Raw genomic sequence first — 122139 nt, forward strand, 5'->3', positions numbered from 1 at the left:
TGTTGTCCTTATAAGAGTTGCCTTGGTCATGGTGTCTGCTCACAGCAGTAAAACCCTAACCAAGACAGGCCATATCAATATACAAGAATGAAAGAGTCTAAAGAATGGTCTACGCTGGGAACACAACGGGAACTTTGATCCATACCGCCAGGGCTCTGACTCATGACAGCACAGAGGTTGCCTTTCCAGTCCTGAGACATGTAGGGGCCGCTGGTCCTCATACACACATGCTGTCTGCATTACGCCGGGCTGGGGAAGAGGCTGTCATGTCCGGAGCTGCACCATTTCTTGCCTAATTGGAAATGGACAGGCAGAGCAACGGTATCTTTGTGCCAGGGCCACCAGCTGAGAAATCTGTCCTCCCTCTTCTGTGTGGGATGGAGACCAGTGAGCTGAATAGCTCTGCTTGTGGTCTGACACTCTCTTCCTCCCAAAGGGAATTAGGAAGGCAACTTCATAAAGGATTTACCCACCATTAACTCGGATTGCAGAGCCTTGCCCTGGGGAGGGCGGTGAAGATGCTTGTGGTGCAGAGGGGGCCCGGGGACAAAAATGCAGGGGCTGGGAAATGACCATCTGGGTCTGTCAGGCTCTGCTGCATCTGTGTTGGCCTGGTGACACGTCCTCATGCTGAGGACAGGAAGTGCAGCGTTGTCACCCTGCCTGAGGTGTCCTGTCCCAGTATTGAGCAGAAAGGCAGAGCTGTGCTCTAGGCAGCCAGGCAGTCTTGAGGGAGCTCACAGGCAGGACAGAGTGGTCGGAGGGTCGCCTTCAACCTGGCAGGTGCCCCGGACCACAATCTGCGTTGCCTTTACAGTCTTTCGGACTTTTCTCATTTGGGGTCCCTACAGACAGTCCCTGAGGTAAGGCTTCCACAAACAGGGAGGTGTGTTGATCCCAAGTCAGAAAGAAAGCATGTCAGGGTGAGGACCTACCCTGCAGAGAGGGGTTGTGTCCTGTGTAGCTGCCGGTGACCATGACAGGTGACAGGTATATCCAAGAATGCCATTGTCCATTCTGAAAGGAGACTTTCCAATATGGTTGCTTTGGGACACTACTTGCCTGTTGTCTAAGTCAGGGTTTCTATTCCTGCACAAACATCATGACCAAGCAGCAAGTTGAGGAGGAAAGGGTTTATTCAGCTTACACTTCCACAATGCTGTTCATCACCAGAGGAAGTCAGGACTGGAACTCGAACAGGTCAGGAAGCAGGAGCTGATGCAGAGGCCATGGAGGGATGTTACTTACTGGCCTGCTTCCCCTGTCTTGCTCAGCTTGCTTTCTTATAGAACCCAGGTCTACCAGCCCAGGGATGGCACCACCCACAATGGGCTGGGCCAGGGATGGCTCCACCCACAATGGGCTGGGCCCTCCCCCCTTGATCACTAGTTGAGAAAATGCCTTACAGCTGGATCTCATGGAGGCATTTCCTCAATGGAGGCTCCTTTCTCTATGATAACTCCAGCTGTGTCAAGTTGACACAAAACCAGCCAGTACACCTCTGTTCCATGGTAAGTTCAGTAAGTTCATTGGTTGTTCAGGCTGTGGTGGGACTTAGGAGGAGGAGACATTGCCAGTTGAGAGTTGAAGTGTTTGGGCTTCTTGCTAAAGCTAACCTAACAAGGTTCCAGACAAAGCAGGCCAAGGCCTTATTAATCTGAAGGAAATGGGGGTGGGGTAGTCTGCAGTAATTATTTTTCTGGTTGCTTTGATCAAAAATCTGATAAGAGACATTTAAGGGAGGAAGAGATTATCAGGTCTCACAGTTTGAGGAGTCCTTCATGGCGGGGAAGGAAGGCAAGGCGGCGGGGAAGGAAGGCATGGCAGCGGGCAGGAGATGACCAGCCACATAGCAACTGCACTCAGGCAGCTGAGAACAGGCTAGGGGGCTGGGCCGCTATGCTGTAAACCTTCAAGGCAGCTCCCCGACCCACTTCCCCAACTGAGGCTCTGCCTCCTAAAGGCTCCCCGGTCTTCTAAAATAGCACCACCAGATGGTGACTGGGTTTCAAATACAGAAGCCTACGAGGGACATTTTGAACATGGTGGGCCAGGGATGACTGCTCTGGCAAGCCTGGGACAAGGTCCTGAAGGGAACATAGTTACAGTGGGCTGGGAGATGAAAGCCTTTGCCTACTATCTTACAATGGAAGTCTGAAATGGGCAGGATCGGGCAAAAGGTGACATCCCTCCTAGGGAGTGATCTGCTCTCAGCTGGATTAGCATTAGCACCTTTAAGTCTGTGAGAGACCCCTGCACTGGGCCCCTGGGACTAGAGACATGGCTGTCACTGTCTGTCTTACAGCTCCCTCTCTGTGTCTGTGAGAACTAGTGTTTGGTGGGTGATGCCCTCATAGGCAACCAAGTCTCCAGCTCAGTGACAGCTCCCCAGCGGAGGCCCAAGGCCGCTCCCTACTTGAGTTATACACTCACTTTGCTCCTTGTTCAAGCCATGCTGCCTGCAGTCTGGTTTTGATGAAAGAGAAGGTATTCTGCAGATATTGATTTGCTGAGGATAGAAAGTAGATCTGGAATTCTGCCCCCAGAGGCATCTGAGAAGTCTCTAAAACTAATAGAGTTAGATAAGCAAAAGCAAAGCTCTTTGAAACTCTGGTGTGGGTTAATGTGGGAGCTGGCTGGCCAAAAGTAGTGAGGAAAAGGGGCTGACAAATGCTAGGATGAAAACACGCCTTGGGGTTGAAGGAGAAGGCTGGGCACACTGAGGACTTGCAGCTGTCCTGACAGGAGTCAGACCAGGGCTCTGAGAGGCAAGCTCCTCTCTCATGAACCAACAGAATGGAGAGTGTTAGGAGGGGCAAGTCCTGACCTATGGAAAATGTAACAGGAATCTCTTGGGATCCTGTAACTATAGAAACCACTGTCTCGCACCAGATCAGCACCACAGCGTTTTTTTGCCTCTTGTCTGGGCCAGCATCCCTTTCTGTAGAGTGGCACGTTTAAAACTGTTGCGTCTGCACTAGCCTCTTGAATACGTTATCTTATTCCCCTCAGGGTGTAAGTGAGGCAGGTGAGGACATCCTGGTCCAGGAGTCAAAGCTACAGGTTTTAGCCCCTTGGGTATAAAACTGATACTGCAGCAAATTAGAAACTGGGATGTGTGGGGCATTCCTGAGTCGGGGATGAAAGCCACACAACGTGCAGCCGGGTCCACACACAGTGACTCTGAAGGGTCTCAGAACTCAGAGTGCCTGCCACCCAGGTCTGCGGTTGGGTTCCTGTGTGAGTGTCATGTCTCTAAGGGGACAGAGCCTGTGTGGGGACCAGAGAAGGTCCCGCTGGGCCCTGCAGACTCCAGTGTAGGCTGTGTGGTTGGCTCTGGGGTTTCTGGAAGGAGGGTATGCCACATGCCTACTGCACGGCTTACTCCAGCACAGTGACATCCCCGATGGCCTGACCCAGACCTCCACCACGCCACAGCTCCTCAACTGGAAGAGCTCTAGAAGGCTTGTTTCTTTTCTTTTTTAAAAAATTATATTTGTTCATATGATTTTCAGCTCTGCTTTATTTGTCAATGCATTTTTCTTCTTTATTTTTCTAGGCTAGGAAATAATCTACATGGCTTTGGGCCGGGTTTTCTCCCTCTCACTAATCACGGGCCACAGAAACGAGTTGTTTTGGGTTTTGGTTTTCTTCTTCTTCTTCTTCTTCTTCTTCTTCTTCTTCTTCTTCTTCTTCTTCTTCTTCTTCTTCTTCTTCTTCTTCTTCTTCTTCTCCTTCTTCTTCTTCTTCTTTTTAAGTAATATTTATTTATTTATTCTATATGAGTACACTGCAGCTGTCTTCAGACACACCAGAAGAGGGCATCAGATCTCATTGCAGATGGTTGTGAGCCACCATGTGGTTGCTGGGAATTAAACTCAGGACCTCTGGAAGAGCAGTCAGTACTCTTAATCGCTGAGCCATCTCTCCAGCCCTTAATTTCTTTTCTTAAAGAGCAAAATTCCCTTCCTTTGGGATACTTTTGAAAGGTCTAAAGTACGTGTGAGGAGGTCTCCTCTTCAGTGACTTAGTCTAGAGCAAGTCTGGCTGGAAAGGTGTCTCCACAGTGAAAGCCCAGGCATGCAGTAGTGCCTAGACAAGCTATGGCTGAGCTCTGTAGGAACCAATGCACAGGCCACGCCCCTAGAGTGGAAACTTCTGGTTTGCCTGGAAAGTCAGTTATGTCAAATGATGGTTTACTGGGGCACACAGGTAAAAGGTTGTTTTGCTAAAACAGAGCCATGAAGAAACGTTCTGAGGCAGATACAGGTGAAAGGATGTTTCGCTGGAGCAGACACATGTAAGGACCAGCGATGACAGAGTATAAATCTGACCCCAGACACTGGCGGATGAGCACTGAGCCTTGGGGTTGCTCAGCCTCCCCATTCTTCGCTAATGAGCGTATGTATTGGTTTGCCTTACATAACAGTGTTGACCTCAGCTTGTGGGTAATGCCAACATTGAGAGAAACTCACCCAAGAACTGCTTCTGAGGTTTCCGTGGCAACTTGCCAATTCTGAGAGGCAAGCCTTGTAGTTTCTCCAGGTTTGAGCTACGGCTGCTGGTTTATGCCTGGTGTCTGCCTGCTGAGAGGACTGGTCTGCAGCTGCTATGTCATATTTGGTGTTTGCTACGGGACTGAACTGCTGAGAAAGAAGATGGAGCTCACCCCCAAAGAACCATTGCTGAACAGATCCATTTCCCCTATATCGTGGTAACTTTTCTTTTTCATTGCCTCTGGTGAGTGATGAGGTAGAGGAGAGGGTGTGAATGTTTATTAAAAGTAAGGTTGCAAAAAATGTATGCCTACAACCCCCTCCTGCCTACCTCTGCCTCCACCTTGCTAGGTTGGGGAGGGCTCGAGTCTAGCTCTGACCTTCAGGGAGCAGAAAGAGAGGCCCTGTGGCTTGTGAGCAGGGCCTCTGGCTGTCAGACCCTCTCCACTCTGTTTGCTAAACTGACCATGACTTGAATGAACAAGCTGGGTCGGGAAACCAGATTTGAATGAGATCTGGAGAAGCGAGTTCCTGCCTGAGGTTTGACTCACGCCTGTCTGTCTCCTGGGAGTTTATTCCATGTGATGGGGTTGATTTTAGCTGAGACCCTGGTTCTTCCCAGGGGAAGGGAAAACTCTCCATGTTTAGGCAGAAAACAAGTAAGAACTCAGACTGTGGTGTGTGTGTATGATGCACACACACACACACACACACACACACACGTGCAGGCAAAACACTTGTATGTGAAAAATAAAATTAAGAGTATCTTCGAAGAAATGAGAGACCATCGAGAGAACCAGGGACAGGACAGACAGAAGACAGCAGACAAAGAGGGGGTGGGGGACAAGGGACAGACCAGGCAGGATGGATGTTAGTGACAGGAAAGAGGGTTGTGTGGAAACTGCCTGGTGGTTTTATTATCCAGGGCATCCATGCAGGCATAGGGCTGGGATCTAGACCAGGGGCCCCCTTTCTGTCTCCTCAGCTGCACAGCAACTTCCCCAGCCTCCTATGAGATCAGCGACTCCGCCCCAGGACTACATCATGCAAGAAACCTGACTTTATATACTTTATATTGGTTTATTTTGTCCATAGGGAAAACCTGTCCCATGCTAGAGCCCAGCCTAAAGTAAGGGGAGGAGAGCGGGAAGACGCTTATGAACGATGGGGTTATGATTTAGACCTGGGGACCTTCTGCTGACTGAGAGACACTGGTGAAAAAGGCCCAGAGCCAGCCCCAGAGGATGCTGTTGGCAGGACAGGCCTGTAGAGGGAGGCTGCAGGTACGGGTGGGGAAGCTTCAGATCCTGACCAGCCCCGGTGCCGGAGCTGTCTCTTTCTCCTGCTCTTTCCAAGGCAAAGCATGGACGGTGGAAAACTTGGACCTGCTGAGAGCATGCGGGCCTCCCTGTCAGAGCAACAGAGATGGCTGTCAGCAAGGATTTGCTGAATTTGCAGGATGGATGATTAATTCTGCAGCCGCCTTCGCTCCTCAGTTTCTTCAGCACACTCCGGGGGCCACGGCGTGAGGTCCTGAGCTGAGGGGCTTCAGGAACTTGTTTCCAAAGCTTCCACTATGTTTACAACAGGCAAGAATATGCAGACCGTGAAGACCTATGCTCACAGCCCATAACCTACCTTGCCGGCTGGTTCTGCCTATTGTTCCTGAGACAGAGACCCTTCCACCTTCAGGAAAGACAGCCTGCCTCACAGGGTCCAGAGGAATGTGCCTGCCCCTCCCGCACCCTGCCTTATGCTGTCTGACAAGTCTGTAAATGCAAAGCCGAGGGTGTAGATCTAGTTGCCTCTCAGGACCGAGAGGAGGAAGCCGGACAGGATTGCAGGTCTGAGGTTGAAAAGGACACCATGCTCTTCACCGAGGTCAGTCCCCAGTGGAGTACTCAGAACAAGGAATCATTGTGCAGAGCCATGGTGGTATATGCTTACCCTCCCAGCATGGGGGAGTCTGAGGCAGGAGGGTCAGGGCAACCTGTACTTAGTAAGTCAGAAGCCAGCATGAGCTACATAGCGAGACCTTGTCTCAGACATGAAAGAACTAAAGCTTTTAGTAAGAGTATAAAGATGGGGTGGGAGTGGGGGAGCCACAAACAAGGGAGTGGACTTTCTGGCCTTGCAAAGCTCCCTGTCAAAATAAGTCCTATTTTAATGCATGTGACACTTGAAGAAAAAAAATCAACGTTGTTGTTGACATCACAGTATCCACATTTTTTTTTTTTTAATTTAAATTTTGAGGCAGGGTTTCTTGCGTAGTTCCAGCATGCCAGGAACCCTATAGACTAGCCCAGACTTCAGCCGGCCATGGTCTTCCTGCCTCAACCTCACGAGTACTGTAGTTACAGGTGTGTGCTACGTCCCAGGGACAACACCCGAGCTTTACAGGAAGAAGGCGTTAACACTCTCTGATGGAGCATTCTAGAACCTGGAAGAAAAGGGAGAATCCAGAGTCCGAAATTCTGACCCTCCCCCATCCCCAAGGTCAACATAAGCCAGCCTGCCCCTGCTGGAGAAAGGGACATCTGAAAGCAGAAGCAAGGCTGCTGTCCCTCACTCTATGGGTACAGTCGGAGGGACCTCGCTCAGAAAACAGGGCAAGGATGGATGCTGTTGGGGTTGTACAGAGCACTGAGAGCAAAATTTGGGGACCTAGAAAGTTCTAAGCTCATCTCTGAAATGACCAGAAGCTGTGGTGGCTGAGCTCTGTCTTAACCTAGGGACAGTCCTTGGTCCTGCCTGAAGACCTGGCTATAGGTGGGCAGTAGAGTCAGGCTAAGGTGACTGATGGCCTCCTTCCCTCTACTGTCCCCAGTTATGTGGCTACAGGTGGTACTGAAGGGACTCGTGGGGACTGCACTGTTCCACTGGGAAGTCAGAGCAGGTCTCATCCATGGCCTTCCAGGAAATGACTGTCCCAGGGACTCTATCTTTAAGCCCTCCAGGAGCTTAAAGGCTCTTGCAACCTGGATCTATGCCTCCATCTTCCAGGATATGGTGGTCTGGAATCAGACACTGGCTGCATTAGTGTATTAGTGTACACATACACACACACACACACACACACACACACACACACACACACACACACACACACGGGATTTATTAGAACGGCTGTGGTCCAGCTAGTCCAACAATGACTGCCTACCAAAAGCAGGCCTGAGAATCAAGTAGTTGATCAGCCCATGAGGCAGACGTTTCTGCTGGTCTTCAGTATACAATTGAATCCCAAAAGAATAGGCAAGACCCCAATGCCGGCAAAGGAATGAACTTCCCAGCGAAGCAAGAGCAGGCCAAGAGAGAGCAAAAGAGAAGCTTCCACTTCCATATCCTTGATACAGGCTGTCAGCCGAGGTGTGGCCCACATTAAAAGTGGATCTTCCTACCTCAAAAGATCTAGACTGGGCTGGAGAGATGGCTCAGCGGTTAAGAGCACTGACTGCTCTTCCAGAGGTCCTGAGTTCAAATCCCAGCAACCACATAATGACTCACAACCATCTATAATGGGATCTGATGCCCTCTTCTGGTGTGTCTGAAGAAAGCTACTGTGTACTTATATATAATAAATAAATAAATTTTTTAAAAAAGATCTGGATTAAAAGTGGTTCTTCACACTTCAAATGACTTTTATTAAGAAAAAAAAATCCCTTGAGGATTTACCTTGTCTCTTGGATTTTAGTTCATTCCGGATGTAGTCGAGTTGACAACCAAGAACAGTTGATCTTTTCCATGTACAGTGATGAGGAATGGTTGTCAGCTGCAGAGTGTGGAGAAGGAATGGGGAAGGTTCCCATCCAGGAGGAGAGTGTGTGTAACCACACAGGGAGTATTCAAGCCATCCACTATGACCCTTCCTCCGTTTCAGATGTTGCTCAGTCACCTTGAAGGGCCTCGCAGAAGGCAGCCCCATGTTCCTTTTTCTATGTTCTCATTACAGCTCAGCCCCATCGACCAGCTGAGGCTGAGAACCCATTATTATTGCTGGAGAACTGCTAATTGCAGGGAGATTAATGACCCCCCCCTTGTCCGCACCATTAGGTTTACAGGACTCTGGGGTCTCCTTCTCTGCCCTTGCCCGGTTAACATAGAACCTTCCTCCCCTCCTGCGAGCTGAGCGTCTTGGGTGGCAGAGAGCTGCTTTTTATACATTCATTTGTCTCTAGCTCCCGTTCTTCCTCCCCCTCTGTCTTCTAAGATCTCTTCTGGGCAGGAGTCTTGTGCCCCCTTGCTCCCCGAGACTCATTGTTCCGGTAGTTTTTGTGTTCATCGGTGAGAACGTTCTGTTAAAATCAAAGTCATCACAGCTCTGCCTGCCTTTGACAAGGCTTCCCTTCGGTCCTTTTAAGGCAGGCTAAGTGACGAACTCAAGTGGCTTTCAGTTATGGTGTTTTATTCCTGCAACGGAAACCCTGACTAGGACAGAGGTGTGTTTGCTTCGGCTTACAGATCCTCAGGTCACCATAACAGCACTGGAAATGAGGAAAGGGATTCGAGGCAGGAGCCTGGAGGCAGGAACTGAAGGAGAGGCTGTAGAGCAACACTGCTTAAAGGCTTGCTTCTCACGGCTTGCTCAATCTGCTTTCTTACAGAATTCAGGACCATAAGCCCAGGCAGGTACCATATAGGATGGGCTGGGACCTCCAAATTCATCAAGAAAATGCTCAACAGATTTCCCTGCAAGCCAATTTTGCGAATACATTTCCCGATTGGGAGAACTTGTTCTAGAGCCGTTGTGAGGTATCTACTAGGGAGAAAAACCACTCAGACATGGGTTTAAGTTTCTCAACCTGTGGGTCTCGAACCCCTCTCCCCAAGGAGGTTGCATTCCCTGAATCACCGATATTCACATGATGATTCATAATGGCAGCGAAATGACAGTTATGGAGTAGCCATGAAAACAATGATGTGGTTGGGACTCACCGCACTGTGAGGAACGGTATTAAAGGGTCGCAGCATCAGGAAGGCTGAGAAGCAGTGCGGCTGGAAGTTTTGATTAGCTGCACAGTGACTACACTGGGTATTTGAGATCCAGTGTAGCTCTGAGCCTTTTTTGGGGTAGATGTTTAAGCACAAAACCACATCCGGTATGACATACTTCTTCAGTTAACAACAGTTAGCTGGAAGTAGAACCACAGAAGCGGAAAAGCAAGGTTAGAACCTTTGTAGACTTTTGACGGATTAGGTCTTTGGTTTGGTTGGTGGTGCTGTGCTAAGGTCTGGGGACCTGTTACAAAATGACTCTAGCTTGTGTCCAAGTTGACTTTGAACTAACAAGAACAATTGATAATCTTCCAATGACCTTTTAAGGAGGCATCTAAACACTCCCCACCACTGTAAGGGAGCTTTCAGAGAGGAACGAGACATCCAGTGCAGGTCATTAGCAAGCCACCAAGTCTAGTACAGAGGCTGGCTCTAATCCAGTTCTCCGAGGACCTTGCTGAGGCACTGTGGTGACCGATCTTCACGGTCAACTTCACTGGACTTAGATTCGTTCTGGAAACACAGCTTTGGCTGTCTCCTAGTGTATTTCTAGGGAGGTTTAACTATCACCGCTCAGCCTTTTGGATAAGATCAGATGTGGAGGGGTTAATTAAGAAGGGAAGATCCATGCTGAGTGGGCCATACCATCCATTGTGCTGGGGGCTTACACTGAATAAACTGAGCTGATGGCCCGCATTCATCTCTCTCTGTGTCCCGCCTGCAGCTGCCTCACGATCCTGCCTCATGTCCTTCCAACAAGGTGGACTGTGCCCTCCAATTGTGAGGCAGATAAACCACCCTTCCTTCCCTAACTAACCCAGCATGTTAACTGTACATGTGCCCCACATGGGAGGCCGGGAGCTGGCAAGGTAGCCACCTCAGGAACCAATGAATCGAGACACACTGGAGGGGGCTGGAGAGGTGTCTTAGTGGTTAAGAGCACTGACTGCTCTTCCAGAGGTCCTGAGTTCAAATCCCAGCAACTACATGATGGCTCAACCATCTGTAATGGGATCTGATGTCCTCTTCTGGTGTGTCTGAAGACAACTACAGTGTGCTCATATATAATAAATAGATATTCAACACAACAAAACAAAACTCTTTAAAAAACGACACACTGGAAGGCAGGCTTGTCAGGGTGACTGTCCAGTGTGACAGTCATTGTCTCTCAGAATGCATTCACCTGGCAGCTCTGTGTGACTGTTATTCCAGCACTTGGAAGGTAGAGGAAAGGGGATCAGAAGGGAGGAGTCTCTTTCCTCTGGTGGCAGCCATTGGGATTCGTGTCTGACGTGGTGGTCTCAAACGCCCAGTTCCTAAGGGTGCAACTTACGGCAAACCTGTCTACCGTGGAGCTAACCAGCCGAAACTTGCCCAAAGCCTGTTGCTGAGGAGAGAGCTGGGCGCCATTGTGGGGCTTTGAGAGTCCTGAATTCCTACGGGGTTGGTGAAGACTCCACATGTAAATGTTTTGAGGATGATCCTCATTGATCCATTCCATAAAGCTATCAGAAAAAATTCTGACCCCCCGTGGATCACCAAACCAGTCCACAAGCACAGAGAGGTGCGTGGGCTGACATCTGTGGCCGCAAGAGCCGTGGCCTTGGAAAGGGTCACAATTCCGCCACGCTATTGGTGGATCTCGCCGTGCAGCCTGGAGCAGGCGCAGTACCTTCCAGCTCCACCGTTACCACCAATACTCGTAATATCTGTACAATTCATATCCAGTAAACAATTTAGGACAGTCAAGAAAAAGTGAGTTTGAAGCCAGCTATGTGAGGCGTGGTCTCAGAAGTATAACAGCGGGCCAGTGAGGTGGATCAATGGATGTAAGCACTTGCCGCTAAGCCTGAATTTGATCTCTGGGACCCACATGACGGAAGGAGAAAATGGGCTACTGTAAGTTGTTCTCTGGTCTGCATATGTGCAACGTGATACACAAGCACACACACGTGTACCCGTGCACACACACAAATACAATATAGTGAAGCAATGAAGACCCCGGTTTTCCTTCTGGTGTACAGTAAAGACCTCAGCATTCACCCTCTGAGCTGTATGCTGCCGTGATTTTTCTGGACCAGCGACACATGACTGGACCTGTGGTTGTGCCTGACTCACTGCAACGCCCTTCCTCTTCCGGCAGCACACGCCACAGAATGTTGTTCTCCCTGTGACACTGAGATCCCTTTCCTGTTTTCGCAGGAGCGTGGCTCAGTTTATCTGGAGTGACGCACACACCAGTATATCACATACCGCAGGCTCCAGTCCCTTCACCATCCTTTCTGCTGTGCTCTGGGCACATCTGCCCAGCTGTGACCACGTGAGTTTGCCATGTCAGCTCACTAAACTGAAGCTCCCGGGCAAATAAGAAAGGCTCTTACAGGAAGCAAATGTCAGGTTGAAAGCTAGCATGCACAAAGCTAGCATGCACAAAGCTAGCATGCACAAAGCTAGCATGCACAAAGCTAGCATGCACAGCAGAGAACAGACTGCTAGAGGAGGAGAAGAGAAAGACAGCTGGAGGGCGGCCTTCAGCCCACAGCAGGAAGGAGAAGAAAGGCAGGAGGGCTGGGAGGGCAGCCTCAAGTCTGACAGCGGGCATGGTGCTTTGGGCCCAGGGAGAAGCACAGCAGGGAGGGGTGGCACCACGAAGCCTTGGCATATCAAGGACTTGGGGTTGCCTCATGCCTGAGAAGCAGAATAGACTCGGACTTCCCAGTGGGAGACAAGGAACAGGGAGTCCGCAGTAGACATTAAGGTGCAGGCAAGTCGACCACTAGCCCTGTGCCTTCCAACAGGAGGTGGGCATCTGTATCCCTTGCCTTGGGATTTGCTGTGGACAACAGGATGCAGAGGAGGTGATGGTGGACCCAGCTCTAGCCTCAGACTCTCCTCCACAGTGCTCAGTCCCATCCTGCCCCATCTTTATCCAGACAACACTCTTGGACCTGTGTTGAGAGTCTGGAGACGGTGAGGCAGCAGGCCTCGTATGACGGGAGCCTCAGAGTCTCCAGAGGACAGTGTGTGTACAAGGCGAGTGATTCCAGCCAGGCTTGGGGTCACCTGCAACCCCAGCACTTGAAAGGTGGAAGCGTAAGGATCAGGAGTTTCTAGCCTAAGCTAAGTGGTGAGTTCAGGGATACCCTAGGCTACACAAGACCCTATCTTAAAAAAAAAATACAGGAAAGGGAAAAAAAAAAACCCATGCCCTTCCCCACCTTATATATTCTGTAAACTGTGCATATATATGATGTAGCACCAGACTCCTGTTTAAATGGGGAAGAAGCAATTGAAAAGATAATGATCATGAAAACACTAGTATGCAGACTCAACACATACACACGCACACAAACAAAAACATCTGGAATATTACGCATCCCTGAAGAAGAATATGCTGGAGCTGTACCAACTGTCCTGGAAACAACCCAAGTCATGCTGCTATATTGGATTGACAGTTAGATGCTACATGAGATGATTCTGGTGTCTCAGGTCTACAGCAGTGCTGGACCCCAAACCTCAGCTTGTCTGTATTCAGTGATGCGGCACCTGCCAAGAGCAGCTCCTCTCTGAGGCAGAGAAAGAGTGGCACGTGTCGAAGGCAGTCTACTGTGCTGTCAGAGCCCCAGCTCTCCAATTTTTCTGTGTGTAGCTGGGTGTGGTGTCGAAAGCCTTTAATACCAGCACTTGGGAGGCAGAGGAGGTAGATCTCTGAGTTCAAGGCCAGCCTGGTCTACAAAGTGAGTTTGAGGACAGCTAGAGCTACAAGGTGAGACCGTCTATGGGGGAGGGAAGGGGCACTGCTGTGTGGTTTGGACACAGTAATGGGCAAGTATAGTGAGAATTTTGGTTTCTTTGAAGAAACACAGCAATGTTATAGGAATGTTTTCATTTCCATCCCAGGTGTGGGACATGGGGCTGCCTCAGACTGTCCTCAGGAGCTGACGAAGAATCACCGCGTGCTCTAACAGGGTGTGCGTTTGCTGGCTGCAGATGGTTCAGCGAGTGTATGACCTTTGGAATGCTGGGGACTTTTGAGAGGTGGGGCTGTTCTTGTTACTTGGCTGCCATTGGTCATGTGCAAAGAAGAAAGAAGTAATTGGATATTATGCTGGAGAAGATCAAACTTACCCCAAGGAACTCAACGCCCCTAGTCAGCAGGAAGTAGTCTAAGGAGACCTTCTATGCTTTTCCCCCTCTCCTAGCTAGTGTTGGGGAGGGGGTTGACAGGGTGGAAAAGGGGGTAGAGAATAAAGAACCCACAAAATAGTTAAAAGTCCACCTGCAGGCAAAAGTCCCCACTGAGACTCCACCCCTCCACTTGCTTCACAAAGGCAGAGATGGTTTTGATTTAGCAACAGTAACAAACTCATTTCACAATTTCACAATGTATCTTGCCTGATGTTCTTAGGCCTATTTGGCTTTTTTTCTGCTTGTCAAGGAAAGAAGCAAATTGAGGATTTGCATCATGGGTGGCCTAGTAGCCACTGAAAGATTGTTTCTAAATGATGCTCAGGAAGTTGAGTACCTTCCTCAGTGTAAGACAGGAAACCCTATATGAGTCTCTTCCATGGCTATCGTGAGGAACTTAAGGATGGGCTCTTTAGAAGGAAGAATTCTGGAGTGAGAGACTGACTGATAACACACTGCCAGTGCAGGCCACTCCCCCGGAAGGTGGAGGCAGGAGGATCACAAGATCAGGGTTATGGATAGCATGTGGGGGAGCACAGTTGAGAGCAAATACACAGGACAGCAGGGAGCCTGTGAGTGGGGAGGGTCCTGGCTCACTGTTACCTCTGTGAGAACTGAGAGTCCCCTCAGGGATACCCAGTAGCACCCCAGTCAGAGGATAATCTTTGGGATCTGTTTCTCTGCCACAGAAGGTGCAACTGTGGGAGCCATTTGAGCAGGCAGTACAGGCAGCCTCGGCACTCTCCCTGCCTGAGGATTCGATGAAAACCAGAACACCCACAGGGAATGTGTGCATTCAGCAGGAATTAAGGTAGCGTGTAAGCCTGGCAGTGCACCAGAAAGACAGCGAAACCTGGCTTTGCCACGCTGCAGTTGGCCCATGACACTATGTTAGATGCTTATACCTCATTTGTTAGTATAAAACACGTCTGGGGACACCGGGAAGAGAGCCAACTGCCATCCTTCAACCCCAAAGAGAAGCTTCAGACACCAAAACCAGCTACAGGCTATGTAGTGGAATGTTTCAGGCACGCTGAATAAATTACCAATGTCCTGGCTTAGCCAGGTAGCTCCTCGTGAGTCACTCCAAGGCCAGCTATGGCTAGACCAGGCCTCTGATGGGAACTGGAACTGTGAGGAAGACTCCGGCGAAGAGACGGCCATCTTGGACCTAAGGCTGCTGAGACACCATCAGCCGCCTGGTTCTCCTAGGCAGAAGGGAACTTGCATTGAGATGTGGTCTTGATGGGGCCTTCCAGGCTCATGTTTAGGACCCTCTCCTTGGCTTCACCCCCGCAGGCCATAGTTGGCATACCACCATCTTGGCGGGCCCAGGACTGGCAGAGCCTGGTCACCAGGTTCCTGCCACTGTCTGCCCTTTACTCCCTGTTACTCTCTGTAGTGGTAAGTATTATTAATAATAATAATAATAATAATAATAATAATAATAATAATAATAATAATAATGGGGGAACCAAACACCGTGTCATGCTGCCACCGGCTACTCTCTGTCCCTGGCAGGTCCCTCTGGAGTCGCTCGGCCTCCATGGCTAGCCCCATGCAGTGGCTGCTATCACTGGCTCTCTTGCTGCAGACTCTGCTCACATTCCCAGCATCTGCCCCCTGTGGTTACAGTCACAATTTCCAGCAACCCCATAAAATCAAAACTCTAGAGGCTTGTAATTTATCAATCAGATTTATATCAGTAAATTCTCACCCCACAAAACGTCCACACCATAAACTCAGAGCCAGTTGATATCGGTATTAACTGTCTACCTAGATAAGACAAATTGTCCCGTAAAAATCCATCCCTTAAGAGATACTCATAGCTACCTGTGGCTATTTAAAGCCACACAGATCCCCCGTGGTAATACATTCCTTACATGGGGCTAGCCGTGGAGGTGGAGAGTCCGCAGGGGACAGAGATGCCGGCAACAGCATGACACGATGTTTGGTCCCCCATTTATTTTTTTTAAATATTTACCATTACAACTCTCCACTGGCTGCTTGTGTGGCACTTACCAATGGGGACATCTGGCCAGCTGGCCACCACATATGCAACCCTTTCCCTGGGCTGGACACAAGCCACCTGCAGCTCCTTTAAGTAGTGGGGAGCCTGGGGTCCTACTGCAGACACTATGACATAATGGTTTTGCAATGAGTGCTGAGAACTGGGGGTTCCTCCTCTGGGGCTGGAGGTGTAGCCTTGCCCAGCCTTGGATTCAGTGGTCAGCACTATATGACACTGGGAGTGGTGACTGCCACTTGTGAAGTAGAGACAGAATGATCTCTCAGCTACACAGTGAGTTCAAAGCCAGCTTGGGCTACCTGAAAAATCTGTCTCAAATACAAGCCAGGAAAAATAAGACAAAACCAAGAAGCAATGCAAAGGAGTCTAAGGCCTAGCCAGGCACGGACAATGTGTTTTACGGCATCTTCGTACCTGGCTATCTGGAGCTCACCTTTGCCTCAGACACTAGCCAGTCCCTGCCTGGAAGAAGCATCCCTCCAAATGGCCCAGGCCAGACCCATGGAGTAAGAAGAGCCCATCACTCCTGGCCCTCCATCTGCCTCCACAGAGACAGAGGCCAAGCAAGAGTGCACAGCAGGATGTGTCTAATAACTAATTAGACAATCAATTAATTTTTAACAAACAAGCTATCTCTCCCTTCTAGCTTCCATTCCCCATCCCGACAGCCACCCATGGGCAGCTAGATTATCACAGAGTCTCTCTAGGAACCAAAGAGAGACCAGAGAGACAGACAGACAGACTGACTGACTGACAGACAGACACACAGATAGAGGTGCCAAAAAAAAAAAAACCCAAAAGCAGAGCTCTGCCATCAGCTGACTGGGTTTCCTGTGCTGTTCTGGAAGCCCCAGACCTTCAACGGAAGAAAACAGCTGAACAACAGGTTACACAGAGGGTGGGGGCCACAAGCTCAGCCACAGAGAAAATCATTAGAATGCATGCTGAACACAAGTTGCCCACGTGTGCTCTGCCCAGGGGTCCTTGCACGGGGAACTACGCCCCAAGGTGACCATGCAGACCTGCAGAAAAACTCTATCGAGGACTGTGCTCCTGGCCAAGCAGTCATGGCTCAGACAATCTACCACCAGCTCTGACCAGTCAAAGACGGTCAGCAGGTGTGAGCTGGAACCAGCAAGACCATCATCCCCTGTCTGTTTCTGTCCCCAGATATCTTCCTGAGCAGGTCGGGGGTCCTTGGAGCCTGTCTATAATAGATTTGCAAATAAAAGCCAAGTAGACTTTCAGCTTTGGTGCCATTTTGTGGTCCTTCGGCAGGTCCTTGGTCTCCAAACAGCCAGCAAAGTCTCCCTGAGCCCAAGGACTCTGAGCTCAGACAGCAGCAACCCCACCCCCAGCTATGCCAGGGTCTCGGTGAGTAGAGGGTGACAGAGGGATCCCCTCTACTTGCCCAAGTGAGTGAGGAACAATTCATTAACTTCCTCTCAGAAAGAGGCCACAGAAAGCAGCCACAAGACTCTCTTCTAGGGGCTGGGAGGGCTCCTTGATCTAGGAATAAGAGGCAATGAGCCCCCACGTGTCTTTTGGTACCCAACACTAGGAGACCAGGGAAACTTTCCAGTGTGCCACAACCTGATGCCACTATAACCACAACCACCTCCCCACTACATCCCTTCACCATAGCCCTGACAGTCAGCCTGCGGTGTGCCTGCTTAGGAGGGGACAGACAACGACCAGAGCAGCTAAGCTCCTGGCCAGACAGAGGCTATGGGCCTAGAACTTGAACAGGGGCTGATACTTATCTGAGAGCAACAAAGTTAAACCATTTGGTTATCAGTTGGGGGAGGGGGGTTGTCTGACAGACTTATTTACAGGTGAAGTTAAATTTGGTTTTCTTGTTGCTAAGTGGGAGAGAGGGCTGTCAAAGGAGCTGAAGAGGCACAAAAATAGAACTTGGAGTTTGCACACAGCTGACTGGGAAAGGTGGATTCACACCCACCTAAGTTACAGAGATGCAGTGCATGAGCTAAACCTGTGCTAGAGTAGAGCCTTAACCAACTGTGCCCCAGGGACGCCAGGGCTGTAGTTAAGGAGGTAGCAGCCATGGGCAGAACCATGTCCTGACTCCAAGGATAATACGGGTCACGTTTGAAACAAACAGAATTCAACCATGTGAAAGATCAAGGGGGCTGAAGAGATGGCACAAAAGTTAAGTGCACACTCTGCCTCATACAGAGGATCCAAGTTTGGTTTCTAGAACCCCAGTTGGGCCTGTAACTAGAGTTCTGGGAAATCTGGTGCCCTCTTCAGGCCTCTTTGGGCACTGCACTCACATGGTACACATGCATACACACACACACACACACACACACACAATTAAAAACAAATAAAGTTTAAAAGAAAATACAAGATGGCTCAGCGGTTAAGAGCACTAACTGCTCTTCCAGAGGTCCTGAGTTCAAGTCCCAGCAGCCACATGGTGGCTCACAACCATCTGTAGTGGGATCTGATAGGCTCTTCTGGTGTGTCTGAAGACAGCTACAATGTACTTACATATGATAGATAGATAGATAGATAGATAGATAAATAAATAAATAAATAAATAAGGTACAGATCTGCAGAAAACTTTCTCTGCCATAACTGCTTATTCTACAGGATCTCCCATGTGCTCCAGAGCCCTCCAGGGGATCTGGAGATGCAGAACCCCATCTCCCCCTAGGATCTCACATCCATTACAAGCTCTTTCTAGATTCTTGTCCACCCTGGCATTGAGGACTGTCAGACCACAGGACACCAATAACCATGAGGACACAGACAAAGGCAAAGACAGGGAATATGAAGCAAGCCACCATCCTAGGAGAAAGAAGACATCACAAAGGGCACCCCCACCCGAGTTTAACTGTGTCCCCTCCTCTCCACACACACAGGCTGATGTGCTAGCAGGCAGCCATATCTACAAGCAGCATCAGTACTGTGGTGGTTATGATGAGGTCATGTTGGAGTTGGTGGGCTCAGATCCAACATGACTGGCGCGTCTTTGCACAAAGGGGAAATGTGGTCATACACAGAACGCCACATGAATATGCAGAGCTTTGGCAACAGAAGCAACAGCCACATCAGAAGTCAGGAGAGGCCTGGTGTAGCCTCAGAGGAGTCACCCAGCAGAGAACTTACTTAGCCTTGGGGCCTCCAGAATTCCAGGTCACCCTACAGGTTCTGACAAACCTCCTGGACACAGGCAATCTTTGTCTTCAGATGGTGCACAGGACCTGAGCCAGGCACACTTCTAGGCCATGTGGCAAATCTAGTGCAAGGCAAAGCCTGCATAGGAGCCGGAAGGAAAGTAAGGCCCGGGGCCCTGAGGAGACTCAAGACCCCAGACTCCTCACAGCTATGGGCAGAACTCATCTACTCCAAAATTGATACTGTGGCCCACTGGGCTCCTTCTGAGGTGTAAGGATGGGTCAATATCAGATTGTCATTTCAACAGCCTGGCTCCAGAGTGCAATGAATTCTATTCATATATATATATTTAACTCTTGGTATTTGTTTTTGCTTGACTACATTTTAGGATGAATTCCACACAGTACACGACATTACCAGATTTGATTCATAGACCACTAAGAACTGGATGGCAGCACCCTTAGCTCATGCTTTGCCCCTACAAAGCCCTCAGTCACAGAAAATTAAATAGTGGTTACGTACAGGCCCAAGACATGCATTTTCAATTCCTTTTTGGCTTTTTTCAATTCCTTGTATCTGAACAACTTGCCCCCTCAAATGTCTCTCTTTTCTCTCCTTCAAGATGGACCAGAATGGCACTTCATACTAACCTGGAAACCTGTCTGTCTCTGTGACATATTTGGAATGGGAACCAATCTGTGACATTTCAGTTTTGTGACCCAGCAGACCTGGCTTCCTTTCCTCAGCACCCCAGGGCCTGTGGCTGTTGCCTGAAAACCCATCCAGCTGTGGCTGGTCCCCCTTCTGAATGGTTCAATGTTTCTAGATTTGGATCCTGGTATATCTCAATCTACCATCTTGATTTTCTATATAGGCTAGGTGTGCACGTTGAGTGTGTTTGTCTCAGCCTACCTCTCAGGTTGCTCTGGTTTAAGTTGGTATTGCTCCAAAATTTGTTGGAACGTAATCCCTAGGGTAACAGTGTGAAGAGCTGGGCTCTTTTTGAGGTGAGTAGGTTGGGAGTGGGGGGTACTTCAAATGAGATGAAGATGGTGTAAAGGAGCTGCTGACCTTTCAACACAGAAGGGCACAGAAGCAAAGTGCCACATGAGACACAAGGACACAACTCCAGTGTTGGCCTTGATCTTGAAGCCCCAGAATAGAGAACTGTGTGCAATGCATTTCGGTCACTTATAGATCATCCAGACTATGGTATGTCTTGTTACTTTTTTTGTAGCAGCAATGGACTGAGACATATATTTTAGTAAGTAGTTACACAAAAAAGTGAGAAGGAACCATGTTTAAGGCTCTAGTCTAGAGGAACTCAACTAGTGCTGATGTAGCTGGTCTTTGCTACTTTGTGGGTTCTTCCTTTCTATCCTTTATCACCCCCAACTCCCCCTCCCCATTTTACCACCTATTAATAGATATGGCAGAAAGGATAGAGGAAAGAGAGATCCCTGAACCTAATGTCTTTCCTTTTGTTTCTTCTTTGAGCTTGGCTACTAATAAACCATAACCAGCCACTCCCTGAATGACCAACAACCACTGACCCCACCTCTTGGGGCTCTAGCATTTATATACCTTCTGAAAAGTTCCCAGAATTCCAAACTGCACACAATCTCAGAAACCACCTGCAGCTGGCAAAACCACAGCTCTACTAGAGCACGAGGCAAATCATAATCAGCTGCGGCAGACAGTCTGAAGCAGCCCCACATCCCTATACCTGGGATTAAAAGGAGAACACATTCTTATAGCATTGCCAGTATGCTGATGTGGGAGCAAGCACACTGTGGATAGCGGGGGATGAGCCCACAGTAAAAGCTATGAGCTGCTACAGTGAGGATAGGCTTTAGGGTCAAAAGCAAAGTCAGAGTTACAGTGGCGAAGCCAAGAACACAGAGATGAGAGAAGGGCTTGGTATAAGACTGACAGACTGACAGACTAACAGACTGACAGAGAGGAGGATGAATAGGCTCCAAACCAGTGTTCTCAGGCTGGCAGGGCCCTGAAGCCCTGGCACAACACCTGTAGGGCACTGTTGCCCTGCTTGTATACATCCTTGCTACTAATGTAGCCAACTGTAGCAGACTAAGGGAAGAAGGTGTCTGAGAACCTCAAAGCTGGGGTTAAACAAGGGCCACAGCATCCCAGAGAGACCCCTGTGCTCTCAAAGAAAAGGACCCCTCTCACTCATTTGAGTAAAGCTACTGGAGCGGGAAGCCACATGTGTCATTAGTTTAGAATAATTTGTTGCTAAAGTAAGGCATGTAACCACAAACGATCCCACTTACGTCTGTGTAATTTAGCCAGCAAAACAAAAACATTGACCTCAGCAGGCGTCTCTCTGCTCAGCACAGCCGGGAAGTAGGGCGGGGAGTTTTCGCAGGAGACTCTAATCTTCCTAAGGCTCTACGAGGCTGCCAGGTGACCTGGTACAGGGACCTTCACCTCAGTCAGAGGTTTCAGTCTCCTCATCCCTCAGGTGAGCAGGGAGCACTGAGCTGCTTTGACCGTCTTTGTCCAGTTCTACATCTCCTTGGGTTTCATGAATACACATTGGGTTTCTCGGACAATTCTGTAATACAAGGCAAGTCATTTCAACAGCCTACGTACGTACTACACTAGTTGGAGGGACCTGGGGTCCCTTTCCTTGTCCTCAGTTTCCTGGCTTGTAAAAACAAGGTCCATTTCTCAGTATCTCACGTGGAATGAGTTTTGTTTCGAATGGGTCTCAGCATCCACTATTCAGTCTCCTGTAAGGAGTTCTAACTTCCCCTGAGGAAGTGGCAGACAGGGGCTTTTCCTACTCGTGTCTGCATTGTATGGGCTCCCAGGCAGCTGCTGGGGCCGATCTTGTCTGGGACCAGGCTCTCTGGCACACATCTCCAGCACCACTTGAAGTTAACGCCCACAGTAGGCAGCAGAAGCAGGATTAACTATGTGTGTCTCCCTGGGAAGGTGGGGTGGCTAATCCTCTTTGCAGGACACACCGGGCTCCAGAACCCATGCAGGGGGTTAGCCAAGACCCTGCCACAGTGCTCACTGATATCTGAAAGTGGTCCAGGTTCTTCTAGAATCCACCTTGAAGAAGCCGTTGCTGACTCCATGGTCATTAGTATATGCTTTTATGTTTTCTTTTAGAAGCTTCGCAGCTTTATGTTTGGAGACTGTCATACTCCATCTTGAAATATTTTGGATTCATGCAGTCAGTTCCCGTGCTGTGTGTTGAAAAGGCTTTGCTGTCCCCCCGAATTACCTTGGTGACTTCATTGGACACTAAGCAGTAAGATTTGTCATTAGCTTACCATGAGGTCTGCCTTTTTTTCTGTTTTGCTAGTCTTTCAGTTGTGTGGTCCTTCCTAGCTCATTCGTTTAACGTGGTGGGCAGTGTGACCATCACGAGAGGCTCTAGGCGAAGCTGTTTTCCAGAAAGAGTTGAGGTGGGATCTCATTGGATTTCCTTGATTCTTTATTTGGGAGTTCTACTTTGGGTTCAAAAATGGTCTTGGAGAAAAGTTCCCCTGAAGCATTTTTCTGGGGCCACATCTGACGTAACACCTTTCCACTGGGCCTGGTCCTCGGGAACAGCAAGACCTCTAACAGCACACTTGCTCCTTAGGACCCAGATACCTCTGCATAATTCAGAGCTCAGACCTCAAAGACTTACAGCAAGGATGCTTCCAGACCTTTTCCCTATGACCCAGATTGGAAATATCAGCCAATATGATAGGACAAGTCACTGGATGCTCCCACCCAGCCTGTCTTGAACACCCCTCTCTCAGGCTTCACCTTTCAAACAGTGGCACAAAAAATGCCCCCATACCAACCACCTCAGGGCCTTCCTACTCAGAACCACAGCTGTCTCATAGCACCTGGCACTGCTCATCCAGCCCTCACCTCCTGACAGTCAAGCCAGTACCGATTATTCTCCTGTGGTTGGAAGAGACAGGATGTCTGGGCTCCACCTGCAAGCTCTCTGTCGGGCTCTCAACCAACCTCCTCCCACCCTAAATCAAGAAAGGATTTGTGTGAGGCTGGAGAAATGGCTCAGTGGTTAGGAGCCCCGGTCTTCTTCCGCAGGATCCAGGTTCAAATCCCAACACCCACATGATGGCTCAGCCAACTGTAACTCCAGTTCTAAGGGATCTGATACTATCTTCTGGTGTCTATGGGCACCAGGCATACATGTGGCACACACACACACACACACACACCCGTATGAATAAGATAATAAAAAAATAATTTTTAAATAGAGATAAAGTGTTTGTGGAGGTCTTAGAACATTCCAGGTCCCTGCTATTAGGTCAATTTTATTTGCCTGGTGATACTCAGCTCGCTATTTTAAAATGAAGTCCTGGGGCTGGAGAGATGGCCCAGCAGTTCAAAGCACTGGCTGCTCTTCCACAGGAGCTCAATTCCCAGCACCCATGTAGCAGCTCACAACCATCTGTCACCACAGCTCCAGAGGATCTAACACCCTCTTCTGGTCTCCACGGACACCGGGCACATGTGGTATACATATACACATACAAAACACTCATACATATAAAATAAAAATAAATTAAAAAATCTTTTTCATTTGGAAGATACTTCCTCACTGGACCCCCGTCAGCCAGGCCAACAATTTTTCTCCATTTGCCTTGCTTAGACAGTTATGCAGTGTGCCCCATCAGTGTCCTCTTGCTCGTGGGCCTGTACCAACTTGTAAGCATGCAGAACTTAGTGAGTCATTGGTTCCACTAAGGAGCCAACGGCAGGAACCCAAAACATCAACTCCTTTACCACCAAATGCTCAGTATCCGAGATGCAGCTCCTAACTGCCCTGACCGGCAGCTTCCTGGAATTGGGGTAACTTTGGACCCTTCACCTGCCGTCTCTCAGTGGGGGTAACCTTGGACCCTCTGCCTACTGTCTCTTCAGCAGTTACTCTGTTAGGATCTGACATCAGCTCGTGTTCTGACTGGTTGGGAAATACCTGGCTTCTAATTTCCCACAGCCAATTCATTAAAACCAGGTCCTCACCCCACCCCAGGCAGGCGTCTTGTTGGGACGTCTCCTAAGCATCAGGCATGGGAGCTCAAGCTGTATTTTCAGCATTTAAAGGACTAGGGCAGGAAGACGGCTGTGTGTTTGAGGCTAACCTGGGCTACATAGTGAGTCCCAGGCAACAGGTTCTGGGCTAAGGAGTGAGCACCTGCCACACACAAATAAAAACAAATGAAGGGTTTGCGGTACCCTGCAGTGTCCTGACCCAAGATGCTCACCTGGATGGAGCCCAGGACCGGCCTGAGGTGCTCAGTGATTGCAGGATGCTGTGTGTGCTTACACTCCTGTCCACGGGAGCACGTGTGTCTGAGACTCAGCTGCAGTCTGCCAGGAGGTTGGATTTATAGATTTACACCATGTTTTGGTATGTCCACGGCCATGCCATGCCCGGCTATGTTATTGAGTCCCAGGGACTTGGCAAGTCATCCTAGTCATGCTACGCTGGGCTGCTCTGGCCCTTGGTGAAATTAACCCACCCCTGGAGAGGCTGGCCTTGTCCTTGGTCAGACCCCTCTTGTACATGCATGTGTGGCACATGCCCTGGAGCTGCCACACGACGGAGTGATATGACTTTGTAAAGAGCCATGCTCTGCAGGTTTCTGTGGGCCACCTCTCCTCTCTTCCCTCTGATACCCTCTCATGGGGCATCTACCTGGTAGCCCACATCATCCTTCTCCCTCCTGCCCTCTCCCCCAAGGCTGTCTGCTTACAGCTTTTGGCTAGCATTCTGTCCACTCCTGCTTCCATCTCTGTCACCTATGTTCTTATCTGGATGGGAAAGCCTGGAGGCACCATGTCCTTACCTCCCCAGGGTGTGAATGTGTCTAGTGATCAAGGCTGTTGCCTCCTCCCTTATCCTACTACCCCTGACCAAGTAGGCCTCAGGTATATCCCGGCCTCAGGCACTCAAGCAATGGGCTTCCTTCTGGTTTGGTAACTCAGAGATGGTTCTCTTCTGACTCCTTGGTTCTGCTCAAGTCCGAGGTCAGGTTGGCTTGCACTGGGGAGGGCGACACAGTGAGACTGTCTTAAAAGGACAAAATCAAAACTGAAATCAGAACCGAACACAAAAACAAAACAATCAAAGCAAAACAAGCCAAGCTTTGGTATGAGCAGACAGCTAGCCAGCTACAGACACAGGCATGACACAGACACAGAGACACACACAGTCACAGACACAGACACAGTCACAGTCACAGACACAGTCACAGACACAGTCACAGACACAGTCACAGACACAGTCACAGACACAGATACAGACACAGTCACAGTCACAGTCACAGTCACAGACACAGTCACAGACACAGACACAGATACAGTCACAGACACAGTCACAGACACAGATACAGACACAGTCACAGTCACAGTCACAGTCACAGACACAGTCACAGTCACAGACACAGACACAGACACAGATACAGTCACAGTCACAGACACAGACACAGACACAGATACAGTCACAGTCACAGTCACAGACACAGTCACAGACACAGATACAGACACAGTCACAGTCACAGACACAGTCACAGACACAGATACAGACACAGTCACAGACACAGACACAGTCACAGTCACAGTCACAGTCACAGTCACAGTCACAGATACAGACACAGTCACAGTCACAGACACAGTCACAGACACAGATACAGACACAGTCACAGACACAGACACAGTCACAGTCACAGTCACAGTCACAGTCACAGTCACAGATACAGACACAGTCACAGTCACAGACACAGTCACAGACACAGACACAGTCACAGTCACAGTCACAGTCACAGTCACAGACACAGTCACAGACACAGATACAGACACAGTCACAGTCACAGTCACAGTCACAGTCACAGTCACAGACACAGTCACAGACACAGATACAGACACAGTCACAGTCACAGTCACAGTCACAGACACAGTCACAGACACAGGCATGACACAGAAACAGAGACACACACAGTCACAGACACAGTCACAGACGCAGACACAGACACAGTCACAGACACAGTCACAGACACAGTCACAGACACAGATACAGACACAGTCACAGTCACAGTCACAGTCACAGACACAGTCACAGACACAGGCATGACACAGAAACAGAGACACACACAGTCACAGACACAGTCACAGACGCAGACACAGACACAGTCACAGTCACAGTCACAGTCACAGTCACAGACACAGTCACAGACACAGATACAGACACAGTCACAGTCACAGTCACAGTCACAGTCACAGTCACAGACACAGTCACAGACACAGATACAGACACAGTCACAGTCACAGTCACAGTCACAGACACAGTCACAGACACAGGCATGACACAGAAACAGAGACACACACAGTCACAGACACAGTCACAGACGCAGACACAGACACAGTCACAGACACAGTCACAGACACAGTCACAGACACAGATACAGACACAGTCACAGTCACAGTCACAGTCACAGACACAGTCACAGACACAGACACAGATACAGTCACAGTCACAGTCACAGACACAGTCACAGACACAGATACAGACACAGTCACAGTCACAGACACAGTCACAGACACAGATACAGACACAGTCACAGTCACAGACACAGTCACAGATACAGTCACAGACACAGTCACAGACACAGTCACAGACACAGATACAGTCACAGTCACAGACACAGACACAGACACAGATACAGTCACAGTCACAGTCACAGACACAGTCACAGACACAGTCACAGACACAGTCACAGACACAGACACAGACACAGATACAGTCACAGTCACAGTCACAGACACAGTCACAGACACAGGCATGACACAGAAACAGAGACACACACAGTCACAGACACAGATACAGTCACAGACGCATACACACATCAAGGATGCATGGAACTATAGAATGATGACATATCTGTGACTGGTCCTGTTAGTCCTGCCAAGTCCCCACATACATACTTGAGAGGTTTGTGTCACATTCTGACGTGATGGGGCAACCTGGGGTGGAGACAGGGGGCCCAGTGCTCCTCTGCTCCTGTACCTCCCAACCCCCACCCCCGCTCCAGCCTGAGACAGGTCCTCCAGCCTTAGACTCAGGCTAAGAGGGCCAGCACTTTGCATCGGATACTGGGAAGATCAACTTCATTTCTCGAGGACTGGGATTCCTTCTCCAGCAAGACAGCCTCTAACCAAAGGAGCAGAACCATGGGTGGGACCCGAGTTGGACCCAAGCCTGGCCCTTCAGCACTTGAGTGCTCAGGGTCACATTCTCAGTGCTGTGGAGAAAAGGCTCAGAGTTGGCTAACAAGCCATGGGGGGTGGGAGGGGTACACAGCCCAAGGTCAGCCCAGCTGAAAGGCTGGGGCCTCGGAGGGGCTCCAGAGATGGGACACAACCCTGGCCAACAGTGATAAGGTCACTTCCTGTGGCCAGCACAGCACAAGGGGTAGTGAGATAGCCTGTGCCACCTACCTTCCCAAAACGTTGCTTCTGTTTAAGCCACTCTGTGTCGCAGCCTGTGAGTAAACAATGAAAATGAACTTGGCTATGTGCTCTCTGTCCACAACCTACTCCTCCAGGGCGCTCTCTGGCGGCACCAATGATCAATTTAATGCTCAGGAAGAAGTGTTAGGAGCCCCAAGCATGCTTGTCTGACACAGCTGCCCTAAACTGTCTTGTGGTCCCTCCCCTGCCCCCAGCACAGTTGCTGTGCTATCCTAAGGTTGCTCTGTTTCTGCTACGGGAGAGTCTCGGGCGGAGCAGCAGTGAACCACCTTTCCCATTCAGTTCATGGACATAGTACTCTGCTCCCTAGTCTAGAAGACCCCAGGCGGTGTTTGATGGATGAATGCATGAGTGGGTGAAGAAGTGGGTAAGGAGCAGCAGCAGCAGCTCTAATGCAACCACTGTAAGAAGACAGAGTGTGTGCTCCTGGCTGCATCAGATGCCAAGACTCAGCTCAGGACAAGGACCCAAGGCTCAGACAAGGGCTCAAGCCCATCTCACGGGGCAGAGAGAGTTAAATGTGAGCAACGGAAGGCAAGAGTCCAGAGCTAAGGTGATCAGAGAGATGGGGGTCCTATACATAATCCTAACTTCATCTTATGAACGAGACGCAGCCATGTAAACAGCAAGAGCCAAGTGGAACATATCAGTGGATTCGGTTTGCTCAAATATGTACAGAACTTTAAACCGTGAGGAGATAGGTAAATGTCGTCAAATGTCAAGGAACGAGAGAGAGAGAGAGAGAGAGAGAGAGAGAGAGAGAGAGAGAGAGAGAGAGAGAGAGAGAGAGAGAGAGAGAGAGCTGGGCTAAAGGAGAGGAGAATAGTGTCCCTGCTGGGGCTGATCAGCCCTTGCTTTGTCTGTCAGAACACATGTTGTGATGCTAAGTGCACACCACTTTCGATCTTCACACTGCCAGCCCGGATGGAAGTTGCAGCTCAGTGGTCTGTCAGCTGAGCATGGAGCTAAGCAGGCTGTTAGCTCTTCCTGGACGTGAGCTGAATGCCTGGAACCTAAAGGGATGGTTCATTGACTCAGAGCCTCAGAGGTTTCATCCGCCGTTCTTGGATCCGATGATCCTGATAGGGTAAGGTGGAGCATCCCGACAGCAGGACACTGTTAGAGGTCGCTCACCTCGGCACACAGGAGGCAGAGAGAGAAGACAAGATACAGTCTCAAAAACTATGCCCACTGTGGCCTACTTCCTCAAGGACTTGCCTCTCAAAGACTCCAGAACCTTTCAAAATAGCCTTCCAAGCCCCAGTGTGTACATGAGCTCTCCAGGAATGCTTTACAAGCAAGCCTCAGAACCAGGTTAGGAAACACAAGAGAAAGGCAGGTAGAGCAAAGCCTACTTCCCACCCATCAGACATTAAATGCCGCTCACTGAGCCTAACCCTTTAAAGACCAACAGCAGGCGATCTAGTTCCAACCTGAGCTTTAGAGGGCTAAGTACTGAGCCACAGCAGGATCTCATAATTTTAAACATTAATTACCACGGGGTAGGTACTTGCACTTTTTAGGTTCAAGTTGTGGAATCCTTTCTTCCTTGACGAGGTCTCACAGTGTAGCCCTGGCTGTCCTGGAACTCGCCATGTAGACCAGGCTTGGCTGGAACTCAGAGACATCAGCCTGCCTCTGCTTCCTAACGTTGGGATTAAAGGTGTATTGCCACTACCTCTGGCTGTACCATCTCACTATTAAATCTTGCTCTCCAAACATGAGGTTTTCATTTAGGTCTTCTTTGGTGCCTTTCAAGGAAGTTTTATAATAATATGGATGTCTTGCTCTTTGAAAACACATAAGCACTCTATTCTTTCTGGCAATACGTGGAATTTTCTTTTTTAAAAAATGTGTGTGTGTGTGTGTGTGTGTGTGTGTGTGATATTTTGTCTACATCTGTGTCTGTCCACCACACTACCCATGAAGGCCAGAAGAGGCTATTGGGTCATCTGGGACTGGGGTTATTGGGGGTGCTGTTGGGAATCTAACCTGGGTCCTGTGAAAGAGCATCCAGTGATCGTAACCACTGAGCCACCTGTGTCTTCTGTCTCCTGTCTTTGATGTGCTGAGAACAGCTGATTCTCAGAGTGCTTACCTCACACGCAGGGACCTTGGGGACAATCCCTAGCACTGTATAAACTGGGCATGGGACACACCTGCCATCCCAGCACCAGAGAGGTGGAAGCACATCAGAAGTTCAGGGTCATCCTCAGCTGTACAAGGAACCAAAGGTCAGCCGGAGAGACCTGCAATACTGTCTCCAAAAGTCAATCAAGGGAAAAAGAAAGACGCCAAAGCACAGAAGCCAAACAACTTCTGATCCATTAACCATGTCCCCAGCAACCTTTGTTTCCTGGTCCTGATCAGTTGCCACAAGAACACGCTGTGCCATGCTCAGAAAGAGAGGCAAAGGTTAAGCCCCTTCTTGTCTTGTTAGGCCACCCACAGCAGAAAAACAGCCCCTACCCAGCTCCTGGTTTTAATCAGAACCCCACTGAGGATGGGCCATAACCGTGCCTCAGGGATCCAGCAGCCCCCAACCCAGGCTTGACAAGAGACACCACAGCAGAGTAGACCATGAAAGTGGCTTGGGCAGGTTTGGAGTTTATTTGCTGCAGTTCCCTGGAGCTAGTTTACAAGGCAAAAACAAAACAACAATAATAATAACAACATTTTTTAAAAACCCTGTCAACAAGTTTCAGTCATTTCTTTGTATTTTGACATTTTTTTAAACAAATACAAAATAATCTAAAAGGAGAAAAACTATGTATGGATTATTTACACCTCTGATAAATAGACTGACACTGAGCCAGGGCCCGGCCTGCCCAGGACACACCCGTGCGAACCCGTGTGAAGGAGGGCTCCGGCCCTGGCCTGACTCCCACACATCCTGGGCAGGCGTTGACTGCTTCTGTGGCAGAAGGCTCAGGTTTCCAGCCTGGACCTCAGGAGTCACTGTCACCTTCACACACTTGAGCATCAAGCACCTGAAGCCACTCGAGGCCGGATCCCGAGTGCCGCCCCCGTACCCACCCTTCTCTGCAAAGCTATTTCCAGAGATGCTGACCTCCTTCTGAGGTCTGAGAGGCTGAGCTCACACAGCTCAGCGGGGACCCATGGCTCCTCCACCTGCCTGGAGGCAGCATTCTGCCACCAAGGCCTTGGCCACTGGAGGAGTGTGCCAAGACACCACCTGCCACCTGTCCTGCCTAGACTGGCATGCTAGCCCTGGCCAAGGAACAGGAGCTGCCCTTGAGAGTCCCTGAGAGAACAGCAGGAGATGCTGCATTTCATGGCTCCCTTCACACTGAGTTAGGAGGCCAGGGCTCACTCACGTGTGTGCTGTGGTATGCCATGCCACAGAGGGCAGGGGACAAAAAGGCCACCTTACCCTTGCCTGACAGCACTGCAACCTGCTGAGCAAGGCCCTGCTCCTGGAGGCTACCACAGAGTGCACCAGAATAGTCCAGTTGGGGCAGCTTTTGAGGCAGAAAAGGCTGAAGCCCCAAGGGGATCAGGTAAGAGCTGCTCCTTCCTCTAGAACGAGGAGTGGAGCTCTTGGGGAGGAGAAAGAAAAACCAGCTATGAAACAGTCGCCACCCAGCACCATGGGTGAGCTCCTCACAGTTTTGGTTATTAGGAAAATGCAGACTTTCCACGTAAAGAGCAGCGGGCCTGGGTACTGAGAGCCAGGCAAGGCGCTAACCACCTTCACCCTGACCCACAGGCACTGGGTGGGAGCTGCCCATGCCGCCTGCCTGCTGCCCTGCTGGGGCCCTGAGGCCTCCCCGTGTCTGCTGGGCCCTGCCAGCAATCCTGTTTCTGCCCCTCTTGCCCACACAGTCATGAGGCAGCAGCCCCTGGGGTGCCCGCAGCCCCAGAGCCCCCCTTTTTAGAGGAAGCTTCCCAAGCAGGGCAGAATACAGTGCTACGTTCACTTTTGCTTTAAAAAAACAAAAATAAATCTTTATAGTGCGTGGCTTCTCTTCCTTTCCTCCTCTCTCCTTAGTACATAAGAATACATCCTCAGGCATTCATGGAGCAGAGGTGAAGGCCCTTGGCCAGGAGCACTTAGAGGTAAAGAGCGAGCTCCCTGCAGTGCCCTCAGCCCTGCTGAGCTGAGGCTTGTGAACCAGCTGCTCACTGCAGGCCGGTTCTGAGAGCAGCTCCAGAGCCCACCCGTCTCCCACTTAGAAAACTGCAAAAGCTGAAGCAAGTCTCTAGGAGTGAGTGGCAGGAACTGGCAGAGAAGCCCTCTGCTCTCCTCTGCTCTCCTCTGCTCTCCTCTGCTCGGCTCCACAGTGCCTCAGTGCCGCTTTGTGGAGGAGACCTTCTTTTTCCGCGCTGCAAGCATCTCGTAGAAAGGGTCTCTGCTGATGGCAGCTCTGGAGCACAGAGAAGGAGAGAACAGGGGTGAGGGCAGGTCAGCTGTCAGCTGTCACAAGGGGACACGTAACAAAGTAACTGTGGAGTTGCTGCCTTCCTCCTGCTAACATGACTTAACATTTGAGAGTTTCAAGTATGGGAATCTGATTTCCTCAAAGAGTGACTGTCCTCTGCAGCCCTGAGTGATGTGCTGTAACACACACCACAAGTTCAAGAGGCTGCCACAGCTCTAGAGGGACTTCTAGGGGCCCATGTAGATGACAGCTGCTGCTGGGGCCCAGTACAAAAGGGCTGTAGCCATGCTGCCTCTCCAGCGCTGAGGGAGGTGCACATGGCCTGCACTAGACAGTGGCGGTGGGTGAGGCCGCAGAGCTGCCGCTTGGTCGTCTAAGGAACAGAATCTGTGTGATGGTTAGTTCTAGTGGACCACCAGTGACCTGGAGCCTCCACAGCACTCTCTCTCTCTCTCTCTCTCTCTCTCTCTCTCTCTCTCTCTCTCTCTCTCTCTGTCTCTCTCTCTGTCTGTCTCTCTCTCTCTCTCTCTCTGTCTCTCTGTCTCTCTGTCTTTGTCTCTGTCTCTGTCTCTCTCTCTCTCTCTCTCCCCCTCTCTCTCTCTCTCTCCCTCTCCCTCTCCCTCCCCCCCCCCCTCTCTCTCTCTCTCTCTCTCTCTCTCTCTCTCCTCCCCCCAGACCCCCCTGAGCGTGTGTTTCTGTTATGTATGGGGGTATCCGAGCTGTAGTTGCATCCCTGCCCCTGCCTCAGCTCTGAGTCTCACTACCACAAGGACTCAGTCTCCAGAGGAACAAGGCTAGCCAGGTCATTCATTCTCAGGGGGCCAATGATTCTACCTTGGCCTTGGGGTGGCCAGCCCCTTCTGGTTGCTTCTCATTGTACAGCAGTTCCCACAGTGCCTACATGAAAACATGCTGTGCCATGTTTAACTCCTGTTAAGACTTTTGGAGCTGGAAATCACCTCTCTACATCCATTGGGCACAGTATCCCCAAGGCTGACAGTGGGCATCCCTGGCCTACTGAGTGTCCCCAAGGCTGACAGTGGGCATCCCTGGCCTACTGAGTGTCCCCAAGGCTGACAGTGGGCATCCCTGGCCTACTGAGTGTCCCCAAGGCTGACAGTGGGCATCCCCGGCCTACTGAGTGTCCCCAAGGCTGACAGTGGGCATCCCTGGCCTACTGAGTGTCCCCAAGGCTGACAGTGGGCATCCCTTGCCTACTGACTGTCCCAAGGCTGACAGTGGGCATCCCCGGCCTACTGAGTGTCCCCAAGGCTGACAGTGGGCATCCCTGGCCTACTGAGTGTCCCCAAGGCTGACAGTGGGCATCCCTGGCCTACTGAGTGTCTGCTTGCAGCCTGGCCTCTGTTGGATCCAGTATTGAGATAGACACTACAATGTCACTAAAACCACATTAGGCTGCTGGGAACCTCTTGAAAGAGCAGCTACCAAGAGAAAGGTATGTCTTGGCCTTTTACAACACCCTGAAGTATATTTCCCACAATGCTCTCTTGTTCTACCCCTCCTCATCTCAATCAGGAGTACGAGAAAAGCATCCATGCTGAGCTCAGCATCCTCCTGAGTCACCATACAGGTTGAAGCCTAGCCTACAACGCCATGTTCTTAGCCTTGCTGCGTCTCAGTTCCTCACCATCTTCTGGGCTATCCCACTGGGGATGGGCATACAGAGACATGCTACAGGGTTTTCAGCATTTGCACATCCTCCACAGAAGCTGAACCAGAGTTCTCAGGAAAGCATCAAGAATATGTTGGCAATGGGCTGGTGGTGGGGTGATGTCAGGAAAGCTCGGCAGCCCCAGAAGGCAGCCTAGCATCCACCATTGAGGCTTAGTAGACACAAGGCTCCACAAGGACTGTAAAGAACACCCTACTGTTCTGACTATAGCAGCAAAAACTTACATGAGACTCGAAATGTACAAAAGTAGCCAATTTTTTTTTTGAAAGAGCATTGAGGGAAAGGAGCCTCTGCGAAAGCATATTCTAACAGAAACTGTGCTCACATGGGAAAACATCCACACAGGGCAGCCTGGGGCCATGCAGAATGGGGTGTAAACCAGGGTAGCCCTGGGAGTGTCAGACAACAGTTCAACTCTCACGGTAGCCCACTGGCAAGAATGAACTCCCAACAGCTAACATGCAGGGCAGAGGACATTCAGTGTGCCCTCTGTTCCCAAGTCTCAGGTATTTCCCAGACAGACGGCCAATGCTCAGAGGACTGGCTGTTTGAGCCTCCTCCTTGCATGGGACTCATAGCAAAGAGCCAGCCTGGCCCCTATCTGTGGACTAGAATTGGCGCAATGGGTGTCACTTGGGGAAGATACCTAACTGAAGGCAGCATGTTTGAGCCATCAGCCTCAGCACATCCACCTCAGTCCTCAGAGCAGCTCTTGCAGTTTGGAATTATAGAGAAGGGCAACATGCTCCAAAGACAGCAAGACTCCACTGGTGACCCGAGTCCATGCCCCACCTGGCTGCTTTTTGTGTCTAGGGATTTGGCTCAGCAATCTTTACAAAGTCAGGCATCACCTCTTCCCAACTAGTTCACTGTCACCACAGACAGAAGTTAACTTATTTTCTGCCTAATCTTGGCCAAAATAGTACACTGGTTAGAGTGAGGTAGGTCCCCGACACTAAATCAGACCAATGTTTTGTCTGAGAACACAGCCTGTGACCCAATGGCACGTCTTTCTCACTCCCTAGGTCCTTGAAGCTTTCTAAGGAGAAGCATGTCTCCTGGTGGCCACAGTACCCAGGACTGTGGTTAAGTATATATTACTGGGAGAAATAATTGCCAAGAGGGTGGAGAAGCCAGAATGCTCAACGGCTGTCTTCCTGGGGCAAGGAGAAAGATGTCTATCATCCCAGGCTTCATGTGAATCCTAGGGAACAAAGCTGATGAAGCTTTTAATGGGCTTTGCAAGGCCTATTTCCAGTCACACACCATGCTGGGGAATGCCCGTCCCTGACGTAAACCTCATTCTGTCGGACTGGGATTAGGGTGGACACAGCGGACCCTCTCTCTCAGGCCGTCTGTGTTCTCACGGCGCATGGTGAAGGGCGGGGCTCTGCTTCACGACCTTGCATCAATGCTCTGGAGCCTCTACAACTCTCATACCTGATGGGTCTCAGTTTCCGAATCTGCAGCTGGAGAATGGTCTCAGTGAATGAAAAGGTCTAATACAGCCAAGTGTTCCTCACACTGAGCTGGCACAGGGAGAAATGCACCCTCCACTATGGAAGTAGGTGGTGCTTATCCCCACCCTGGGTCTTTGAGATGCCTGAGTACCTAGGCTGGAGACAGGGCTTACTAATTCTCCAAGTAGGAATCTCAACAAGCTGGGAACCTTTCAAGACTTTCAGGGCTGGCAGGCCAGGGAGTGCAGAGGGAGGACTCGGTGAGCAGCTCTCCTGTGAGGGAACCACCTACTTGATGCACTTGATCCAGTCTTCCTTCTCTTCAGGAGTGGGCGCTGAGATGCGGTACACAGTATGGTTCCCTTCCACCACGCGCCCGTCGGCCTCCGTCTTACAGGCCTTGATCACCTGGTCTTTATTGTCAGGGATATAAAGCTCAAAGCAGTTCTGAGAAGAGAATGAGAAAGTAAGAGTCAGATTTTAGGAAGCTGCTGACCAAGGAAAATGTTACTTATTTCCCAAAAGACTTTTTATCTTTACCCTCAAGAGCTATGTGTCAGAGAACATCTTCAGAATACGTGCTTTCTGTGTCAGAGAACACAAAGTCCTTGCTGCAGAGGGTGAGGAGTGAAGTTGGGTCTGCATTTACAAAGCCAGGAATGGACAGGTGTGGTGGCACACACCTTTAGTCCTGGCACTCGAGAGGCAGAGGCAGGTAGATCCTAGTTCAAGGCCAACCTGGTCTACAGACCTAGTTCCAGGACAGCCAGGGACATATAGAGAAACCCCATTTTGAAAACCAAAAATAAACAAATAGACATAAAAATAAAGATAAATAAAGATAGCCAGCCATGTGTGTGGTGGCGTACACACAGACTTGCAATGTCAGCAGTGGGAGGAGGAAGCTGGGAGACCTCTGGAACTCTAGGGTTGGCCAGCCAGTCCAACACAACAACCTGGTTCCAAAGACAACCTACTGTGTGTGTGTGTGTGTGTGTGTGTGTGCTTGTGCACACGAATGTGTATGTGAGTGTGGAGTGCCGTGTGGTCACAGAATGCAGAGGAAAGCTCCGAGTCAGCCCCTGTCTTCTACCTTGTTTGGAACGGCCTCCATGTTGTTTTCCCATTCCACACACTAGGTTAGCAAGCCCATGGCTTCTGGAAATTCTCCTTTCTCCATCTTCTGCCTTACTGTAGGAGTGCTGGGATCCCAGTCACACATGATCACAGCACACCTAGCTTCTCTAGGGATCTGAACTCAGGTTCTTGCGCTTGTCAGCTCTGGTCTCATGCTTTCCCCACCAACCTATCTCCCCAGCCTGAGGAGTGACAAGGTTGACCGCATGCACACATGGGCACATAGACACAATTTCTTCCTATGGCAAAAGAAACTCAGAATAGAACACATCGGATGTCAAGTGTGTTTTCAGGCTGGCTGAGATGCTGGCCTGACACCGGCTGGCTCCGCTCCTGACAGATAGGAGTGTGTACTGAGCTGCAGGTGAGCTGCTCCCAGGCCACACAGTGCATCAGAATTATAAAACTGACACCAGGCTGTGGGTGCGCACCACTGTGAGACAGTTCCTAGATCTTGGTTCAAAGTCAGCATGGGACACGGAAGCAGACAGACTTACAAAGGACAATCAGACCGGGTGGAGGGTTCGGCTTTGGTCCAGGCGCTCATGTTCCCTGCCATGCACAGAGGACACTCACCGGCTTCTTGGAGTCTTCCACTTCTCGGATGCTCAGGTTCTCCAGGGGGATGATCCCGCGGGGCTCTTTGTCCTGGGACAGGCGCAGGGAGAAAGGCTTCACTCTCCATGGAGAAAACGTCTGTTTCCTCCCTAGGCCCTGACTTCTCCCTCTCAGACCTGAAGCTCCCAGGTTTCTACAATAGGGCCAGGGTCAGGAGTGTGTAGTGTGGCTGGGAAAATCCAAAGCCTTTTACAGACAAAAAGGCCAGGGGCTCAGCAGGTGCCATCAAAGTGTACCTGACAATGAATGACCTATGGGGCCTCAAGCAGAAAACATGTCAGCCCATTTTCTCTAAGAAGGGCCTTTCTCCTCCTGTCTTTGGTTTTCCTTTTCAATTTCCTAGTCTTGGTTCTCTGCCACTAACTCCTGAAAGCCTCTCTCAGCCTAGGTTGAGGCACTCCTGCCCATGCCTGATGGAGGGACTCCAGCTGATTCTCAATTGCCTCCCACTCACTGTACATCACCCAGTGTGTGACCTTCCCACTCACTGTACATCACCCTGTGTGTTACCTTCCCACTCACTGTACATCACCCAGTGTGTGACCTTCCCACTCACTGTACATCACCCTGTGTGTGACCCTTAGGGAAACCCTGTCTTTTGGACAGCTGCTCCAAGATCCACATTGGTGCTGGAGCTCAGGTCCAGGAAGATAGATCTCACCCTTCCCTCTGCCTCAATACATTCATTAGCCAAGGCCCTCACCATGGACACGCCTACCCCTGCCAGCTAGCAAACCTTGGTCAAAGCCTGCTGCTTCTCAAGCATTCTGATTAGAGTTACACACGCACAATATGTTCATAACAAACAATCACACCAACTAACCAATCAACCAAGTCCAGTTCTGCAACTGTATAAAAGAAAAACAAACAAATATGTCTTTTAGACATTTCCCTAACCCCGTGGGAAGCTATCCTTTTCCTGCCAAGCATTTTGGGTTGGCCTCAGGACCCCGGATCTGAGCTGCTCCTCCGAGCTTCCAGTATGAGGTCACCTACAGGAGATACAGTTCCTACTGCCTCATCTCTCAAGAACTGAGCTAGGGAATGCTGGGCTCTCATCAGCCCGGTTCTGTTCCTCAGACCACGCCCATGTGGGTAACCTACTCCACCTTTGCTCTCCTTCCCCCAACTCCAAGCTCACCTTCTAACTGGGTGGTGTGTGTCACATCTATCACAGTAGCACTGATGTGTTTTATAACACCAATGACATGTTTTATAGAACATGCACTGGGAGGGGGTGCCAGCCAGCCATATAGCAGGTGTGTATACAATAGAGTTTATTTAAGGGCATGGGAAGGGGAGCTGAGGAGGGAGTAGAGGCAGAGAAAGAGAGGGGACAGTGAAGGACAGAGAGGGGAGAGAGAAGGGGAGAGCTAGGTAACTTTTTGGTGGAGCTGTTGGGCGGAGCCTAGAAGGAATGCCAGCAAGCACCAACAAAATCACACTTGCCTCAAGGGTTCCTTTTTTAGGCTAATTCATATTGAGTTTTCTCCTAATCTTAACTTCCAGGCAAAGTCGTCCCAGAGCCCTGGGCCTCTAAACCAGGGGACAGACCATCCCTGAGTCTCCAGCTCTCCACTACTGCACTGCCTGAGGCCCACTCTCCACAGCATTCTGAGGGAGAGCACAAAAGGCAAAGAACCTGCTAAAATCCCCCATGGTCCAGAAGGTCTCACCTGGTTGAGAGCTTGGCAAGGTCTAAGTGTGGGGGAGAGCACCATCCTACCGTGACACATGGCCATGTGGCCCTTCCTGTTCTCAGAACTTCTCTACACAAAGTTTTCCTGCTGGCTGCTCTTCTCTTTGTCCTGCAAGTACTGAGACTCAGGAGGGACATAGATTTGGTGAGAACCTCTTTTCAGCCATTATACAGGGTAAGCTTGGAAGCATGTTTCCCACTTGGGGATGGTCTGAAGCTACTGTCAGCACCTCACGGCTGTCATCCTCTAGGGGGGCCACTTGGGGTCTCCTGGACTAGCTTGTCTCCTGTATTGTTCCTGTGTCCTTGTACTCTTTCTGGGAAACCGGTGCTTCTTTCCAGCCTTCCTACTGCATTATGACTGACATGCTTATTTTTCAAGGACATGTCTGTGTGTTTGCTCCTGGGTTCACCGTGTTCATGTTGCTGGCTCTTGGAGAGCACGAGCAAGCAGTCCTGCGTGTGAGGAGCTTTATCCTCCAGCTGCTCACAGGTCAGACGCCTTCTGAGCCATCTGGACCCGCCGACTGTGTCATTTGCAGAGGGGAAGACTAAGCTGAGTAAGCTGGGAGTTGCAGGCTCTCTTCTCACGAGAGTCCTCTCAGACTGACCACCCAGCCTGCCTGAGATCCTTGCAGCACTCTCTGGGGCATCAGCCATGCACAATGGCAGTTACTGAGAAGACAGAGTATTTACCCAGAGTTCCCCTTACCCTTCTATGCCCCACCCTTAACAGTGCTAAGAGGATCTCTCGATCCAGAGACTCACAGTACTCTCCCTATCCGGAGGGGGAGCCCCCAGGCTGCTATGGGGAAAGTGGTGGCCAACCTTCCTTAATAATTCCCAACCTACTTCCCCACTTCTTTCTTTCCTCTCTACTCTCATTTCCAGGCCACATGGTGCCTGAACCTCTCAAGGATGTTGATGTTGAAGTGGGTTGAGACAAGTCATCCTAACACAGACCCTCGTGAAGCCATGGTTTCTGTACTCTCTCAACTCCAGGGGCCTGCGGTAATGAGCTACATATGCATGGTACATGGTCCATGTTCTGCATGTGCAGCCATCAAGCAAATGGCTTATGTCATCTTCTTCACAGGAATGAGGACCAGCTATGAAGGCCCTTGTGACCAGACAGGGAGACCACTGGGCCCTCTGCTGATCTCCCCCAGGGGCTCTGCAGGCTGCTGGTGGCTAAAGTAAGCCAGGACACTGACTAAGCGGTTCCCAACAACTGAAGGTTATGTTCTGGTTAATAATTCAAGTCCAAAGTATGAAATGGGGTCCCTGTATCTATGTGAACTTCCAGGGTCTCAAAGAGCAGCTCAGTCGGAGGAGCTGGGTCCTGTCCCTAGCACCAAAAATAAAATAAGCAAATAATTCCATATGTAGTTTAGGAGAGAGGCCGGTGCACCTCGCCGCCAGTTTATCGACGCTCCCAACTATCTGTGTTCCCCATGAGGACAGAAATAGCCAGCCCCAATGCTTTTGACCTACATGATTTCTTAAAGCACATACCACCATCTTTGCAAAAATATGACTTGCTCGTTATAAAGAACTTAAAACACTGCGGAGAAGAATCAAGGAAAAGCTTAAAGATCACTGCAAAGCAGATGACGAGTGGGGGAGCACGAGGACAGGGACAGTGTGGTGTGCAGGGGCAGCAAAGACTGAAGCTGGCTGTGGTGGCACACGCCATTAATCCCAGCACTGGGGAGGCAGAGGCAGGCGGATCTCTGAGTTCGAGGCCAGCCTGCTCTACAGAGAAGTTCCAGAACAGCCAGGGCTACACAGAGAAACTCTGTCTCAAAACAAACAAACAAACAAACAAGAATAAATAAATAAATGTACAAAGAAAAACAGAACAAGAAAAAAATGAGGCAGAAAATGAAAAAATGTGGAACTTCAAGGTAAATGTTTCCTGCCATAAAAGCCCATTTTTAAAGCAGCCTTTAAATGTCTAGTGTTCATTTTGTTTAGAAAAGTGTTGGTTCGGCTTTAAAGGTGTGAAAGATGCAGTATTCTTCTGGTCCCCGTGTCACTGACTTCTCCACGCTTCCTGAGCTCCCAGTGCTCCAGCTGGTCGTCAGCCACAGGGCCCAGACCCTTCCACTGGAGTGGCTCCATCCCTGGTCTTGGCACAGTTCTCTGCCCGCCCTGTCTCCATGCTGTTTCTGTACTGGGAGGTTTTGGCATTAGCTAAGTGCACCTACGTTCTAGCTCTGAGTATCTCATGAGTTCTTGGTTAAAAGAACTGAAATCGGCACTAGCTCTGCTTTTCCGTGTGGCTGGCAGCAGCCTCAGCATGAGCCCACATAGTGGTAGTCTTGTTTCGGTTGCATAGTCAGTACAGGAAGCCTGACCATTTCTCCTGTCTGTGCATTTCGGCATTGGCCCTTCTGTCAGCATCCACCCACCCCTGCCTCCTACTTCCTGGGAACAATCCCCCCAGTACATCGAAACTTTGACTTTACAGGTACCAACTATTCTGGCGCTGACGTAGTCTCCTGTCCCCAGCATCTGTTAGCTCACTTCTAACTGTTGCAGCTGCCTTCCCTGCAGGCAGTGAGGGTATCGTTGGTTAATCTGCCCCACTCCTTAAAGTCTACAGTCTTGCTAAAGAATGAGCAACAACTCCACAACCCTACAGTGACTCAGAAATACACAGCTTTGGCTCTTATGAGCTGAAGTTCTGTTGTGCCTTCTAGGTCATCATGGTCATTATTCAAGTGACTATACTATCTTCCTGGAGTTTCTGGGGTCCCAGTGTTTGACATTATAGACTTTCCACAGTGCCGTTAGAGAACTGGGGGAGCTCATGTGAGCATGACCAGGGGGAGCTGACTCCACCTGTTGGCTCACAGAAGCCCGGGAAGGCAGCTTCCCAGGTGAATACACTATTCCATGGCCTCCCACCTCGCTGGGCATGAGACAAGCTCACTTTTTCACACCCTTCCCACCTACAGCAGACTTTCCTCCTCTTACAGCTCTGCTTCTACTCATCAAGCCTGTGGCTTCCTTCAGGCGAAGGGCAGAGTGGGCTGACCTCACGTGCAGGCTGCAGGAGAGCCACTCTGCAACTCTGGCTGTAATGTCCTTCCTACTGCAGAGAGCTGGGTGGCAAAACCAGTTGTGTCTTTCCTTGTCTGGCTGTCCTCCTCCGCCCCTCCCCACACCCCACAGGTTCACTAGGGTTATTCTGTGTCAGTATTTCCTAGCCCTTGCTAGAAAAACTCTCCTTGCTGCTTAGACCCTAAAAAGTCAAAATAAGGAGGGCTGGGGGGTGGGGGGGAGGAAACGTATTGAGCCTTTGGCCCACAGTTCCCTGAAGATGAAACAGGGAGGCTCTTTCTGATGATTTGGTGGGCCAGCATATCCCTTAGTGCTGGAGAAGACTAAATACAGAGGAGCAACGCCAGCTGCAAAGCTTGGGTGGTGGGTGGGGCCCTGAGGAGAAGGAACGGCCACAGCACATCATCAGCGTGCATGAGAGAACGGAACCTGTACCTCTAGGCAGCTAGCCTGGAACTCACTATGTAGCTCAGGCTGCCCTCACACTTATGGCCATCCTCACGTTGACTGCTCCACCTTTACCACGGCGGAGGCTTTCTTCAGCCCTGTTTCTTCAGTGGGATCAACGACTTTTACTCAGTGATCAGCAGCCACGTTAGCTATCCTGACCCCATTTGAGATCCAAGTCCAATATGCAGGAAGAACCACCTCTGTGCTTGCAGGTGCCCAGGAAGATGACAGGAACACCGAGTGCCATGTCACCAGTGTGGAGCCATGGCCTGAGACAGCAACCTGTGGCTTTCTGGGTGCTCTCCCATAGGAATCTGGAGGAGTCACACTGTGCACTTTTTATTCCTACAGCTGCAAAGGGCACCTGCAAGTGAGCACCTGCCAGGAGCTCTGAGTCCAGTGGACAAACACCAGCGGAACCCCCATAGTATAAGGAAGTGTCACTCTCCCAAGCCCCCAGATTTCTTTGGATGAACTGTTCCCTCCTGTCCTGTCTTGCTCCTCTTCCTCTGTTGTATCTCTCACACTGAAACTCTGTCTTCAGCATTTCTGAGACCACAGAAAATCTGAATTTAACAAAGCACAACTATTATTCCCTTCAGTAGGTTTCTGGCAACTGACCCTACTTCCATGTTTCCAGCCCAGCTCTGAGCAAGTGCTGTGTCCACCGCTCCCTCAGTTCTGGGACTTGTGCCTCCTGTATGTCTAGAACATGGTGCTGGCTCTGGGCCATGACCTCCTGGACAGCCTCCACATCTTGTTCGGGTGTTCTACTTTGAGATTTAGTTCCTCCCTGACTCCCACAGAACTAGAAGGACAGATCTGACTGTCTCCCTAGGGCCTCTTCTAGCTGTGTTTGGGTAGAAGTGTTTTGGAAGTGGAAAACTGGCCCATCCTGCCCCAAGTGGAGCAGCAGATGCTCACCGTGGTGTATTCAAAGTAGTAAAGGCAGTTGTCAGTCAGAATGAACCAGCGCCTCTTCCAGGTCTTTACCCTGCCACCTAAGAGCAAAAAGGAGACACTCTTGACAAAAGACACCCAAGCAGGTGTATGCTACACACACACACACACACACACACACACAAGCACACACACATACACACACACACACACACACACACACACACACACACACACACACACACACACACACACACAAAGCTTTCTTCCCAGGGAGGGTATGGGATGGGGCAGGATATCAGGAGAACATTTAGACCATGGCAAAATTTACATCAGTGACAAGACACAGCCAAGACAGAAGCATCTTTCACAGAGTGAAAGTCTATGGTATGAGCAGAGCAAGCGTGTCTGGGTGACACCCTGAGATGTCCTGGACAGCAAGATGAGAGCACATGGGCTGGGGAGGAGGCCCAGGGTGACGATGGTGCAAAGCAAATGTACCCGAGGCTGGAGAAGCCAGCCACAGCCTGTGACAGAGATGTACCTGAGGCTGGAGAAGCCAGCCACAGCCTGTGACAAAGACAGGCCAAGAAAGGAGAAAGGAGGGGTCAGCACCCTGATGCAGGAGGCATGGGCACCTCAGGGGTTCCATGGAAGTGACAGGAGAGAAGATACAGAAAGTGAGGCTCTGTGATCCCTTTCAAACCAAGCCTGTGGCTTCCCATCACTCACCTGCCTATAGTGAAGTTCCACACTGACTCTAGCCCCTTCAGCTAGTGAAAGCCATGTCCCAGAGTTGTGGGTATGAATCAAAGTAGGATTCCTCCACCAGGAAAGGACTGGCTTGTCCAAGAGATGGGCTCAGGAGCCATACGTACTATGGACTCCCGTGACTCTTTAAAACTAAGTGACTACAAGTGGTAGCCCTGGCACTGAGGAGGTGGGGACTACCTGCTGCTCAGAGCCTTCCTCCTCCATGTGAGGCTGTTCTGCCTCAGTACAGGGAAGGTGGGGTACGCTTGACTGGGCCTGCTTTGAAGGAAGCTACATCTTCCCTTGCACCATGCTCAGGATCCCTACCTTCCCCACTTACCTCGGCTTGAGGAAGACTGTCTTGACACGAACTACTCAGAACTACCCAGGGCCTTCCTGTGCTGCTACACATGAGGCATTGCACAAATGCACTCTGTCCCTGTTCCTTAGCACTTGCCCTTTGATAGGCCCCAACTGTGGAGAATGCCATTTCTCTAGTCTCTGGAGTGTAGGGGATGGCACACCTGCCATGCCCACTCCTCTGCCTTCTTGCTAACAGCCATGCAGGACTGGGCAATTTTACAGAGACTATTTCTATGCCAGCATCTGCCTGCAGGCTCATCCCTGGACTGTGAAGGAGGAGGCTCAGCAGAACAGGTGAGGGCCTAGACTCCTCTGGGCTATTCTATTTTACAGCTCTGCTTGGGGGTCTGAGCTGGAGGGTGGGGAAGTAGATGTAAGCAGCCATCATTAACTAAATGATTCCACATGACTGAGACCTACGTTGCCAGATGGAGTGTGCCACAAGCAATCATGGCATGTGTGAGGTCACGGTAGTGAGGGACTCTAAGTTTCATGGTTAAGTGGCGTGAGTGGGAAAGCCTTAGGAACAATATGACATGCATGTCGGTAACAGGCAGGCAGGGCTGGGCAGAGTGGCAGAAATGAGAACGTGTTCAAATCTGGAGGCAATGTGTCTTAGAGCAGATCCTTTCCCACTCCTGAGCCTGAGACTGACTGTCTTCTAGCCTCTGGGGAGACCATTTCCCACTTGATGCAGAAGGACAGTCCCCCCATGCTGACCTCCCATGCGCTCTGTCACAGGATTACCCCAGGTGACCATGGACTCAGGAAATGATGAAGAGAGTGAGTTAGATACCAAAAGAAACAAGATGGCAGGAAATTGCGGAGAAAAAGCAAAGCTGGGAAGTTCTGTCTGATAAAAGCTTCAATATGTCCCCTGGACGGTTTGCTGCACCACAGAGCCCTCTACCACAAAGCATCACTGCGGGCCCACGGGGAACACTTCCACGTGGAGAGAAAAACAGACATGGGACAAGCAGACAGATCAATGTGCGCCTAGGACAGTCCCTGTGGAACTCACAGGACCCCTCCCCTGCAGGGCTTTTCAGGCCTCCCTTATAGGGCTGATACTGTCCCAACAGTCCAGCCGCCTGGCCCCAGCGCTGAAGGACGTCTGCGTTTGTTCTCTTATGGGTCGCTCTGCTCTGCATGCTTAGGCACAGACCGAGGAGCATTCTGGTCCCTCCAAATGTTTCCTCATAAACCAGAAACTATGAGGCCGACTTGGGCTTTGAGGATGACTCTTTGAAGCAGAGAATGGTTTACACAAGAGGAGACACAGAGACCCGGGCTGCGACCCTGAGACTCAAAAAAATAGAATCAAAGGACTATAGGTAGGGGTTTCTGGTTTTGAGGTTTTAAAATGTCCACTTGTGAGTTTAGAAGACAATACTTGTCTTTTTCATGGAAAGGCAAATGCCCTAATATGTCAACTGTTTCATCTCTTCCTAACTTTGTCAACCACGGTGTCAGAAGCATGTGACTTCGGGAAGTTACAAGATAACACCCTCTTCTTTGCTCCCTCCCTCCAGAAATCAGGTTGATGCCCGGTGGCATGCAGCTGCCGTTCCTCTGCCTTCCTTGGCTGGCTCTGGGCTATGACTGCCTGCGGTTAGTTCTCGGAGCTCCGACCCGCCAGCCACAGTGCAGCCTCTGTGAGCACTGCCCCAGCCCTGATCCTGGCCGGTTCCCTAGGGACTGTACAGTAAGTTAGAAGCAGCATTAACACTACTACCAGCAATTAAAAAACAAAAGAACCAAAAATAAAATTAAAATAAAAAACAAACGCTGCAGCAATGACAGTGGCCTAGGCAGAGTGAGTGAGCGGGGTGCAGGGTTACATACCTCCTGGAGTTTGGGGCAAGGAAAAGGAGAGCCAAAATCATGGAAACATATAAATGAGGGAAAAAAGAAAATTAAAACAAAGAAATCAAACCCGATTTTTTTAATCTTAAAGTGAAGCATACCAGTCACATTTGTGTGTGCCTGGAAAGGGAGGTCAACCTGAAACTGCCGATGGGTAAGTGACCACCCATGCTATGCGGCAAGATCGGAGGTGTGGCTAACAGTGTTACGAAGACATTTCTGTAAGGCCAGTCTTGACAATCCAGAGCAAAGCGGGTGATGTGCACTCTGAGAGAAATGTCTTTTTGAAGATACCCAACACTTTTCAAAATGTGTGCAAGGATGCACACATGTAACCCATGGATATACATGTACATATGTGTGTACACAAGGACACACATGCTTATGGCTCTCTGCATACAGGGACATGTACAGACAACTACAGACGGCACGGAGTCCTACCCTGTGCAGCACAGACACACAACTGAGTCTCCGTGTGCCACATGAAGACACCTTATTGTGAGGTTGGAAACGTGAATGAGTCCCATGTTGTTAAAGGTTTATTCTTTGGATGGGGTCTTGCACTACCAGCAAGCTGGCACCTCTGTCCTGGGCCCCGGGACCCCCTGCTCTGTCCTGTGTTGGGCACTACAGGTGTGCAGCGCCTCACTCAGCCCGGAGTTCTGAGTTTTCAAATACCGGATGTCTCATGAATTTACATGCCATCCTGGTACAAGAACCAAGATGCTCTCTGTTCTAATTTTAGTGTCTCAGCCGTCAAAGCTAACACTTAGCATTCGCATGGAAACGATTTCCCTGGAGGGGAAGTAAGTCTAAACTCGAACACTTTTGAAATTCCAGCACATTTCCTCCTTACTCTACTGGTCGGCAAGAAGGATGTGGAGCAAAAGGTGGCCTGTGGGTTAAACCTTTCAGAGCCTTTTCTTCAGACCTTCTACTTAGAGATCGCTACTGGCCACATCCAGACACCGCACGGCTCTGTAATCAGTGAAGCAGTCTTCAAGGGAATTTATGAATCGTCATGTATAAATACAGGTTTTGGGCCTTTTAAAGGAAATGTCAACCCTACACTGTTTGGACGAGTTAGCTACAGAAGGTGTGTCAGCAGCTCTACTGGATGTTGTCAGTGATGGCCAAGAGTGGGAGGGTTATTTATCCCAGGTCAAGTAAACAAAATGGAGGAGAAGCATGTCTCTAACGGCATCTGCCCTCCTGATACAGGATTCAGCTCACCCAAGGCCAGGGCAGAAGGATTCTGGGATACTCTCTCTAGTGGTCAAAAACACCTCCACATTTTCATGTCCAGAGAGTTCAGCGACCTCTCTATGTCTGACAACTAAGAAAGCAGTCAGAGGTGGACATGGGTGTGCACGAGAACCCACTGACTTTCTTCTCTGTTTGGCTACTCTGTCACCTTCCTAGCAAGGCATGACCATAAATCTTAACAATACAGGCTCACTGTTGGCAGAGGGAAGAGAAACGCACTCAGCTTTTTGAATGACACAATCATTAATGTGGTTGATTGGGACTGCAAAGGGGCCCACTGCCAGAGCATGAGGAAGAGTGCCGTGGATTGCGCTGCAGCCAAGGGCTCTAGGTTTGCCATGCACACTGCCTGTGGGAGCTGGATGCAGAGGGGAGTGATGATGCACTGGGTGGGTAGGAGTGCCAGGGTAAATCTGGGATGGGAATAGAGAGATGGATATGACTGCTTACCCACCCAAGGCTCCAAGTCCCTCAGAGTGCCTCAGAGAGGGTGACCGTCTATTCAGGAGTGGTCACACAGGGCCCACATCCATATGGACAATGTTTCTAAGGGCAGAGTCTGTATCCAGGAGTCTCTGTTCTGTGGTGACTGCTTGTCAATAGCTCCAGAATGGTCTGGAGGTAGACTGCTGTGACCTGTACCCCCCAAGCCTGTGTGCACATAGCCTTTCCTCCTGGGCTCTGATGCAGGCCCAGCTGGGGGAGGAGACTTACCGAGCTTGAGCAGCCAGCCCTCTCGGTCTGGATTGAAGAAAGTGTGCGTGAGGTCGTTGCCATCATCTTCTGGGATTTTAAAGGGTTCATTTTTGATGCTCTCATAGAGATTCTGGATAAGAGACGACACTGCATGTCTGACTCAGAAGTCACCCTCCCTTCCTCTCTAGCTCAGTGACTCTGCATGTCTGATGTGAGAGGCGCTCTCCTTCCTCTCTACTCCATCCACAGGTATTCTCTCCGAGCCTGGAGTAAGAACATGGCCATTTTCTGCTCTCCAGCAGCTCACGGGGACAAAAATAAGATGTCTGGTGGATAGTTAAGGAAAAAGCAATAGCTGCCTGGAGCCTACTCTGGACTCTCAGCCTGGAGCCTACTTGAACCTTTAGTTTTCAGTTTCAGATTTAGAGGCCAGCCTTTGTGAAATTCACATATTTAAGTGAATTAAGTGAGCAGGCACTCCGCAAGCTATCCTTCTGTCTCCTCTCTTACAAAGCACTGGTCCTGTTCTGAGCGCACGCTTTGCTGCTGACACGAACAGCTCCGGCCCCGCTTACCCGCAGCAGCTCCTCGGGAAGGTCTCCTCCGTCGTTGATGCCTCGGTTCATGGCGATGAACCTCTCCACTGTGGGCTTGTCTTTGACATTGGGGTTGTGTAGGCTGGTGTTCAGCATTATGATTGCAAAGGACAGGACATAGCAAGTGTCTAGAGAGAGGAGAACAGGCTGTGAGATCAGAGGAGACGTCTACCCAGGACAGGGGACAGCAAATATGACCAGGAGTCAAGACACTGGCAGGAAGAGCAGATGAACCACATGTGTTCCCAGTCCATCCTGGTCTACAGAAGGCCAGCTACAGCTATACGACAAAAACCTCAGAACAATACAATGCATAAACAAGAAAAAAATTAACCGCAATTTTATTTAGTAATAATTTGGTCTGCTTTATTTCTTCTGTATAAATGTGCCTATAAAATCATGTTACAAACACTATAATGCACTATTACCCAAGCATACACATGGGAAGGATATATACATAGGGTGTGTGTGTGTGTGTGTGTGTGTGTATGTGTGCTTTTTGTTAATCTTATTTTCCCATGCCAATATCTTCATAAGAACATAATTTTTCTTTTTTTCCTTTTAAGGCAAGGTCTTGCTTAGGAAGCCTAGTTAACTATATTCATAAGTATGCTTTTCAGACAGGGCTGGCTTTGAACTCAGAGATCGGCCTGCCTGAGTGCCCACTGCCCACTGCTGAGCCACCTTCAGTAGTTATGTGTGTAATTCTGAACCCAGTGCCGCACATGAGGCAAGAGCTCCTCCTCTAAGCACACCAGGTGTTCTCTGCAGCTCAGGGCTGGTCTGTTGGACGCTTTCAGTCTTTCCAGGTTCCACACACCATTAAGTAACTGTTCTTGGTGTGGACTCGACCTCTTGGCTCACCTGTGGACTGGAAGACCCCAGTGTTGCACTGACAGTACCGCTGGGCAAAGGCCTCCATCATCCGGTCGATCTTCTGGGCCTCTCCAGGGAGCCGAAAGCTCCACAGGAACTGCCTGAGGGTGAAGACAGGAGCATTGCTTTGACCTGTTCTGCTGCTAGTGTGGCTTTAATATTAGCGGGTGAAGGAAGGGGAGGGGCTTCAGTCCACAGAAGTCACAGAAACAGAACAGAGGCAAATTTAACCATTACCCACTACTGTGGCCTTGGCTGAACTGAGAGGTAGAAGAACAGCCCCTCTTTAGAACATACAAAAGTGAGACACACATGTTAATCATTTAAAATGAGCTCTAAGAGAAGGGTTCACTCCGGCATTCACCATGGAATCCTGTGTGTCGCATGGGCCCAAGTTTAGTTCTGAAATACTGCATCATTAAACTCATAGCTTAAAAACACCATCTTAGGATTTATACCTATGACAGGAAAAAAATGTCTTTAAAGGGCACAAAACAAGCTTGGTTAGAAAATGAAAGCTGAGGCCTGTGGTGGTGGTGCACACCTAATCCCAGCACTTGGGAAGCAGAAACAGGCAGATCTCTTGAGCTTGAGGCCAGCCTGGTCTACAGAGTTCCTGGACAGCCAGAACTACAAAGAAAGACCCTGTCTCCAAGGGGGAAAAATTAAAGTTGATTTTTTTCTTTTCTTTAATGAAATACACAGCTACCTAGTTTAGGGTAAGAAATGATAGGGTTTTCTATTCTGGAGAGTAGAAATAATTTCAGTATTTAAGGATTGAACAGTCCTTCCACCCCCAAGACCAAGAAACAGTCCTGGTAAACGCTATCCCACTCAGGCTTGTATGCAGCCTCCCTGGGAAATACTTCAGGACAGTCGCAGCACGCCCACAGCAGGCGTGGATGGGAGAGCACACAGATGGACATCCGGCCCCACGTGCCCGCCGACAACACCCACCGCAAGGCCTGCACGAGGTTCAGGTCGGTGAACTCGTGCAGCTCCACAAATGCATGCAGGACCTGGATGCTGAACTCATCTCTATGGGAGGACAGACAAGAGACAGGAGGGAGCACATGTCAGATTCTACAGTAACCAAGACCCATCCTGATCCCAAGCAGGTGGCTTCCCCAGAGTCCCAGCCCATCAGACCTCTCAGCCTGGCCACCCACAGCCAGGATGTTGTTGGCCTGGCTCTGGCTGCTAACTAAACAAGCAAGGCACCTCTATGCCCCTGGACAAGTAGGTTAATCCTTCCACTCAGCACCATTGTGATTCCAGCTGCACTAATACCACAGTCACCCACCCCATGGACTTAGGCAGCAGCGAGCTCATTTCTTCCCATAGTTCTGACCAGCAGCTCTAAAGGCCTCACCTCTCTCCAAGGTAGTCACCAATGGCTGTTTTGTTGAGCCCTTCCCCTTTATACAGGAACTGGGCAATGTCCTCACAAGTGTTCTTCAGCAGGCCATTCTCGATTAAGAACTGGATCCCCTGCACAAAGGTCAGAAAGAGCAGTGATGCTGGCCTCAGAGACTGGAAACTGAGTGCAGACCCTGAAGCTCATGCCAGTAAACGTCCACCACTGGACACAGGGATGGGGGCGGGGGCTGAAGTCAGAAACTAGGGCCCCAGAATCCAGAGCACGGGGTAACCACCTGACATTTACTCCAGAGAACAGTAGCTTAGAACCCATGGTCCCCACTGCCCTGCCCCCACTTCAATACCCTGGCAATTGTCACTTCGCTTTCTGCTTACCTTTTTAGGATCCATGTTAAATTTCTTTCTGCCCATGGCTACCTGTTTGTTCCTCTGCATGTTTTTCCTGAAAGGCAAGTGTAGTCATTAGTGTGCTGGCAGCAGGAAGTTCTGGGGGGCCGAAGCGGCCCTCATGTGCAGCACACAGTGTGGGAAGATGGGCTAAAAGAGTAAGGAAGCAATCTGGTCCAGCAAAGCAAGGTCGGCCTTGGTCAGCCATGAAGCCTCAGTCCAGGGCCATGCTCATTTGCCTCCTTTTCTCTAGATTCATGGTTTCTCTTGGGATTTTTTTTTTCCTTAAACTTTGTTGTCAACACATTGTAGAATCTGCCCATTTTAAATGTAACATGAATGGCTTTTAGTGAGCTCACCATGTTGTGCAAGTGTTACCACGACTAGAAAACTTTTATCAGTCCAACAAAATTCCCACACCCATTCCCAGTTCACCCACATTCCTCTCTCAACTCTGGGGACCCTTGGCCTACCTTCTGTGCACAGATCTGCCAGATTCTGGACCTCTCGTGCACAGAGCCATAGACTAGCTGGGCTTTTGTTCCTGGCTGCTTTCGCTTAAGCATGTTGTCTTCAAGGTTCATCAGCACAGCACTTCTATCGCTGAAATGACTCAGCAATGTCCCTCTACATGTCTGCCCTCCACGGGACACACACACACACACACACACACACACACACACGTGCTGTCAGCATGTGTCCACCGGATGTGCACATGTTTTCCTTTCTTTTGTGCAGAAGGGTCAAGGCTGTATCTAGATGGGTCATGTGACATTTTATATTTGGCTTTTTAAGATGCTGTAGAATCAAGCGTCAGTTTTCTTGACTCTATCCAACTAAACAAATGCAGCAACAGACCATGTAGTGTACAAACAGCTGAGGGAGTGAGTTACACATGTAGAATTCCAGCGCTCACTCGGACATGCCCCTGGGCCCTATCAGAGCAAATGCCCAGCTGGTGTGTCTGTGAAGGGCTTAGGGCTCTTCCAGCCCACAGACCAACTGAAATACAGGTTCTGGGTCACTAAGCGAAGTTTAGGAGTAGAGTCTAGGCGACATTTTTTTAAACCTCCTGTAAGTCTGGCATGCATCTGGAAATCTCTGCCGCAGCAGCAGCAGCAGCAGCAGCAGCAGCAGCTTTGCACACAGTTCCTGAGCAAATGAGCTGCCCTCAGAAGCACTAGCCAAACCCCAGAGGTACAAAGTCCCTGCTCCTCTTCTTTTTTCTCTTTTTTCCCAGGTTGAGACACTGGTTCACTCTGTAGCTCAGGCTGGGCTAAAACTCACTGTGTAGGCCAGGCTGGCCTGAAACTCACCTACTTCCACCTCCCAAAATGCAGGGATTACAGATATGAGCCTACCATGCTTGGCAGGCTGACTTGAGGTTCAGGACTGGTATGAGTTTCAGGTTATCTAACCACATTTTCCCCAAATCCAGGAATACTCTTTGATGCATATTTCCAAAAAATACAAGAAAAATCTGGGCAAGCTGGGAGGTGATGTCGCATACTTTTAACACCAGCTCTCAGGAGGCAGAGACAGGCAGATCTGAGTTTGAGGACAGCCTGCTCTACAGAGTAAGTTCCAGGACAGCCAGGGCTACACAGAGAAATCAAAAACCAACCAACCAGACAAAAAGCTGCAGTGCAATACGTGGAGGCCCTACAACGGCAAGTCATATACTACCCACAAGGACCCTCAGAGTCTTTTGCCTTGGTTTAGCCCCTTACTGAAGTTTCCTCTGTCCCTGGCAAGCCTATAACCCAGAGCCCAGACTTCAAACATACACTTGCAGATCTCTGCTGACTATAACTGCTGCTTCTGATGGCTCTGGGTGCTCACAGGGGTGGCTGGCTAACTTCACTGGTATCTCATGAATCAGCTCCTACCCAAAGCCAACCAGAGTTGTAGCTTACGACTGCCAGCATGCTCAAGGGATGTGTGTGACTGGATAAAGTTCCCAGGTCTCCATGAGTCAGTTCCTGTCTCTCTACCTGTCTAGCATTTTGCCTGTGACTGCTGGGACAGTCATTATATGGGGTTTATGGGTCAGTTCCTGTCCCAACTTCGGCAGTTTCCCTTAACACCAGCTGTGTCACCTAGGTCAACTTGAGTACTATGTTGTCTTTGCTTCTTCCACAATGTTTGGGGTTGTTACAGAATGCTGGATCAGCCTTTGATTACACACATGACTACCCACCTATGGAAAAGCCAGAATGAATAAATCCTGACTACACAGATGCTCAGAATCTACAGAATGGCTCACCTTTCAGAATCAATTCTGAAATACCAGTATAAACTCCAGGGGTTAAACCATAAATAACTGACATATGGCTTTCAGAAAAAGCACTTTTTTTCTTTATGTTCTCTTTTTCAAATATATATATTTATTGTCTCTCTATGTACCCCTGGCTATCCTGGAACTCACTCTGTAGACCAGGCTGGCCTTAAACTGCTTCTGCCTCTTAATTGCTGGAATTAAAGGTGTGTGCCACTATTGCTTGGCAAATTTTTGTTTATTGATATCGTGTGTACATACCTACAAAATGGGTGTGGAGGTCAAAAGACAGCTTTGTGGAATCAGGTCTCTGTTTCCACCTTTGCACAGGTTCTAGAGATTGAACTCTGATTAACAGGCTTGCCAGGTAAGCTCCTCTCTGTGCCGAGCTTCTTGTCAGCCCTTACATTTATCTTTAAGGGGTTTCTTCATGTTTTAAGTTTCACCAGATGACGCCGTTGCTTGTTTAGGGAAACCCATGGTAGGTGTCCTGCTGTCTGCTCAGAGAGGACGTCTCCAGAGCAGTTCTGATTCTCTAACTCACAATGGCAGATCAGGACCCAATGGCAAGGACTAAGCCCCGGTAACCAGAGAGTTGCTTTTCTTAAATTCACCGGCTGAGTGTCCTCAGTGTCTGGCTGCTGACACTGCTTGGCTCTTCAGTCCCTGGGACCATGATAACGAACACGACACTAAGCAAACAGTACCTGAGTTCCAAGTATGTGTGCAGGCACCAAAAGACACAGAAAGGATGTACACTCTGATATTAATCATGGTTTTCTCTGGGTTGCTAATTATGGGAAATCTGGGTTTTTTCCTCATGCTTTTCCATCTCTTACCAACTTACCATGATAAACATATATTCCTGGATGGTGAGATGGCTCAACACATAAAGGGGCTGGTAACCAAGCTGACGATCTAAATTTAGTCACCAGGACCCACATAGTAGGACAGAACTAGCTCCAGAAAGGTGTCCTCTAACTTCCACATGTGTGCTGTGGTATGCGTGCCTACTTCTAATAAACAAACAAACAAATAAATAAATGCAATCTTAAGATAAAAAATTCCATTTAGAACTAGGAAAGGAGCAATAATTTGCCTATTAGTCCAGGGATAATTTTCACTCCGTGTGATGCTCGAGTCCGAAGAGCCCCACTCACAGTTCTGACATGTATGCGCTGCCCTGGCAACCACCACTCCAGATGAGGCCTGGCCCCTTCTTCCTGCGAGGCTCTGGTCAGGTCTCTGAAGCCTGTCAGTAAACACTGCTCTTCCTGATGGTATATGTCAGAGCTTCATGACAGCAGTGTGTCCATGCGCTCTTCTCTAGCCTGTATTTGTAGGCCTGCACAGGCTACTGCACTGGCTCAGTACACTCCTCTGACACAACCAGTAATGGCCCACTGTTCAGCCTCCTTGCCATTCACTTATTGGTGGACAGTTGTTCTCGATCAGCCGATTTTAATAAGAATGCTATAAATAACCTTGGTAAGGGTTTGTGTGGACATATTCCATTCTCCTGAGTAAATGCCTGTGTGCTGAGTATCAGAAATGGACACATTCAATGTCCTGAGAAACTGACAAGTGTTCTCTTGCATGCTGACACATTACTCTGGCTGGTACTTACCAACACTAGGTCCCAGCAGCCTTAGATTCTAGCCTGGATGTGTGAGCTGCACTGTACACTAGGTTTACATTGCTCATACTCACAGGGAAGAATGTGAAGCCTCTTTCATGCGTACCTCTCTTACATGTCCTGCCTTTTGCATGAATGACATGCTCAGCATTTCTGTCCATCTATGTGAGCGGTCTCCACGCTACTTCAGCGTGTGCGCTCTGTTCCAGACCAGGTCTTCCTCAGATCCACGCACTGCAGCCATTCTCTCCTACTCTGTGAAATGCCTGTTCATTTAGCAGTTACCTGCTTGTCATGGTGGGAGGGCTGCTGCTGAATCTGGGCCTCATATGCTGGGAAGTACTCTGCTGAATTACACCCCTAGACTGGTTTTGTTTGTTGTTTGAGATGTGGTATGGCTGTGCAGCTCTGGCTGTCCTGGAACTCTCTATGTAGACCAGGCTGGTCTAAACTCACAGAAATCCACCTGCCTCTGCCTTCCAAGTGCTAGAATTAAAGGTGTGCACAATCATGCCCAGCCTTTTATCTTTTCTAAGAGCCGAAGTTTTAAATCTCGATGAAATCTTAATCTATTGATTTCTATGTTTGCTTTGACAGAAGGTAAGAAGCTGCAGAGATGGCTCAGCAGTTAAGAACACCCTTTCCTCTTGCAGAGGACCAGGTACAATTCCCAACACCCACATGGTGGCTCACACTATCCATAATTAGATCCAAAGCATCTGATGTGCTCTTTTGACTTCCATGAGCACCAGACACACAGGTAGTGCACAGACACACTTCCATTGGCACCAGGCACATATGTAATACATAGACACACAGAGTGCACATATACACTTTAATGGGCACTAGACACACATGTACTGGACAGACACACTTCCATGGGCACCAAGCATACAAGAATGCACAAATACACCTGCATGGGCTCCAGATACATATGCAGTGCACAGACATACTTGTAAGCAAAGCACTCATATACATAAGAATTTTTAAGTTTTTTTTTTAATTGATAGAAAGTGAGAAAGCTGTAACTCTAAATGACAAGCAGAGAGACGGCGGAGTCCCTTTGTGGACCTAATGGTACTGCCCATACAAGTTTAAACTAACAAATCAAAGGCCTTATAAAGTCAGACAGGGAGGCTTAGGCTTAGACAAACACAGACACGGAGGGAACTGAAAGCAGATGGTTTATCCAGAAGGGCAGTTAGGAAAGTCCTGGGAATTCCATCCAAAGTCACTGATGTCTTATCATTTTACACTGTGATGGTTTCCACATTCTTCCCCTCAAGCATAAGGAGGTGCCAATGAACTTGACACTACACTACACCGGCCTCAGAAAACCATAGCAGTGGTGCTCACTAAGCTTTTCCACTAAACAACAGTAAAATAGGAACCTAAGAAATGTCCAGAGTGGGCAACATAGAAGAAACACAACAGTCTCCACCGTGACTTATGGGCACTTGGGCCAGTGGGCCTCGAACTTCCTAACGCTGCAATCCTTCAATGCAGTTCCTCGTGTTGTAGTGACCCCCAGCTGTAAAACTGTTTCGTTGCTACTTCATAACTAATTTTCTACTGCTATGAATGTAAATATCTGATATGCAGCCCTTGTGCAAGAGTCTCTTGACCCCAAAGAGGTTATGGTTCAAAGGCTGAGAACCACTGACTTAAGGTTTTCTGGTGCCTTTGAACTTTCTGGTTCAGTTTTGTGCACATGAAAGGTTTCCTATTGCTTAGCATGGTGGTGCACACTTTAATCCCAGCACTTAGGAGGCAGAGGCAGGCGGATCTCTGTGCTTAACATCAGCCTGGTGGTCTACAGTGAGTTCCAGGACAACCAGAGATATGTAGAAAAAAGTTTTCCTATGCTCAGATGCTGGCAGTGAGGGCTCAGAGGCAGGATGGGAAGACGTCTGTGTGCCTGGTAGGACTATAAGGCAGAAAGCTTGCTTTCTGCGTGCGTGAATGCTGAATGTACCGGGGCGTGTAGGGAAGGAAGGGTTTTGGGAGTCAGACCCAGGAGGCCTACCCAGCCACAAGACAAACTCACCTTTCCTCTGTGGATCCCAGGCTTTCAATCTCATTAGCAACCTCTGCTATCTCTTCCTTTAGCCTCTACAACAAAAGGAGTTAACAGGAGGAGAGCTGCAAACCAGAGCCATACTTCCAAAGCCCTTCACACACAACTCCCTTCATGCCAACACCATAACAGAGGAAAACAGAACAACGCACAAACCTATCAGGTCAACCAGAAGAGTGTATTTACTCAACCAGACAGGAAGGTTGCAAGGTGGGAGGTAGCCACTTGGCCCACAGTTCCTGGGCTAGGGAAAAAGTTTTTTAGATACATGCACTGTGTTAAAAAGGTGTAGTTGTGGGATGCTGGAGAGATGGCTCAGAGGTTAAGAGCACTGACTGCTCATCCAGAGGTCCTGAGTTCAATTCTGCAACCACCATAATCTACAAATGAGGTCTGGCACCGTCTTCTGGCATGCAAGCAGAACATAGCCTTGATTAGATTTTCAGAATGACAAAGCTAACAGGCACCCACAGACATGGCTGCCGGGCTGGAAGACTATACTGTAGTCTCATGTTGTTCTAACTGGACAAGGGAATGCCCCCACTAAATCCACCAACTAGAGCTGTATCCTGTGCCCTCAGCTGGTAGGTAGTAGAGACAGGACCTACAGAAGGTACCAGCAAATCTGAGGCTGCATTCTGTGGTGTGTCAGCTGGGAAAACTTAGCTCAGAGTCACTTTAGCTCTGATAAATGGCACTAGGGAGAGCTGTTCTGAGGCTCTACTTTCTGGGAAGCCAAAAGTAACCACTAACACCCTGTAACACATGCACTTAACCACAACCCAAGCCTCCCTCTGTTAGCTTCCCAAGCGCCCTCCAACCTGGATGTCAGCCAGCAGCTCCTGCTTCCTCCGCCGGATGTTCTCCAGTTCTTGACGCTCTTCTGCAGTCAGGTCACTGGGGACTGCAAAGACAGGAATGCCATGAAAGCATTCTTCCCACAAAATAACAAAATCCCAAAGACTCACAGGTGAACTGTAGCCAGGAAAGAGATGGAAATGATGGCCTGGAGTCACTCAGGCAGGGATATGAGGAGAGGCAGGACCTACAACTCTTAGACCAGCTGAGCGAGGGCATTCGCAAACAGAGAACAAGCAGACGCCACCAGGGAACTAGCATAAATAAGGAGAGTGACAGACCTAGTCAACATCTGCTCCGCCATTCTCCTGCCTTCCAGCTAGGCAAGGACAGGACTCAGTTCCCTGCTGGTCGAAGTAGAAGTACATCCCCACGAGCTGTCGCCCCTGAACTGCAAAGCAACATGAGCGCCTTTGCACCATTTGAGAAAAGTGAGTGAGAATTCCTTGCATACAGAGCAAACTGAAAACAGCACCGAAGTCTAGGAGCTCAGATTATGAGCATTGAAACACGCTCATCATGAGCACTGCCACAGGTCCACAGGACCGTCTTCTTACCCAAGCACTCTGTCAGAAACAAGTACCCACATGAGTAACAAAAGCTAGGATCAGCAAAGTGTCCCTGTTTTCATGTCTCCAGTCCCTACCTCCATGCAGACCTCCTCAAGTCCCACTACTCCAGACACACGACATCACCCATTCAGCCACATGCTGTCCAACTTTATGAGTGGTCTGAGGAGGAAGTGAGATAGATGTGTGACACATTCCAAGAGCCCCAGCAGACTTCTAGCCCCGCAGATAGGATGGTTCTCTCTATGTGTACATCCACATTAGATGACTTTTCTGATGGCCCAGGCACAGTCCCACACCACAGCCAAAACTTTGGCAGCCTGAGGAACAGCAGCAAAATGAGTTGAGATTTTTCTCAGCGTCACAGCGGGTCACAGAAAGAAAAGAGTAGCAGAATGACATGTAAGCGTAGGCTTATGAACTGTTTGCTTCTGAATTTTTCCATTTGGTAGTTTGGCTGCAGTCAATGGTGGGTAACGATTGTACCTGAGGTGCCTCAGGCCGTGCCTGGTGTTTAGTGGGCAACGTGCTGGCCCCTGTCCCTCCGTGCACAGTACAGTCAGGGTAGAACACCAACATCCTCAAAATCAACAGACAGCTTTCTTCTGTCCTGAGTCAAGGTGCACCTATGAGGTTTGATGCCCAGCTCCCCACGGAACTCACACCTCACATTGGTGGCACACGGGAATGATACAGTAAAGAGGACACTTAGGTGACCCCACAGAGGAGGAATGCGCCTCTGTTTACAGCACAGATGAACACACACTGAGGATCCAGAAAACACTCATCTGGGCATGGCATGGCTTTGAGACTTGGAGGCAGAAGTTCACTTTAAACGATCTGGAGTTTACAGAGCTGGTTAGTCAGATCATCAATGAGTCTCCGTTTGAGCAGAGAAGCAAGATAAATTCCAGGTCCTCACCAAAGCTGACAAAACAAATGACCTCGTCTCCCTCCAGACTGCCGACTTTTGCCTCGTATGGTTGCCTCCTCCCCGCCCTTCATTTGGTGTGACAGTCAGGACCCTTATCTGCTTTGCATATCACACTGTGTTTCTCTCTTGTCTGCCTACAAGATGCTACTTTAAAGATAAGGAAGACACTCTAAAGGACAAACACACTCCTGTAGGCCTTTAGTAGCCAGGATTTCAGCAAGTCTCCAGGACAGAGAGAGTGGGAGCAGAAGGTGCTGACAGGAGAGCACAGGCCTTCTCCGGAGGGAGCCTTGGGTGCCATCAGATCCCTGCAACCTGGCTACCAGGCTGTGTGCTGAAGAACGTATACTTATCCCCAAGCAAGGAAACAAGAGTGGACTAGTGCTGGTGAGCAAGCTACCTAGAGAGGAGCTGATCCAGGGGGGATGGGACCCCTTGGGGCTGTCCTGCCAGCCCCACCTAAGCAGAGCCCCTAGTCTTAGGACCCAACCTCCCAGAGCTTTCCCTATCAAGCTCCCCTTTACACTGACACTACAGTGGGAAGAGTAAGACTTCAAACAAGCAAGTCCAAGATATGAGGGAGCAAAGAAAAATTGTTCTCAGAAAACCCAGAGCCTTGAAGGGGGGAGGAGGGAGATTTCAGAAAAAAAATCATACTTTTGGAAATTAACCTCCTTCAATCCTCCCATCTAAATAAGAAATGTCAAAGAAAGGACTAGGGCTGGAGAGATGTCTTGGGTAAAGAGCACTGAAGGGCCTTCCAGAGCACCCAGGTTTGGGTCCCAGCAACCACATGCTGGATTACAACCTTTTGCTAACTATGCATGTGGTACACTGACATATATGTAGGCTAAACACACATACATGTAAAATAAACAAAAAGGACTGGAGAACGAATTGAGCGGTAAAAGGAGCAACAAAGACCTGACCGTGAGCAGCCATCAGTTCATCACACAGTAAAACTTAGAATCCTACAGAGAAGTCAACAGAAGCAAAGCCCTCTCTCTACATGGCAGCAACTGTGTGTGTGTGTGGGGGGGGGGTTCATCAGCCCACAGCTAGAAAAATCCACACTCCAGTGAGAACTGGGAAGGCCTTCAAGATTCTAAATGAAAGTGACCTGAGCCAAGTGGGGAACAAGTCAGAGTCATCAGATGGCCAAGTAGCAGAGAGCCAGTCTCCTGGCCACATGTCTTAAAAGTAGCTTCAAGAGGAGCACACAGTAGGACAAGGGGCCAACTCAGGAGTGTGAAGATGGCAAATAACTTGGCAGAAAGCATGTGGAAAAGGTTGGCATGCAAGCTGTGGACTGTAGGAAGGGTACCCTAAAACAAAAGACTGCAAGTAAAAGAATAGGGTGTGCAACACACTCTACAATCCCAACACTCCAGAGGCTGAGGCAGGGCGGCCTGAGCCTGGGGCCAGCAAGGGCTGTAGAACAAGACTGTCTTGGGGACTGGGAACTGGGAAAATGGCAAGGCACTACTGTGCCTTCTCTTAACAAAATAGAAAGTTCTTGCAAAATGAAGAAACAAACAAACAAGCTCAACTCATCTCAAAAAAACTCCTGGGGGCAGTGAGTGAGGGGTCTGGGTACCAGTTACTGAGCAGCTCACTCAGTGTTTGCATTCCTGAACTACTTGCCGCTTGTTAGCCTTCAGAATCAGCCTGCTTGCAAAGCACAGAATGCTCACCAAGGATGAAGAGCATTTATCACGGGTGACAATGGTACCACGAAGGATGAAACCGGTGTGACAGGATGGGACCACCCAACAGGCAGGGTCCCCACTGCAGAGGCAGGAGGACAAAGGAAGCAAGAGTCTGAGTACAGAGCAGGAAGAAGTCCACAGCAGACGCACTCACAGTACAGAGCAAACCCCTCAGCGGAGAGAAGGAAAGCTGAAGCCTCTGCCCATCACAGAGGGAGCCAGGGCTCAATCCTGGCTCTGGCACAGTAACCAGCACTGAGCTCACTGCTGCGGCTGCCTTGGGGAGCAGGTCTGGGAATGAAGTGATGGGGCTACCATGAAAATTCACGTGTCACATGTCTGACACACTAACCCAGGGCCTCAAGGGAAAAGGCCTCTGTGTCCTTGTAGCCAGACACACATGGCTTCTCGCCAGTTTACAGCTATAATAAAGATGTTAAAAATAAAACACAAAAAAGTGACATTTGTTGTCATTTATTTTGATCCAGTCTCCTGACACTAACAATATAATCTCTAAGTTACTTCTGAAATACTTAATAACCTGAAATCAATGCTTCTTCTGTTTTAGTTCAAAGAAGAATTAAGAATTTAGAAGACTCCAAAACAATCTCAGTCTCTTATTCTCCTGGAATTCTGCTCTAAGATGAGGGAAATCTAACGTTTAATGAGTACTTTCCTCCATAGAAACTCAACCAACACAACAGCAAACCTTACCAACACAGATCTTTAGTTCAAGCCTTTGTGGCAAAGAAAAAACCAGATCTCAACAGTGGCTTCATTTAACCCAAAGAATCTAAGCAACTGCCAGGGTGCTGAGGTGCTGAGGTGCTGGGGTGGTGAGGTGCTGAGGTGCTGAGGTGCTGGGGTGCTGAGGTGCTGAGGTGCTGAGATGCTGAGGTACTGGGGTGCTGAGGTGCTGAGGTGCTGAGATGCTGAGGTACTGGGGTGCTGAGGTGCTGGGGTGCTGGGTTGCTGAGGTGCTGAGGTGCTGGGGTGCTGAGGTGCTGGGGTGCTGAGGTGCTGAGATGCTGAGGTACTGGGGTGCTGAGGTGCTGGGGTACTGGGGTGCTGAGGTGCTGAGGTGCTGGGGTGCTGAGGTGCTGAGGTGCTGAGGTGCTGAGGTGCTGGGGTACTGAGGTGCTGGGGTGCTGAGGTGCTGGGGTGCTGAGGTGCTGGGGTGCTGAGGTTCTGAGGTGCTGGGGTACTGAGGTGCTGAGGTGCTGGGGTACTGAGGTGCTGGGGTACTGGGGTGCTGAGGTGCTGAGGTGCTGAGGTACTGGGGTGCTGAGGTGCTGAGGTGCTGGGGTGCTGAGGTGCTGGGGTGCTGAGGTGCTGGGGTGCTGAGGTGCTGAGGTGCTGGGGTACTGAGGTGCTGAGGTGCTGGGGTACTGAGGTGCTGGGGTACTGGGGTGCTGAGGTGCTGAGGTACTGGGGTGCTGAGGTGCTGAGGTGCTGGGGTGCTGGGATGCTGAGGTGCTGGGGTGATGAGGTGCTGGGGTGATGGGGTACTGAGGTGGTGGGGTGCTGAGGTGCTGGGGTATTGAGGTGCTGGGGTGCTGAGGTGCTGGGGTGATGGGGTACTGAGGTGCTGGGGTGCTGGGGTGATGGGGTGATGGGGTACTGAGGTGCTGGGGTGCTGAGGTGATGGGGTACTGAGGTGCTGGGGTGGTGAGGTGCTGGGGTGCTGGGGTACTTAGGTGCTGGGGTACTGAGGTGCTGAGGTGCTGGGGTACTGAGGTGCTGGGGTGCTGGGGTGCTGAAGTGCTGAAGTGCTGGGGTGCTGGGGTACTGAGGTGCTGAGGTGCTGGGGTGCTGAGGTGCTGAAGTGCTGGGGTGCTGGGGTACTGAGGTGCTGGGGTGCTGAGGTGCTGGGGTGCTGGGGTGCTGAGGTGCTGGGGTGCTGGGGTGCTGAGGTGCTGGGGTGCTGGGGTGCTGAGGTGCTGCAGTGCTGGGGTACTGAAGTACTGGGGTGCTGGAGTGCTGGGGTACTGAAGTACTGAGGTACTGAGGTGCTAAGGTACTGGAGTACTGAGGTGCTGAGGTACTGAAGTACTGAGATGCTGGGGTTCTAGGGTACTGAGGTGCTGGGGTGCTGAGGTGCTGGGGTGCTGAGATGCTGGGGTGCTGGTGTGCTGAGGTGCTGGGGTGCTGAGGTGCTGGGGTGCTGAGGTGCTGGGGTGCTGGGGTGCTGAGGTGCTGGGGTGCTGGGGTGCTGAGGTGCTGAGATGCTGCAGTGCTGGGGTACTGAGGTGCTGCGGTGCTGGGGTACTGGAGTACTGGGGTGCTGAGCTGCTGCAGTGCTGCGGTGCTGGGGTACTAAGGTACTGAGGTACTGGGGTACTGAGGTACTGAGGTACTGAAGTACTGGGATGCTGGGGTGCTGAGGTGCTAGGGTACTGAGGTGCTGAGGTGCTGGGGTGCTGGGGTGCTGAGGTGCTGCAGTGCTGGGGTACTGAGGTGCTGAGGTGCTACGGTGCTAGGGTACTGAGGTGCTGGGGTGCTGAGGTGCTGCAGTGCTGGGGTACTGAGGTGCTGGGGTGCTGAGGTGGTGCAGTGCTGGGGTACTGAGGTGCTGCGGTGCTGGGGTACTGGAGTACTGGGGTGCTGAGGTGCTGGGGTACTGAGGTACTGAGGTACTGGGGTGCTGGGGTACTGAAGTACTGGGGTGCTGGGGTGCTGAGGTGCTGGGGTACTGAGGTGCTGAGGTGCTGTGGTGCTGGGGTACTGAGGTACTGAGGTACTGGGATGCTGGGGTGCTGAGGTGCTGGGGTACTGAGGTGCTGGAGTGCTGAGGTGCTGGGGTATTGAGGTGCTGGGGTGCTGAGGTGCTACGGTGCTAGGGTACTGAGGTGCTGGGGTGCTGGGGTGCTGGGGTACTGAGGTACTGGGGTGCTGGGGTGCTGGGGTGTGGAGGCTTCTAGGACCTGGGCTGATGACACAGACACTATGCTCAGCAGAGCCATGCGGGAAGGAGAGACAGAAGGACTCCAGCATTGGGTAACCTGGTCTACTGGACCTGGGGCCACCAGCTCAGGCTATGAAACCCAGGGACGACCAGGGTTAAGCTGCACAAGAACATTCGCTGACAGGCCAGATGGCAGAACAACAAACAACTCCCCTCCCCCACTGCCACGTGCTACAGCCATGCTTCTGTGCCAGGAGGCAGCTAAACCCCTTTCTCTAAGAGAAAGGCCACTGAGCAGGACAGCAGGTTGTCTGGTGAGTCTGAGCACAATGGAGCCAGGTCAGAAGAGCCCTTCTGTCTACAGGGCTACGCCGGAGGGCAGGGGCCTATGCTCTAAGGCTAATGTGTGAGGTGTCCAGCCGGCAGCGGGAACAGCTCAGCACTGGTCTCTTCATCCTTTCCCAGGTTCCAATTTAATGAAGGGGATTAAATAGCCAAACAACAAGAAGCCCTTGTGCCCATTTGTAAATGCAGAAGCCACACAAGGGAAGCTTTCATTTATTTATTTAAATGTTGCTTTGCAGATTCTAAATGCAGGCAGAACCCTAGAGCTGAAACATGGTCCAGCCAGCACATACAAAGAAGGACTGTCTTAAAGGGACGGTGCCTTCTTTTCAAGTCAAGGAGCAGAAAATGTGCACAGGATGGCAGGCAGCAGTCTAAAAAGCCTGCAGTCCTCTCTGTCCCATGACAGCTGTCCTGAGGACTCACTGCAGATGCAACCCTGTGACATCAGGTTCTACTCAGCAGCCACTCACAGGAATGGCACTCACCCAACCCTAGTGTGTGCTATGAAATCGTGAAGTCAGAGGGGTCGGACATGCTTTGGAACTCAGATTTCCTTCTTGCTTTCTGAGGTCATCTTGACACCCCCCCCCCAAAAAAAAAACCTGCCTGGCTTGAAAATACACTACTTACTTTGTCTTTTTCCTGCCTTAATTATTAACCAATATCCATAGAGCCCCAGCCTCTCAGTGGGTAAAAGGGTCTACTATGTCTGGTGCAGAGCTCCAGGGAGATATTTAAGTACCAAGTACATCTTGGAGGGCCATCTTCTCCTCGCTATGAAGCAGTAAACATACAAAGCATCGCTCCCTGGGGGGCTGGGGGGCTCCAACCCAGGCCTAAGGGCTCCTCCAGATTTCCAAACACAGCCTTCCTGTTAAGACACTCTTTTCTACCCTGGACCTGGCCAGAGTTTCCTGAACACTGAACATGTGTATGGATGTTTCCTTTCTCTCTTCCCATTCTTTTCCCCACCTCTGGCTCACCTCAGGCAAACCTAGCAAGCCCAGAATTGCAGTGGTAAGATACAGCCAAGTTTCCCCACACCTTCACAGAGCTGGCGCCCACTCTGAGAGGACACTGACTGTCCTTGCTCCAAGAGCACAGATACAGAAGCTGCTGTTGGAACTTCCTAAGAGGCCCCACAGAGTCCATAGTGTGAAAAGCCCCGAAGGCCAGCAGCACCACCACAGTACCAGGCACCAACCCATCAACTGTCTGCCCTCCAGTGGACCTGCCCAATGTGACCTCAGCAACAAGGCCAGGGTCTGTCTCCTCCATGGGTCTGTGTCATGTTGTCTCCCAGGAAATCCCAGTGACTTACACTTTGAAAAACTTTAAACTACCGGAAAGAACTTGGATGATTGCAGCAGCTCTTCCCTGTCTGTAAGATGAACTACTCTGTCCATCATGGTACCCATCACACACAGTAAAGGAGACAGGTCAGCTTGTTCCGTGTCCTGAGCTACGTCCCTTCACCTACAGATCTGTTCACTCCCCACTCTTGCCTACCCAGCAGAGATGCTCACCCAACCTACACTCATGGCTGCCTCCAAGCAGGATGGCAGACTCTCCCTTCCTGGATGTGCAGCAGTCCCAGAGAAGACATGGAGGCTGTCAACAACTTTAGGAGTACGTGTCTCTGTCTGTAGTTCACTGTGCCCAGGGTCACAATCGCCCACAGGACTTACTCACCAGCTGTGTGACCTTGGGGACACTGTCTCATCAGAGTGTGCCCCTCCATGAACAAGAAGCTGACAGGCAGGAAGACTGGAGTGTGGGGAAGTGACAGCTCTTATGTTGAGTCAGAAACTGCAGGGAAGGGGGTCGGGACAAGAGGGCTGGCATAGAAGCAAGCACCTGCAGATTCAAAGACAGGACCCAGCTCTTACTGGCAGCTGCTACTCTGCATAGAAGAGTCTGTTCTCCCTCACTGAGAACTTTCCATTCACAAGTGATGAAACTGAGTCATTCGCAAGGCCTTCCCTCCAAATATCTTTCAGGTAGGAGCAAAAGATGAAAAACCCAAAGCTTGATGCTTCAGGCCACACACCAAGCCAGAGCTGTTTCCAGTCTTCAGGATAGTAATCAGGATCCAGGATGAGGGACGGTGGACAGAGAAAGGGGTGTGACCAAAGTCAGACCTAGTGACATGTTTGCTGCCAGCAGTGTGCCACATTCCCATCACACCATTACAGAATCTGTCGCCTTTGGAGAACCAATCCCATTTCCTTCCTGTCGAGTCAAGCCTTTGAAATCCTTCCTAAAATGTAATATACTGTCAGGGGTTTATAAAGAAGAAGGTTCTGATGTCACTGTAGCCCAGGATGAACCCTGCAGATGCTCAATGAAATGACCAGTGACAAGATGGACATCGTGAAGTTTCCCTTACTCAAGGGTCCTCGGGTCCCACTCATAGAGAGAGGAGTGAGGGTTTGGGAGCAGAGGGTGGGTTGAGAAGATGAGTAGGGATGCAGTGGCAGTTCTTATGGTTCAGTGGTTCTGGGGATGTGGACGTCACTGTTTAAATATGCTCAGCACCATTAACTGTATGCTTCAGATGGCGAAGGTGGTAAGTTTTATGTTACATGGATTTTGCCCTAATTAAAAATAAAAGAATTTAATGACAATATTCTAACTTCTCTTGGTTCCACTTCAGCTCCTTTCTGCTATGATTTGGCTCTTGAAAAAGTACTTTGTGTCACCACCCTCCTACCGCATGAGTTTTAAAGACATTCACACACTCACTGGACCAAAGCCTGTTAAATTCTCATGCAGCACGCACAAATGATCCTCGACACAGATATGGTGGGCAAATTACCAAAATGGAGATTTATATACTCTGGTTTTACATTCTTCCAGACAAACCCGCCCAGGCCAGGCCTCTCCTATAAGTAAATTCATTAAAGACTTTGAATTTTGAGGGAAAACTGGTCCTGTTCTCAAGGCTTAGGGACAGGTTCTCTGATAAACACCCTGCCTAGTGAACTCAGAGGGGACACTGCCTAGGGACAGGAGGGAGGGGGAGGAGGCCCAGGACCAGCCAGGTCTTCACTGACTTCTCCTCACCCCTCCCCCCATCCCAGTTCCCTCACATGTAGACATAGATTAGGAGTGTGACTTTAAAAGCTCCAACATATATTTTACTATCATTTAGAGAAAAGAATCAACACAAGTTATTGAATAAATGCTAGAACTGAAGGCTAAGTTTGCTACAATTTAAAGTAGCTCAGTAAAGAGAAGTGAAGTCAAAGCTAGTAAGAGGAACTAGGCCATCAAATTTTATCTGGTTTTATTAAAACAAACAAGGACTGTCCTCACAGATGGGAGACCCTGCCCTTTCTTAACACCGGGCAGGGCAGCAGCACAGCCAGGAGGCAGCAAGCTTCTCTGCACCAGCCTCCAGCGTTCTCTCTGCAGGACAAAGGTGGAACTCCTGGGTGAGGAAGAGCCTCTGGGCCCTCTTGAGACTGCACTGGGTCCTTAGCCCTTGGGGCAGATGGAAAGGCCCCTATGCCAGAAACCCTGGTCATTCAGCCCACCCTCCTCTGGGGGTCAGAGGACAGTCTTTTGGGTGAAGCACTGCCATCCTGGTGCCTGCCAGCTGCAGTCGCCCGCACACTGCACAGCTGGGCCACCACACCCCCTTGATCCCCAGAAGCAGAGGGGGTTTCAGAAGTCACTTCTTTTCACTTTACCTCCTCCCTAAAGATCCTTTGCACAACAGTCCTTCACACTCCTTGAATTTTTCTGCACACTTATGCTGTCTTCCTGTCTAGCACCTGGGAAGGATCTTGCTCTTCTTTGTGTGCATGGCAAAAACCTAGGCTGCCCCTGACCAGGAAGGTCCAAAGGCCCAGAGTCAGCAAAACCCCAAGTGGTCGGCAGATCTAGAGGGGAAAGCCTGGCTGTGAATCTGCCCCTTGGCTTTCTGCTACCCTATTTTTAACCTACCCAAAGCCAGAATTGGGAATTGGTTATTGGCTTGCTCTTCAGTTTCAGGACAAGAAAAAACAACAAATGACTGGGTACCTATCCAGAAGCACAGTGGAAAATCCCTGAGAGGAGAGAGCAAAGGATAGAACCCAAGGACAGACATGCAGAGTCAGCGGAGCATATCAGCTCCTGCTGCCTGCTGCAGGATATGGGGTGCAGGGTGGGAGAGGCTACATCTAGGCAGAACAAGGGGGAGCTGCAGTCCCACTCCATGCACCATCCACCAGGCTCTTACCAGCAATGTGTCCCCTCTCCTGTGGCCCCAGTGTCCTGTCAAGCTCTGGGCAGCAACATCACAGCCTCAGCTGATCCGCAGTTCTCCAGTCAGAGGCCATGGTGGGTCTGTACAGCAATCCCACAGGCCCAGGCTCCCCGGAGCTCTCCCAGCTCTGGATGCCGGGAGCGCTGGAGCCAGGACATTTGTGTGCCAGCACACAAGGGCAGGGGAGGAGGCGTCCAGAAGAGACAAAAGCCGAATGGCCAAACAGCGGGCGGGAGTGAGCAGAGCCTGGTGGGGAAGGCTGGCACAGCCCCGGGGATGGGGACGGTGCACGGAGCTGCAGCAGCAGCTGACACTCGGTGTGCGCGGCTCCTCTCCTAGCAGGCTCATTTCCATGAATGTAATCACACCGCCCCTCCTACTACCCTCTTCCTGGCCTCCTGTGGGAGGGGAGGCACTGCTAGCATTTGCTCATAGGCTGTGCTTGCTTTCTTCTTCCCCTTAGAAGCAAAGCTTGATGGTTGCTCTCTCCAGGAAGAGGGTAACCCTTACTTAAGATGTCTTCTCAAACAAGAGACTAGATCGGGGGTCAAACATGTATTACCTACAGCAGCATAACCTCAGTCCTGTGCCAGTCCTACCTCAGACCAGCCTGCTCTCCCACACACACCATCTGGGAGGGTCTTAGGAGGCAGCATCCTACAAGACCCACCCCTGGAGAATCTCCTCCCTCCGCCTCCTCGTGGGATACTGCAGCCTTTTTATCATCTGCTATGCATGTATGCTGGTACCCATATGTTCTGTACCAGAGGAGAACCATGCTTGCTAAATTTGCTGGGTAGCGTAGGGCTGGGCAGACAACTTCTGGGGGGGTGACTGTGCAAGAAGGCTGGTGACAAGGGACATGGCCACATTCTAGGCACAAGCAGTGTCTCTGATTCTTCAAGGACTGCAAGGGTCACAAGGATACCTACTAGACAAGCCAACTGGGACCCTGGGCCCAGGACACAGATTCCACAGGGCCAGGCCTGATAGTGAAGGGCTACAAGGTAACTGGCTGCTGACTCAACAAGAAGCACTGCTTGAAGCTATGAAGAGAAGAGGGGGCTCCTTAAACAAGCACCAAATAAGCAAGGAGAGAAAACAGAAAATGCATCTCTAAACTAAGCTAGAGTTCTTCATTCTGAGCAAGTGCTGTGGCCACTTAGAGTACATGGCTCAGTAGTGGGGACTCATTCCTGTGTGCCTCTGGGGTGCTGAGGCAACCAGAGGAGACAAAAGCTGAGACCGAGAGCAAGAGCAGGCACCCTTTTCCCACTAAGTGCCACAGCCAACCTCTCTAACCATGACTCCAGATACATAACAAAGGGGTTCCCCAGCCCAGGCCTCTCTTCCTCATAAACTACTGCATTAGGGAAGCCCTGTAGAGGTCACCCTTCTCTCCACAGGTGCCTCTACCATGAGCTTCAATTTCAGGGTTCAACCCAGCTAGAGAATGTGGTCAGAGAATGTTGACAGACACCCTCATCATCCTGGCAGTGTTCCCAGACTGGACTCAAACACTATGTTCTCCATTCCGGCCCATGTCTCTAAAAACAGCCACAACAACATGGCCAGCTAGTGCCAAGACAGTGGTACTTATTTAAAAGAACCCTCAAGTCACTTACAAAATTCCTGCCTTAAGCTGCAGAAACCTTCAAGTTTTCAATGAAACGAGGACAGAGAATCCTGCTAAATGCAGCAATAGGTCTGTCTCCCTGCCTCTCATGTCTGCAGATTCCACCAAATCTGCCAAATCTGATGAGTCCAGGCTTCCTTGTTTCCTCTTGTTTGGAGGCTCATCCCCACACTGTGCGTGTCCACTTCTTCCAGGGAGACTCCCTGATTACCTGAGCATCCTCCTTGTTTAGCTCATGCGTCTTAGCATCACCTGATAGCATCTCGGCTCAGTGTTTGCAGGTCTGTTTGCATTACACAAGCCATGACACACACATACACTCTCTCTCTCTCTCTCTCTCTCTCTCTCTCTCTCTCTCTCTCTCACACACACACACACACACACACACACACACACATGTTTACTTCCAGGTGGTACCTCACACTGAACATATCTGTAGTTCTTGTCAGAGTCCCAAGGGTGACATCCTTTTTGAGGTGACAGTGCTGACTATTAAGTATATACACACTCCAGAGACTGAAAGACCCCGGCAGGTAAGCCCTGATCTATCCCTTCCACTTACACTCAGCGAACATTCACATAGCATGCAATGTTGGCCAGGATTCTCCCAGATGTGGCCACTTACAATACGAATTCTGCTGGCTTTATTCGCAGCACATGAACTGGTCACCTTAAGCCAAGGTCTTCCCTTAAGACCCATGCTAAGGGAAGCTGGTAGCAAAAGCCTGTATGAATGCAACTCTGGACATAAACAGTAAAGTACAGGGAAGCAGTGGACCATAAGTTAGGGGGGAAAGGCTGCAAACCAAGTCACTCCCATACCTAAGGGGAAAAAAGATGCTAACATAAATCAATATACAACCAAGTTTATGAAGACATAGTGGTCAGAAAAAAACCAACAACAGAGGGGTCAAACCTTGCAGAACAGGAATCCCAACAGAAAAAGTGGAAGTTTTTACAACACATCAGTCAGACCTATGAGTGGCCCTGGAGAGACAGAGCTGATAAGACCCTCACTCACACAGCTCAGCTGTCACTACTTCTCTCACAATAAGAAGACAGCACAGAGTGTACTATGGAGGGTCTACAGGCCAGAGGACAGAACAGTGGCACACATTCTCTAGACTGAGTCTACACAAGAGCCAAGATTGATGTTGAGCTGTAGGCCTCACCAGGAAGGAAGGAGTGCCCCAGCCGGGAGGGAGAACAAAGGCGTAAGGGTGGCCCAAATGGCAAAAGTCTGGAAGGCAAGATGGAGTGGGGCTGGTGTCTTTGATTCCAACTCAAACAGTTGGTTCCACTGTTGCTGAGCTGAGATAAAGAGAAACACTCCGGAAGAGCAAAAGTAGCAAGGAGGCGCCTGGGGGAAAGGGTCTGGAGGCCTTCCAGTTTGAGGAGGGGAGAACAGGGACTGATGCTGAAACTCCAACTGTAGTAAAGAGAAAGTGCATGCTCCTGAACTGGTAGTGGCTTCAGGTGCATCCTTACCTGATACCAACACTCCAAACACTCCCTAGCCCCTCCCTCTCTCCTGCCTCAGGCACAGTCTGGTGGAGCAAAGAAGCCCTGATTTATGAGGTAACTTCTGATGGAAAGGGCACAGATCAAGGTACCATTGGTGGTACTACAGAGACACAAAGCCTTTCTGTTCAGTCATGGCCCTCAATCTCCTGATACTGGTGGTCCTGAAATTCTTTATACTTAAAAATGCTTTGTGATGCTTTAGTATGAACAGAAACAATGACATGCTTTTCCTTTTCTTTCTCTTTCCTTTTTTTAAAGGTTTATTTATTTTATGTATATGAGTACACCGTAGCTGCTGAAGACACACCAGAAGAGGGCATCAGATCCCATTACAGATGGTTGTGAGCCACCATGTGGTTGCTGGAAATTAAACTCAGGACCTCTGGAAGAGCAGTCAGTGTTCCTAACCACTAAGCCATCTCTCCAGCCCTGGAGAGGCTTTTTCAAAGAAGCCACCAGCTGCCATCTACTCTTGCTCAGTAAGGTTCTGAAAGCTGAGAGGGGCATCTCTACCTCATGTGTCTTAGTTAGGTCTCTATTGCTGTGGTAAACACCATGACCAAAAGTAACTTGGGGAGAAAGAAGGTTATTTCAACCTATAGTTTATAGTTTATCTTGAAGGGAAGCCCGGCAGGAACCTAAGGCAGGATGCTAAGGCAGGATGCACAGGCCATGGGGGAAATGTTGCTTACTGGTTTGCTGCCAGGGGTGCTGAGTTTACTTTCTTATATGCCCCAGAGCCACGTGTGCAGAGATGGCACCACCATCATCGGCCCGCCCACATCTATCATTAATCAAGAAAATGTCCCACTGACTTGCCTACCAGCCAGTCTTTCTCAGTTGAGGCTCCTTCTGCCCAGATGACCTAGCTTGTGTCAAATTGACAAAAACGAAGTAGAGTGCCAGACAGCCACTTTCTAGAGTTGTCCCTAGTCCCAGTGGCAACACTGAAATCTGAAAAGGGCCCAGGAACAACTGAAGCCACTGGGTGAAGTTCAGAGCAGTCCAACTGCTGGCCCCATGGTCGTCACTGCTGTTTCTCAAGACTGGGGATACCCACAGAGGCCCAGGCCTCTGGCTTCTGCTGCAGGATAGGGATGTGAGGGGGCATGTTCCATCTCTGCCCTACCCAGTCGATGTCTCAGGGGCTGCTCTTAGACGGCCCTTCCTCCTGCACAATGCAGAGGAGGCAGCTTGGTAGGAAAGGAACTGCATGCAGTAAGGGAGGCCCAAATGAGCTGGAAGGGTGGGGCTGGAGGGACAGGAAGAAGCAAGGCCTGTGTCTCTGAGACCCAAGGTAGATATGAAAGGCAGATTAAAGAAGGAGCACAATAAACCGATCACGAAAGGACCATTCAAGCTCAGTTACCCTAGAGGCGGGAACAAAAGCACCAATGACGTCATGCCTTCCCGCACACTCCCAGAAGTGTGGACAGGCTACTGTAGCTTTCTGTACCATGTCAAACACACAGGTCTTTCCATCAGAAAATCTGAGTCTGCTTCTTAAACTAAATCTGGATTCTTAATTTGTGTATAAGAATTTGCCCAGTAGCTAGAATAGCAAAATTGTAAAAATTGAAAATCTGTTGGCATTAATGTGGTGACTAGAGAGTGGCAGTAGGGACACACGACGGCAGCAGGCAGTACTGTCACATTCCTCCTTATGCACTGTGTGCTTGGTGAATGTGAGCCTCATACCATCAGCAGCAACCATGTAAAGGGGGCTCACGCAGAAGGACTGCTCCAACTCTTCCTTTCCTACTGTTCTGTAGGTCGGGTCCACAGGTAGCACAGTCTTCACTGCTGAGACTTCTCAGGAATAAATGCAGAAGTGCCACCAGCTCCTTTGCACAGACAGCCTGAGCCTTTCTGTGTTAGATATACTTGAGCGGCTGGTTCACTATCGGGGAAATTCCTGCTTTGTGACACCGCTGTGGTGGCACCGGTGGCCTTTCATATGGACACATTGCTTAGAATCCTGACTCAGAGGAAGACAGGGAAAGAGGCTCAACACCAAGAAGAAGGGGTCAGAGCAGCCACTGACTCTGAAGAGACACTCACAGATCTCTCTGAGGTCATAAGTTGAGCTTCCATGAGTCCTCTGTAAAGTGTGAAGAAACACGAGGCTAAGGCAAAATATGACTTCCTTATTTTCCCAAGAAAGGAAGGAACGTGCTGGGTGGGTCCTTCCACACCAGCCCATCTGCAGAGTAGCAGGACTTGATTTCCGGCCCCCATGGCTCTCTGCCACACGTAGACAGGAGAAACAAAAAGGGAGCTGATGACCTCCACAGCCAGGAGAGGGTCGTGTAAGCAGCGTAGTTCAACTCAGGTTAACTTAGGCTGTGAGATGCTCTCCTGGGGGCCATGGCAGCGGCTGTTGTGGAGCTGACCAGGGATTGGCTGGGTAGCTGCAAAGGCTCTTCCTGGATCGGGATGACTGACTGAACAGCGAGCGGCTACCGACACCTGGCTCTGCTGGAGCCACACAAACTCCTCGAGGCTGAAGACCCTGGGAGGGTGGGCAGGAGAAGCAACATTCACTAGAGTCATTCCTAAGAGGAGAGCATAGCTGAGCAGGAGACAGGTGGGAGAGCAGATACCAGAACACTGTGTTCAGTGAAGCTGCTTTGAAGGTTGTCAAGGTCCAAAGGGAAAATGAAAGGTGGAAATTCCCACATACTTCCAAGAAGGTCTCACCCTCCTTTTCTGAAGTAGCCAACAACAGACTGTACGCAGCCTCCCACCCCATTGTAGCAGGTTTTGTGGACCACGTGAGCACTGGACAGACTGAACACGGGACATGCTGCCTCCAAGCTACCCTGATCACCTGTCTGCAGTTTCCAGCTCCATCCTTGCTGACCACTCTGTAAGCCTACAGGGATCCCGATACCCCAGACCCAAGCCTGCCTTTCTTCCCACTCTTCTGGACTTAGCACTTTTTGCCTCTCAAACCCCCTTTCTAACTGGTCTGTGCGTCCTGGGCGCCTGCAGCTTGCACAGCTTCCATACTTCACCTGAGGATGTGAGGCAGGGGGCGGACGGCCTCGGACAGTGGGCCAGGCTGACTTTTCAAAGGCTGAGGCCTTGCTTCTCTATACTGAGTCTTCACCAAGAAGAAAAAGTGCAGGGCTGCTGTGTGCTGTCAACCCTGCTGTGCTCAACAGGGAGGGAGCTCTGTACAGCTCAAACAGCAGCAAAGCCCTTCAACGCTGCCATGAGAGATGGTGACATATGTGAGCTTCACACTTTGATGCGTGCTTTGTACAAAGTCAAACATGTTCCTTCAGATGGAAGCACATGTCACTCTAAGAAGTATCTGAGGTTGGTCCACAGCACCAGCACCTTAGGTCTTCCTTATAACACCTAGCAGCAGCTTATACAAAGCCAGGACACAGGTCACCAGAGATGCAGCAAGAAACTGAGCAGGCTCAGGGCAGAGGCCAAGTCCACACTAATGTGAGCTGTTTAGCCTGGTGTCTGACCAGAGGGATGCTATGTGCAACTCTAGTGGCTGTGCTTCCCTTATGTCATACATTTTATATACCCCTGGAGTACCTTATAGCTTCAGATATTTTTGAGTCCTTATTTTTTTTTTAAACTTGACAGCTCAGATCTGAACTGCTCCCTGATGGTAAACTGTTCCTCAGAGTCCTTGAATGAGGCACAGATCCAACACCCACAGTCTGGTTCACACTCCTGGTCCCTGACCGGTCCTTAGCAATTTACTCTCCTACTGAAGCCTACAGATTCATTTAGCTAAGCATTTGCTGAGCATCTGCCACAGGCGCAGCCTGTGCTTGGAGCTGGGACTTAAATAGCTCCAGACCCAGCCTTGCCAGTGAGGAGAGGCATGCAAGCCTGTGGCAGCAGCAACCTGGCACAGCATCTGTGCATGCCAAGGACATGCTGAGATGCTGCAGAGGGGCCAGCTGGATCCAGGACTTAATGACAATTCCCAACTGGAGAAACTGTGGGAATGGTGACTCCCAGTGAGGTAAGAGGCCTTAAGGACAGTGGGCATAGCAGAAGTCAAGGCCTGGGGCACAGTGAGACCAGAGAGCCCCCAGGAAGTCCCTGACTTTGTCCTGTGGAGGGGAGGGATATGGGCTCACATTAAGGAATCTGGATCCCATCTTAAAGGGAAGGCTCAGTGGCAAATCAATGGAACGACTCAAAAGCAGATCAGCTCAACAGCTAATCTAGAAGCAAACCTATGACAGTTAAGAAAACAGTGCCCAGTTAATTATATTAGGCAAATCAGCACAGTGCTGGAGAGCACCCAGTTAAGTACAGATAAGAAAGGAGGTAAAGTGCTGGAGAGATGGCTCAGCAGTTTAGAGCACTTGCTGCTCTATCAGAGGACTTAGGTTTGACCCCTAGCACTCATGGTGACTCATGACTGTTTTATAACCCCAGCTCCAGGGGATCCAATACCATCTTCTGTCATCCCAGGATACCAGGCACACATGTGGTACATGTACATACATGCAGGCAAAACATTCATGCACATTTACAGACAATGTTTTAAAAGAAGGAGGTGAAAGGGACAATGCTGACGTGTGTACCAGAAAGACCTGCCTTCTGAATGTCTGACCAAAGCCCTCGTCACAGAGCAGGCATGAGCTTGGGATAGTGAATCTGGGGAGGTGGCTTCATGAGAAGCACGCACTGCCCTCCTTGGAGACCTTTGGGACTTCCCACAGGAAACTCCACTTGTTCCCTTCCCCTTTACTCCAACCTAAATGCCACCACACTCTGTGACTACATCTTGAGACTCTGCTTTGGCAGATGCTCCTTCCCTTCTGTCACAGGTAGGAAACACTAGGAGGGGCTGGGGAATGGAGGCAGTCAGTGGCCTTCAGTGTTCATTCAGAGCAGAGCTGAGCTGATCCTGAAAGCCCTGGCCTATCACTCCAGTCCTGGATTTAGGTATGCACCCACACTCTGGGCAGCTATGACTCCTCTGGCTCAAAGTGACTATACCACACTTCCCAGCTGGGTGTGTAGCTGGGTGGAGGACTAGCAGCCAGTAACCATGAAGATGTGTCAGAGTAGCCAGTGGGTACTACTTAGTCTAACATTTTATTCTGTATCCTCTCCTCCCAAAACTGTTCCCTGTGAAGCTCACTCAATACCTGGGCTAATGTGGACTCACCCTTCAAAAACGAACGTTCCTAACAGACAGCTCACCCCTGCCTGGCATCGGCCTCCATTACCACTCCTCTCTTTGAAAGCAAAGGTCCTATAACAAAGATGGTGCAGCCTTCTCGCCCAGGAGTGAGCTCTTTAGTGGTGAGACTTCGAGTGTGCGCTCAGTAAGCCAGGAGAGGGAAGTGAAAGGAACAGTCAGATTTCCTGGAACTGACCACTTTTGAAACATGGCCTCATCTCCCCAGATTTATCCCAGTACCCACACTGGCTGCAGCTGATGGAACACTGCAGTGCGGCCAGGCCAGGCACAGCGGGGGACTGCCCAGAGTCTCCTGATGGCAACAGACACCAGGAGACCTCAGTCTTCACCCAGCGGTGAAGAAAGAGGAAGCCTCTACTTTGCCTACACTTCATCCAAGAAAAGCAAGAACTGTTGATGCCGAACCGAGTCTGCATAACCCAGTGCATCCTTTACTCCCCAGCCCAGCTGCACTGTGCTACAGAGTCCCTAGAGCTGTGGCCCAACTGCTCCTCTGAGAGTCCACAAGCAGAAAGCTGCACGCTATCAAGAACATCTACTGCTTCACACAGAGCTCAAGGGAAAGCTGAGGCTGGAAGAAGCCTGGTGATTATCGTCACCTCATCTAGAATCTCATATTTATTCACTCTGCCTACACTCTCTCTCTCCTCCCTCCCTCCTCCCTCCCTCCCTCCCTCCCTCCCTCCCTCTCTCTCTCTCTCTCTCTCTTACATACACACACACACACACACCCTAGAATCTTATTCACTCATCACACTGTATCTCAAAGCTCTTCTGAAAGGAAAAGGATAAAAACCATAGTCTAACTGTGCCCAGGTCCAAGGAGACCCTCAAAATTCCACCCTAGCCACCTCAGGCACCTGGGCCCAGTCTGGGGCTGGGACTCACCATCCTCCCCTTCTCCTTCTTTAAGAACCATTGTTAGACTTCTCAGGACAGGCTTGCTGGGCTTGACCACGAAGGAGAACTCCTAACTCACTCAGCAGTGTCCAGAGCAGTTTCTTGGGCTGTGGTGGGTGGAGCTGGAAACACCTACAGGGGAGCAGTCCAGCCACTGGGACAGCTCAGAACTGCTTCTGGGCTCCCAGAGGAAGGGCTAGTGGCACGGGGACCAATTAGCCCACTGCAGCCTCTGTCACCACCCAGTTCCCAGGTCAAGCTCAGGCACTTTCTAGCGTGTTAAACAGCACTGAGTCATCTTGCCAGCTCAGCAGTGGGCCCAACCCGTCGTCACCCACCCAGGCAGGGATGCAGCAGCTGCTTCTTTCTGCCTCGCTTCCTCTATCTTCCCAGGTCATCTCCCAGTTAGAAAGCTACATATCATCATCCTCAGACAATGACAAGACAGCGACCGCCACAGCGTGCTGTCAAACCCCGGCTACAAGTACAAGGCCTGGGGACGAGAAGGCAATGGCCAAGCTACCAGGCCACGGGAAGTCGGTTTCAACCCCTTTCTGGCTTCTGTAGTTCTAACACAACATAACAACTGCATGCTTATGAGGGTCTGTCCGGTAATTCCATATACTCAATGTTTAGCTCCAAAATTAGGGTGAGTGGTGTATTTCCTTTTCCTTCAATGTGTATGGGAAGCTTCCAACTCTTCTCATTATAAAATGTGGGACTGGCAAGAGGGCTCAGTGGGTAGAGTTTGACACCCCAGAACACATGTAAAGTTGGAAGGAGACAACCAATTTCCACGAGTTGTCCACCACACTCCCATCATGGCACGCAAATCCCTCACCTCAGCACAGTAAATACATCCATGTATTTAAAAGTCATAATAAAAAATCAGGAAGTCAGGAGTGATGGTGCATGCCCACACTTGGAAAGCAGAGGCAGATCTCTGAGCTCAAGGCCAGCCTGCTCTACAGAGGAAGTTCCAGAACAGTCAGCGCCACAGAGAGAAAGCCTGTCTTGAAAAACCTAAGTAAGTAAGTAATAATAACCAGGCCAGCCAGGTGGCTCCACAGGTAAAGCACTCAACATTCAGGGCCATCTTGGCCTATGAGGAGCCACCACAGTGTTTGCTGTACAGCAGGACAGACCTGTGCCCTCGGGGCTTTATGCTGGCGTCATCCCCGATGATCAATGATGTTCAACATTTTAAATATTTTGATTATTTTTGTTATAGGCTTTGTGGGTTTTTTGTTTGCTTCCTTGCTTGAAGCAGAGCCTTACCTTGAACTCACGATGCCCCTACCTTGGCTTGTGAAGTGCTGGAATTTCATATAGCCTATGTCACCATGCCCAGTGCATCTGTGACTGTTTGTATTGGTTCCTTCAAGAAAGCTCGATTTCAATCTCCTGCTCTTTGTTTTTCTGTCGTCTCTACAGCTGCATGTTCTAGACAGCTTCGTGTACTGAGCTGGCCTATGCAGCTGGAGATGACCTCACTTCTCCTTGTCCTGCTCCACGTCCCAAGTGCTAAGATGCAGACATGCATTAATATAGCCAGCCAAGGGCTTGTTTTTTTACTTAGGCTTATCTATGTGGTTCCTTGTATATTGGATATTATAGTCTACACAGCTTACATATTTTTCCCAAAAGCTTTGTAGTTTGATAAAATTGCACTGGTCTGGTTTTGCCTTTGTTTGGGGCTCTTAGGCATAGCATAGTTATCGATAACACCTTTCTGTTGGGTTTGTACTTCTTATTCTAATTCAGGTCTCCGACCATTTGGAGTTTGTGTTTATGATGGAGAGACAGTGTCAGGCTTCATTCTTCCGCATGTAGACACCCAGTTTCTCTGGCACGGGTGTTGGTGTTTTTGTAGTATGTGTGACGTCAGGTGTGGACACCTCCCTCCCTTCAGCAATGCTCATCTGCTCAGGAATACAAAGGTCACTAGGGACTTTGTGGGAATTTGTTGTTTGATCCATACTTGTTCCCAATCCTGCACTGTGACAAGCAACACTAATCTACAACTAGAGTAAATCCCCCCAAGGAAGACAAGCTCAAAGTGGTCTCGTGCCTGAGTTTACCAACAGGTCCTCTGCCACCCTGAACACTGAGCCAGGCTGTTCCACGTGGCTCAAGGATTCTGGGGGACATCAGCCCCCTGCCAGTCCTTCGGATGGCAACCACAATGAAGCTGCACACGGCACTGAGTAGCGCCCCCTTCCTGGTTTCTGATGCAGCACAGCAAGATCTTCTTTCCTGTGTGTTTTGATGATGTTCATGAGACACATTCACAGAAGAAAGTAGAGAACAGCAGCAAGCAATCCGATCCTGCCCCATGACAAGCACTGAGGTGCTGTGGGCTTGCATGCAATATACATTATACGTGTATTTTATGCCACACACATATGTATACACACCACAATGTTAGTAACTGTTTTTGCATGCTGTTCATAAACACCTCGTTTTTACTTTGTGTGTGCAAGTATGTGTGTTTACAGATGTACTCACAGGTATGTGCATCAAGTGTTTCCTCAGATGCTTTCCTTCCTTCCTTCCTTTCCTTTCTTCCTTCCTTCCTTTCTTTCTAAGGTAGGGTCTCTCTCTCTACATAGCCCTGACTGTCTTAGAACTCACTGTGTAGATGAGGCTGGCCTCAAACGCACAGAAATCTGCCTGTCTCTGCCTCCCACTTGCTGGGACTAGAGGCGTGTGCCACCACGCCCAGCTCTTCACCTGATTTTTATGAGTGGGTTTCTCAGTGAATCCCCATTGAAGCTCATTGATTGGGCTAGACTTGCTGACCAGAAAGCCCCTGGGAGCCTCCTGTCTCCACCTCCTCCAGCAATGAAATTCCACACCTGGCTTTTCCAGGGGTGTGGGGCTGGGATTCCGAGTGTTATGTTCATATGGCACTTTACCGACTGAGCCATCCCCCAGTCCTGTGTTTTCCAGGACTATAAAGGTGTCCTGTGTTCTCATTACTCACAGCCTGCAACTGTTAAGCAGGGCCCAACCTCAGTGCTTATGCACACGCTCTGGACATAGCTCTAGTTCTCCCCATAGGACTCTCTTACAAGTAGAGCTCCTTGATCCAGAAAAGCTTCCTCTGTGTTCCTCCTTAGCAAGCTGTCTATAATAACACAAGTACTACCATGACATCACTGGGTGTTGTCCTTGTTTCATTTCTGTTAACGTGACAAATGCCCTGATTAAACACCAGTCTGGGGAGAAAGTGTTTATTTGGCTTAAAATTCAAGGACACAGTCCCTCAATTCAGAGAAGCCAAGGCAGGAACTTTAAGCAGAGAATCATAGCTCATCCACAGCCAAAAGCTGAGAGAACTGAATACCATCCGCTTACTTGTTTGTCTTAGCTTTAGGACCCAGCCCGGACACGGCGAGCTCACAGCGAACTCTTCCGTCAGATAACAATCAAGGACTCCCCCACAGACGTGCAGAGGCCAGCCTGATCACCATTCCAGTGTTTGGAGTTGACAGTTAAATCTGAGCAGTGCTGGTGGCTTTCACTGTCTTCTCTGTGCCTTGCTGATGTGGCTGGTCTTGTCTAGTGCTCTTCAACCTCTGCCCTCAAAGAATACAGCACCACTGCATTACACAGGCTCTAAAACCTGATTGATGGTTCCTAACCCCTATTTCTACCTCTGGCACTAGATCTGCTTTCCAGATGATCCTGACTTGGGAAGGACAGGTCACTTCTGTTTCCTATCTCCTGGCAATCCTCATGTCTGGATTCCTAGTCTGATCTGTCCAGACAGGCCCTCACCAAACTGCAGACCTAACTGTCATCAAGGCTGCCTTTCCCAAAGCATGAGAACACGTCTGTTCTATGAACCACTGTCCACACCTTGTGGGTTTATTTCCTACTGGTTGTCAACCTTCCTGCTGGTTTGTAGGACTGGACAGACTGTTTAGAGCATGTAATGTGATCTGCAACTTGTTTTCAACTCGAGTTCTACCTGTATTTTACACATCGTTTTAAAAACCAGTCAGATCTGTCTTTAATCCTTCCTTTCTACCGTTCCCCATAAGGGTCCTTGAGCACCAAGGGTGTGGGCTGCAGAGACATCAAGGACTAAATGGACACAGTGTTTCCCCTGTGTGGGGCGAGGAAGACAGTGGGAGGCTCCTGGACATGTGCTCTGGGGCTCTGGAGTATGTGGGGTTCAGTGGGGAGCTGGGAAGACTGTAAAGAGGTGGAGGGCAGAGACCTTTGGAGGGCTGTGGGGGTCTTAGGCTGTTTCAAAGACAGCGGTTTTTTTTCTGGGTGAGATGAATGACCACTGCCACTTTCTGGGCAGATCTGACTTCCTTTGTGACACACCACATGGCGTGCTGGTAAGAGCGCAGATTTCGGACAGCCCCAGCAGAAGCCATATGACCTGAGAAGCTGCTATGAGAGATGGGCAGCTAAGCAACAAAAGGCTCAAACCCCTACTCTATTTATGTCTAAGGCAGTGCCAGGCCTACTGACGGACTCCATGTGAGGCAACGAAGAGTCAAGGCCCGAGAGGTAAAAATATAAAACTCTACCTTCTGAATGGCAGGCCACAGGCCCACCCCACGGCTTCTGCTTTCAGCCCTTTCCCTTGACCCCCATGAACCCTTACACCCCTACTCCTCAGGATCTCACAGCCTTGTCCCCTGGGTCCCTGTGACTCACATCCTCTATGAATCAGGACTTCATGGCTCTGTCCCTCAGCCCCTGGCTTTGGACCTTCACCATTCTCACCCCCATTATTCCATAATCCAGTCTTAGTATCATTCTCAAAAGGTGAATCAAGGGCTGGAGAGATGGCTCAGTGGTTAAGAGCACTGGCTGCTCTTCTAGAGGTCCTGAGTTCAATTCCCAGCAACCACATGGTGGCTCACAACCATCTGTAATGGGATCTGATACCCTCTTCTGGTGTGTCATATACAATAAACAAACAAACAAACAAACAAATAAATAGTGAGTCAAAATAGCTCATACAACAGCTACTAATCCTGCTTGGACTGATCATGAGACTTCATGGCAGTCCAGGGGACAAGCCTGAGTCCTAGCGTCTGTGAGCCTGAGCAGAAGAGCTACCCTACACACTGGGATGGAATGCAACAGAAACCCCTGCCTGGCCGTGTCACAATGTCCTCTGCTTGATTTCTGCTTCCTAAAGCTAGTGCAGCATGAACTCTGTTAACTAAAAAAGGAATAAAGAAACCTGTCTTAAGTCCCAAAGTACCATGTTTGACTCAGAGGAAAGTAACATCCTTACTAGGTAAGGCAGGTGGTATACCCAGTAATCCCAACACCCGGGATCTGGGGATTGGAGGGGGTGGGGAGGTGGGGTTATGGGGGTACCACAAGCTAGAGGCTCACCTGAACTACACAGCAAGACCATCTGTCTCAAAGTCTAAAGAACAACATTCAGACATTCAGGGTCCTAGGCACAGACCTGCAATCGTAGCTACTTAAAAGGCTGAGGCAGAGGACTACAAATTGAAACCTAAATCCCATGCTACAAAGTATATTCAAGGCCATGCTAAGTAACTTATCAGGACTATAAATAAATAGGAGGTAGATCAGTGGAACATTCATCAGTCTTGGGATTGGGACTGAAAGCTTGAAAGCTGGCAATATTAAGAGTTCCAGCATCCTAGCTGACTGTGGTAGCGCACATCTTCAATCCCAGCACTCAGGAGGCAGAGTCAAGTGGACCTCTATAAATTCAAGGCCAGCCCAATCAGCACAGTGAGTTCTGAAGAGTTAAGGCTGCATACTGAGACACTGTCTCAAAAGCGAAAAACAAAAACTAAACAAATAAACAACCAAAAAAAAAAAAAAAAAAAACCCAAAAACCCCTAGTTCCAGCCTCCGTTAATACAAACGGAGACTCTCCAGACCCCTGGAGTACATAAGCATCTCACATACTAGACACTTCTACAGCCAGTGCCAAATGGAGTCTCCTAGAACCGTCACTGTGCATTTACCTGAATGGGAACTGTTAGGAAGTTCCCATGTACATTGGAAATGACAAAAGCAGACCAGGCTCAGAGCTTCAGATGCTGTGGAGCTCCACAGGAGCTGAAGGGAATCAAGCCAAGCAGAAGAAGACATTTGAAAGCTATGCATATTCAAATCATGTGTCATGGCGTTCCTACGCGAGTTTGTTTTTAAAATAAATTTTACTGTGCATATTTAAGGTGTACAACATGATGTTCTGGAAGACATGCAGGGCAAGTCAGCACACAAGTTATCTCTGCTTACTCTTGTGTTCCCATGACAGGGACACAGGCTTTCCTCCTCCTCCATGCGCCCCAGCACAGCTTACTGCTCTCCTGACCCACCCTCACGTACTGATGCAGGAGACTAGACTCAGGTATTTCACAGTTCCAGATAACTGAGACACTTAGACATAGTTAACCCTTTGCTCCTCCCACCTGAAAGGGATACGGCGAGAGTGTACAAAGATGGATGACTTGCCATGACAAGGGATGGCATGAATATTTCTGATATTCTGCGCTTCGCTGCCATGCTTACTCTCCAACTCTACAGTACTTCCTGCCTGGTTCAGACATTATGGCTTAACTTTTCCACTGTCTACCCACCAAGTAAAATTACTCATACATTTTTGATGAAATCATTACTTAGCATTTAAAATGAAAATATGGGTTGGAGAGATGGCTCAACCATTAAGGGCTAAGCTCACAACCAAAAATAAGAATAAATAATATTGCCTACAGAATAGCACAGTGGAATGAAGGGTTACTTTTTCCTGTCTCATGTCTGCCACTAATTGTCAGATTCTACCACAATATAAGACAGTACCCACAGGGTCAAGTGTACCAAAAACTGTGTTCAAAGGCGCCTTCCAGAGAAGACTCCCCAGGATAAAGGGAACAATATTGCTGAGACCCCAAAGCCTGCTCCCATTTCCTAATATGTCTGTCTGGCACTTGGACACCCATGGGGTTCTCATGGCTGGCCAGAATAAGCGTACATGAGGTAGAATTATAGCGCTTTTATTATAAAAAATGAAGAGTCAACATTAACAAGGAATCAAAACAAACACAGACCTAATGCATGCCTTTGCCAAGGATATATGCTGCCTGCCCCTCCCACTTCTTCAGGTTCTAACTTGTCTAGGTTGGCTTTGAACTTGCAACTGAAGAAGCTCAACTCCTAAGTGCTAGGATTACAATGGTTTGTCACTATGAACATCTCTTGTTTTATTTTAATTTTTTCTAAGAGCAACTGACATTTGCAAGAAAAAATAAGACCCAGAAAAGGTCTAATGTTATAAAAGTCAACAAAGATTGATCTATTCCTTTGTGAAGAAAATCTACTATCGGTGCCATCAAGTGTCCTAGAGTGAGTACTGTATGGCTCAGGTCCCCTGTCTGTAATGAGGATGGACAGCCCTGCCACAGTGCTCTCAGAGAAGACCCACAGTGGCATCCACAGCATCGAGAAGACTCACAGCTAGACTCTCTGGAGGCAATGACGTAAGGTCCCAACTGGCCACAGCCCAGAGATGCTGGAAGATACATCTTGCAGACTTCATTGACATGTTTCTGGTGCCAGGGAGACACTTTCCTCCATGACAGAGAACTTTCTTTATGATCCACAGGAAAGAATGATAAAGCTAATGCTGAATTGATCCTCACACCACATTTCAATGTGGCTACTATAGTACCTTTAAATATCTTTTAAGTAAAGTGGACAAAATTTTAATTAATTAGTTAATTAAAAAGTTTTTAAAAAATAAGCTAAAAAAGGCCTATTGTAGCCAGAGACTGGGTCTATGCTGCCCTCTGCTGGCTACATGAACACGCTGTTGCTCAACATGGCTGCGTTTGGTCTGACCTAACGTGGGATAGTTTGCGACTGTGTGGCAGCGTTCAGCTTCTCTCTCCCTCAGGGCTCTTCCCACCTCGATGGTCTGAGACTGGGTCTCAGTTAGTAGCCCTGGATTATCTCACATTCACTGTGTAGACCAGGACAGCCTCCAGGTCACTGCTGCCTAGGCCTTCCAGTGCTGGCACAGGCTTATCCACCATGCCAGCGCCCACTGTCCAGCAGGTGTCCCCTTGCCCAGGGTAATGACAGTCAAGTGTGCGCTGAATGCTCTGCACTGATTTGGCAAATGCTGCGGAGCCTTCACGAGCCATTCTGTCTGGCACTCCATCCCCAAGTGTTAAGTGTGGGGTTTACTGGAGGGCACGGGGTGACAGCACCAGAACTGATGACCACAAAGCAGCTAAGGACGAGGTTCTGTGCCTGAGGAGCTCCAAGCTCGGAGGAGAATGCAAAGAAAGTTCTCCCATGGGAACAGTGGAGCAATTGTAGAAGGAAAGGAAAAATACCTTTTGAGAACCAAGAACTTGGTGGCATCATCTGGCATTTACTTTAGAGGTGACCTAGAGATGACAAATGCTGCACAGGAGTCCCCATCTCAAAAGATACAACCTTTGAGGTGAGGAGGCCCCATGTGAGATGGAGGACAGGCATCCCCCAAGACCCCGCCCACCTGGCCCCACCCACTGCAGCTCTCCTTCACGCCCTTTGCCCAGTCACGGCAAAGCTTATTCTTTTCTCAGAGGGGCTACTCAGAGAGTGGCTGGAGCAAAGGCAAACCCAGAGACAGGATAGGGAGTCCTGTCGGGAAACTGGGCCAGCACAGTGCTGGTGAGCTGGCAAGATCTGTTACACTAGCTGAGAGACCAGAGGCTGCAGCCTGAATCCACCAGTGACCTTTAGATGCATGGATCAGCTCGAAAGAGATGCAGAGATACGTCTACAGGACCACTTGAGCTCTCTGAGCTATTTGACTGGGGCAGAATAGGTCTCTAGTCACTTCACTGCCACCACCACCGCCATCATCTCTAACTCAAGATGAAGTATGCTTAGGGGTAAAGGGAGGTGACAGCCACCTGCCCTGGCCCCTTCTTTGAACTTCACCCCTCCCACATGCTTCTTCTTGTACCTTATCCCACAGTACCACAGGGCACAATTTGCCTACACTCTGAAACTCCTAAATGGCAGCTCCTTGCTCCCAAAACTGTACTGACGACTGTACTTCTGTGGTACCAGGGCATGCACAGTACATAAAACACAGAAGTAAAAATTCTGAGCCCACTCACAGCCCAACAGGAAGCCTCCATCCATCCTTGAGAGTGGTCTCCACACCACTTTCTCTGAATTCAACAAACAGCCACGTGGCTATCCTGTGGCTGTGGGGAGGGTGGTATGCAGTAGACTTACAATAGCACTTTCTATGAGATGTCACAGCACGAGGCTACACCTCAGGTTCTACCCCGGGTACACTCTACAGGACAGTCTGTCTGAACAGAGAGCACTCTCTACACCTGTCCGCTGCCTATACCTGTGGGAATCCTGAGGTAGAGATTCAGAGCTGAGCTCCAGGTAACTGAAACAGCTCTTCACTGTTATCTGAAGTGCCTGCGTGGTCAGAAGAGGCTATGACGTTTCCATGAACCCACCACCCTACTTCCCCCGTGGTCATATCTTATGTGCCTATTGCCAGGAACTGTGACTGCAATGGGCTTACTCAGAGGGTTCATCTTTCTGCTGAAACCTCAGAATACCTTACCTGATATCTTCCTAAAAATTAAATATTTGTCTTGTTTTGTTAAGCTGAGCCTCACCTCACTATGAAACTGAGGATGACCTTGAACTCCTGGCTCTCCTGCACCACCCACATACTAGGACTACAGGCGCACACCGTCACAAGAGGCTTCCACTGCATCTAACTGTCATGTCTCTTCAGTAACCTTCAGCCCATGGCAGTCGCTCAGCACTCCAGGCTTCAGGCCTTGACACGGGCACAACCTCATCAGTTCCTCCGCTTCCAAGAGGTCACATAATTTACATAAGAACAACACGGAAAATGAGGTTGCGTCTGGGTCAGAGATATATGAAGCCAATTGGTCTTTTTTAAAGACACAGTCCACATTTTATTTACATTGTGAGACTAACTTTCATCTCAAAGTCACATATTCACACACCAATTTCCTTTCTGTTGATTTCACCGTCTAATATATTTTATTAAACAGAGACTTAAACAATTATCATGCCTGTAACACATAACAAACAGGGGCAGCTTTAATGGAAATTCCAGATCCCAGCATCTTTTTATTGTAAATACAGGCATGAAAACAATCCTGAACCTATCTTTGATGCCAATATAGTCAGTAGTCAGTGCCCACCCCGCTTCAAGAATGACAACTGGTGACTATTCATCACATCTGCCACTTGAAACAATTCCAGCTGCAGCTCTGTGCGTGATGGAAAAGCCAGTTCTGCTCCTCCTTCCTGAGATTTTACTTCTCAGAAAAACAAAGGTGTCCATGGCCACCTGACACTCTTGCCATGCTTCTGTCTGGGAAACCTGAATTCCATTTGAGTACTTCAGGTTTGTGTTTAAATGCTTTAAGAGAAAGAAAAGTTGTGCTGCGTTTCTCTAGTTACCTGGAAACATAATAGGGGTACATATATTAAATATGTTCTTACAGCTGTCCAGGTCATGTTTACTGGCTACAGTTCTTTTACTTAAGTGTGGGTATTTTGCATGGTGATATTTAATCAAGACATTAACACTAACATTAACATGAGAAGGTTGCTGATTTTAGACAAGTTTGAGATCCACTCAAACTAGTTGCTGTACGTCTGTCCTTCTGGTGACTGTGGAAGCGTCATATTTTCTTTGGACATCATAAGATTTTTCAGCTGTTGAAGGACTAAGTTAACCTAAACTCACCTACAGTTGATTACGGTACAAAGTGACAACTGGATGAGATCTCTTTCAGAATGATAGTTAACTGTCATCAACATCTGCAGAAATGTCACAGGATCAGAAAATCCAGGACTCAGCTGCCTGGGCCGGGGCTGTACAGAAGTCACCTGCTCTCTCCATATGAGAATTTTTTCATCTAGAAAATACATTTTTACACTTCACACCAAGGTACATGGCCCATGCCGGTAACTCTAGCTAAGGTAGGAAAGCCCTGAATGTGAGGACCTGGGCTATAGAGAGAGTTTTAAAGCAAGAAAAGAAAGAAGAAGAGAAAAGGGAGAAAGGAAAAGCAAAACATAGGCTACATTAATTATAAGACTATTCTTTATTTAACCAAATATAGCTGAAACAGCACTTGAACATGTAACCAATGTAAAATTATTACAGTGTTTCACATATGTGTGCTACATACTTCAAGTGCTAAATATTTGTCATGCAGGATAGGGCACACCAGGCTATGTCAGTGATTTACTTGTATGTTTTTTTTCATGTCATATATGTACAGGTGGAAGAGTATTTAAAAAGCTGAATGTCTATTATTGAGAAACATCTCCTGTAAAGCTAAAACCAAGTACTTATTACTATAATAAGCAGTTATCTCTCTGTGTGTATACATATATATATACATAATATAAAATATATATTATATATATGATATGTATAATATAGGTATATATTATTGTAAAACATTGGTACAAATCTTCTCTTTAAGACTAAAGAAAATGAAAAAAATAAAGAAAATGAAGGGCTAGAGAGATGGCTCAGTGGTTAAGAGTACTGAATGTTCTTCTGAGGTCCTGAGTTCAATTCCCAGCACCCACTGTAGTCCCATGGGACCCAATGCCCTTGTGCAATGCACATGTAGGCAAAATACCCATATACACAAACAAACAAACAAACAAATATTTCTTTTTTTTGATTGAAGAAAATGAAGGCTACACACTGCCAATGACTTAAGTTTCTACCCTAACTTTCCTCTAGCAGAAATCCCTGAAAGGATTAAGTTCTCATGTAGCAGCGAATTAAACAGGAAAAGCAGCGTGAGGTCTGGAACAGTGCCTCAGTGTCCACACAGGTGCAAGGATCTAGTGATGAAGTGTCAGACTCACCACAGAGCTGCCAGCTCAAGTGCCCAGAACTGAACTGACCACAATGTGAAAAACTTTACAAGGAAAAAATTAATTTTATCGAAGACTTTGTAAAGAAGCTGAGAGGAACTGCACCCACACACAGGACTCAGCACAGCAGAAAGTCAATTCCCTCAGTGAACTCCGGCTCAGTGCTACAGCAAACCATCGCCCAGAAGCTCTTACTCCGTGATTTAGGGGTTTGGGGTGTCATGGTGCTGGCACAGGACATGGAGCTCAGAAATTTCTGCCTAAAGAAAAGCTCTAAACAGGTTATGGCACTGGTGTGTGATCGGAGGCAAAGGGGACCTGTGTCGGCACAAACGCTGCTGGGATGCAGTGACACACGCACGCTGCAGACAGGAGTGTGCAGTCACAGAGCGTTCACAACAACACTGGAAACTGTCTAAATGCCCATCAAAAGTACAACCGATGTTTCTAAAGTGTGGTATGCTATTACATGTTGGCAAACAAAAGCACAGCATAAAAAGCCTCCTGAAAATCATTATATTCACTCACACACACACACACACACACACACACACACACACACACACACGTTCAAAACAGAAGAATTCTTGCTCAGTATGAAACAACTGCAGATTTACAAAGCCATTCTCTAATGGAAACTTGAGCACACCTCCCACACAGCCTTTGCTGAGGAACTTCTAGAAGAGTTCTGAGAACATCGCTGATACATAAAACAGCAAAGGCAGGGTCTTCCACTGCTAAAGGTGACCTCGCAGCAAAGGTGGTGTGGTGCTTTCAGGACAAGTCAGAAGGGAAGGGAAAACACAAAAGTCCCAGCACAGTCGGTCTTGAGAAGAAAGGCTGTGGGATCGTGCAGGACTGCCTGCCTGGAGGTGCGGAGCAGGCAGAAGTCACTGCAGCTGGGCAGAGAGGACGGTGAGGAGGTGAGCCCAAACAAGAACAGACACCAAACCTGATTCGTTCAAAGAAAAGCAAAGAAATGTCAAACTGATGCAATCAGTGCTTCTAGAAAAGGTTTTAGAGGACAGACAGGGACTGAGTGGTTCTGGTCACCTTCTGTTGTATTGGGGGTGGTTCTGAAATGAACACTGAAGGTACCCCTATGCAAATGTTTAACAGTTTTTTGAAAATGACTTTTACTAAGAAGTGTATCCGTGATGAACTCCCTAGAGTAACATTTCAAACTGAAGGACTGGGGGATGGTTCTGCCCTTAGCACACCAGCTGCTCTTACAGAGGACCCAAGTTTGGTTCCCAACACCAAGTTCCCCTAAAGAAAGTCCCATACACACTCCAGCCACCCAGCTATGGAAACCACCAACTGCCCTTTCTGACTGGCCAGGCCTGCTGTGCTCATGTGGCCTTTTATGCCCAGTTCTCACTAATGTGTTTAAGGCCCAGCTACTCTAGAGTCCCCTTTTAATGGCTTAATAATGTTCACTAGATGCTACATTGTCCTCTGTTTCCCTCTGGCTGGCTGATGGGTCTAGGCTATGTGCACTTTTTGGCTCTTCTGACTGGTGCTGCTGTGAGCACTCAATGTCGGCATATGGTTCATCTTAAACAACAGCATCTAGCACTCCGATTGGTATTTGCTGCTTTTCTGGATCCTGCCATCTTTCCGAGTTGATTTCAGAGCCTCTCTCAGCTGTCTGCCAATTGTGACCACACAAAGGAAACAGAGTGCTGGTCCAGATTTCTGAGTTCCCCTCTAAGTATTCTGATTTGACAATCTACAAGCACTGTTCCCCACTGAACATGTCCTCTGAACAGCGTCTGTGACTTAGGTGGCACCCGGTAAGTATGCCATCAGCTTGGTGTACATAAGTGCTGACCCTCCCACCAGGGAAGGAACAGAGGTTTCAACATGGATGGCATTTGCTCCAGGGACACATATGGTCAGGACACAGGGAAATCTGCTCTGCAGCTAGATTAAGTGCTACGTTGCAAGCACTTGCAGTGCATTTTAAAAGTATAGTTTCTGACTCCTACACGATCTTTCCAGGACTTAAGTAGCTAGAAAACAGGACATAAAAAAGGGGAGGGAGACATTATTAAATTGCTTCATATTTTTCTCCGAATGTCTAAGCCAAATTCAATTAGGAGTTTTAAGACAAAATTTTTAGCCTTTACCAAAAAAGCCAAACAGTGCAAAATTTAAGTTTACTTATGAACTCAGTTTGCTGGCAGCTCAGAACAGGGTGGGTGGGTGGGGTCTCCGCTGCAGCCACTTCTGACTGGAGCAGCACACGTCCCCTCTTTGTTTCCTCCCCTTTCTTTAGTCTAATCACACAGCCCCTTGTTGTACAACCACAAGACCAGTGTTACAAAATGATGTACTCCACCCATCCTCCCAGTCAGCTGACAAGCAGTGGGCCAGAGGAGTTGTGCCTGTGACCCGGAGCTCCAGTCAGTTCCACTGAGGTCAAGTAGGCCAACCGTTCCTTGACCCTGGCTATAGATGTTAAACAGAGGCGAGAGCCTGGGGGCTGGTTCAAGAATAAAAATTAAACAAAACACCTCTAAATCTATTACTTAAATTACTACTAATAAAGTCCTCCAGCACTTTAGCCAGGCCACTGTTTAAGGCCTGTTTAAGACAGACAGCAGACAGCCGCAGGAACAAAAGACTTCCAGCTCCAACACTACTCCCAGCAGGGTCTGAAGCAAATCAGAGACACCACAGTTGGCCAGCAACAAGCACTGCCCCGTTATTGTCCCAACAGTGCCACACTGTAGCACGTAGCTCTAGAGCAATTTAGGACTTGTGGGCAAACCACTTAAACATCTACAGAAGTGTCAAAACAAAGTGACTCTATCCGGCCACATGAAGACGTTTATGTATGGGGTGAGAGCTGAACTCTGCCACCTTGCTTCTTTACTGCCATGTCCATCTAGAAGCGGCCGTGGGGGCCGACTTCACCCTGTGTCAGGACTCCGGAGACAGCAAGCACACAGGGGGCACTGTGGCCATCCGTTATTCTGTTCCACTTGCTCCATTTTAGAGAACCTCGTGTTTGTGCAGGCATGTGCGTGTGTGCATGTGCGGGTGTGTGTGCACACATGCCCAAGTGTGACTGAGCACGTGCCATGGTGCCCTTGTACAGATCAGCAAAGAACTTGTGGACATTATCTGCTCATCCCAGAGCTTGGGTTCTGAGGACTCAACTTGGTTGTTCACTTTACCCACTGAGCCCTCCTGCCAGCCTGTTGGCCAATTAATGCCACAGTATCTGCCTCAAAGATTGTATCTTGAGAAAAAAGAGCAGGGAGAAATCTACAAATTTGTAACTTATTTTCCAGATGACTGAAACTCGGTGGAATGCTGTTTCCCTTCCTCTCAATCAAAGGGCTGGTGGTTTTCTCTGTTGTTGTTGTTGTTGTTGTTGTTTTTAGGGCTGATGGTTTGATGACCATTGTCTTAGCCCTTGTTCTAGGTTTCTAGTAAATTCAGAACTTGGGAGGGAAGAGAAGAAACTCCTGTTCTCTCTTGCTCTGAACTAAGCATCCTAGTGCTTTAGTGCTATGGACAGGACCCAGGGCCTTATGCCTGACAGACAATCGCTCTGCCACTGACCCACAACCAAGCCCTCTTTGTTTGAAACCCAGTCCTACTATGCAGCTCAGACTGGCCTCAAACTCGAGATCCTCCTGCCTTGACCGCTCCAGCGCTGGAACTAGAGGTATGTCTCACCTCATTCTGCTTCCCAGAGCTTTAAAGTATGTATTTGAAACAGAGGACACTGGGAGAGCATCAAGAACATGAGAATGAAGCTCACAGACTCAAAATGAGGGGTCAGCAACCAGCACCCCTCGTTGGTAGTTGGCCACAGTGCTTACAGACTGGCGTAGGGGAATCTAACAGACCACACCACCAATTAAGCAGTTATGACAATTAGAACAGAAAATAGTACATAATGATAATCTGCCATATTGCAGTTATTAAAGGACCAATTCCTCCAAATTTTAAATTAGTATAATTACTTAAATATAATTATTGCTATCTAATTCATCAGGGATGCAAATCACTAACCCTCAGAATAACCTATAATTAAAAACTTAGTTCCAAAACAGAAGATCATTCATCTACCTGGCAGTTCTAACACTAAATATTCTCCTAAACAATAGAGCTGGTCTCAAGTGAGTTTTAGAAAGAACCCATCTAGGACTGGGGCAGAACTGTGTTAGAGCATGCTTAGCATGCTTGAGACCCCAGGTTCTATCCAAACCATAAACATGCACACATACACATCTGTTTGTTTATTTATTTTATTTTTTAAATATTTACTTATTGTGTATAGGGTTCTGCCTGCATGTACACTTGCACACCAGAGGGTACATTAGATCCCATTACAGATGGTTATGAGCCACCATGTGGTTGCTGGGATTTGAACTCAGGACTCTGGAAGAACAGTCAGTGCTCTAACCACTGAGCAACTCCAGCCCGCGCACACATACTTTTAAAGAGTAGTGACTGATGGTTACTGTGTGATCTGATGACAGAAGGGATCCTATACTCCTTAGGTATAGGGAAGGGTCAAGTGACCATCAGAAGCCATGCTGTGTTGTGCCATAAATGTCATGGACACATAATTACCACAAAGATGTCATTTATTTTTCAGGTCCCCATGTGTGTCTGGCAAGTGCTCTACTGCTAGGTTACAATCCCAGCTACCTGAGCTTCTCTCAGCTGGCTGTACCTGAACAGGCTATGTTTCCCTTACCAGACATTAAGTAATTACTTTAGTGGATCCACTTTCAAAAGTCTTTAATACACTTGGGAGCACAGAGCCTCTAAAAAAGATGCCTTGTCAGTCACATGGAAACAAGAATGCTGAGAAAGTAGGAAAAGGTCAACCACAGGCCTGTGCTCAACAAACCCAGCAAAACGCAGATGAGGATTAGTCACAGGGCAGAAGAGCAGACAGACATCATGTCACCGTGGTTTTAACAAGAAACCACCATCTTAGCTCAACAACTCCTTCTGCTGCTGCTGAAACATTCCCTTCTACGGAATCAGCAGGTTTCCTGGGCCAAATGTCCCTAGTCATGGGGTACCCAGGAACCCAAGTGTTTCAAGTCCTGAGTGGAGGTGTGTGTAGTTGGTGTGAGCTGGCCATATGGAAGACCAAGCCTCAGACCCATGGGGAAATGGCAATGCCTTCCCTCCCAGTCCAAGTGCAAACGTTGACGGCTTGTCCAACTGTTGTCCAACAAATGTCCACTGCAGTGTTCTCCTTTGCTAAATGTTTACAGCCTAGAAACTTCCTGTCTAGCTAACCTGACTCCCTGTTCAGCTGTACATAACAGCCCTGCCTCCTTGCCCAGCTGTGTACTCTAGATATGCTGAGCCTCACAGAGCTAGGGAGCCTGGCCCACCCAACCCCAGCTTTCTGTGTGTTTGTGTACCTGTCTTTTCTTCATTCCTTTGTTTCCCTGGTTGTTCAAATCCCCGAGGCTGTTCTTTTTTCCAACTGGAGTACAGCCTCTCTAGAGACTGTCCAGTGTGAAGCCTATGAAGCATGGTCCAGCATGGTCCTCTGAGCAGAACAGCTGTCACCTTCATCATAGCAATTGTGACTCCTTGCAAGAGATACCAAGATTGGCTTGCCAACCAATGTTGTTGGTTCCCTCAGTGAGGGAAGGGTAGGGAAGGCCATTGGAACTTCACCTGAGATTCTGGCTGCTCCCTCTGCATATCCTAGACATCTATATGTAATAACTCTACTTCACATGGTCTTACAGTCTTGATAGGTCCTAAAGTAAGCAGAAGGCAGAAATTAACTGAAGAGAGGACTCTTTAGGTAGCCATGGGGAAGTTGTCCATGTGAATAAGACTTTCTGAGTGCTGTGGCCATTTTTGGTCATGCATGTTTGTTCTGTGAACTCATCGGTTCTCTAGGTTGAAGGTGGGTGGATTGGTGCTTTGGTTCATCACCTGTGCCCTGTAAGGAAGGGGTACATCTTTGCTAAGTCACCCCAGGGAAAGTAATAAGGTGTCTAAGAGATACCTGCTTGGTAAGTGAACTGAAAAGTGACCTGGTATGGCTAGGGAGATGAGTCAGTCAGTAACATGCTTGCCACTCAAGTATGAGGACGGAGTCAGGATCGGATCCCTGGCACCCATGTAAAAGGCAGCACAGCATCATGAGCACCAGGGACGAGACAGTTGGTTCCTGGAGTTCATGTGTGGGTTAGGCTAGCCGGCCAGGCTCAGTGAGAGACCCTGTCTGGAAAGACGAGGTGAAGCTGGAAAGGGTGGCAGTGGATGTCAAGTCCAGCACTTGGAAGCCTGAGGCAGATGGAGCTCTTTGATGCCAACCTCATTTAAACCACAAGTTCCAAGGTCAGCCAAGGCCACATAGTGAGAGACCCTGTCTCACAGCAACAACACAACACAAGAGAGGTAAAGAAAAAAAAAAAAGAGGGAAAGGCATCAAACATCAACCTCTGACCTCCACACTGTTGCATACACACACACACACACACACACACACACACACACACACACACACACACACACACTTGCATTCACACAGACACATCACACAAACACATACAACTTGGGAAAGAACAGCTATAATTTTGAGTGATAGAGATATAAAGCAAGATTTATAGAACAAAGTCAACCCCTATCAACACTGAGATTCAGAAAACTATGTTTGAGAGTTACATTAAGGGAGTTCTTATGATAAATAAATGTTATATTTTAACAGGGGGTGCTGGGGAATAGACTCAGAGGTAAGAGCACTGTTCTTACAAAGGACAAAGTTTACTAAACACACACATGCAAATAATGCAAATTTACTTAAAGAACAAGCCACAAACAGTCCATATGTCCTGGGAAAGGAGAGTGAACAGGTAGGCATGTGCACAAGAAAACTGGAAGGTGACACACACAACCCGGATGAAGACAGTTGCCAAAGATCACACACTTTTTTTCTTTGTGCTTATGTCTGGATATTTCTTTAATAACTTTTCAAAATTTCCTCAAGTGCTACAGTATAGAAAGTTGCCGAGTAAGACATACCACGTGCCTAACTCACAGAAAGACAAACAGCCTCCCAGAAGACCCTTGGGGCAAACTCCCTGGCCTCAACATTCTGAGGGTCTCCTGTGTCTGGCACCAGTATGAAGCCCTTCCCTTACTCAACAGGACAAGTAGAGGGGCACTGAAGGCACTGGAGGCACCATGGGCACTGGGGACACTGGTGGCACTGGGGCACATGCCCTCTGCTGCACAGACCAAGGCCCTTGCCTAGCACAGCTGGCATTGGTACAGGGGCTGCCCAGCAACAGCAGTCGCATATGGGGAGTCTATCTCTTTAAAGAGACAAAACAGAAAGCCACACAGAGGCACCCAGGAAGCTAAAGGAGATGGCAGTTAAACTGGGTAATTATAATAACGAGTAAAGGCAGCCAGGCTTGGGTATTTTTTACTTCTTTGATCTGCTGAATCTCTTCTTAAGAACCTCTGAAAACTTAAAGCTCTCTATGGGGAATTCTGAATGGCCCAGAGCAAAACCACAGAAATCAGACTGGAGAGTTTACAGCTGGAGATGAGCAGCCAGCATCATGCAACATCCGCCTCCTGTAACACCAATGCCACAAAAGCCCTCTTGCCTTTGTTCAATCCAATCTATGCCGGCAGTGAAGGCTCTGCTGGCCAGCCCACTTCATTACCAGCCTGTCAGCTTGCCACAGGATCTTGATGAGAATACTCTGAGGTTCCTGGAACTTGGTGGTCTATATCCAGAGTTTCCAAAATTTCAAGCCTTAAAAATAAGTAACTAGGGCTGAAGAGATGGCTCAGAGGTTAAGAGCACTGACTGCTCTTCCAGAGGTCCTGAGTTCAATTCCCAGCAACCACATGGTGGCTCACAACCATCTGTAATGAGACCTGATGCCCTCTTCTGGTTTTTTGATTCATTAGATATAAGTAGATTGAAAAGCCTGGATGAATTATTTTTAATTATGTGCACATGAGCACGTGTGCCCAGGGTGCCAGAAGAAGCTATGATGCCCACTAGAGCTGGAGTTACAGGGAGCTGTAACCTGCCAGATGTGGTGCTGGGAACCAAACATGGGTCCTCTGCAAAAGCAGTGTGTGTTTTCGATCATTGAGCTGTTTCTCCAGCACCCACACTGACCCCCTCCCCTGTTTTTGTTTTGTTTTTTGAAGCAGGGTCTCTCCATGTAGCCATGGTTGTCCTGAAACTCAGAGAGATCCACCTGCCTCTGTCTCCCATATGCTGGGATTAAAAGCATGTGTCACCACACCTGGCTTTTTTTTTTTTAGGAGTGATATACTCTGATCATACACACATACACTGTTTTGTTTGTTTTTCAAGACAGTCTTTCTGTGGTGTAGCCCTTGACTGTCCTAGAACTCACACTGTAAACTAGACCAGCCTTGAACTCACAGAGATGCACCTGCTTCTGCTTCCTAAGTGCTGGGATTAAAGTGTGCAATACCACACCCAGAACCTAGTGTATTTTAAAGAAGAGAACTGTTTGAGTGCAGGACAAGGATGAGTGGATATGGTCATTTTCTGAATGGGTGGAACTTTATGGATTGCTTCCTGCTCAGCAATGCATGCTCCAGAATGCACAGGCAGGCATGCCTAACATTCTCCAGCATGAACCTGGGCTAACCTTGGATGGCCCTTCCAGGTATATATCCCAGCATGCTTGAGCACTGCCTACTTTTGAATCCAAACTACTGAGGTCATTGTTTTCTTCAAGGGAGACAGTTTCCTTAGGATCTGCTCCTTTTCCTTCTGCCCTTCCTGCCCTGTTTTTCTGAGGAAATCAACTGACCTAGGGCTATGATAACATAAGAACTGAAATCACTGTCACCCCTCGAGCTGACTAACGCCCTTTCAGAACCACACTGCCATGAACCATGTGTTTCTCTGTCGACCTTTGAAGGTTTGCTACAAACCTTCTCAAGGCACATGTTTAAACTCCCATTCTTGCAACGCTATGCACACAAGTTTGTGTGTTTAAGGAAATGAAAGGCTGACGCAGGGCCAGAAAGGGAAAGACAACAGTATTTAGTCAGAACTTGGCCTTAAATCTACTCAGAGCATAAATTAAACCCAGTGAGCCTTTAACACAACCCATGAAAGACCAACAACACTCCTCCTGCTTCCTCTCCAGTGTGCCACGTGATGTGGGGACAGACATCTGAAGAACCAATCACCAAACAATGTCCTACCAATAGTTCCTCCCAGAAGAAGGAACTCCTTTCCTATCAAGCCCATTGTTAGGACACACTTCCGCCACCTGAAAACAGAAGAGAACTAACTGTGTTCTGGAAGAAGCGGCAACAACACAGCCTTCTGGCCCTGCACTCTGAGGAGCCAAGAACAGAGAGAAGGCTGTAAGGACCACAGCTGTCCTTCCCCTTGAATTGGGAGCGTGTTTCTAAAAGGAGACATGTCTAGCTAGAAATTAGACAAGATCAGTCCCAACAACACTCAGTGTCCCAGTGGTGCTGCCTGTCCTCAGGTAACACCCAGGACAAAGACACCAGGACACACAGGCAGACAGAACAAGAACCACAGGTGTCCACCTCCTTATCCCTGGAGCCTACAAAGGCAGTAGGGAGACCTGACATTGCTCATAGAAGAGGGAGGTGATCTCCAATCATCTAGGTGGGCACAAGTCTCATAAAAGGGGAAGAGAGACAAAGAGTCCACGTCTTTGTGGGATGCGAGGAAGATCCCACTGGCTACTGCAGGCTCTTAAGTGGGGGAGGGGCTAAGAACCAGTGTGCTGTGGCTTTTACCAGGTACTGGCCTCTTGGAGAAGAAACAACCACTACATACTGGGCTGCCATTTTATCCCCATTTGACTGACTTCTGTCTCCAAAGCCGTAAGATGGCAGGTCACTGTCATCCCTTGTGACAGCAGCATCGAGAAGCTAACATATAGAGTGTCTTCTTTTTCTTTCTACACGTCCTAAAGACCCGCAAGGTAAAGTAGTATTCTACCAGATCTGTCTCCCTAGCTGGTTCTTGAGGTTTTAAAAATCAAACACACACAAACTCAACTATCAATTTTTAATCCTCTTTAAGGGATTAAACACCTGATGTTTCCAAATTAACCCACCTTCCTATGGGTTACATCGGCTCCTTGAAAATAATACACTGGTACCCTCATCTTTATAATATAGACTAATTATATTTTTCCAAGCAAATGTCCATTTTAAAAATAAATTGTACTGAAATCTCAGGGCACAAGTGATCTGGGGTCACACACCTTTAATCTCAGTACTCAGGAGACAAAGGAGTCAGGTCTCTGTGAGTTCAAGACCACCCCTTGTCTATATAGCAACTTTCAGGCCAAGCAGAGGCTGCAGTGTTAGAGCCTGTCCAAAAAATAAAATAAAAAAGAAAGAAAAAGAAAAGAAGGAAAGGAAAGAAATAGTCAAAGGTATAAAGGTCTCCTCACTCTCCCAACAGGCCGACAGTGAGACTCCACTGCTTTACCCCTCAGCAGCTACATTAGGAACCCGACCCCAAACAGACCACACACTATAGAAAAGGAGAGCAAGTCACTAGGGCTCTGCTCCAAGTAAGACTCTCAACTACTATGAGCAGTCCTATGACTGTAGCTTCTATGTTGAATCGGATTTTAGGATTCAGTCAACAAACTTAGAGCCAATGTGCAGAGCCTTGCTAAGCATGTAGTTTGGATCAGATAACCAGAAAGGAAGTCCTGTCTACTGAGTGAGACTAAAAGGGGCAGAAGTCACTGCAGCAGGAACCCCTGGGCCTCTGTGAGACATCCCATTCACCGAGGAGCCTTCCTGATGCCCTGTGGTACACTCCTAAAGTGCTTCCTCTGCAGGGAGAGACTAGGATGGGAGGCCAGAGCCGGTACTGCGTACACAGAAACCTCCCCTAAGCCGAGGAATCAATCCTTGAGGAATCACACGTCCTCCATTCTTTGTGACTGCAATCTGAGCAGAGAGAGAACCTGTAAGATATCTGGGTAGTGGTTAGAAACCACAGAAAAAAGAAATCCGTGTAGCAGGAGGTGGCTGTTGCAGTACCAGAAGGGTCTCCAAAACTCCGCCCACTCAGTCTAATTGTCAGGTGGTCATCCTCACCAGAGTGACAGTCCACCAGGAGGCATCGGAACAGGATGCCATCAGTGTTTCCAGGGCACCTGGATGTGCTCCTGAGACCCACAGCCTGCGCTTTGAATGCCAGGTGACACAAACCTGATTTTGCAGAAGTCCCTCAAAGACAGTCTGCATTCTTCTGTAAGTTCTGAACCTGAGCTTCATGTTCACTCTTAGCCTGAAATACTTGAGCTCTCTGGCCTGTGAACCACCCTGACTGAAACCTGCATCTGCCCTGGACAGCACTCAGGCAGGGACACAGGCTGTGGCTGTAACTACCTGGCTATAAATTTGCCCAGTGCAGACCTGGACAGATGCATCTCTCCTAAGTCTGGCTGCCTAACCACCAACCTGGAGTGTCTGGGCTCCAGGAAATCAAAGACCAAGGCTGCATGACCCTGGTGCTATGAGCCAAGCTGTTGGCCAGACACCCTGAGAGGACATGGACTTGAGCAAATTACCACTACCCAGAAAGCTTAGGAGACAGAAACTACCGTTACCCAAGATCCCCAGAAACACCACAACCCTAAGAGTCACAACTCTTTCAATATAAATGATTCAGTAACCTGCAACACAGGCCATGCCAAAACACGGAACTATGCCCAACTATGAGGTAAAGACAAAATGTTTAAAATGTGGGTTAAAAAGTACACACAGCGTAAGAGAATGCATAAGATGTGTTCTAACGGGTGGGGGCAATGGGAGGAGCCAGGGACAGAGAGAAAATGAGGTCCTGAGGATGCTGGGAGGAAGAGGAGAGCTGGTGAGGGGAAACAGGAGGAGCACTGGGAAGAGGAGTGGAAAGGAAGAGGAGAAGAGGAAGAAGAGAGAGGAGGAGGAGGACTGTCACTTTGCTAACAATCCATCCCTCACAGAGCAGTGGATACAGCTCACAGGGTAACCCCTAGCCAGGAATGCTCCCCCTTAACCTGGAACAAGATGGAAACAGTGCCTGCAGGGCCCCACACCCCTGCTCTGCTACCAACACAGTGTTCCCACAGTCCTGAAAACATCCAGCTCACCACCACTCTCTGCTATGAGCTTTGTGAAGGTAGGGCCTGTATTGCTAAGTTCTCAAAACAAGCACTCTAATACAGAGAAGAGAGATCTGTTGTTTCTCTAAATTGACTATACAGACAAGTGCATAGAGAGAAAACAGCTTAGACCACACCAGGGAAAAAATAGGCTAGCGAACTGGCTCCGGGGTTAAGAACAGTGGGTCAGGCTGCTCCTCTAAGGCACCTGGGTTCAGCACCTGCACGGGAGCTCACAACCACCTGTAACTCCAATCACAGATCCCAGGCCATCTGTCTCCTTCCGGCCTCCACATACATGTACACAAAACACCGTGCATATATAATAGTAAAATATTAATTTTCTGGGTGGTGGTGGTGTACACCTTTAATCCCATCACTCAGGAGGCAGAGGCAGAGACAGAGAGATCTCTGTGAGTTCGAGGCCAACCTAGTCTACAGAGCTAGTTCCAGAACAGCCAGGGCTACACAGAGAAACCCTGTATCAAACAAACAAACAAAACAAAACAAATGAACAAAATCGAGAGAGGGGCTGGAGACAGCTCTGTCATAAGTGCTTGTCTTGAAGCATGAGAGCCTCAGTTTGACCCACAGACCCCACAGAAAAATGCTGCGAATAGCAGTATGCACTTGTGATCCCAGGGCTGGGAGGCACAGGCAGGCAAATCTTGGGAGCTCACTAGCCAGACAGCCTAGCCTAATTGGTGAGCTCCAGACTAATGAGGGGGCCGTCTATCTCAAAGGAGATGGATAAATGGTATCCTGAAGATGACACCAGAAAGGGGTGGGGGGAGAAAGAGAAAGACAGAAGGGAGAGAGAGAAGGGGAGAGAGAGAGTCTCATGATTTCAACCTGAATGCCTGGGACAGTCAATGAACTGTGACAAAAGGAAAGCTGTTGTGTGTGTGAGGGAACGGCAGAGTGCAGGGGCTGCCATGACTTTAGATGACAAGGGTGTCTGCTCGGTGCTGAAACCACCAGAATTTGCTAAAATTCAACATATGCTCCTACTTTCGGTCATTGGGGCTGTTGGAGATTATGTTTCAGGGTCTCAGCACTCAAAAGAAAACAACTTATGCTGAACAGATTCCTAAAGCACATGCAGTCTGCAGCTGCCACACACAGGACACCGGAGAAGTGAAATCTGAGCCCACTCCTACAGGAGGGTCACTGCCCAGCACAAAGGGGCACTGTTTAACTCAAGACCAGTCCGGAATAACTACCACATGGGTATTTTAAATTCTACTATGGTGGGCGGGCTGTGCCTCAGTTGCTAGAGTGCTCGCCTGGTGCATACAGAGCCCTCGCCCGACCCAGCACCGCATAAGGCAGGTGGAGTGGTGCTCACCTGTAACCCTAACCCTAAGGGCACAGAGGCTGAGGCTCAAGATCACCCTTGGCTACAGAGGGGGTTCAAGGCCACCTAGACTACAATTGAAAAGCAAAAGGTGCTTTCTATTCTGCATCACCTCCTGCTTACTGAGCATGCTCCTGGTGCCCTTCCCCCCCTCCCTCTCTCTCTCTCCCTCTCTGGTTGCCCAAACCTCTGCTCCTCAGCAGGCCTGCGCCTGAGATGCCACTGTCGGCTCTTCTCAGTCAGCTCCTGGCCTCACCTCCCATCACACACTCAGTCTCAGCTCCACTCCGATTCAGATATCTCTAAAGTTCCAAAGACTCCAGCAGTATGTCCACTACACAGAATACCTGCTTCTTAGCCACTTAGGCCTCCTCCCTCCATGCTTTGCCAAACCTAAGCTACAGATTTGGCCTCCTGGCCTCCCTCTACCTGCAGTGCACTTGCTACATTCACCAGCTTAACCCCCTGACCTCTCCAGAGCAGTCCCAGCACCAGCTCATCCATGACAGTTCCCCTCGCCAGTGCACTGCCACACCCACTCTGGCATGCTCCTTCATGGCCTGTCTTCATGCCCATGTCCTCTGAACTCCAAACCCCTCCGCACACCTAGGCTACATGGAGCAGAGCAGTGACTACTACTTGTGACGGAATGAGCAGTTAGGACCAGCTCTTGGAAACTAGGCCAGTGATGGCTCCAGGAAACGGTCTCAATGCACCCTTCACAGCAACTACCAAACAGCAGGGACCTTACAGACCACACCTAGGAAAAAAGGGTACATCCTAGTGCTCAGCAAGCAGGAAGGGTCCCAACACATGCAACAAGTCCCAGTCAACCATGGCAGGAAGGCTGATACAATAACCTAGTAAAAGCCCCACTCCCCCGCCCCATCTCCTGGGGCAAAAGAAGTAAAAACACCATCCCCAGCAGTTTGAAAGGATGTGGGATTCACTTCTTGAACATTTCTAAATGTTTCTCCACCTCCTCCAGTCCTTTATTATTGCAACTGAAACTAAGCAACAATAATTAGACAACCAAGCCGTGGCTGGGGATGAAGTGCAGACAGGTTGAGGCAAGAGCTTCCCTCTGGAAGCCCACTCTGAAGGACTTTCATCTTGGGGCCTGGGTGCGGCAGGAAGCCTGGTCAGGGCACAAGGCAGAGATCTATCAGCAAGAATCTTCAGCTCGAGTTCTCCAACCTCTGAGCTAGCTGGTCAGGGCTACCCTAGCTCTAAGTGTCCTCTAAACTGGTTCTGTACCCTTGAAACAAAAAGGCAACCATCCAGTTTATACTGCAGAGCGAGAAGACAAGCTCTAACAAAAGGGTCTCCCCTTTGCCACATGCAACACTCAGCAAGGAGAGCGCCTCCAACCACGACATTGCTCTCATTGCTGCTTAAGAGCTGTGACTTTGCTACTGTTGTGAAATGTAACGTGGGTATCTGTGTTTTCCGGTGAACAAAAAACAACTCTATGAAAGGGTTGGTCAAATCACAAAGGGGTTGTGACCCACAGGTTGAGAATCACTGCTCTAAAGGAAAGATCCTTAACTTTTTTACAGAATAACATAAAGTAGAAAATCTTTAATTTTAGGAGCAAAACCAATGACAGGTTCAAAGCAACTAAAATTGACCAAAATCTGACTCAAGCGCCCATCAAAACTGACACCTACTTTCCCCATGCTTAAAATATCAGAATGAGAAAACTGTAAATCAGAGGCACTAAAAGGATTCATCTCGGCTAAGGCACCTTTGTCCTGTAACCAGCTCATGATGCACAGGTACACAAAACAAACACTTCCAACCTGTCTAGGAATCAAGAGATCTACTGAGGTATCCTTTGATGACCCAGACATCAGTTCTTAGCGAAAAGCTCTTAACTGCTAACCCTCCCCCAGGCTGATCTGCACTTCTGCGCACATGCACCCGTCCCCAACATGCTAATGTCACCTAGGGTGTAATATGGCAGTCTTATGCCCCTAAGATGGCCCTCAGTCCACATAAGACAAGTCATTAAGTCTGTGACTAAATTTGAACAGCAGCAAAGTCCTCCAGCTCATAGAACAAAGAAGAGTGGGTCTCTACATGGTTAAGCACGCCCAGGAGAGCCAGCGCTCCTGCTGGGGACAGAGAAGGAAAGCAAGCCCATCCCCATGACTGCTAAGCTGCCTGTATGGACCCTAAGCCCAACAGCTTGCCCTAGGTGCCCAAAAATTTTAAAAAGCAGCTCTCTTCCAAATGCCATGCTCCCTGTCCTGTCCAGAACACTGTACACGTCGCTGTCTGCAGAGCAGAGGCAAGCCACGGAGGCTTCATCTCCACTCGCTCACCCCCCGTCTGACTTCCTAAGGTCCATTTCTTCCCTCGCATGGGAACAAAGAAAAGTCTGAAGCCAATGAGAAACAGCTCCAGCAGGAGCTTCTCCCAGTGATGGCGGCAGGAATACCACACTCATCCTGAGGGCCAGCATGGAAAAGGCTCATCCTGCCAGGGCTCTGATAGAAAATCATCACAACTGGGAAGTCACAAGGGAAGTATGGAGTGATCCCGAGTTAGCTAAGATCCTGGCAAAACCCATACAGTCTCTGAGAGTTCCTGGTTCTGGCAAGAGGCCAACCCCCTGAGAACCACTCTGGGCCCAGGAAATCAGGCTGCAAGGCTTGAGGTAAGAAGCTGAGAAGAAGAAACCAAATCCCCAAGTCAGTCCTTTCTTGTGGAGAATGTGCTATGGAGAAATGACTCTTGCTCTCAAAGCTGGGAACTGGGAAGTGGGACGTATACTGCTAAGTAAAGAAGTAAGCAAGGCCTGCACGGAGAGAGAGCCAGTCACCTTGAGTGTGCAAAGACTGGAGAACCGGTGCTGAGAAACATGAACACCATGCTTGAAGCATCGGCATTGTAGAAAGGCACTAATTCTGTCTCTTTTAAGGCTAATCTTTGAGACTGAAGGGAGGGCGCAGTAGGAGCCCTGGCTGCTTTTGTGGAGGACCTGGGTTTCATTTCCCAGCACCCACATGTTGGCTCACAATGCTGTTTTCCGGCCCCCAGGTACACTAGGCACTCGTGTGGCACACATAAACACACCCAGGTAAAACACGAACACGTAATCAGTCTTCTTAATACCTGTGCACACGGATTCCTGTGGCTCACTGCACAGCACAGTCAGCATTTCCTCCATCTGATACAAACGCTCCTTTCGGCCGTAGTGCAACACATGGATTATGTGGTGTCCTGAATGGTGATGATTTCTACTCTATAACCGTTCCCACCAAAACCAGAGACAACTCTCTTTTTAGTCCTTTCCCTAAAGTACCTACAAGAGCCCTGGGTTCATAAAACTAGGTTACAACTGGCCCGAGGCCCTGCTTCCACCAACAGACTACCACCTGCATCCTGCACACCTGTCCTTTTCACCCATGCGTCCTCTGTGGCAAGACTCCACAGTAACCACAACTCAGGGCAGCTCTGTGTCCGCAGACCACAGCGTTCTTCTCCCGGGGTGCTTTAGGCACCACACCTCACCGTGCACAGAAACCAGGTCAGATCCTGGCAGTGATCACTGCGACAGGAGACAGATGTGAAGTGGTCCTGAAGGCCTTGGGTGCTACGTCTGTTTTCATCTCACCATCCTGGCCCTGAGTATCCTCTGTGCACTTCCCTCATGAGACACTGAGCACGCAGCTGTGCTCAGTCCCCACATGCGATGCAAATCAGCTATTTTCCTGTATGTCCTACCTCACTGCTCTCAGACTACTGAGAAACTGACGCCTAGATTTCCTCAACTCTTCTTAAGTACTGATAATCTAATTAAAACTGCTTCTGCTCTGCTTGCGTAGGATCCAGGAGCTCAATGTGAAGATTATGCCTCAAACACTTCAGGAGCAAAGTGAGTGCAGGAACTCTGGACGGACTCTTCAGTGAGAGAACTTTCCAGTTCTTAAAAGCTTTCCTAAGCAGAAAGATCAATTACCCGTTGACAGTTTGGCTACAAAATCGAAAAGGAGCAGAAACAAGGCACTTGGAATGCCTTTGCTATGGGAGAGGGTAGATTCCAAGCGTTCTCCTTTTAAATTTTTATGTGGGGAGATAGGCATTGTGGTGCACACCTTTAATCTCAGGGCTGGAGAAGCAGAGACAGATGAATTTTTGTATTTCAGGGTAGCCTGGTCTAAGTAACAAGTTCTAGGCTAAGCAGAGCTATACAGTAAAACCTGTTTCAAAAAGGGGGGGGGGGTGGTCGCTGAAGAGCTGACTTGGCGGCTAAGAGCACTGGCTGTTCTTCCAGGGAACCCAGGTCTGATTCTTAGCACATGCGTGGTGGCTTATAACCCTCTGTAAGTCCAGTTCCAGGGGATCTGACCCCTCCTCTGACCAGGCACCCACAAACGTACACACAAGAAGACAAGACACTCATAAAATAAAAGCAAAACTAATTTAGCTGGACATAATCCTGAGAAAAGAAGTTAAGCTGGGTACAGCACACATCTGTAATCCAGCACTTAAGACACGGTGGCAGAAGATCAGGAGTTCAAGGGTGACATATCCTGAGTGACATATGAGTTTGTGGCAAGCATGGACCACCTGACACCTTGTCTCAATTTTTTATTTTTTTAAGTTGACAATTGAATCTAGGAATGAGCCCCGACCTGATGACCATGACTGTGCAGCAGGGTGAAGATGCACTCTGGGGAGGCCCTCCCATGGATCTGTGTTCACAACCCTATGCAGCATCACATGGAACCCTACCTGATTCCAGTCAGGCCCGGCATCCGTGTCCTAAACAAGACATATACACGATCTAGGTTTACACTTCTTTTTCTTCTTCCTGAACACAAACAGGTGAACATAAAAGCCAACAGTACTGTCTGGCAGAGCACCACAGTGTCATCATAAAGTCCTTTCCGGAACCAGAAAAGCCACGGCCTGCATAGGTGTAGTCATCAAGTGATCCCTGCCTGGTAAATGCTAAGGAGGCCTGCAGGGAAGGCAGGCCTCACTGTCTGCTTCCGAAAGTCCCTTTAGTTGACCAGCAAACCTCTAAGACATGTGCTCTGCCTTCAGCACACCATCAGTGAGCTGAGCGCCAAAGATCGTATTTTTACTACTGAACTATGGATAGCTCTGTAATCCAAATGTATTTCCCCACACAACAGTGATAAAGGTCCAAGGCCGACACAAAGGCAGACAGGAGATGCTCCCCCAACTCAAAATGGAAAGAGGAGATCAAGAGAAGGGGAGAAAAGAGAGAAGACAAGGAGAGGAAGGGAAGGGAGGGAAGAAGGAGGGAAGGAGAGAGGGAAAAAGAGAGGGAAGGAAGCTGGTCTCAGCCTCCACATGGTCGTTTTTTTATTCAATTCCTTTAGTTCCTCCCAAATAAAAGACATAAAAGTGTACAGCTCACTTGAAGGCTTGCACACACACACACACACACACACACGCACACATGCACGCTCGCCCACATCTGGGATGGTGAGATGTCTCAGTGGGTTAAGAAGCACTTGGTGATAGTCATCAACCTGAGTTTCATCCCAGAACCGGCAGAGTGGAAGCAGAGAACCAGCTCCTGTAAGCATGTCGTTTGACCTCCACAATAAATATTTTTAAAAGTCCAAGATGTGAACATCCCAATCCTCAAATCTTGCGGATTTGGCAAAAGGGAGGCTAAATTTGTGGGTGGCTACAATCCTTATCCTGGGTTATCCAAGTGGGTGTGACACACGAGTGTTCTTGTGAAAGGGCAGCAAGTGGACAAAACAGAGAGATGCTACCCACTGCCTTTAAAGGTTGATACCAAGGGAAGCAGGCGTTCTTCAGAGCTCAGAAAGGAAAAGAGGCCGACTTTTCCCTCCAAGCTCTGGAGGAAACACTGCCCTAACAAAATCTTGGTATCAGCCCAACGTGACCTACTTTGGACTGACCTCCAAGAACTATAGAGTAAATTTGGGTTTGAGCCCCTCTATTCCTGGCAGTCACAGGAACCAGTTTCCATTTTCCTAGGACAAGTCATGCCTGAGTCAAAAGCAGTCACTATTAAAACCAACCAGAACAGCAGCCTTTTGCCTCACCCAGCAGGGCAATAACCAGGGGAGGGTAAGAACAAAGCTTGGCAGAACCCTGGCACCCAGGGGGCAACAAAGGGTAGAGGGGGAGAAAAGAGCAGTGAAGGAAGCAGAAGAAAAAACCCCGAGGGTCTAAAGGAGCTGAACAATCCCTCAGGGCCTGCCTGCAGGTGACTGCTTTTCTATCACAAAGGAAGGCACACACCACTTTTAGCTGGAAGGCAGCACAGGCTGGCTTCTTCTGCTGAACAGGCAGGCACAGACCTCTAACACCGAGTTCACACTTCTGAAGCTCAGGGAGTTGTTAGCCACAACCCTCGTGGCTTCGCCCGGTCTGAGTTCTCTAAGGGCTAATGCTGCCTGTGAGGCAACACACCAGAGTTTGGCACCTTTATGCCCCATAAGCACGTTAAGTTCCTGATCATACTTCCCTGCCAAACCAGTACAGTTGGCCACTCACTGGACCTACCTGCCATTCCGTCTTCCATTCCTCTTGGAAACAATGCTAACAACCACGCAAAGCATTTCCAATAACCTTCTATAACTCCAGAGATTGCACACCCTCTGAGGGACCAGAGCCCTGGCTGAACGCCAACGAGTAGCAAGGTTAGCCAGAAGAGTCTAAATAGCTTCTACCCTGTTGGAGGATGTGGATTGGTGTCATTACCCGTCTACCTTCGGGCAACAGCTCAGACTTGATCTCCTTGCCCCAGTGTGGTCAGGCCCTGACTGACAGACGTGGGGACCAGGAGCTAATTCACTATGCGAGGGTAGCAGGAACCCGACTGACGACCCCGTCTCAGCGGCCCCGGTCACGCCACTTGCGTTCATCCCAGAACAAAGAGCTAGATGGGGCACATAACTTCTAACACCCTGAGAGCCGGAAACTACCAGGGAACAACACAGGCCGGGCGTGTTAGTCCCGGGGCCGCTCGCAGCGTCTGCCAACCCGGTGGCAAGCAGCAGGCGACTCCCCTCGAAGACTCCGACCCCAGTCACCTGGTCTTGATGCCCCTCGGCGCCCCGGGGGTGCTCAGCATCCTCCTGACCCTCAGTGCTCTGGTTACCCTCCTCCCCCGCCGTGGAGACCCTCTAACCCCGGTGACTCCCCTCCCGGGGCCCCCAAACTCTCAAACCTCAGCCCCAGCCACCCTCAGGGCCGAGTAACCCGGCTCCCGGAGCCCGAAAGCCCGGGTTTAACCCCTTCCCCCCCGCATCGGCGCCCTCAGCTTCGGGCGACCCCTGCCTGTGACCCTTCTCCAGGCCTTGGTGACCCGCACCCCCGGCGACCCTCAGGCCGGAGTGACACTCAGTTCCCGGCGACCCTCAGGCCCGGGTAACTCTCAGTTCACGGCGACCCTAAGGTCCAGGCGACCCTAAAGTCCAGGCGACCCTCAGGCCATCGAGAGGCTGGGAAGTCACCCCCGGGCCCTGGCACTGCCACCTTCCAGCGCTCCGCGCCCCGTCCCAGGAACACCAGCGCAGACGGAAGCGCACGAAGGGGCAGCGGACCCGCCTCACTCACCATAGCTGTCATCGTCCTCCATGGTGCCGGCGACCGGCTCCGGCCCCCGACCGCCACTGACCTCCCACAGCCCGCGTCCTGCCACACACCAGCTCGCCACAGGCCAGCTCCGAACCGCGGAGCCCCGCCCCCCGCACCGCGCCCGCACTGTCCAGCACGCGCCTGCGCACGCGCCGCCCGAGGCACCGCCCCCGGCACAAGGTCCCGCCCGCAGCAAAAGCGCGCGTGCGTGAACTCTCTCTAGGCCCCGGTCCGCTTGAGGGCCTCTTTGGTTTGCATTTACGCACGCGCGGCGCCTAGGCTTTGCCTGTTTATGACTCCGCCCTAAACCACGCCCTCGCTTTTTAGGTGCCGCCCCCTCACTCTCTGCGGGGCGGGGCGGGGCAGTTTCGGGTTTCAAGTTTCACAAGCGTGTGTAGGCCGTGGGCGTGGCTTATTAGTAAAGACCAGCGTCCAGCCACGCGGCTGGTTAAACAGACTCAAGGTCACGGGTGTCACCGAAGGGTAGGTAGCCCTGGCTGAGTCCATCTCGGACTCCAGCATGTCGAGGAGGAAATTACCTAAACTCATCTGAGTTCGTTGCTTATACTTCCTCCCGGCACCAAGTGTCACAGGACGACATAACTGCGCCCGCTGTACTACCACAGTAGCTTCAATTCACAGGCTCTGCTGCTTTCTTTGATCCTCCTTTGCAGTGGTGGCCAGGGGCTGCTTTTGTGGAGGTGAAAGCATTTATGCCGCAGGAGGTCTCTGTAGAATTAATCAGTGGAAGCACTAACTAATGATCTGAAAAGGCCCCTAGGGAACACCCTGTCCTGTGAACTCTAGACAAGTGACAGGGAGTGCGGCTCAGTGACAGAGCACTAGCCTAGCATGTGAGAAAGCCCTAGGTTGCATCCCAGAGACCAGGGAAAAGGAGAAAACTGATTCCCAAAGACTCAGGGGGTCTCATATATGGGCTGGGGCATCACCAGGCGGTAGGTCCCTGTCCAGGATGTCCCCCACTATACCATGCAAACCCTTCTTACCCCAGAAAAGCCTGAGGTGGTGCCTGAATGTTGCATGCCTGTTGTTAGCCCAGCTTCCGTGGAAGCTGAGTCAGGAGGACGATATAGTGAAATTCCACCTCAAAAAACAGAAAACCTAAAAATACAGCAAAAGAAGAACTGGGAAGTTTTGGGGGAGGGTCTTCCCGACTGAAACAAAGACTTGAAATCCTGGTGCTGCAGACAGCCCCCCCCCCCCCAACCAGCCTTCTCCTTCCACAGCTCCCTCTTTCTGCAAATCGTTGCCTGGAGAGGATCCTGGGGCCAGGCCAAGCACAGAGAGAAGGAGAGTCAGGTCTTTTCTTGTGGGTCCTTCTCTTTGCCTGGTGGGCTGCAGCAACCCCCCCTTCCTGAGGGGCAACAGCTTTAGTCTGTAATTTGCTCAAAATTTCTGTGCAACTTTGATGCATTTAAATCCCCCAGTGCGCCACCCTATTTATACCTGCCTGTGGCAGACTTGCTGCAGTGGGTATATGCACATTTTCTGAGAAGGATATATGGGGAAAACTGACAGAAATGAAAGGGGTGGTGGAGAAATCAGGACTTACGTTTTCTTTGAAGATGTTAGCATTTTTTTATATGTATGTGACTGTGTGTTAGTGTGAATACTTCTGTGTGCACACATATGTGTGTGAAGGTACCCAGGGAGTCCAGCTGGAGATACGGGTTGTTGTAAAACCATCAGAAATGGGTACACTTGCATACACAAAATAAATTTCAACAGAAGGAAAAGCTGGCGTTGGAGAGATGGCTCCGCAACTGAGAGTGCTTGCCATTCTTGCAGAGGACCCTCCTGAGTGCTCAGCACCCACATGGTAGCTCACAGCTGTCATAAGTCTGGTTCCAAGAGATCAGATACTTTTTTTCTGGACCCCAAAGGCATCAGGCAAATATGTGGTACACATACAAACAGACAGACAAACACACAATAAAAATAAAGTTTTCTCTTTCTCTCCATTTTATTTATTTATTTTTTGAGAACATTAAAATACCTTTAGTGAGGCTGGAGAGATGGTGAAGCCATTAAGAACACTTATTCTTTCAAAAAGACACCCACACGGTGGCTCACGACAGTCCATAAATCCAGTTCCAGAGGATCCAATGCCCTCTTCTGACTTAGGGCACCACATGCATGTGCTGTACGGCCATACATGCACACAGAACACCCACACAGAAAATAATAAAGTTAAATAAAATACATTTGGCCTTCTTGGCTCTCTCACCATGGAGTGCTCTTTGCTAGTTGGTCAACGACAACATTTAATTTGTGTGTCTGTGGGATGCACGGCACTTTTCACACTTTGCCATATGATTATACAAAATGCTGTAGTCTGCAGGTCTCACTCTGCCAGTCTGCATGCTACCTCCCATGCCTGCCTCACTCTTTCCCCAGGTTTAAGTCCTGCTCCTGGTCCTTGATCCCTGATCATCCCACATACACAGTCATCTGCAGCCTCCACCTCTGCTGTTCTCTGCCTTGGTGGCATGTGAGTCACACCTTTGGCTCTTGTGCATCTTATTCTCCCAGTAAGAGCAGTGTGAACTGCCTCCGAGGAGTTTATTTGCTTATCCTAGGAACATTAGACAAAACAGGAGGAGGAGGAGAAGGAGAGGTGGAAGAAGTGGGGGGAGAAGAAGAAGAAGAAGAAGGGTGAAGGAGGAGGAGGAGGAAGAGAAGAAGAAGCTAAAAACATTATGTTAAGGCATTTGTGCATCTTACTGGGGATAGGCATAGGTTTGGAGGGTGGCACATACCTTTAAGCTCAGCACACGAGGCAGAGGCAGAAAGATCTCTGTGAGCTTGAGGCCAGCCTTGTCTACATAGTGAGTTCTAGGACAGCCAGGGCTACAAAGACCCTGTCTCATAAAACAAAGTTTACCCACCTCTCTTTACGGTTGTTTCCCTAGATATCCTTAGCCTCTGGGAAATGTCGCTCTTTAAAAAACATTCTTTTGAGACTAGGTTATTATTACACCCTTTTCCACTTCTCTTTCCTCCCTCCAAACCTGCTCATGTGTCCCCCCATTGCTCTCATTGAACTCCATAACCTTTTTGTTAAGTGTGTGCATGTGTTCCTGGATATGTGAACACGCCCTGCTCTGTCTGTGTGATGTCACTTGTATTTGTGCTTTCATAGCCGACCTCTTTTTGCTGGATAACCAGCTGGTGTGCTCTTCCCCAGGAAGAAGATGCCTTCCATGCTCAGCATTCCTTACTGACCTGTAATTCTTTGGCTAGGGTTGAGGCCATCTGAACCCTCCTCCCGCGTTAGCATGTCCGTCGGCGTTGTCCTTGATTGGGTTGTGTCTAGACAGCCATGGTGGTGAGGCCTCACGGATTCAATTATGACTCTCGTAAGAGACACAGTCTTACAACAACCTCCCCAATCTTTTGGCTCTTATAATCTTTGCACCAGCTTCCACCCTCAGCCTTACATGCAGGAGTTGTGGTGTAGATGCTGCAGGTGGGACTTGGGTACACAATTCTGCACCTTGATTAGTTGTGGTTTTTCTGTAATAATCTCCACCTGTTGCAAAAACCCATTTCCTTGCTTAGGAGTGAAAGATGTGCTGACCTGTGGAGTAAGGACACCTGTTTAGACTGTGGTTAGGGATGGCACTGGTTTAGTAAAGTGACAGTTACAGGTTCTCCTCTTGGGTCATTGGCTTTCAGTATCAGGCAGGATTCACCTCCTGTCTCAAGTCTAACTAGAGAGCTTTTGGTCACTGCCAACATATGTGTGCAAGCGACTACTGCACCCCTAGTTTACCCCCAATGCTGCTCACGGCTGTGGCTCACAGGTGTCATAGATGCCCAGAACGACTGCTTCCTCCCCTCCTTAGGAAGCTTGCATGGCGCCTTCTGATACCAAGAAAGCTAGTCCCCAGGGTGGTTTGGTTCTAGCTCTTGGACCTCTGGGCCCTGTGTCTGAAGGGCGTGGTTTCTTCAGCAGTGGGGACTTACTATGTCAGAGGAGGGCTTGGGAGTCTTTTGGACAAACTTGACAACCAAAGACAGGTTCTCACACCTGATGTCTGTGGCTCGTGGGGAGAATTGTCAGCCCGGATGAGAAGTTTTCACTGTTTATTTGCACACTGACCGACATGTATTGTTAGGAGTTAATAGTAGTTGTCCCTATGAGTCCTCACAGTTAGGCAACCCACCTCCCTCCTTCTGTATTTATTTCCCTCTCCCCCAACTAGAGCTCCCGTTTTTCCTAGTTCTCCTGCCACGTGTACCCCACTAGTCCCCTATTTCTCCCTTCCCACCCCACAATCACCCCTTTTACTTCCCTGTAATGAGATCTGATGCCCTCTTCTGGTGTGTTAAGACAGCAACCAGTGGACTCATATAATGAATAAATAAGATGGCTGACATGTAATAAAGTGTTCAGAAAAAAGAAAAAGGAACACTTGCTGCTCATGCAGAGGAACCAGACTCAGGTCCAGCACCTGCATCAGGTAGTCCACAGCTGCCTGTTACTCTAGATACAGGGGATCTGACGCCCTCTTTTGACAGCCATATGCACAGGGAGTACAGACATACACTAAGAAACATACATATACACATTAAATTAACAAACGTCATCTTTTAAAGAGTAAGAACGCTAAGTGGCTTTACCGTGTTTATGTGGAAAAAAAAAAAAGATTGAGGCCGATTTTTGTTTCCTGACACACAATGACACTCTTGGAAGTGGAAGCAATAAAAATAGTACAGCATGGGGTGGGGGCAAGGCACTGGAGGACTGGAGAGATGGCTCAGTGGTTTAGAGCACTGACTTTTTCCAGAGGTCCTGAGTTCAAATCCCAGCAACCACATGGTGGCTCACAAACCATCTACCTGTAATGGGATCCGATGCCCTCTTCTGGTCCTCTGAAGACATCACAGCAGTGCACTCACACATATAAAGACAAATAAATTTTAAAACAACAGAACACCGTTTGGATATTCATCATTAAAATGCACAGAAAAGTCACATCCGGTGGTCTCATATATCCAGTCATTCCACATAGGTGCCTTCTAGGCTTAAGATAGGGACACAGCTGGACATGAGCAGAGCTCTGCCCCGTGAGTTCCCTAACAGAGCTTCCTAAGAGGCCACAGCTTGAGTTGCATCTTTTGAGTTGGCTCCCTCCAAACCCATTGCCTGAGAATAAAACCTTATTTGGAAACAATGTTCCTGTAGATGTGATCAGGAAGAGGTCATTAGAATGGACCCTAGTCCTGAGGGACTGCACTACACTGAGAGCCAAGAGGAGCACGTGAGGAGGCACAGCTGGAGGGATGCCAGCTGCCACCTGGAACAACTGGAAGAGGCAGAAAGGATCCTCCCGGGCTGCTTTGGAGGGAGCGCATCCCTGCAGGCCCACACCTGCCCTCCAGAACCTGAGGATAGATTCCTATTGTTTTAAGAAACCCAGTTTTGGACATGCCTCCTGTATGTTTCTGTTATTTTCTCATTTGTTGGGAGCTGGAAACATGGCTGAGTGGTTAAGAGCTCTTGCTGCTTTTCCATCCAGAGGAACCAAGCCCAGCATCCACATTGGGCCGTTCTTAACTGCCTGGTCTAGTTCCAATGGCTCTTGACACGGGGTCCTGTACACACATAGTACATGAATTCATGCTAGCATACTCACACGTGTGCATGAGTGAATACATACATCTTTTTAATTATGTGCACGAGTGTGGAGGTATATGCACGTAAGTGCAGGTGCCAGTGGCGGCCAGCCAAGGAAGCCAGATGGCTGTGTTCACAGTGTGACCAACCAGTGTGTACTGGGCAGCAGCCCAAGGTAGACTGCCAGAGGTTTGGAGAGAATTGGCAAGGCCTGAAAAATAGACCGAGACACCTGCTTCAAACTCAAATGGACAAGTGCTGTGCCTAGCCCTATTAGGATCCTCCATGATCCCCGAGACTCACAAGAGGAAGCAAATGAGCTGGGGTAAAGCAAACTCCTCCGGAGGCCAGCCTTTGGCCTCCCCCACCCAGGGGGAATGTGTGGTCTGGCCTGATTCAGGAGTAAAGACCCCAGAGCTCAGTCAGGAGCCACTGTGGCCTGCACTTACCCACTGTGGGCCTTGGAGAGCCTGGAGGCTCTGAAGATGTTGCTTAAGAACAAGAAGGCTGCATAGGCTCAGATGGGGTATTGTCTTGCTTTCAAAAATCCCCAGATTTTATTTTGCTAAAGCATGCAGTTTCTTGTATGTGTGTGAATGGCACTTAAAATGTGTTTGTAATGAAACTTGATTGTATCCAGCTGCCACCAACTGTTCCTGTGCCACCCAGAAGGCAGCTGGCCTTGTGCCACATCAGGGCGTTCTCTTCAAATAGAGGAATTACCGCTCTAGTTCCAGCTCCACTTCACCAAAATATTTTTAAGTATGAAAAAGACAAAGGGATGGGTGGGGCCCTCTGAAGGCACAGGAAAGCCAAATGGGTGAAGGAGGCATTTGAGACCCAGCTTTCTGTGTGTGTGTGTGTGTGTGTGCCTGCCCGCATGTGCACACACACTCTGGGGGAGGTGATGCATAAAGCAGGGTCCCAGTCACGCCTCTCACATTAACTCTTCCAGTTCATTCACTCAACAATTATTACCAGCTAGGCCCTGGCTACAGGCAATGACCTTGGTCCCTGACAGTGGGAACGATTTAACTGTAACCACACGACAGAAAATGTCAGAATACATCCAGGTGTGTGGGGGGAAGAATGCACTTAGAGGGGTTGCTTCTGATACAAGAGTGAAAGGAGCACATGAAGGGGTGAGGGGGCTGAGTCCCCCCATCCATATGATAGGAGAGAACTAACTCCCCAGCATTGTCTCCCAACCTTTATGTGTGCAGCTCACAAAACACACACCATTTAAACATAAAAACTAAATCTTGTACTGTATATTTTAACAATGTCCACTCTTGGCATGGAGTGATTAAGGGTTAGACTCATTTGACAATACAGTATCTTCTTTAAAAAGATTTATTTATTTATTTTATGCATGTCAGTACACTGTAACTGTCTTCAGATACACCTGAAGAGGGCATCAGATCTCATTACAGATGGTTGTGAGCCACCATGTAGCTGCTGGGAATTGAACTCAGGACCTCTGGATGAGCAGTCAGTGCTCTTAACCACTGAGCCATCTCTCCAGCCTGACAAAACAGTCTTAAGAGGCTGGAGAGATAGCTTAGCAGCTAAGGGCACTGGCTTCTCTTGCAGAGGACCTGGGTTCAATCCCCAGCACCCTATGGAGGCTCACAACTGCTCGGAACTCCATTTCCGGGGGAATCTGACACTCACTTCCAGCCTCTGAATTCCAAACCAGCCAGGGTAGCCCTATCTCAAATAAATAAACAAGAGCAAAGATACACAGAGAAGAATTTATCATTGCTGAGGGTAAAAGTCCCATATATTTCACAGCAAGTATTTGCTATGCAGCTAGACACCATCAGGAGATACCCAGCTGCAGAAGCCACGCTGAGCCCACAGCCGGCTGCACTCCTCATACACATGGTGCTTCTACTGGCTGCAGACTCCTCCCAAGGAAGGGGAAAAGCACAGAAAACTAGCACACAAGACCTAGGGGGGCAATGGCACCCCACAGCCACAGTGCTGTGGCTCCACCTGTCTTTTAGAAGCGATGGAATTGACCACACTGAGTCCTGTGAGACTCCGTAACACCAGGGTCTGGACTCCTTCCCGTCCTTCCGATAGCAAGTCAGTCCAGCTGGGCACTGATGGCGCATGCCTATAACCCAGCACTAGGGAGGCAGAAGCATGTAAAGGAGCTCTGAGTTCCGGGCCAGCCTGAGCTACAAGGGCAAGTTCCTGAGCTACACAGAGAAAACAAACAAAAACCTCAGTCAAATCTGACCTCGACCAAGACAAAGCTGGAACAAGGTGAAGTAGCTGTTCTTGATGAGGCATTGAGCCAAACAACTGCCTTCAGTTGATCAGCTGGGAAGGAGCTGGTCTCTGAGCTAAGGCACCTGGTAGAGGGGGACCTCCCAGGTAAGATCTCCAAGGTCGCTAGGGCCTCAGGGATTTCTTGCTTGGCTAAGAGCAAGGGTACATCATCTGACTGTGCTCTCACAGGCTCTTGGCAGTCCCACCCTTCGGGCCAGGGTTTCCTGTTTAAGGAGACAGAAATTGGAGAACTGGACAGGAGACCAGTCAGGGGAATGACAGGCTGTCTGGTGGAGGGAAGACATTTCCAGGCAGTACACAGTTACATCAGGTGTTCATGACAGATGTGTCCAGATGTGATCACATAGGGGAGAAGCTCCTGGCTGAAGTCAGGGACTGTGGCCAACTACAGGAGCAAACATCAACTGGGCAGCCCAGATGCCTACAAGCAGGATGTTCCCAGGGAGCCACTTGACCTGTGTGAAGAAGCGTGCCTGAAACCCACTCACTCTCCAGGTGGTGGATGAGAGAAACCATGGGCAGGAACAATGACAGGCGGTCCTGAGAAGCCTGAGGCAAACACACATCACCTATGGCAGCTGACTGGGCCATGAAAGGAGAGCTGAGGATGACGGAAAGGAAAAGCAGACAACAGAAACTGAAGCAAGGAACCTGGGTGTGGAGGGACTGTGTGACACGCAGGGACAGGGAGCTTCTGAGCATAGTGGAGAGCCAGACCCAGGAGGCAGGGAGGACAAGGGAGCAAGGTCCATCCCAAATGGAAGACAAAGCGGGGGTCCAAATCACCACCGAGAGGTATCTGTTGCCACAGCAGACTTCAAGAGAGGCTGGAGAACAGGGTTCACTAAATCAACTGTGCCAGCCTGACAGAATCTAAGGTCACCTAGGGAGCACATCTCTGGGAAGGCCAGTGATAAAGTTTCTAGTTGGGCTTTTTTGAGGTGGGAAGATCCACTCTGGGTGGCGCCATTCCCTAGGCTGAGGACTCGGATGCCTGCCTGTGTTTATCTCTGCTTCCTGAGTGGAGATGTAATGGGACCAGCTACCTCATGCACTTGCCACCATGACTTTCCTGTCAGGCTGGACTATAAGCTCAGTGAGCCAGAATAAACCCTTCCTTTCTTAAGTTGCTTTTGTTGGTACTTTGTCACAAGAAAAGTAATGAATATAACGTGTGCATCTCTGCCCGAGCTCTGGCCTGGAGCCTTCCTGGCCTTCTGCAGGCCAGGTCACCTTTACTTGTATCCTCTATACTCCATTCCTTTCCAGGTGCAGACACTGTCTGCTCAGGTGTCTATGAGACACCTGACCAGTCAGACCAGGTTAGCCAGTCCCACCTACCTAGGTCACCTTTATCTCTGCCTGGAGGAGCCCAGGAACCCATGCTGACCTGTGTCAGCACTCTCACATTGCCCTCCCAGGCACTTCCGGTAGAACAGGCCACACCTTCCTCCATCCCTGTGGTTCTGTGTCCTAAAAGCACTCATCCTACACAGGAGCCCTCAGCTGTCTGTGGGCTCCTCTGCTACCAGCAAGTCATTGCTTGGACCCACATCAGCCCCAGGGTTACTGGCGTTTGGAAACGAGGCAATAAAAGGCGTCCTCGGCACCGTCACCGCTGACCACTGCCTGAGCAGCGTGGTTGCTGAGGGCAGGAACTGTGCACTACCCCGGTTTATGGCCTCATCTCACGAATATTCACTTTTCTGTTCTCATCTTCTGTGAACGAGCAGCTGAGAAGGCTAAGCCAAAGACCAAACTCCCTGTGTCTGATAGACCAGAAGCTTCTAGAAGTCCCCTCAAGGAGGAGGCACAGAGGTACCAGGTCAGGATGGACAGCCGTGTGGCACTTGGAGTGAAACCACTCAACAAGAAACCTTTCTGCCCAGCACCTATTCAGACCTGGGCCATGAGTTCAGATGCGTGGCTTTCCTAACAAGAACCCTCCTGCTCATAGGCACCCTTGGAGGTACTTGTCTGACCCCTGCTTTCAGGACAGATTCTCTGCTGGGTAAACCAGAGGCTGGAATGGAAATTGAGGGCCCAGCCATTTCCATGCAGACTTGACAAAGTCCTGTGCCAATTAAGAAACCCCAGTCCACACAAAATACAAGTGTCTTCTCACCAGGGCTCCAAACTGAGGCTGAGGAAGCTGCTAGAACACTGCCGTTCAGAGGAACCTATGCTGACTGAGCCATATGGTATTGTACAACACGATCCTTGGAACCTAAGCCACTATGAAGAGCTGGGACAACTTGCAAAAAACTCTCAGAATTGGGTCAGTTGAGAGCTGGGATTCCCACTGAAGGGAAGGTCAGGAGGGATCACTGGACTCTCATCAACTCCACCACAGCTGCTCCTCCCAGGCAGCTGGAATCTTGTCCTAACTGTAGTCTCAGGAGTTGCCAGAAGAGGGTTAGCCATCACCAAGTCAGTAGTGTGCCTGCCCGGGAGTCACGCATGCTCTGGAGATTAAACCCAGTAAGGTAACTGGCCCCCACAGCTGGACTCCAGAGGAGCCGTTCTGTCTGTCACCAGTGCCCTTGTTCTTATCTCTGCAGTGTCCCACAACAGATGACAACATTCTCCACCGGTGTGTGGGCCAAACTCGCATCCCCACTGCCATCCATGAGGTAGCCTCGCTTCCTGAGCACAGCAGAGCCACTTGCGCTCTCCACTGTCACTTACAAACTCCAGTCAGTGGTTACCTCCGCTCTTAACGTCTACACAAATACCGTTGGAGGATAAACAGCTGTCTAAGATGGCCCTGAATGTCTAGGTAATAGGTCTGTCTCAGTGTGGATGGTCACCGGGAAGGGCAGCGTGGAAACACGCCCACCTGACCCAGGATGCCGCCTGGCCACGGCTGGGATGCACCATTTTAAAAATGAAAGAATAAAGAAGACACAGAAAAGAATCACAAAAAAAAAAAAAAAAAAAAAAAAAAAAAAAAAAAAATGCATTACTTTATTGCACCAAGATCTTGGCAATATCCGGGGGCCCTGAAGAGGAAGTGGAAGAGAACGGGGGGGGGGGGGTCCCTGCACACATACAGACGCAGCCACACAGGATGTTGGATGGAAACAGCTCCTACCAGGCAGGTGAGCAAGAACAGAAACACCAGGGAGGTGGCCTCTGCAAACGGGCCTAAGTCACATCTACAGTCAAGCACAAAGTTCAAACTGATTTGACCCAACAAAATGTCTACTTTTAGAAAAGCTTCAGTTATTTATATCACTACAAGTCTCCAAGAACTCATTCCATCCATGGCCTATTCCTAATGGCTTCTGAGGAAGGAAAGGACTTGCCTTCACTGACAGCGAC

The 122139-nt window shown here is 49.3% G+C and overlaps 1 protein-coding gene across 2 annotated transcripts; it reads right to left on the bottom strand.

The window, feature by feature from the left end:
* Positions 1–29968: 29968 nt before the first annotated feature.
* CYTH1 (cytohesin 1) lies at positions 29969–110963 on the bottom strand. 2 transcript variants are annotated; one of them, XM_080924167.1, is made up of 13 exons: positions 110850–110963; positions 57806–57888; positions 56955–57019; positions 50982–51048; positions 50599–50717; positions 50184–50264; positions 49215–49327; positions 48330–48478; positions 47773–47884; positions 42835–42911; positions 36651–36722; positions 35230–35384; positions 29969–31769 (listed from the first exon to the last, which is right to left on the bottom strand). In XM_080924167.1, the coding sequence occupies exons 1-13, from the start codon at positions 110869–110871 to the stop codon at positions 31691–31693; spliced, it is 1194 nt and encodes a 397-aa protein (XP_080780293.1). In that variant the 5' UTR covers positions 110872–110963; the 3' UTR covers positions 29969–31690. The 2 variants fall into 2 exon arrangements, with proteins under 2 accessions (XP_080780293.1, XP_080780294.1); XM_080924168.1 differs by lacking the exon at positions 110850–110963 and adding an exon at positions 68536–68673 and having other exon boundaries at positions 42835–42913; positions 47772–47884.
* Positions 110964–122139: the final 11176 nt, after the last annotated feature.

This window comes from Micromys minutus (genome assembly GCF_963924665.1).
Source record: "Micromys minutus genome assembly, chromosome: 10".
In the NCBI taxonomy this organism is placed as follows: domain Eukaryota; kingdom Metazoa; phylum Chordata; class Mammalia; order Rodentia; family Muridae; genus Micromys; species Micromys minutus.

Coding starts and splice junctions, on each gene's coding strand:
- CYTH1 (XM_080924167.1), bottom strand. CDS start 110,871: ATGGAGGACGATGACAGCTATG. Junction 57,020..57,805: donor AGCTGCTGGCTGACATCCAG/GTTGGAGGGCGC, acceptor CTTTTGTTGTAG/AGGCTAAAGGAAGAGATAGC. Junction 49,328..50,183: donor AACCTCGTGCAGGCCTTGCG/GTGGGTGTTGTC, acceptor CTTCACCCTCAG/GCAGTTCCTGTGGAGCTTTC.